General features: G+C 48.4%; 3 protein-coding genes, 2 long non-coding RNA genes and 1 pseudogene across 11 annotated transcripts in view; 5 read left to right on the top strand and 1 right to left on the bottom strand.

Annotated features, from left to right (window-relative positions):
• LOC149332453 (uncharacterized) overlaps positions 1 to 36,232 on the top strand; it is a 200,834-nt gene extending 164,602 nt beyond the window's left edge. Inside the window, exons 14-15 of one of the 3 annotated variants that reach the window (XM_089558022.1) lie at positions 34,083 to 34,172; positions 35,743 to 36,232. The gene's annotated coding sequence lies outside the window, so the exon portion shown is untranslated. The remainder of the gene's footprint in view (positions 1 to 34,082; positions 34,173 to 35,742) is intronic. The other 2 variants (XM_089558040.1, XM_089558038.1) reach the window with 2 other exon arrangements.
• LOC149332452 (uncharacterized) overlaps positions 1 to 59,380 on the top strand; it is a 61,028-nt gene extending 1,648 nt beyond the window's left edge. The window contains exons 2-6 of one of the 4 annotated variants that reach the window (XM_089558059.1): positions 2,289 to 2,587; positions 11,326 to 11,472; positions 12,579 to 12,778; positions 13,735 to 13,793; positions 15,315 to 15,458. In XM_089558059.1, the coding sequence (XP_089414185.1) occupies positions 2,486 to 2,587; positions 11,326 to 11,472; positions 12,579 to 12,778; positions 13,735 to 13,793; positions 15,315 to 15,325 (519 nt within the window). In that variant the 5' untranslated portion in view covers positions 2,289 to 2,485 and the 3' untranslated portion in view covers positions 15,326 to 15,458. Of the gene's footprint in view, positions 1 to 2,288; positions 2,588 to 11,325; positions 11,473 to 12,578; positions 12,779 to 13,734; positions 14,398 to 15,314; positions 15,459 to 43,007; positions 43,285 to 46,184; positions 46,484 to 53,754; positions 53,927 to 55,533; positions 55,681 to 56,782; positions 56,983 to 59,163 lie in introns of those variants that run through there. The other 3 variants (XR_016285216.1, XM_089558058.1, XM_089558057.1) reach the window with 3 other exon arrangements.
• Positions 59,381 to 78,910: 19,530 nt separating this feature from the next.
• LOC149332451 (uncharacterized) lies at positions 78,911 to 96,369 on the top strand. Its single transcript, XR_016285178.1, has 5 exons — positions 78,911 to 79,108; positions 83,138 to 83,289; positions 87,204 to 87,303; positions 94,397 to 94,486; positions 96,250 to 96,369. It is a non-coding gene; the product is annotated as an uncharacterized LOC149332451 (long non-coding RNA).
• A 3,681-nt stretch (positions 96,370 to 100,050) lies between these two features.
• LOC149332450 (uncharacterized) lies at positions 100,051 to 115,350 on the top strand. Of its 2 annotated transcripts, XR_016285208.1 has the most exons (6): positions 100,051 to 100,179; positions 103,989 to 104,287; positions 109,968 to 110,139; positions 111,725 to 111,871; positions 112,886 to 113,085; positions 115,290 to 115,350. XR_016285208.1 is itself a non-coding variant. In XM_089558001.1 (5 exons), exons 1-3 carry the CDS (start codon positions 100,148 to 100,150, stop codon positions 109,982 to 109,984), a joined length of 348 nt encoding a protein of 115 aa, XP_089414127.1. In that variant the 5' UTR covers positions 100,057 to 100,147; the 3' UTR covers positions 109,985 to 110,139; positions 111,725 to 111,871; positions 112,886 to 113,582. The 2 variants fall into 2 exon arrangements, 1 of the variants encoding a protein (XP_089414127.1); XM_089558001.1 differs by lacking the exon at positions 115,290 to 115,350 and having other exon boundaries at positions 100,057 to 100,179; positions 112,886 to 113,582.
• A 12,988-nt stretch (positions 115,351 to 128,338) lies between these two features.
• On the top strand, positions 128,339 to 136,557 carry LOC149332448 (uncharacterized). The gene is made up of 4 exons (XR_016285218.1): positions 128,339 to 128,457; positions 134,478 to 134,571; positions 134,710 to 134,766; positions 136,341 to 136,557. It is a non-coding gene; the product is annotated as an uncharacterized LOC149332448 (long non-coding RNA).
• Positions 131,924 to 133,196, bottom strand: LOC149332449 (uncharacterized; annotated as a pseudogene).
• Positions 136,558 to 143,532: the final 6,975 nt, after the last annotated feature.

Genomic DNA, 143,532 nt, shown 5'->3' with positions numbered 1-143,532 from the left:
TGAGGCGTCCACCGACCAACTAGCTATGTACCTTCCCTTTTATCAAAACCGTGAGGTTTATTGTTTAGGGGCGTTTAACGTCATAAAGCGACTCCGCTATGAGTGAAGGGCTCTGGAAATTTCGACCCTGGGTTTTTTTACGAGCACTGACATCGCAGAGTACGCGGGCCCCTAGAATTTCGCCTCCATCGAAATACGACCGCCACGGCCGTGATCGAGCCCGCATCTCTCGGCGGTAACAGTGTTTTAGGCGGCGTTCGTGGTGCTCTTGAGGCGTTCACCGACAAAGTGAACTAGTCTATTTCTCAAAACCGAGATGTTTTACACCGCGGCTATTAGAATGAGTTTAGCGATGAGGAAAGGCGTATAGCTTGTTCACTTTGTCGGTGGACACCTCAAGCGCTCCACGAACGCCGACTGAAAGCTTGGTAACAGTGTTTTAGTCGGTGTTCGCGACGCGCTTGAGGCGTCCGCCGACAAACTAGCTATGCCCCTTTTTCTTTTCTCAAAACCGAGATATGGTTTGTTTATGGGGGTATAAATTTCTAAAGCGACTCCAGCTATGAGGGACGCCGTAGTGAAGGGTTCCAGTAATTTCGACCACCTGGGGTTCTTTAACGTGCACTGTCATCGCACAGTACGCGGGTCACTAGAATTTACTGCGTTCCAGATCACCGTGGGCCTCTTCGGAAAGCCGACAACGATGGAGATTCACAGGAGCAAGCGTTTCAGTAATTTCGTTCGCAAGTTTCAGGCTGCGTTTTCGGACGCGAGTCTCGAACCATCAAGCGTTTCCTTAAGCTTTTCGAGTGACGAGTCAGTGAAACGAAAAGCATACGTAGCAGTACAGTACCGAGGCCGCAAGGAGGACCTACTACTATTATTTACTTCATGAGCTACGCCAACGCTTTTCGGGCGCAATTGGTGCCATGCGTTGTGCATGGGACTGTCCACAATGTAGTCGACTGCTGCTGTCACGATTTGGAGGCCAGATAAGTCTTGAAGGAATTTTAGGAGCGTGATAAGAATGACAGACGCGGGTTCGATCCCGGCCGTGGCGGTCGAATTTATTCCAGCGACCCTCCGCGGTGGCTCAGTGGTTGTAAGGTATTTTCTACTGGGTCGGAATACCCGGGTTCGAACCCGGCTGCGACGGCGGCGTTTCGATGGCGGCGAAACGCAAAAAGCGCGAGGCGCCCATGTGCTGTGCGATGTCAGGCTTTTACTCCCTCCTCTATCCCTTCTGTTACGGAGCGTTTCGGGTGTCCACCGAGATAGGCAGTTGCTGCATCATTTCTTTATGTTAAAGAACCCCAGGTGGTCGAAATTCCCGGAGCCCTCCACTAGGGCGTCTCACATAGCCTTAGTCGCTTTGGGACGTTAAACCCCATAAACCAAACTAAACCATTTCTTTTCCTTTCCTCAGAACACATTTTTCATTTTTTTTTCAGAGGCCCGTGTACTGTGCCATGTCAGTGCACGTTAAAGAACCGCAGGTGGTCGAAATTTCCGAAGCCCTTCACTACGGCGTCCATCGTGGCCTCGGTCGCTTTGGGATGTTAGACCCCCATAAAACAGCATTCACCTTCGCAGCTTAGGTATTCCCGTATGCCCACAATTTGGCGACCACGTGCACCGGCCGTTAACACTAACGAAAACGAAGCTGGTCGCGTCGCAGGAGAGCGGATAATGCACGCGGTCCAATCAATTTTTTTTGCTCCCAATCCATTTTTTCATTATTTTTTAAAATCTATAATTCCATCTTTAATTCCTCGGAATTCTTACACAAAGTTAAATCATTAGTTTGGCAGCAAAGGTTAATAAATTAGCTTGGCACCAATTTACCTTCTTTGGGCTCTCCTCACTCTACCCTGGCCAATCCCGCGTCGTGGGTATGTGCCATGCCACCAAGGCAACATCAACAACAACAGCAATGCACGCGGCGTTCCGAATGTGGCTTGGTTTAGTTCGGTTTATGGAGTTTAACGTCCCAAAGCGACTCAAGCTATGAGAGACGCCGTAGTGAAGGGCTCCGGAAATTTCGACCGCCTGGGGTTCTTGAACGTGCACTGGCATCGCACACAACACGGGCCTCTAGAATTTCCTCCAAAGAAATTCTGCCGCCGCGGCCGGGATCGAACCCGCATCTTTTGGGCCGAATGTGGCATGCGACACCGCCGCAGCGGCAGCAATGGCGCGCGCGAACCGGGCGTGCAGACCGGGCAGCAGCAGCCGAAGCTTCAGAAGCAGCTCAGTCGTGATCTCTCACTCGGGCACTTTGACCACAGCTCTACAGCGATGGCCGTACCTGCCGACGGCGCGGTCAGAGACGGGAACGCAGGGGCGGCCGAGGTGAGCTCTTCCTGCCGCAGCACCACGAGCAGGTCCTCCCATCCGGATCTCTCCGAGCGTGCCAGCGACGGCAGGCGCGTTGCCTACCCACCAAGGCGTCCCGGTTTTCAACTGACTGCGCGGCTTCAGCTAGATGTCCGAGCTACGCGAGATGAGGCGTGCAGCTCAGCGGGCATTCGCTGCCAGGGACGTGACCGCGACGACGGAGCTGCCAGAAGTGGGAACGGGGCCACAGGTATGTGGCCGCACGGCCGATGTTCCTCGTGCACTTGAAGCATGCAATGGTCTCTGTGTCGAGACACTCATGGAAGCGTCGCGAGAACGCTGCACTAACAGTTCTTGTTCATGGGGTTTAGCGTCCCAAGGTGGCTCGGGCTGTGAGGGGCGCTGTAGTGGAGGGCTCCGGCAGTTTTGACTAAGTCTGGGACGAACTTACCGAGAGGTTTGTGTCCGGGTCTTGATAATAAGGCGGAAGCCTTTAATGCCTCATCGTTGTGAGCAGGAGTGTCGACAGAAATGTCACGCTTTTTAATTGGTCGAAATGGTCGTGACGTCACAGTGCGCGAATTTCGAACGGGGGCAATTGCACTTTGGCTAGTAACCATGCAACCAATTAAAGGGATGGTATAGTCATGCTCGAAGTGAAATAAATAAATAAAACCGAGTAGCAAACTGGTGGAGTTGGGAAATCGAACCAGGGTCTACGCAATGCGAGACGAGCACGCTAACCACTCCGTCATGCATGCTCGATGGTTTCGAATGAACAAACGCGCGTCTAGTGCGTACGGTGTCTTCGTTCAGTCTCATATTCCTCTCTTCCCTGACGTGAAGTTAAAAAAAAATCAAAATGAAAAAAAAAATAAAAGACGAAAAAAAACGTCAATGCAAACCAGTGCGCAAGGAAAGGCTTTCGCCTTGCAGCACTTTAGGGAGCCAAAATGCCCCTTGAATTTTTTTTTGTCTTCCTAGAGGTATTCTCAATCGGCCGAGGTCAACTTGGGTCTACTCCGGTTTTGTGGCACAGCATAGACGTACACAGATCGAGGGGGGGCGGGGGGGGGGAGGGCAGAGGTCTCGCTGATAGACATGAAGGGGTGTGCAGTTTTGTACCACACTGTTCTTTGCTGCACAGAAGAAGTAAATGGGCGCTGCCATTGTGCTCCCTCCCCCTTATAGACAGGCCTGTGCACGCTTGTGGCACTAACAACTCCTTTAGGTTTGTCTCTCTGTCTGTTGATGCAGAATAGGGCAGGCCTTATTGCTTACACTTCGTGTTTGACCCGCTGCAGTGGCTCAGCGGTTGAGGCGCTCGTCTACCCAGCCGGACTACACGGGTTCGAACCCGGCCGCGGTGGCCGCGTTTCGATGGAAGCGGAACGCAAACGGCGCCCGGGTGCTGTGCGATGTTAGTGCAGGTTAAAGATCGCCAGTGGGAGTGAAATTGGATTGTAAAACTTTTATTGCGTCGAGAGCAGGTTGCGGAGGCACGTACTAGATGGCCGCTGCTAGCTCATGGCTAGCGGCGACGTCGTTGGCCCGCTCGATTGCCCGCACTTGGAGCTTGGGGTCCGAGCTGACCAGCACGGCCTCCCACCGCTCGGGAGAAGGGAGCTGTATCAACTCCGCCGGAGGCGGATCATCTGCGCAATTCCACAGAATGTGGTCGTAGGTGGCCCTTTCGCCACATTTATGGCAGTTTGGATCGTACTGGCCAGGGTACAAGAGGGCAAGCAGAGCCGGATTGAGAAGGGAGCGTGTTTGAAGACGGCGCCAGGTGACTTCCTGCGCTTTTGTTATCGACTTGTGGGGAGGGGGATATGCGCGCCTCTCCAGCCTAAAGTGATGGGTGATGTCATGAAATGAGATTAGCCCGTCCCTCGTGAAATTCGGGTATTTATGTTTACAATGAGTAATTACTCATTGGCATCCACCCGAGCGCAGCCAATGGATGCCAATGAGTAATTACTCCCTTATTATAAGTGCAAGGTTAAAGAGGAAAGGCGAGAGCACCGAGCCTTGTGGCGTGCCTCGGCTGCCAAGAGGAATGGGGCTCCGATTTGAGGCCACCTAACACAAGCTCTGCGGTCCGCTCGGATAGGAATGAGCGCACGTAATTGAATGTCCGTTCTCCCGGGTCTATTTTAGAGAGGTTCGTGAGAATGGCCTCATGCGAAGCGTTATCGAAGGCCTTGTTCAGGTCTAGCCCGAGCACTGCCTTCGTCCCAGTTCCGCGTGGAGGGTCTAGCACCTCCATCTTAAGCTGGAGCATCACGTCCTGCGTGGATAAGCTAGCCCTAAAGCCAAACATTGTGGGAGGAAGTAGGTCGCGATCTTCCCCGTAATTTTGCAGTCGGTTAAGGATGACATGCTCCATAAGTTTTCCGATGCAAGACGTGAGGGAGATGGGCGGCAGATTCTCGATCGAGAGTTTCTTTCCCGGTTTGGGGATGAAGGTCACCCGTGCATGCCTCCATTCCTGGGGGATCTCGCCTTCCCTCCAGTAGGTGTTCATTAGGTCTGTCAGAGCCGCGACAGACTTAGGGTCCAGGTTTCTGAGCGTCTTGTTCGACACTCCGTCCGGTCCCGCTGCGGAGGTGGTAGGGAGCTGACCCAGAGCAAACCAGACCTCGGCGTCCACTATGTCTGCGTCCAGGGTCTCATTGGGGAGGCCCTCGTATGCGGGTAGGGGGTCCGTATGTGACGTGTTCAGGTAACGTTTTTGCAGTTCGGCGAATAGCTCTGTGTCTGTACCCTGATACTGGTGAATTAGTTTCGTGAGGTGGTCTCGCGTTGTGGATTTTGTGTGTGTTGGGTCGAGCAGGTGGCGGAGCAAGAGCCATATCTTTTTGCATCCCATCTTCCCATTCATATTATCACAAATTTGGCCCCATTCTTGTTCTTGTAGTTCTAATGTGTATTTTTCGATTTGGCGCTCGAGTTGCGCAATACGCTTCCGTAAGTTTGGAGCAAAATGGTGGTTTGAGCTAGTTGGTACATCTTTAAAATTTCACCAGCGCTGCGACTAAAAACAAGAACAGAGAAGGAAGACAAGGACAAGCGCTAGCGCTTGTCCTTGTCTTCCTTCTCTGTTCTTGTTCCTAGTCGGAGCGCTGGTGAAATTTTAAAAATTCCGTAAGTTTCTGTTGTGTCTCTGTTTCTTCCAGCGATTCAGCAGGCTGGCGTGCGCTTCCCACATGTGTAGGAGTTTAGAGTCGGTCGTTTGATGCGGCTCCTCAATAGGCGTCTCGACCGTAGTGGTCTTGATATCGTCTTTGAGTGCAGCGATCCACTCCCTTAGGTTGTTGATCTGGCCGGGGGCAGTCTGCTCTCGTAAGCGCCTGAACCTATCCCAGTCGGTAATGCGAGTGCGCATGAGGTGCAGTTTGTGCAGTTTCGTGTCAAATGTCGTGGATATTATATAATGGTCGCTTCCCAGCGTTTGTTTCGTGTTCGACCAGCGGGCGTCGCGAATGTTTTTGGATAGTGTGAGATCCGGTGAGGTATCTACGCTAACGCTATTTCCGACCCGCGTGTTTTCTTGGGGATCGTTAAGAATTGTGAGGCCCAGGTTTTGGATCGTTTGCCACAGCTTGGTGCCCTTGGGGTTGTTTTTGCGATAGCCCCAAGCCGAATGTTGGGTGTTAAAGTCGCCTACCACAAGGAGTTGTGTCCTGGCGGCCAGGCGCGTGGCTTTAAGCAGTAGGTCTAGAATTCCTGACCCTTTGTCTTTTGGGGAACTGTATAAGTTCAGAATAAAGAGATTGGCGTCTCCCTTTTTCCTCGGCACAATTTCTAGTAACGTGTATTGTTCGTTACAACTGTCTATAGTGTGTTGTATAGCCGTAATGTTGCGTTGCACAAAGGTAGCGGTAAACGGGGTCGTCGTCATCGTCACTGAGTTTGAGGGTGGAATGAATGATTTATAGCCTGGTAATTTCGCCGGGCCGCTAGCTTCTTTAAGGGCTATCACGTCCGGTTGTCTACCTAGGTTTTGGATGTGAAACTGCAGGTTTCCCCGTTTGTTGCGGAATCCCCTGCAGTTCCATTGCGATACCTCAATTTGTTGGCGAGGGGCCATGGTGGGATATGGGAGGGATTATTACGGGCAAGGTCGCGGCTGGTGGCATAACGTTACGGCTTGCCTCCAAGGCCGCGAGGCGCTCTACTACTTGATGGAAAAATGCAGCGATGTTTGTACCCAGGTGGGCTACTTCCCTCGTAAGATGGTTAACTTTTTCCTCGAGACCGCTAAATTTGTTCTCGAGGGCATTCACTTCGGCTCTTATCTTGTCTGAAGCCTTAGGTTTGATTGTCGGTTGCCGGTTGTCCTCTTTGGACGCTTCCGCAGCGCGTTTCGATTCGGAGCCCTCGTCTGAAGGAGCCGGCCTTTTGAGGTTAATGCGGAGGTTAATGCGGCTATCCGTCTCCATCGCATTACTGGTAGAAGATGTAGCGCTGAGCGCGGGAGAGGGGGGCGTGCGAGATGCGTTCGGCATGGCTGTTGCGGGGGGCTGTAGCGATTTAAACAGCCTTTTCATTTCGGCCATCTCTCGCTGCATTTGCGCAATGGTTTCGTCTCTGGACTGTATTTTAGCTAGGAGCTCCTTCTCGCGAGCGGTGTAGTTATGGGAGGCCGTACCCGGCCAGCTCACCTGCTTTGTCGAGCAGCTTCAACTCCTGCTCCTGCTCGCACTCCTCCGTCTGTCCTTGTTCCCCTGCCTCGAACTGGCACCCTGGCTCGACGACAGTGGTGGGAAGGAGGTGGATCTGTCGCGGGAATTGCTGCCACGACACTGGCTGGACGATAGGTTGCCGGCCTTGTCTCTGGAACGCGACTTGTGTCCGGACTGCTGGTCGCTTTCTTCGCTGGTCGCTTTCTTTTGTTGTTGGTTGTATCGGGGGCGGCGGTCGACGAAGCGATGCTTGCAGTTCCTGCTGCCGGTGTTATGGGCGCCTTTGCACACAATGCACTTTGGCGTGCAGGTGTGCTCTTCCCCCTCGGCTGGGGGAGGGTGTTCTTCGCAGCATCTGCGGCACAGCTGGTTCCTGGGTCTGTAGCAGACGTCTGCCCGATGACCGACTCTTCTGCAGTTGAAACAGGTTTCGACCTGCTCCCTGTACGGGTGCACACGGAAAGGACTCTCCCAATAGTAGATGGTGTCTGGAGCCTTCTTGCCGGCGAAAGTCACCAGGATAGACATTGATTGTCCGAGGCGGCGAGCATCCACCACCGGAATCCCGTGGTTGCGCTTCAGGAATCCCTGTCGGACCTCATCAGGTGTCCCGCCATCGTATGCATAATAAATGACGCCTCGCGTGGAGTCGTCCGGCGCCGACACGTACGATGACACTTCGTACTCTTTGTCGCCCATCTTGAGCAGTCTCAGATTGCTGTACACCAAAGCCCTGAGCTTGTTCGGTGTGCTAATAGTGAATGTGTTGTTAATGGTGTTAACACGAAGGCTGTCTTCAGTCACCACCTCTTCAAGCGGTAGGTCGAACGCTACGCAGGTAACTCTGAGAATGTGGCGCGGCGCGACGGTGCGCAAGTCCATGCCTCGCGGCCTGACGACGACTTTGTAGCAGTTTGCTGGTAGACGTGGCAGCGGTGCCTGCCTACGTCGGGCGGGTGGTTTTTTCCGAAGAGCGGAGTTGGACTTGCCTTCGTTACGGGGAACGCCGGTAGCGGTGCCGTGTTCCTTCCCCGGCGTCGCCGGCGCGTTCGTCGGGTCTGCGTTCCCATGAATGGCGTTCTTCGCTCCGGGGCGCCGGTAGCGTTCTTGCAGGTTGAGAACGGTCTTCCATCCTCCTTCGGCAAGCTTAGCCGGAGTAATGTCTTCGCCTTCTACGGCATATTCCATGATGCGATCGTTATGGGTGGTCCGCGTGGCGAGCGGGTCCCACCGGCACGGCACCGGCGTTCGGCCTAGCGTTAGGCCAAACGCGGTTCACCAAGTGTTGACACTTGCACTTGAAGTCCCGCAAAATGGGCAAGCAGTGGTCGTACCTGGCGAAATCCGGTATCGGCTGGAATCCTTTGCACAATTCACGGGAACAGCAGTCAATGAAATTTGCCAAAAAATGGACACGAGGCCAGAGGCCATGCGGAGCACGTCCCCACTGCTCGGAACCTCAGGTGGAATCCGGAGTGAGATTTATTTCTTGCACTCCCACCTTCCTCCCTTCCCTTACGGCGCGGTTCAGGTGTCCACCGGGATGTGTGAGACAGATACTGCGCCATTTCCGTTTCAGTTAAAGCTTCCTTTTGCGCCCTCTACAGGCAGAAGAGAATGTGCATCAGTGAACAGCCTGGGGACTGCCTTGATTTCTGACGGAAGCAATAAAGCGCGCAGTTGGTTGTGAGTGGCTTTGACGTGCAGTTGCGTCTCTTCTTCCTTCTTCCAACAAGAATTGTGACACTCTTTCGCCCTTGCTGCCTTTGTATGTGCTACTCTTCCTCTCCTTCATTTATAGTTTTTACCTTGATCTCTCAGACGAATTAAAAGCTCTTTCGAAGAGACGAGAATGTGACCAATGAGAAGTGTTCAGCGTTGGTATAATGTCTTTAAACCAAACAAGATTTATTTGAGGCGGGCAGCTGAAAACTTGCGGTGCAGTTAAAAGGCCAAAATCTCTTATAATTGAGGGTAAATTCTTTTTATCGTTTGGGATATTCAGGGGTGCCATAGAGTGCCTGATACACGACCGGAAAGCAGACCGTTTGGCATGATGAATTTGGACCAATGCTGTGCTTAAGTTTTGGCGCATTAAAATTGTTTTCTGGACAGTTATCTTTCTGAGGATATAGGCGCGATTCACAAACCTTCGTCTGTTGCTGTCAATTCCTTCGTACGTTGTACATCGGCTAGTACGATCTGCGACGTACTCGTATGTCAGCTAGCAAAATAAGTCTCATCTTTGAGAACCGATTAGCGAATTTTGTGGCAGACGTGATGAGGGGTCTCGGAGGAGCAATAATGGACTGTGTGGTTAGCATTGCCTTTTATTAACCTACGTCGGCCAAGCAACGACAATAGCTTGTAAACTGAAGAGCTGCTTGTGAGCGAATCCATAAATAACACGTGGTCGCATTCACTGCTTCGGGGACTTCTGGCAGCACAGCCGGAAAAATTCATGAAGTTCGACGTATACGCGGTATTCTTCCTTTTATCGAGAATTGCGTGTTGTGTTAAAGCAGCCAAGCAGAACTACTTTGCTTCTATTTACGGCGAGGCGTCCAGGAACCTACCGTCTGTCTCTCGCTCCCTCACAGGCTGCAGGTTCTCCTAGTGCTGGAAGCTGCTCTCGAAGTGCAGTGATAGCCCAGGTGCGGCTAAGCGATTTGGGAGCACCTGCTCATTCAACACGCCTCCGACGCACCCCTTCGTCATCGTATCGGGGGATATGGCGTTTATGAGGCGTTGGAGTTTTCGCAAGAATGTAAGGTGAGTTGGCGACATTTTAAGCAACACAGCGTCGAGCCCGGCGCCGACAGTGCGCGGATGCTTACACGGGTCCAGTTGCTGGTCAGCAAGTCAAGGGTGGGATGAGAGACCTGGGGGCAAAAAAACTGGGCCTGTAACTTGTGATTCGATTGATTACGCCAATGATATTGGGATACGGCAGCAGACTGACTCGACAGTGACAGCAACGCTGACACTGTCTCCAGCTCCTACTAAACGCGGTCTTAAAGACGTCGGGTTAACAAGGCTATAATTTATGCAACTCAGGAACCGTGCCATAAGGAAAGGGAGGAAGGTGGGAGTGAATGAAGAGAGAAAGGGGGTCCTAACCAAGGAACTCAAAATTAGATTTGAGAAAAGGAAATGACGCAGTAACCGTCTCACACATCGCCCCCCCCCCTCCCTTTGTTTATAAGTCACCAGTTGGAATTCCTGCTGTTAGGTATTCTAACTTGACTAGTACGTTTATGCTGCACAAAGCGCTAAATCGTATGACAGCATCGAGATCATTGTGCGGCAGACGGTTGGCATGATAAATTTCTTCCGACGCGCGGCGCCAACTACAACTACGACGCCGACGGCTGAATACTTCACTCCGGCATTGCACAGAGGCCTGCTGTGTGCACGGTGTCTTAATGCGAATACAGCGAAGTTTTCGTGCCATTCCTAGTGGATAAGTCATGTTGCCCTCTTAAATCGCTCGTTCTGACCTGGGATGCAGAAAAGCTTACTTTAATGCAACTGTACAAGTCACAGCCCTAAAGACTCTTTTAAGGCGAAAGCCTTCAATGGCTCATAGCGTCGTGACCAAGACGTGTTAGCAAATTTGTCCGCGTTTCAGATTGGTCGAAATGGTCGTGACGTCACTGCGCGCGAATTTTGACCGGTGTTCTCCGAAATATGTGAGACAGTTACTGCGTAATTTCCTTTCCTCAAATACAATTTTCGACTGGTGTCCGCCGATATATGCGAGACAGTTACTGCGTAATTTCCTTTCCTCAAATAAAATTTGCATTTTCTCTCATTACGGCCCCTCTTTCTCCCTCTTCTTTCACTCCACTTCTTCCCTTCCTGCACGGTGCGGTTCAGGTGTCCACCGAGATGACAGAGAATTACAGGGCCATTTCCTTTCCTCAAAAAGCGTTGCTCTCATCGCGAGCGGCGCTACAACACGCTGTCGCGATCCACTCCTAAAGGCAAAGATGAAGCGTTATTAATTGGCAGTTAATTAATGCACCATCAGAATGTGAAGTGAACAATCGCGTAGCAGAGTGCAACACTCAGGATTGTGCCTTTCACCACTTTAGCCGCTAAAGTTCCTCGTATTTTTTTAATTTTAATGAGCAGCAAATATTCCTTACCAGATTGAGCCAAAAGTGATCATGACTCCTTAGCCACCCTTGGAGTGGCTTTTTTTCTGAACTTGATTTTTCGCACACGTTTCGCATCGTTCAGGGAACTCCTGATCTGCGTTGATTTCATTGTGCCGCGCTTCCTTCTGATGACGCAGATTGACAGCCTAGGCAAACTGTGCGGAAAGGTGCTCAAGGAGAACCTTTATGGCGACGCATGCATCGGCGCCTACCACCACCTTGCCGTTAAGAAGGCGACAGTGCTGTCGCTGAAGATGCAGCTAGGTACTTTAGAACTAGATCAGGTAAGAACCTTATTGGGCAGGCCCGAGGGATCGGATGGGCCCTGGCAGACGGCAGCGGGCGAACAGTGCGTCAGAAGGACAATCGTAGTCGACGAAATCCGAGCATAGAAACTTCAGGGACGGCATCTGGAGTTTGTTTCCCGAGCAAGCCTCCTGCGAAGGGCTAGCTCTACAACCAACATACCAATTCTATTTCTAGTGACGTCACTTGCTAGAAACTCCCCGAGGATTCATTTTTGTACCCTCAGGGCCTGAAGGCATTACAGAGAATAGTGGGGATACATATAAAAATAAAATATAAACAACAACTAAAAGAGAAAGGAAAGTACAACTACACAGAAATAGGCGAGAAACACAAAGGAAGCAAATGTAGCGGGGATGCATAAAACAATTTGTTCATACAGTAAGAGCAGAATTTAGACAGTGGAAATCATATGCACATTCATAAAAAAATATGTTTATGCATTGCGCTATTTAGTATCTTTTATAAAAGCGATGTCATGGGGAAGGTGATTTCAGCTGACACAATTTCTAGGTATTAATGAATGTGTTATGAAAATATTCTCTGTCAAAATGAATTCCCACCTTTATGGCAGTGATCATACCCCCTGAGAAACGTGCCCACTGCGAACGTTTACATAAAGGGACGCTTAACTTCCCGAGGATTTCATTTCGTCAGAGCATGAAAACTTCTGGACCGATGGCAATCTTTTTTTCCTGCGTTTCCGCAGCGAAAGGATTTCCTTTTTGCTGATGACTTTGTCCTAAAAACCAGCGAATTCGTATTCCATACCACACGAGCCCTGCTTCGCACCAAATGAACCCCAGGTGGTCGAAATTTCCGGAGCCCTTCGCTACGGCGTCCCTCATAGCCTTACTTGATTTGGTACATTAAAACCTAATAAACCAAACCTAAACCAAACCAAATCGCGATTTTTGTTGCGGAGGGGCAGAGTTTACGCAGACGGCAATGCCTTCCACGAATGACACGCTCGTCCACTGCATCCGCGAGACAGTAGACGCCTCGTGTAGCTGACGATTTACTCCTTCGACATAATCGTGCCTTTGAGATGAAGAAGCCAGATTTGTTTTTTCGATTTGCCCAGATGTCGAATAACGACGACGATTTCAATGCTCTGACCGCTCAGGAGATGCGGAGAGTAATACTTCAAGATCACCTGCACACAGCGAGGGATATGAACGTAATGCGGTCGATCCTGCAGTTGTTATGGACTGGCATTACTGGCAGAAGAAAGCATCTGGCAGAGCTTGGCCTATGGCCTCTTTTTGCCGGAGGTCAAGACGGGTGAGTATGCATCAAGCTCATCCCTAATACTGTTTACTGTTGTGAGTGCCGAAGATAATGGCTGCGCCCGAAAGAGCCGACGCCGAATGGCGGTTCCGGTAGTGTAAGTTGCGGAGTTTTTTTTTTTTTAGTGCTCTAGCACTTATGGTGGTCATTCCCCACATTTAGCTATTGTGTGTGTCTGTCTGTCCGTCTGCCTGTTTGCCTGAAGTTGGTTTTGTGGCAGGCAGGTGAGCAGCCTGGCGACTGCGTGGGGCGGCAGCTCAATTAATCGTGAGAGGCTGCTTTGGGAGAGCAACCTAGATCGCAACCAAACCCAAGCAATCCAAGTCCCGACGATGCCAGCACCTGCCGTAGAAGGGCAGTGGCGCATCGCTTGACCGCGGCAGCATTCCACCAGGAGTGGTAGACAGACTCTTAACCCATTATCGCTGACCGAGCAACTCCCATCCGTGAACAGTGGATCTGAGCACCGGAACAGAAAGTGAAAAACTGACCTGCTAGCGCATATAATTAGCATTTTGCCTGACTTCGTTAATGACCATCGTATTTTTTTATCGTAAGTAATCTCCTAAGGGGTGCTCTATCACAAGGATAAGGGGATGGATAATATGAAACTTAAAATAGACAAAGAACGAAAAGACAGCTTCTACAGAATACAAGGGCTTTAAGGAGAAATCAATGGGAACTGCATTCTAAAGCAGTTACACCTTGTGTTTAGCGCGCGTGCCTGAATCGAATATTTGTTACCTCTACTGCTTGCAGTAAAATGATGTGACGACAAACTCTCACAGGCGCTTTTCGAGGGCCCATTGTACTGGCGCTACCTCCAATAAGAACAATGTGCAGAATGAAAAGCAGCATCCCGTTTCACAGGCGTGATTTCGTAATACGCCTTTGCCGTTGCGTCGATCGCTATCTGACCCAAAATTCGTTTTTTTTCCTCTCTCAAACAGGGCTCTGGTGGACCTCGACGACTTTATTCAGGCGGAAGGGGGAATACACCGCTATGATGGTAGGTTGGTTACTGCTCTGCGTGAAGGTAATATTTCCGAGGCTTAAGAAACAACGTGAATATAAGGCACTTCCCGATATCTTCGGGGTTCTCCACAGTCTCGTATTCATTGCGCTAACAAAGTGAAAGCGACATCTGTGCCGTCGGCTTCCCCGCTATAGTGAACAATTGCTCACATAATCGCTCACATACCCCTCACTTAGCTTGAGGACATCCTGGATAACTCTATGCGACTAGGAAATGCTAGGAAACTAGAGACTAAGAAATGGATCTCTATGAGACTAGGAAATGTGCAATGGCTGGTGACCGCTGATCGTTTCATGCACTGCTCAGTGGAAATCGGAGAAATAGTCCGTTGTTCTTTACTGGACGCAACCTGATTAATGGAAAGATAATGTGAAACAAGATGGATACATCCTGGAATCACTATATATGCACTGTATGCCCTATGTTCTATTCTTATGTACGCGTCAGTCTCGCATGATTGATGAACCTGTGGGCTCCTGTGCGTGAGGACGATTACTAATGAGCTCGAGATCTGAACGAAAACATCATCAGAGCCGGCCAAGACGCTGACCTCCTCAAAGGCTATTCGGTGGTCGGCGCGCTCGCAGTGTTCGGCGAGGGGGTTGGATTCCGAATTCATTAGCCGGATGACATTTTTGTGTGCCATTATTCTTTGATGGAGATTTTTTGCTTCGCCGACTTATGAAGCCGGGCACTTGGAGCACCGCATTTTGTAGACGACAAGGTCTTTTGGTGTCATAGTAATGATTCAGAATGAATTCGGAATCCAACCCCCTCGCAGAACACTGCGAGCGCGCCGACCACGCAATAGCCTTCGAGGAGGTGAGCGTCCCGTGGAGCCAAACCTGTACAAGAGGCGACATGTGGAGTCATGGCACATCCGGCTCACAAAAGCAGCGATGAATAAACGTCAGGAACGTTCCCCTCTGTGTACGTTAGTGGACTGCATCACGTGCTAACAAAGGGAGAGCGAAGGCAACACCCCGCGGTTGCTGACACACTTTAGTCGCCCCTGAAGAAGGGACCGAGTAGGTCCTGAAACGTTGGGAAAAATTAAAACATTGGTTGGCGTCAGTTTTCTTTTAAATAGCTCGGGATCTACGCGACGCCACATTCTCCGTGCAGAGTTTAAACGATCCAGCTATTCCTAGGGGGTTCGTTGGACCAATCGGCCTGTCTCCCAATACCTGGCTTGCTTGGTTTTTCTGTCTGGGGGATGGACGCTGGGCCCACCACGAAACCTCGCAGTACTGAGGACCTGCTCGTAAAACCAGAAACTCGTATTTCATTCCACACGAGTCCTGGTTTGTACCAAATCGCCATTTTTGTTGCCGAGTGGGCAGAGTTGCTTGCAGACGGCAATGCCTTCCACGAATTATCCGCTGCTCCACTGCATCCGCGGGACAGTAGACGCCTCATGCAGCTGACGATTTTCTCCTTCGACATAATTGTGCCGTTTAGATGATTCAGCCAGCTTTCCTTCTCTTTGCCCAGGTGTGGAATAACGACGACGATTTCAATGCTCTGACCGCTCAGGAGATGCGGAGAGGAATACTTAAAGATCACCTGCACACAGCGAGGGATATGAACGTAATGCAGTCTATCCTGCAGTGGTTATGGGCTGGCATTACTGGCAGAAGAAAGCATCTGGCAGAGCTTGTGCCTCTGGTCTGCTTTTTTCCGGAGGTCAAGACGAGTGAGTATGCGTCATGCTCATCCCTACTATGCCATACGGCAGCTTTGATTGTGTCGATGCGGAAGATAAAGGCTGCTCCCGAAAGCACCGACGGTGAAAGGTGGTTCCGGTATCGTAACGCATGGTTTATTTTTAATGTGCGTTAGCATTTATAGGGGCCATACCCAGAATTTAGCCGTTGTGTGTCTGTCTGTGCGTCTGTCTGTTTCCCTTAAGCCAGTTTTGTGGCAGGCAAATGAGCAGCCTGGCGACTGTGTGGGGCGGCAGCTCAATTAATCGTGAGAGGCTGCTCTGGGAGAGCTACCTAGATCGCAACCAAACCCAAGCAATCCAAGTCCCACCCATTGCAGCACCTGCCGTAGAAGGGCAGTGGCGCATCGCTTGACCGCGGCAGCACTCCACCAGGAGTGGTAGGAAGACTCCCAGGGATCTACGAATGTAGAGAATGGCCAATTCCGCATACACAGACATTAACCCACTATCGCTGACCGAACAACTCCCATTCGTGAACAGTGGATCTGAGCACCGGAACAGAAAGTGAAAAACTCACCTGTTAGAGCATATAGTTAGCATTTTGCCTGACTACGCAAATCGACCATCGTATTTTTTATCGTAAGTATTTTCATAAGGTGAGCTCTATCACAAGGATAAGGGAATGGATGATCTGAAGAATTAAAATAGACAAAGAACGAAAAGACAGCTTCTACAGAATACAAGGGCTTTAAGGGTAAATCGATGGGAACTGCATTATAAAGGAGTTACACCTTGTGTTTAGCGTGCGTGTCTGGTTCGAATATTTGTCAGCTTTGCTGCCTGCAGTAAAATGATGTGACGACAAACTCTCACAGGCGCTTTTCGATGGCTCACTACACTGGCGCTACCTCCAATAAGCAGAATCTGCAGAATTCCTTCCTTCCTTCCTTCCTTCCTTCCTTCCTTCCTTCCTTCCTTCCTTCCTTCCTTCCTTCCTTCCTTCCTTCCTTCCTTCCTTCCTTCCTTCCTTCCTTCCTTCCTTCCTTCCTTCCTTCCTTTCATTCATTCATTCTTCATTTCTTTCTTTCCTTCCTTCTTTCTTTCTCTCGTTATTTCTCTTTCTTTCTTTCTTTCCTTCTTTCCTTCTTTCTTTCTTTCTTTCTTTCTTCCTCTCCTTTCTTTCTTTTTTTCTTTCTTTCCTTTCTTCCTTTCCTTCTTTCTCTCCTTTCCTTCTTTCGTTCCTCCCGTCTTTCTTTCTTTCTTTCTTTCTTTCTTTCTTTCTTTCTTTCTTTCTTTCTTTCTTTCTTTCCTTCTTTCTTTCTCTCTTCCTTTCCTTCTCTCCTTTCTTTCTTTCATTCCTCCTTTCTTTCTTCCTTTCCTTCTTTCTTTCTTCCTTTCTCTCCTTTCTTTCTTTCTTTCATTCCTCCTTTCTTTCTTCCTTTCTTTATTTCTTTCTTTCTCTCCTTTCTTTCTTTCTTTCTTTCTTTCTTTCTTTCTTTCTTTCTTTCTTTCTTTCTTTCTTCCTCTCCTTTCTTTCTTTCTTTCTTTCTTTCTCTCCTTTCTTTCTATCTTCCTTTCTTCCTTTCTTTCTCTCCTTTCTTTCTATCTTTCTTTCTTTCTTTCTTTCTTTCTTTCTTTCTTTCTTTCTTTCTTTCGTTCTTTCTTTCTTTCTTCATTTCTTCCTTTCTTTCTTTCTCTCCTTTCTTCCTTTCTTTCTTTCTTTCTTCCTTTCTTTCTTTCTCTCCTTTCTTTCTTTCTTTCTTTCTTTCTTTCTTTCTCTCCTTTCTTTCTTTCTTTCGTTCTTTCTTCCTTCCTTCCTTCCTCCTTCCTTTCTTTCTTTCTCTCTTTCTTTCTTTCTTTCTTCCTTTCTTTCTCTCCTTCTTCCTTTCTTCCTTTCTTTCTCTCCTTCTTTCTTTCTTCCTTTCTTTCTTTCTCTCCTTTCTTTCTGTCTTCCTTGCCTTCCTTTTTTCTTTCTGTCTTCCTTGCCTTCCTTTTTTCTTCGTTTCTTTCCTTCTTTCTTTCTTTCTTTATTTCTCTCTTCCTTTCCTTCCTTTCTTTCCTTCTTTCCTTCTTTCTTCCTTTCTTTCTTTCTTTCTTCCTTTCTTTCTTTCTTTCTTTCTTTCTTTCTTTCTTTCTTTCCTTCTTTCTTTCTTTCTTTTAATTTTCTCACACAAAAAAAGGAGCAGGAGCTCATAGCCTGACAGAGGCTCCTGCCCCAGGTAGCACAATTCGGCATTTCAGTGCACACTTAATAAAAAGAAAAGATAGACGGGAAACCTCTCAATTACGTAAACACATTTGAACATATAAGTATTTCAACATATAAAAGTGAACATATAAATATGGAGTTAGACAACACTTAGTAGAATTTAAGGGAAAAAATAAACGCTCAATGCACATCTCGGCACTCTGCAAAACTCATGTAATTGCAAACACACACACACATAGATTACAGACACATAGTACACCGTACTCTGATAATATATATACACCTTGATTACACCGAAAATTAATGATTGCAAACAATGTATTATTGAAGGAAAGAAATGGTTTTTTTTAACAAATACGATTTGACATATTTCTTAAACTCCGGTTATTGGAATTTAATTTCTTCTCCTATGAAATTCAGCAAATAAGGAACTTTGAAATGTAAGATCTGTCTGCCATAATTGGTCCTAGTGAGCGGTATTCTTCTTGTGTGTTTACGTAAGGTGTATTTTGATTCTTGGAGGTTTGCTTTAGAGAGGTACAATTTATTGTACAAATTATGCTGCGAAACGCAGCATCTCGTTTCGCAGACATTATTTCTTATTTCTTGGCCGTTGCGTCGATCCCTATCTGACCCAAAATTCGTTTTTTCTCTCTCAAACAGTGCTCTGGTCGACCTCGACGACTTTATACAGGCAGAAGGGGGACTACACCGCTATGATGGTAGGTTGGTTACTGCTCTGCGTGAAGGTAATATTTCCGAGGCTTAAGAAACAACGTGAATATAAGGCACTCCCTCGGTATCTTTGGGCTTCGCCACATTCTTTTATTCATTGCGCTAACAAAGCGAAAGCGACATCTGTGCCGTTGGCTTCCCTGCTATAGTGAACACGTGCTCACATAATCGCTCACGTATACTTAGCATGAGTACATCCTGGATAACTCTGTGTGACTAGGAAAGGCTAGGAAAGTAGAGACTAAGCAATGGATCTCTCTGAGACAATGGCTGGCGACCGCGGATCATTTCATGCACTGCTCAGTGGAGATCAGCGAAATAGTCAGTTGTTCTTTACTGGACGCAATGTGATTAATGAAAAGATAATGTGGAATGAGACAGATACATTCGGGAATCACTATATATGCACTGTATGCCCTATGTTCTATTCTCCGGTACGCGTCAATCCAGTACGATTGATGAACCTGAGTGCCCCTGCGCGCGAGGACGATTACTAATGAGCTCGGGATTTGAACAAAAACATCATCTGAGCCGGCCAAAACGCTGACCTCCTCGAAGGCTGTTCGGTGGTCGGCGCACTCGCAGTGTTCGGCGAGGGGTTTGGATTCCGAATTCATTAGCCGGATGTCATTTTTGTGTTGCATTATTCTTTGATGGAGGTTTTTGTTTCGCCGACGTATGAAGCCGGGCACTTGGAGCACCGGATTTTGTAAACGACAAGGTCTTTTCGTCATGGTAAGAATTCGGAATTAATTCGGAATCCAACCCCCTCGCAGAACACCCAATAGCGTTCGAGGAGGTGAGCGTCCCGTGGAGCCAAACCTGTTCAGGAGGCGACATCTGGAGTCATGGCACATCGGGCTCGCAAAGGCGGCGATGAATAGAACTCCAGGAACGCTCCCCTCTTCGTACGTTAGCGGACTGCACCACGTGCTAACAAAGGGAGAGCGAAGGCAGCACCCCGCTCCTGCTGGCGCACTTTAGTCGCCCCTGAAGTAGGGAGCGAGTTGGTCCCGAAACGTTGGGCAAAATTAAAATATTGGTTGGCGTCAGTTTTTCTCTCAACTAGCTCGGGATCTACGCGACGCCACATTCTCCGTGCAGTTTTTCAACGATCCAGCTATTCCTAGGGGGTTCGTTGGACCAGTCGGCCTGTCTCCCAATACCTGGCTTACTTGGTTTTTCTGTTTGGGGGATGGACGCTATGCCCACCACGAAACCTTGAAGTACTGAGGACCTGGTCGTAAAACCAGCGAATTCGTATTCCGCGCCACACCAGCGCTGTTTGTACCAAATTGCAACTTTTGTTCCAAATTGAGCAGAGTTGCTCGCAGACGGCATGCCTTCCACGAATTATCCGCTCCTTCACTACATCCGTTCGACATCAGGCACTGCATGTAGCTGACGGCTTTCTCTTTCGACATAATTGTGCCGTTTAGATGATGAAGCCAGCTTTTTTCCTCTTTGCCTAGGTGTCAAATAACGACGACGATTTCAATACTCTGACCGCTCAGGAGATGCGGAGAGTAATACTTCAAGATCACCTGCACACAGCGAGGGATATGAACGTAATGCAGTCAATCTTGCAGTGGTTATGGACTGGCATTACTGGCAGAAGAAAGCATCTGGCAGAGCTTGGCCAATGGTCTCTTTTTGGCGGAGGTCGAGACGAGTGAGTATGCGTCATGCTCATCCCTACTATGCCATACGGCAGCTTTGATTGTGTCGATCTGGAAGATAAGGGCTGCTCCCGAAAGCACCGACGGTGAAAGGCGGTTCCGGTATTGTAACCCGTGGTTTTTTTTTAGTGCATTAGCGTTTATAGTGGCCGTACCCAGAATTTAGCCGTTGTGTGTTTGTCGGTCCGTCTGCCTGTTTGTCTGAAGTCTGTTTTTGTGGCAGGCAGGTGAGTAGCCTGACCACCGCGTGAGGCGGCCGCTCACTTAATCATGAGAGGCTGCTCTGGAAGAGCAACCTGGATCTCAACCCAATCCAGACAACCCACGTCCCGCCGATGGCAGCAGTTGCCATAGAAGAGCAGTGGCGGATCGCTTGACCGCTGCATCACTGCGCCAGGAGTGGTAGGAAGACTAACAGGGATCTAGATTCTAGTAGAACGACCAGTTCCGCATATACGGACATTAACCCCCTTATCGCTATCCGATCAACTCCGATCCGTGAACGCTGGATCTGAACACTGGAACGGAAGTGAAAATTCATGGGGAACTTCGACGATCTAAATTGCGGGAGGCGAAAGCCTTTGTGCGGCCCTTTGGCTGCTTCTGTTGCTGATTGAATGCTGTTTGCGAATGAAAGCAGTCGTCTGACTCGGTTGGCTGAAATGTCAGCGCCTCGCGACGGTGGCGCCACCAAGGCGCCAAGCGCATGCGCATTAAGGAGCGACGCGAGCGCCACCAAATATATGATGATCCAACTACCAGTTACTGACTGATTACTGAATTACTAATTACTGAATACTAGTGAACCACGAATTACTAATTTAATATTATCAATCAATGACTAACTAGTTACTTATTACTAATACATGTTTAATTACTAATTTGTAATAAAATACTAGATAAATACTAATTAATTGCTAACTAGTAATTAATGATTTCGACTACAATACAACAATCTGTGATTTCTGGTTACGGCGTATTACATCACTGATGACGTAATCGGGATGACTGACACCTGTAGTGTGGCTGACGGACGGAATGGTGAGCCATTAAAGGCTTTCGCCTTAAAACTGACCGGCTAGCATAACTAATTCGCATTTTGCCGAACTGCGTAAATCGACCATATTTTCATCAGAGTATTTTCCTAAGGTGAGCTAGACCTCCTATCTGGAGGGTTCTACTATGGAGTCCTTCATATGCCCAGTCGCTTTGGGACGTTACTCCATAAATCTAACCAAACATGTAGTCAGCCATTTTAGTAGGTACTGTGGCGAGCGAAATTTTGCAGGGGCAGAAATGCGTTTTCGGCCGCCTAACAGAGCATTCCCGCCCTTTCGTCCTTTGCGCAAACATCTCTGTACCCTCACTCCTACCTTACATGCGCCGTACGTAGATCGGAACCGCCGCTTCGATATCCAGCTAGCGTGCGCCCTCGTCGCTTCCATGTCGAAAATTCTTGGACAGAAATTTTTAACATCGGAAAACTGTAAGGCACTGGTATAGAAATATTCATGGTATACGGGTGCATTCTTCGAATACGTAGCAAAATCTTTCTTTTAAAGCGTTTCCATCGCTGGCATCGAGCAGTTAAGACTGCAATATAAAACCAATGGGAAACGCTTTTGACGATAGCACAAACGGTTAATAGCAAAAAAAATGCGAGACTGCCGACAAGGGAGTCAATTCATTGTAGTGAAAACTTACAATGTACGAAAAAATTGCGCTCCAAAACTCATTTTCCCGTTTTTAAATGCTTTTGTCCAGAATTGTTGGGTGTGGATGGACAACTCTGCATGAGAGTGGGAGCTTGTGCTATAATATATTTTTCTGTTCTACTGCGTTAAAAGTCCTCTTTCGGCCACAAAGTAGCGGTGTCCGTGCATGCGTGGGTGTATCGGGAGCGCCCTCCGGGGCCGGAAGATTTATTCTCAGGATGACCCTCATGCATCCCCCCCGTCCTCAGAAGCCTGCACTCGCAAGAAGCTCGAGCAGTGGCGGAACAACAAATCGAGGACAAATGAAATTCAAAGACTACACTGGGGAGGTGGTGACCAGTATAAAAGTGAATATCTAACCTATACAGCTAAAGTAGATTTATAGCATAGCATCGCATCATCGCCTGTGCTGGTATACAGGCCACGGATTTTCGCCGAGAGAGTAGTAGACTGGTAACGCTCCACCTCCACGAGACGGAAGAGAAAGGAGAGAAGAGACCTTTATTTATAGTCGGGATAGTTATTGCCCTACTAGATGGTCAGCTGGTCAAGCCTACTGGCAGCCTCGTAGGCGCACTTTAGGATCCGGTCTTGTGTGTCCGGATCCAAGCTGCGCAGCAGGGTCTCCCAGTCGTCTGGAAGCAGGATTTCTCCTAATTCTGAAAAGGGGGGAGAGTGGGTTCTGCTTGCATCCCCAGAGTATAAGTCGAGGGGAGCTCTCTCATCGCAGAGGGTGCATTGGGGAGAAAATTGATTTGGGAACATATGGGAGAAAACTACCGGGTTACGGAAGGAGTTTGAAGTCTCCTTAAGGTGATTTCCTTCTCTTTTATGGGATTTTGTGCGGGAGCTGAAATTTCCTTAGTTCAAGTAGTGATTAGATCATGAAATGAGAGGATTAGCCGCGGCGGCTGAATTTCGATGAAGGACTGTGGCCTGTGTTCCCGTAATCTCTGCGACTGCAAATGCTCTGTCGGGAACTGGATACTCAGCCGCATTTGAAGTAGACGACACCTGATGGTTGCTTATATTTCCGATTGAGAGCCAGAGCCCTGGTTGTCCTCCTACCCTTGTGGTGCACAGGATGCATGTTTTTGGGAACAGTTTAGTGCATTAAAACATAAAGATAAATTGTTGCACTCCCCTCTCGCCCCGTGAAGAGTCGCCCAACGGTGAAAGGCCACCGGCACGCTATATGCTTCCGCATCACAGCGGCTAGGGTGTAATCTAGGATATCGAAGCGGGGTCTGGCGCTGGTTCCGATCCACGACGGCGCCCGTGACGTAGTACGTAAGCGCGCCATACCCTTAAGGCGGAGCTGGATATCGTTAATGGTTAACGTGCATATATACGAAACTGGTCATTCCGTACTTTACATTAATAGATCCCTGCGGTCGGTTGAGTTTGTGAAGACCCAGGCTGCTCCTCTCGAGCAACCCCTCGCGATATGCATGTTAACTGCCACCTGCCGCAGTAAGCAATTTGTTCGCAGTCCGGTGGACTGATTATGATGACGGCACGAGGTCACGTGACTTGGGGTGAAATGCAGGAGTTCCCACCAGCTCTCGATGGCACACCCATGACTGACCGTCGTCGGGAAGTGGTGCGCAATGCGGCGGAGCCCTCCACTGCCTTCCCTGTGCAACCTCCGGAGGGCGTGACGATTACCGCCACTTTCGGCGCGACGGCTACAGTGGCAGGTGAGTCTAGCGGGCCCCGCCACTATCGGGGCGTCCTTAGTGAGAGAGTTCACTTGAATTTCGCATATAACCTTGATATTTTCATTTTTATGACTTCTTGGAACACGATAGATATAGATATAGACCTTTTTTTAAAGAATATAACTTGTCAGCAGGCGCTGTCACATCTGTTGAAATCAGAAGATATACTCGTATTCCAACACAGCCCTGCTTTTCGTGAATGTAAATGCAGTCGCAGGTTTTCCACTAGTCTTAGGTGCTAACACTGTGGAGACGGGTGATCATTCGAACTGTAATCTGTAGATGGAAGCGCGTAAGGATTGGCTCAGTTTTTTTTTAAATCCCTAATTTTTTTGTAGGACATGTTGTATGAATGCTCTTCTATTTAGAGGTCTGTGGGCAGCCCCAGGCAACCAGAATTTTATTTATCTGAGTGGAGCGCAGTTCGAACGGCGTTTAATTGCTCCTGAACCACAGTTAGGGATGATATAAGGCTGTCGGTCGCAGAATTCTTGTTTCACAGCAGAGCCGGCAAGTCTTGTGGCAGCGCTATTCAACGCCTTCAATTCAAGCGCCGCAGGGAAAGGCAAATTGGCACGCGACCTGACTCGACCCCCAAAGTTGTCCCTTTAAGGCCTTATGTCGAGGCCATTTAAAAGTTTCTCCGTTACTGTACCGCTCTTAGAGGTGTTCGTTTTGTACTCCCCCTATTGCAGCCTTAAAAAAAAAATCTGCTTGCACGTCATTGGCTAACCTGCATTCCGAGCTACTATGACCGTCTCGCTCCCATGTTCTTGCCGTATTTTACCCTCATATTATTCTTCGCTAGAAGGAGCCTGCGCGCTATAAAAGACCTGTCCCATGGGGTCGAACTGTTGATGTTCAGCGCATTGAAGTGAGCTCTTGGAATGGGCATTAGTTGTCCGTTGCCAGTTTCTTAGCTTCAAGAAGCGTGATTTTCAACCGTGGGTCTTTGCCTTCTTGGGCTGTACCTTCAGTGGACTAAAAAATTGTGCCATTGTCAAAATGGAGCAGAAAACTCAGGTGCACTTTGACTGTCTAAAGTGCGTAGAGGCGAAAGCGTTTTCCGCACCACTTTCGCTGCTTCTGTGGCACTGGTGGCGTCACATATAACTGAGTACTAAGTACTAAGAGATGACAAATCACTAATTAATGGTTAATTACTGATTAATGCCTGAATGCTGATTAACTGCTAATTAATGACGCTTAAGCTTCGCCTTTAGGAGTGGAACGCGACAGCGTGTTGTAGCGCTGCCAGGGAGTCCACGGAACGCCACCACCCGTTCGGCGCGATGCCTTGCCCTTTGAACGCAACGCTTTTTGAGGAAAGGAAATGGCGCAGTAATTCCCTGTCATCTCGGTGATCACCTGAACCGCACCGTAGAGGAAGGGAGGAAGTGGGAGTGAAAGAAGACAAAGAGGGCCCGTAATGGAGAAAATGAAAATTGTATTTGAGGAAAGGTAATTACGCAGTAACTGTGTCACATATCGCGGTGGACACCCGTCAAAATTCAGGGGGGCACTTTTTTGACCTAAAGTGAGGTCACTGATGTGTGGTTAAGATGTTAAGCTTAGCCTCTAGAGTGGAACGCGACAGCGTCTTGCAACGCTGCCGGGGAGTCCATAGAACGCCACTGCCCATTCGGTTCTACCCTTGCTCATCGGTAAATCGGTTTTTGAGGAAAGGAAATGTATTTGTCTCGCATATCTCGGTGGACACCTAAACCTCGCCGGAAGGGAAGGGAGGAGGATGGGAGAGAGTGAAGACACCGTATTCACTAGACGCGCCTTTGCTCATTCCAAACCATCGAGCTGGCATGGCGGAGTGGATAGCATGCTCGTCTCGCATGCCGAAGACCGGGGTTCAATTCCCGAGCTCGACCAATTTCCTACTCTGTTTTATTTATTTATGTGGCCTGACTAGTGAAGTAAATTAGGCTAATTGGGTAATTAAGCAATTAGCTAAGCTCAGTCCCACTTACATGGAGCTTCACTATATACGATCCCTTCAATTGGTTGCATGGTTGCTAGCCAAAGTACAATTGGCCCCGTTTGAAATTCGCGCACTCTGACGTCACGACCGTTTCGACCAACTGAAAAGCGTGACATTTCTGTCGACAACTGCTGCTTACAACGATGAGACATTAAAGGCTTCCGCCTTAAAATGCTGTTGTATTTTCTGTTGTAAATTTTGAATCGGGGGCCTGGAATGTGGCGGACTATGACTAGTGTTGCAATTTTTCTGAACTTTTTGGTCCCCAATTATTATTGTGTCGTGAATCTCTGTCCCGAAACTCAGAATTTCTGTTTTGTAAAACTTACTTTCCATGAGTGCTGAGATGCAAATGAAACATCCTTCCTACCTATTCTCTTTTCGATCCCGACCGCGGCGGCTGAATTTCTTTGGAGGAGAAATGCTAGAGGCCCATGTACTGTGCGATGTCAGTGCACGTTAAAGAACCCCAGGTGGTCGAAATTTCCGGAGCCCTCCTGTGATAAAATGCTCAAATGGCGTCTTGTCTCCGTGGTGTGAGAAATGCAAGCGAGACCATTTTGTGGGTGTGTGGTGCGGGGGTCGGGGCAACTGAGTGTTCGATAATTGGAGCCACATTGCCGATAAAGAAGGTTGGGGATCTGCGCTCGCCATCAATGTTGGCGGCCTTCATTTTCGCAATGTGGTCATGCCCCATGAAATCAAGAATAAAAAGTTTGATTCTAGTTAAGAAATCGTCTAACTATTGAGCTCTGTAGCATGCATGGTGCCCACCTTCCTGTGCAGTTCACCTGCGCAGATCGCACTAATATATCTCTGACAGTGTTGGAAATGAAATCTTTGAATTGTTAAATTTGCCCCGTCGAATTTCTTGGGAGGAGAGATTCTAGAGGCCCGTGTGCTGTGCGATGTCAGTGCACGTTAAAGAACTCCGGTCGAAATTTCCGGAGCCCTCCACTACGGCGTCTCTCATAGCCTCAGTCGCTTTGGGACGTTAAACCCCATAAACCAACCAAACCAACCAAATTCGCCCCGTATAGATCCTATTCACAATCCGATTTGGTCAGTGTCAGGAAGCTTCTGCCTGGCAACCTTGTAACTACCAGCTTCCATACAGTTACAAGGTTCGAAACTAAAAGCCCTCAACTGTTGGGTGCTTATGGGCCCTAAAGATGCTGCACAAAGGGAGGGTGGGTATGGGTCAGCGCAGCCAGCTTCTCTAATAGATGTGTCAAAGGGCGCCGAGAAAAGTCCCGTCCGCCATGGCTTGAGGTTGGGGTCATTATTGTGTTTGTGAGACCACAGGATTGTCTCGCTCATGTGGCTATGAGGTGGCGTGACTGCCATTTTGTTGTGCGGCATGGTTGCCTTCATACGCGTGCCGCGCTAGTGATTTCATTTTAATAACGTTTTTATATGTGTGTGTGTGTGCGCGTGTGCATGTGGCTTGGCTGATCAAACCACTTCTTTAGTGCCTGCACAAAATTATGAATGATGTGAAGAAACTTGTACTACGTACAGTCAGTTGCACAGAAACAACAGCTGACATCCCTGTGGAGTTGGCAAAACTACAAGAAATTCATATGGTTGCCATGACATTGTTTGTGTCACATTTGTTCGTTGTGAAACCAGGAACTGATACCACTGATTTCAATTATCTATTTGAACAGCAGGGCAAGAAAAGAACTGAACTGGCTCTGAGCTGCTCAGTATTGTTCTATTTTATGTCTAGTGGGCCATGCTCTTGCTGTAACTGCAGGGACTATGCAGTAATCTTGTGGTCTCTCACTTTTGCAGATCGCACATCTCTCATTTTTGCAGATTTCTTCATGCATGTTCATGGGACTTTCTGTGTTAGACACTATGTTTAGTCTCGCTTATTTTGTTCACTCTGCTTTAGGTGAGCTGAAACGAGTCCGTGGTGTGCTACTGGAGAATTCTGGGGGCCTTTCTTCGGACACTAATTCCTGAGTATGAATGACTGCTACGAAAGCCTAAAGGTAAGAGACGTTTATTAACATGTGTAAAAGAAACTAAATGCCTGAGTTACCATCCTAGATAAAATTGAATATGGGTACAATGGTGGAGTCATCCAACTTTTGCAAAATGTTGCCTCACCAGTGCCTGTAACAAGTGCCATGCAACTTTGCGCAACAAAATTTCATGTTACTGTAACAGTGCCCATGGTACGTTATGATGTTTCAGAATTACGTCACATTAACTTCACTCCGCTGGAGTGTGTCACTGGCTCTAAACTGAAGGCATTATGAGGGGAGTCATGAAGGCATCGTGAAGCGCTCTGAAAGTCGCTCTTATTTTTATGTGTGCGCAGCGTGATGACATTTTCAGGTTTTAATGTTTCTGTGTGATTTCTCGTACATGATTGATTGTTGATTTTATCGCGATGGAAATGCTTGATGTGGTAATTGCGTGTATTAATGCACTGTCAAAAAATTGGCACTTTGCGATCTATTGCTTTCAAAGTTTCTCTTCGCTTCCTTCACCTTTGCAGAGTATGTGCAAACGCCCCCCCCCCCCCCCCCTTTTTTTTTCGTGTAGAGTGTGCGTATTTTTTGCCTGACTGCGGACACAGATTAAGCGGCAACATTATTTTCTGCACTTCTTGTCAATCCAACGTCAGGATAATGTCACTGACATTTGAAACTATTTTGCATTGCTTGGGTAGCAACTGAATGATAAAAGGATTATCGTACTTGGATAGCAGTACAAGGTTTTGCTGCTAGACACAGAATGGGACGTGCTTACATGAATTTCTCCCCAAGATCGTGTGGATCTCAAACTAGAAATCAGTGAAATCTTCTTGATGATATTGTAACATATTGTAACATATTGATATTGAGCGTAACAATATGATCACAGTTTATCAGAATGTTGAGGTGATATTTTTTTAGGGGCCCCATGCAAAGTGGATTATGGATACTGTGTTAAGCTTTGAGATGAAGCAATTGGTTTTTTAAGGTGGGACAGATGATAAAAATGGGTGAACCATTGGCACCCACCCACATGCAGACTGGACAACCAGTTGGGGTAGAGTGTGCTCCCATCACATACTGACAATGCTCATTGTTCATCCTTTGCTCCCCTGCCACCTCGATTCCTTCTTCCATTTCTTGTTCATGAGCCAGATAGGTCACAAGGTGACAGTGGTGTCCCTGATAAGCCTCTATATTACTTCTCGCAGCTCACTGGCGTATGAAAAGAAACTGCTGCTGCTATCATTTGTTTGTACACCACTTGATCACTCGCATAGAATTAAAATGGACTTTGGTAGTGTGTAACGAACTGTATTTGCACGTGCACTGAAAAATTGCATTGTTTGCAAATGGCATATAGTTCTTGAAAATAGAAAGCTGTTTCTTTCAAGGTGCCCCTGACCAGGTTTGCACGTTAGAGTGAAAACTATTGCTTTTTGGCCGCTAGATAATGCATGCAAAAATTTTGCCCGCTTTCTGAGAAATGAACCAGTTGGAAGTTGAGCACTATGCATGTCTTATATGTTTCTTGGTTGTCCTCGTCTTACTCGTGCAAGTACCTATTTTCGAGAATGAGATTTCCAGTTTGCTTTGGCATTTCTGCCATTGGTCATTCGCTCAGCACGTGGTTTGAACCGATGTTTATAGATATACTTCAGTTTTGAAACTCTTCGGCACGCCTATAGGGAAGAGCCGGCCTGCCGCTTACCACCACTGCGGCGCTGCGGTTGAGGGTTGAGCTACCAAAGAAAGCGTCGTCCGCTAGTACCCAACATCGTTCTCACGCAGGGAGTTCAGAGATCGCGTGTTTAATGTTCGTTTTGCAACCTTCTTCAACAACTGGGCACTATTTTCATTAAGCTCAGTTGTTTTGTTGCATGTCTAAGAGCTTTAGGCAGATTGCCTTTTATTTCTTTACTCACACTGCATACGTCCCGCACCGGTTATAAGCAAGCTAGGGCATGCACTTGCTGCGTTCATCATGCTGAGCTCTATTGCAGGTGCGCTCATAAATTGGCATGATATGCCGCAAATTTTGGTATGTGGCGGAATGATTTTAAAGGAGCTTGTTCATCACATACCATATAAAAAAAAACTCACCAGCTTATCACCTTATCACCAGCTTGGTTTATCATATAAATGAAATGAAATTTAAGCGCACACGAAAAACGCACACAAGAGGAGGATACACACGGGACTCTTGTGTGCGTTTTTTATGCGCGCTTAAATTTCATTTCATTTATAAGCTATGCACCATCTAGCCCAAACAGAAGTTTTGTTAGGTTTATCATCTTTCAATTCAAAAGATGTTAGCTGTATCATAGTGCGAGCCAACAATTTTGGCTCAGGCCAGTCGCGGTGAGATAAAGTAAACATGCTGAATGCGAACCCTGATGATGGTCAGGTGTGCGTTTTTTAAACGAGGTTAAAAAACGTTGCAGGTCAGTTGCTAAAGTTTAAGCGTTAGCTGTGGTAAGACAGGGGTTAGGCATTTTTGTTCCCGATCTGGAGCTCGCAAAATCGCTTGGAGGTATTGAGGCTCTGCATTCTCCATAGTATTTCAGTGTGGAGGATGTTTTCTAGCGTTCTGGTTTAAACTGCTAAGGTCCTCTGGGATGCTTGAGCACTCGCCGACTTTATGAGAATGCGGAGGCACAACATGCACGCGTCAGCACGTCGAGCAAGCCACCGCCGCTAGCATTCCTGTCAAGAGCCCTCCTGTCAAGGACTATAGACTCCTAATTTTGGTTGCTGGTTTTCTTCTCTATTGTGATGCGAGGGACATTGGAATGCATGGGTCGCTACGTGGCGTCCGCCTACGGCTGCTTGGTAATTGATAACTTAGTTTCTCCTCTCGTGCTTTTTTTGGTTTCGGTTTAATCAACCGAGTGAATGATCTGTCGTGGGATGTGCTTGGGTCATGTGATGCATTATAAAAACGGAAATTTAACCGCTGACACAGTCGTTCCATCTCTTGCACCAGGCTGGCCTGAGCATTGTAGTAAATTAAATTTTCATGCCGGCAGTTATGACGCAGTTTTTAACGCAACAGCGTAAGATGTCCTGCGTCGCAGAAAAGCCAGCGTCCGCGGCGTTGGCCGTGAGCAAGACATCCCAATGGAAGCAAATAATTAGTGAAATTCAGGAGCAGGTCACTGTTCAGATTGACACCAAAGGAAAGTAACTGGGCTGAAAAGAAAATGGGCTAATTTTGATTTGGATGGGAATCGAACCCAGGACCTTCAGGTTGCGAGACGGGTAGGTGCACTGCCCACAGGCCACGAAGACTCGTTGGTTCATGTTGAATGAAGGTGGACCTAGTGAATGCAGTGTGGGTCTTTGACTTCATAAACTGTCTTCAGAGACACTCACTGATGCGCACATGAGTAGTTTTGAGGATGCTAGTTAAGAATTAGGTCGTTGTGTGAGTGTTGAGCAGGCGATGTGAGTGGGACCTGGTAACCCTATCACTTTCTACTCTTAAAAGTGAAGCTGAAGCATTCCCGAAGTGTATTATGCTTCACGTGAACTCGGGTCACCTACGTGTCATAGCCGTTGTACCACTGTTGAATCTGAAACCTGGACAGGAGGAAAAAATTAAACTCAAGAAGTCAAGAAGAAATTAAATTAATGAATTCTCTGGCGGTCTTGGGGGAATGCCACCAGGTTGGTTCATGCGTGTCTAACGCATCATTTGAAGGCAGAAACCACGTAAGCGAAAATTTGGTGTCATGCTGTGTTAAAATTAATCACATGATGCACTGGGGTATAATTGTACATTACTACTTACTTCCTATGAAGTTTTTTAATAAAAGTTAAATACGAATAAGAAAAAAAGTCTTTAAATATCTATTCAGTAATTCTTCAAATTTTTCAGTACTTTTAAAAAATTTCAAGAAGATAAAATTCAGAAAAAGAGTACAAAATTTTTCAAAATTATGTGTCGTGTTTGTAGCTGAATGTAAGTAAGACTAGACTTGTACAAAAAATAATTTTGTGCACAGAAACGTATACTGCTCCATTAGCTTGATAAGACAGCATAACGGGGCGAGTCCATTAGTGTGGTCATACAAAATTAGTGACAAATTGAAATCCATGAATTGGCATGTGACTGGCAGCTAAAAATAACATGATGCTCATGAAACCTCATTAATTCGGACTTCAAGGGACCGGAAGATTTGCCCAAATTATCCAGAAGGTTGAGTTACCAAATGCCCCTTCCCTCCCAACCCCCTTCCTTCCGCCTTGCGCTTCCTCCGCCGCAAGAAAAAAAAATTAACTGCCAAAAATGCTGAAATGCGCTGAAGCCTTGTGAGGGGGCTCTGTTGTGGAAACGGCGAACAACCCGCCTGCGTTGAGTGCACAGTTTCAACGTGCTGGATGCTAACGTAGTGGTAAGCGATGGTATGCAAATTGTCATCAGAACGGTGAGACTGCTTCTAAAAAGGAAAAGAAATGTTGAGCGATGCGCCAGTCCTTGTCTGAAAGTGGACCGCAGCGTGGTTTGAACAGCTGGCGAATGTCAGCCCCCATAGCTGCCGTCGCCGTGGGCTGGCGGCGAATTTTGGAAACCACAACTATGAGGTGACCTTTTTTATTGGCTTAGCAACAGGGGCCTTCCTTTGTTCGTCATGCCTTCCGTCAGGTGCACATGAGAGGTGCACAGTCTAGAATGCACAATGTAACAGACAGGATATTTGCACGGTCGCTTGCCCTGCTGGTGACACCTCAACTCAGCCTCACTTCAGGAGCCTCACGTGAAGTTCTCCAAGTGAACTAACTCACTCCTATATCATTTGACTAAAGATCGCAACGCTAACATTAGGAGAGTTTTGAAGGTGCCAGGACAAGGGCCATGGGTGTGGGCTCTAAGTATGGAACTCATTATGGAAGCATAAAACAAGCAACCGCGCGCTTTTGTGTTGTGATATTTTGAAGCGGGTGGTTGGCCATCTTGTTTTCATCAAATATGGTATGTGGGAGGACTTAGGACTTGCTTGAGGAGTTTTGCATGAGGTACAAACCTATACTTCATGATGAATTTTTGTGGCAGTGCAGCGGATGGTGCGGAGCCGAAACACGCCTTCCCGTCCTATGCAGTGGAATATAGTCCCCGCTTGCAGTTGTTAGTTTTTTTCTCTTTAAACATAGCGTATTGTCAGTGGATTTTTACAAGGCATATTTCTAACACAACTCCCAACTTTCAACGTCAGAAAATCGAGGAAAAAGTAGCTTTCTAGATTAAGACTTGGTTAGGCTTGTTTTGTTACAAGAAGCCTGCACAGGTGATTCCAGCTACACTGGCAACAGACTGAAGCTACCGCAGAGAGAGCAACGGGTCAGGTGGCCGGTTGCACTGTCATGCAGCTGAACTATTTGGCAGAATGACATAGTTGGACATTTAGCCCCTGTAGCCTTCTCTTGATGCGATATATGTTTGAAGTTGCCAGAAGACACAAAGAAGCTAAATACACTTAATTTAACTTGTTTTTACAATTTGCAGTGCCTTGTAGTAATGTGTGTTGTGTTGGTTTTTATGGTACATAAGCAACTGAGTCTGTCATGCGCCAGACACGATAGTAATGTGAAAGAAGAAACAGTACAGCCGAGCCAGTGTATTAAACGACCGTGCAGTATTAAATACTGGAAAGCATTCAGAAACAGCCGCCTTCAGTACGTGTAAGTCTGGCAGTGTATGCCACTAGTAAGATATGACAGCATAGCCATGTCATTCAAGCTTTTGTTGGCTTGCATTCATGCTATATTGTGGCATAGCTTGAATTGACCAAGTGATAATAAATGTGGTTAATGAGCTGTTCTAATGCAAGACCCACAACAAGAACAGTGACTAGTGATGGAAGTGTTGTAGTAAATTGGATGTCGCAAGAGCATGCACTTTTCTGCTAAGATCCTTCACTAATGCCCTTACTGCAGCCCATCCGGGGGGCAAACATGTGACGTCACAAGTCACAGTGGCTTCTTTAAAAGACCACATTGGAGAACTGGACCTTGTGTTATCCAAGCAGTCCAAAGAGCATTTGGCAGCTACACGTAGCCACTTGGTGACGGGGAAAAAAGAACCATTAGGATTCTCATAGTGTGATGGTGCTATTTGGGTTCTCATAGTGTGATGTAGCACCTTTTCTTATCTAGGAGATGCTTAGCATTGTATAGGTTTTCAGCAGCCTGTAAACTCGTCTGCATCCTGTGCGCCATTGTTGCAGCTGCAGGAGCATGTGCTGAACACGTGACAATTGCTTTTGTACAGAACAATGTGTGATGATGGTATTGTACATCATCTTTACCATCCGTTAAGAAAACCGACAATGCTACACAGGGTTTATATGTACATCATTCCATGCTGTAGTCATTATCCTACTGCCCATTTCCCCGAAGAAAAACTGCGCTCATATCTGCCACATGGCAAGGAAAAAATTTTTGTGTGCAGTACTTTGGGGTGTTGTAGTCGAAAACTGTTGTTCTTAAATGTGAAAACTTAGTCCCAAATTAAATCTGGACTGATTGTTTTGCGGATGGTCGAATGCAGCAGGAAAAAGGACCAGACATCTGCAAGCTACGACAGGAGACCGACACTGCGCGAAGAACCCTCAAAGCTGACCTGCAAGAGTTGCAGCAGGTGAGAATCAAACTCGAATGCAGGCAAAGCTATGTTGAACGAAGAGCACGACAGTGATGGAGTGTAGCTGTGTCGTACTGCATTGGCGAGATTGTGTCTGCCTGCCTTACGCTCTTCCTTGTTGGAATTTTATTGACTTTATGGAGTACTATGACAGCTGCGCATTCGTTTATATATAATTTTACATGAGGCTTTTCTACGCCCTGATTCCGCAGTGTCTGCATTACTGCGGAGGTTTCGATTGAGTCACATGCTCTCTGGTAATTTATGAAGGCTATATATAGTGTTTGGTTATATTCTGCACATTTCTCTTTTCACTTGATTGATGGTCTGAATATGTCTTATTTTCGAGTGTCCTTTACGAAAGCCCGCCGCAACATTTGAATGAAATCTCAGGTTGTCCTGACTGTATTAGACCTTCCCTTAGTAAAGAACGCCAAACTTCTCGAATCCCAGGTCGAAATATCTGAAGCCTTTCACTACGGCGTTCCTCATAGCCTGAGTGCTTTGCGACTTTAAACCCCCATAAACCACACATACTTTATAGGCAATGGAGAATAAGCTGATCGCTGTGTAATTTGTATCTTTTACGTCTCCTTTCATAGGTATCATGGCGTTAGCTTTCTCCCAAGCTTCTGGTACGCCCGAGGTCATTAGGCATTTGGTATACAGTGTGCCTAGTTTTTCTTGCACAATCTGCCCTTCATCCTTCAAAATATGTGCTGTTAATTGGTCCACACCAGCTGCTTTCCGTTAGGCGTTGCTCCTAGGCTTTCTCATCATCAAGCGCCGAGGAAAGCGTTTCCGTTTGAAATGTAATCTTCTCAGAAGTGAAATACTTCTTTGCTGCCGAACCCGCCTCGGTGGCTCAGTGGCTATGGCACTCGGCTGCTGGCCCGAAAGACGCCGGTTCGATCCCGGCCGCGGGGGGTGAATTTTGATGGAGGCGAAATGCCAGAGGCCTTTGTACTGTGCGATGTCAGTGCGCGCTAAAGAACCTCAGGTGATCGAAATTTCCGGAGCCCTTCACTACGGCGTCCCTCATAGCCTGAGTCTGTTTGGGACGTTGAACCCTAATAAACCAAACGAATCCCTTGCTGCGGAACGAACGTTAACAAAACCATGCAGGGCCACAAAATTCAGTTTTACTAACAAAAATCACACGTCTCGATCAGTATCTTTTTTTGAAGGACTGCTTGGAGGAATTCTATTACTGCAGTTTGCACTGTAAACATGACAGGTCGCTGTTTTACTTTTCTTGAAAACGCAGAAATAGCGAAGACACCAGATGATTCATGCCAAGCTTTGCATGATCTAGTGCGTTTGACGTTCCATATCGCATTGGGAAGGCGCCCTCTTCGTAGCCGTGACTAGGTGCCAGCATGCCGTGCTGTCATCTTTTTTTTATCCGTTTCGAGAGCCGCCATATGGCGCTGCTTTAAATTTGGGCTCTAACTTCTTATATTGACTCTTTTTTTTCCAATCACTCATATGCGCGAAGGCGTTGCTCATTATCGCCTTTTTCTTTCTATTTTCTAATATGCCTCATTTTTTTTTTTTCACTCACCAGAATTGCGGCTGTGACCATGCGACCGCAACCAGTCGCAACCAGGTGGACACTGTCGTTGGCCGCTCCCTGCAGCACTCTCAACCGTCAGCCCCACAATGCCAATGCCTAATTAAGCAATAAAATAAAATAAAACCCCGACAAACGGCTACCAAACTTGCGTAACGCGAGATTAAACGACAGGAATTTGCAGTGCTGAATGCGCCTTCTGCAGCCCAATCGATTTCGTATCATTCATACGAAACGAAGAATTTGTACCGGAAATAACGAAGGTGTCTAATGACGCAATATTCCTTCGATATTGCTAATGCTCGATACGCGTGTGTTGCCTGTGTTTTTTTTTTTTTTTTGTGACGCACGGAAAGCATCCGTGAGAACACGGGCCAGTCGCCATTCTCAAGTGGTCACCCTAAACAAAGTCTCATACATACCTTACTACCCCTCCACAGGCACAAAACAACTCTATAGGACTAGCCCCTGAGGTGTTCAGACACCTTGTAGAGAACAGGCCTCTTACGTACCGTACTTCCAAGCCCCCCGCAACCTACACCAGGAAGAACGGAGCCCTTCACTACGGCATCCCTCGTAGCCTGAGTTGCTTTGGGAGGTTAAAGCGCAATAAAACAATAAAACAAGAACACATCCGGCTGTCCTACTCACTGGCAGGCCAGTGGACATTCTCACACCGCTTACGAACCCATTGCTTTCCTGACCTACTGCAGTCTCGCATCTCTCTAGCATGTGCCTCGCAGCTGACACCTACCACATGGTTTGGGCTTGCCAGCGCAACTCAGCTCTCTCCCCCCACCCCAACCCTACCAGAGAGGAATGGGAGGCGGCCCTGCTTGGCTGCTCGGACCTTCAGGCCCAAAAGGCTTTGGTCAAGAGGGCTAAGCTGGCGGCTTCGACCAATGGGGTCCCGGAATAGGGACTCCACCCATTGCGGGGCTCTTTAAGAAAGCCTCACCTCTTTTATTAAATAAAGGCTTTTCATCATCGCAGCCATTCCACGTAACACGACCACATGCACGGAGGAAGCTGCCGTAGAACCGAAAGCTACCCAGGGACACAGTGGCAGTGACCTGCACGGGCATCTACCTCACGGAAAACGCTGTTTTCACTGCAGCCTTGCCCCTCTAACCGTTTATCCCTGAATCTGACAGGAACTCGCACGACTGTTCCTTATTACTCCCTGCTCAACTTATAGCCAAAGAAGTCCACGGAGTCGCTGAGGCCACCAAACACTTCACCATAACACCCCCTCCCTGACCTCGCAGGCAGCTCTGCGTACACTTCACAACACGACTTTCCCCTCTCCTAGTACATCTGCCGGAGGTGCCGCCCTCAACACCGGACGCAGGGAATTTGGTGGACGAGCCCATCGGTTATGGACGCGGTCAGGGCTCACATACTGGCCACGAATATTTCACACACTAATAATAATGACTAGCTGATATAGTCCCGTCTCAAATGTACGTATCAATCCGTGAAGAGCTCATCTTTCATCTGAAACATTTATTATGGCAGGCCAAACCTTTTTGGTGCCGGTAAACTCGTATCCCAGTGTTACAACATGCACGGAACACACACACACACACACACACACACACACACACACACACACACACACACACACACACACACACACACACGCACACGCACACACACACACACACACACACACACACACACACACACACACACACACACACACACACACACACACACGCGCACACGCACACACGCACACACGCGCACACGCGCACGCACACCGAGAGAGAGAGAGAGAGAGAGATATTACAAAAACTGACACAATACCACAGCACCCCCCTCCCCCTTCTGCGCCCTATCTGGCTTGCGTATCGGGACCTGAGTTTGCAACGCGCCTTCGACGACACACCGTATCCCAAGGCCTGTTGAACATCTGACCTATAGGATGTTTAATAAAAGTGTGACACTGCGTCCTTATAACATTCCTACGTTGTGTTCACTTTGCGTCCGTGGTGGAGAGAAAGAGCTGGAGGGGACACTTACGCTTTGGCTTTAAGGTGTGACGCGATAGTGGTAATCGCTTAATCTTCAGCTGTTTTATCATTTCTATTTCTGTGTTGTCTTAGACGGCCCTTACGATGTGGTACCGGTCCACCTCTATGCCACAGTATGCGCATTGTAGCTCAGAGGATGCGGAGGAAAACTTTTGTTTAATCAGAGGTAAGTTGGCAGTTGGTCGCCATCCTCTTCGGGTAGTGTTCATAGTCCAGGACTCTGTTCAGGCACTATCTTGCGCGCCCTTCTTAACCAGCCGTTGCTAGTATTTTCGGTCTGTGCTGGACGAGCAGGCTCCCTACAGGAGAACATCGGGCGGAACATGAGTGGTCGTGGTGGTGTGACACTTATCAGCGTTTATGTTAGGCGTTCAATAGGTCCTAGGCCAAGGTGACGAGGCCGCGTTGCAGCCTCAGATCCAGGGAGGCAAGCGAGATGGGCCACGGTGGGGGTGGGGGGATTGGAAGGCTGCGTGGCACTGTGTAAGGCATTGTTCTATATCTGCATATGTGTGTGGACAGTTTGGGCACTGAGGTGTGGAAGTGTACCGATACAGATATTGGGATTCTATCCGCAAGCTGTGTGTAGTGCAAAGGCCCGGGCCTCTCCGCCTTTGATCGCGCTTCGGGTGGATTTGTTTAGGGAGGGGGGTATCTGAACTGCAGCTCTTAAGGGAGTAGGGATTGTGTCAGTGCCGGGTATAACACCGACGGGTGATATGCGAAGAGACTGCAGCAGAGCACGTCCTGCAGGGGTGCATGTGCTGTTGGTGAAAATTTTTATTTGATGAAATAGTGTTTGGGAGCCACAGAGTGGCCCCGCTACATGGTCGGCGTCCCTAATCCGGGACACCACATGACGAGGCCCCGTCTCTCGTCCGTTTCAACAGAGCCCTTTGGGACTCAAGCGAGGAGCAGTTGAGGAGGGCAGTCTCCCGTGCCTCTCTGGAAGGGGTAGGGGAAGGGGGGAGGTGGGGATTTTGAGTACATGCCCACACCATGTGGAATATATCACATGTCTCCCCACAGTGCGGGCATCACCCATCCATGTTAGGATCGTATTGTTTTATGATTGCAGGACTGTGTAGAGTACCTGTCTGCAGGCGCCTTAAAGTTCGCTCCTCCGTCTTACTCAGACCCTTTGCAGGGGCCGGGAAAAAGCGGTGGTTGTCGCTATAATGTTTATTATTTCCTTGAATCGCAGCAGCGGCTGGTTAGTCTCCGAGCCAGGAGAGCTGGGATGAGAAGCCCGGAGAGTAAGCGCTCGGAAAGCCGCTTCAGCGGCCTCCTTACCTCGTAAGCCCTTGTGGCCTGCAGCCCAAATGATTCTTTTCGGTGTTGGATGAGTGGCAGTCCGTCTTAGAATACAAACAGCTAAGGGTGAGACCTCCCGGGCCAAGTAATGATCACATGCTTTTCGGGAGTCCGTGATGATGATTCTCGAATTGGCGTGGGCGGCAGCAAGCGCTATCGATACTTCCTCGGTTCGCATTGAATTCGGGGCTCGAAAGGAGAGTTCATCAACGTGCATTTCCTGGTGAACGACAGCGGCCGTGTGACATCCCGTGGGCGATGGCCCTGCTACGTCTACATAATATACACCGGATCGGGAGCCGTGTTGTGTCTCAAGAGCCCGAGCCGGAGCTTGTCGTCTGTTTTCGTGCATGTCGGTGTCCATGTTACGGGGGAGCGGGTGCGTGTGAGTCTGGCTAGTTGTGCCGTTTTGATGGCCTCACAGAGTTCCTCGAAAGTGTTATGTATTCCTAGTCGAAGAAGGCGCTCTATGGAAGCGCATGGGGGAAGGCGCAAAGCTGTGCGCGTACTTCTCCGAATGAGGCCGTCCAAGCGTTTTCTATCTTTCGCTAAGAGGGGGAGATATGGTAGTGCGTATGTTATTCTACTGGCGATGTCAGCCTGTGTTAGTCTAAGCGTATTTAGTTACCGTAGGCACGATTTTATTGCGAAAGCAATACTACTTCCACTTTCACGCCTTTGCCGTGCCGCGGCGGTGACCACCATTTACCTTCATTTGACCGTGATTGCATTAGATTGGATTAGATTGCATTGGATTGGATTAGATTGGATTAGATTAGATTAGATTAGATTAGACTAGATTACATTTGATTGGATTGGATAGGAGTGAATTGTATTGGATTGGATTGCAGTGGATTGGATTGGAATGGATTGGATGGGATTAGACTGGATTGTATAAGCGATGCATCACCACAAGTCTAAACACAATCACCACCACCAGCTACACTACCAGCTTTACCATGGCGTAGGTACGGATATTGCTTTCGCAATTACCGGGCTTAACCAAGCTAAGCCACAGCGAATTTTTCTATGTGCCACACGTTTGATGAACCTGGTTGCCTATTGTGTGTGAGTTTGGAGTGCTTGGATCGTGTCAGTGTGAGAGCCAGAAGTAGTGACAAACATTCCCAGTATGCGAATCTTTGGGACTGCGGGAATCGGTTCCTTGCACCAAACGAGCTGAATATTGGATGGTGTGCCAGACGCTCGGCGGGTCTTGTATATGAAAAGTTGCTATTTCGTGGGGGAGCATGCGAACTCTTTATCATTGACGTACTATCAGCGTCAAATGAAATGCGAACAAAACACCTGAAACGCGAGCACAAAAAATAAAGCATATCAGAGGCTGGAGGTGAAATACAGGCGTGGGCTATTACCATTTCAGAAGAGCGGTCTTTTCGGCTTCGACGAGAAAATCAACTGCTCATATATTTTGCCTCCCTAGTAGAATATCTGCGAGCTGTGCTGTTCGCGTTTCAATTGGCTTGTTCGCGTTTCAATTGACGCTGATAATACGTGCAAATGATATTTAGTGCTGTTTGTAAGCGGTGTTCTATCTTCGCGTCGCTACCTCGGCATGTCCAGAGTGTAATGTCATTGGCATAGAAGCTGAAGTGTAGGTTTGTTATCGAATTGACTAATTTAGGTAATCCCATCATGGCTATGTTAGAGATTCCGGGAGAGGACCGCTCCCTGTGGGGTGCCTCGGGAACCGATGGTGATGTCGCTTAAGGAATGCGGTCCGAATGAGAGATGGGCTGTACGGTTACTGAGGAAATCGTGAATGTAGTTGTACATCCGTTGTCCAACTTCGAGGGATTGGAGGTTCGTTAGGAAAGTCGCGTGGGTAACGTGATCAAAGGCTTTATTGAAGTCGACTCCTAATATGGCTTTCGTATCCTTTGTTTTGGGTTCCAGTATCTGATGTTGGAGTGGAGGAATACATATGTGCGCTGCCAATCCTGGTCTAAAACCAAAGATGCTGTTTGAGAGGAGGTCATTATCCTCCAAGTAAATACTGAGTCGCATCTGAATGACATGCTCGAACAGCTTGCCTACACATGAAGTATGAGAGATGGGTCGGAGATTAGTATGGTGAGGCGGCTTGCCTGGCTTGGGCAGAAATACAACTTTCGATGTTTTCCACTGAGGAGGTAGGGAACCGTTTTGCCAGCACTAATTGAAATAGCCTGTGAAGGCTTCGATAGAGGGGGTGTCCAGATTTCGTAGTGCCGTCTTCGTGATCCCGTCCGCTCTAAAGGTTGGCTGGTGTACGTAGGAGATTAAACTGTATTCGGCGAAGAATGCGAGCTTCATGGATGGATAAGGACAGGTGTGGTGGTGGTAAATCAGCTAAGTTCAATTTTTGTTTCGTGTAGTATTCGTCGACAGTCTGTCTGTAAGCCCTGACCGCCTGCTCCGTCCGTGGGCTCGTCCATGCGATCCCCGGCACCCGGTGTATAGTATCGCAGGCAACCTGGTGAGCCAGCTCATTGCCTTGGATGCCCATGGGACTAGGGATCCACCGAAGGGTCACCGGTCGTGGGCTTAATGCTATGGGGGTGGCGTCTAAGCCCGATCGGGTAGGGAAAGGAAGGGCTTTTTCATGGAAGGCACGCAGAGCTGCCTGCGGGTCTGTATAGACAACATATGCGGGGGCGGGCGATAGGGTGGCAAAGTGTGTGATGGCATCGGCAATCTCGTGTATTTATAGGGCGAGCGTGGAGGGTGGGGAGGTGTATAGACCGGTGTTGTGAGTGCTGGTTGTAGAGAGGCAAGGGTGGAGGAAGAAGGCTGCTGTGGAGCCTGCGGTTTCCGTGAGACAGGCGTCTGTGTAGGCCACCGCCGCAGAGTCCAAGGGTGGCTTGTGGTTGTATGCGTGTGCTTGGCGGCGGCCTGCGTGTGTGTGGGCGGACATGTTGCGTGGAATGGGTGCGAGGCGGAGGTTAGGGGGGTAGATGTCTTTCTACAACCCCTAACCTCCGCCTCGGACTCATTGCACGCAACATGTCAGCACACACACGCAGTCCGCCGCCAAAGCACACGCATACAACCACAAGCCACCCTTGGACGCTGCGGCGGTGGCCGACACAGACGCCTGTCTCACGGAAACCGCGGGCTCCACAGCAGCCTTCTTTCCCCACCCTTGCCTCTCTACAACCACCACTGACACAACCGGTCCATACACATCCCCACCCTCCACCCAGAATATCTTAGCACGCAGGTTAGTCCTGGCAGCGCGGTGAGCTATCAGTTTTTCAGCCAAAATCTTCTCTCAGACCGTTTCGCATGCGTGGTCGTATTTGGATGGAGGCAAAATGCTAGAGGCCTGTGTACTGTGCGATTTCAGAGCACGTCGAAAAACCGCTGGCGGGGGAACATTCCGGAGCACTTCAGTACGGCGACCCTCAAAGTCTGAGTCGCTTTGGCACGTTGAACCCCACAAAACCAAAACTTTTGAATGTGAGTGCACGTTAAAGATTCACAGGTGGTCGAAATTACTCCGGAGACCTCCACTACGGCACCTCTTTCTTCCTTTCTTCTTTCACTCCCTCCTTTATTCCCTCCCTTGCGGCGCGATTCGGGTGTCCATCGAGATGTGAGACAGTTACTGCGTAATTTCCTTTCCTCAAAAAAAAAAAAAAATCTGCTCCGCATCTAGTAGCGGACACGTGCTGTTAGAAAGCCTTCCCCTCTTACGTCCGTTAGGGCGTCGGTGTTCGTTGGGTTGGGTGGTTTTGAGGACAGGAAATGGCGCAGTATCACGCATCTCAATGGATACCTGAACCACGCCGTAAGGGAAGGAAGGAAGGTGGGAGTGAAAAAAGAAAGAGACTCTTTCAGTGAAAAACGGATCTGCTTTGCACCCTGGCCATTAAGCCTGAGGACATCATCATCATCAAAAAACGGATGCTTTCATCAGCGCTATGTTAGCAGCTTCCTAGCACCCTCTACAGGCAGAATCTTGTGGGTGTGTGCCAGTGAAATGCCTGGAGGGTACTTAGGGCTTTGCTGGAAGCAATAAAAACGCAGTTGGTTGCGAGCGGCATTGTCGTGCAGCCGCGTTTCTGTATCGTTCTTCCGACAAGCGTTGCAAGTTGGTGACGAGGGCGGAGAAATACCGACTTTCGGACGCATCGAGGCCTTCGAAGGAGATGGCGAAGGGCGGTCTGCTTTTGTGGGACAGGTGAGAGAATTTTTGGTGCGTAGCACTTGCAGCTGCAATCACGGATTTCTTCGATGTCAGTCCGAAGCCGGGGCTGCGCAATCTAAAACCTCTCTCGGTTTTGAGATAAGGAAAAGAGCATAGCTAGGTCCACGTCAAGCGAACCATGAACGCTGACTAAAAGTTTGGTAACTGTTTCATGGCTTATGGAGGTTAGGCGTCCCAAAACGACTCAGGCTATGAGGGACGCTGTAGTGAAGGGCTCCGGAAATTTGGACCACCTGGGGTTCTTTAATGTGCACAGACATCGCACAGTACACGGGCCTCTAGAATTTCGCCTCCATTGAAATTCTTCTGCTACGGCCGGGATCGAACCCGCGTCTTTCGGGGTAACAGTGTTTTAGTCGGCGTTCGTGGTGCGCTTGAGGCGTTCACGGACAATGTGAACTAGGGGCATTTCCTTTTCCCAAAACCGAGATAGGTGTTTTGCACCGTGACTATTAGACTGGGTTTTGCGAAAAGGAAAGGCGCGTAGCTAGTTCACTTTGTCGGTGGACACCTCAATCGCTCCACGAACGCCGACCGAAAGCTTGGTAACCCAGCGTTTTAGTCGGCGTTCGCGACACGCTTGAGGCGTCCACCGACCAACTAGCTATGTACCTTCCCTTTTATAAAAACCGTGAGGTTTATTGTTTAGGGGCGTTTAACGTCATAAAGCGACTCCGCTATGAGTGAAGGGCTCCGGAAATTTCGACCCTGGGTCTTTTTACGAGCACTGACATCGCAGAGTACGCGGGCCCCTAGAATTTCGCCTCCATCGAAATACGACCGCCACGGCCGTGATCGAGCCCGCATCTCTCGGCGGTAACAGTGTTTTAGGCGGCATTCGTGGTGCGCTTGAGGCGTTCACCGACAAAGTGAACTAGTCTATTTCTCAAAACCGAGATGTTTTACACCGCGGCTATTAGAATGAGTTTAGCGATGAGGAAAGGCGTATAGCTTGTTCACTTTGTCGGTGGACACCTCAAGCGCTCCACGAACGCCGACTGAAAGCTTGGTAACAGTGTTTTAGTCGGTGTTCGCGACGCGCTTGAGGCGTCCGCCGACAAACTAGCTATGCCCGTTTTTCTTTCCTCAAAACCGAGATATGGTTTGTTTATCGGGGTATAAATTTCTAAAGCGACTCCGGCTATGAGGGACGCCGCAGTGAAGGGTTCCAGTAATTTCGACTACCTGGGGTTCTTTAACGTGCACTGTCATCGCACAGTACGCGGGTCACTAGAATTTACGGCGTTCCAGATCACCGTGGGCCTCTTCGGAAAGCCGACAACGATGGAGATTCACAGGAGCAAGCGTTTCAGTAATTTCGTTCGCAAGTTTCAGGCTGCGTTTTCGGACTCGAGTCTCGAACCATCAAGCGTTTCCTTAAGCTTTTCGAGTGACGAGTCAGTGAAACGAAAAGCAAACGTAGCAGAACAGTACCGAGGCCGCAAGGAGGACCTACTACTATTATTTACTTCATGAGCTACGCCAACGCTTTTCGGACGCAATTGGTGTCATGCGTTGTGCATGGGACTGTCCACAATGTAGTCGACTGCTGCTGTCACGATTTGGAGGCCAGATAAGTCTTGAAGGTTCAAAATTTTAGGAGCGTGATAAGAATGACAGACGCGGGTTCGATCCCGGCCGTGGCGGTCGAATTTATTCCAGCGACCCTCCGCGGTGGCTCAGTGGTTGTAAGGTGTTTTCTACTGGGTCGGAATACCCGGGTTCGAACCCGACTGCGACGGCGGCGTTTCGATGGCGGCGAAACGCAAAAAGCGCGAGGCGCCCATGTATGTGCTGTGCGATGTCAGGCTTTTACTCCCTCCTCTATCCCTTCTGTTACGGAGCGTTTCGGGTGTCCACCGAGATAGGCAGTTGCTGCATCATTTCTTTATGTTAAAGAACCCCAGGTGGTCGAAATTCCCGGAGCCCTCCACTACGGCGTGTCACATAGCCTTAGTCGCTTTGGGACGTTAAACCCCATAAACCAAACTAAACCATTTCTTTTCCTTTCCTCAGAACACATTTTTCATTTTTTTTTCAGAGGCCCGTGTACTGTGCCATGTCAGTGCACGTTAAAGAACCGCAGGTGGTCGAAATTTCCGGAGCCCTTCACTACGGCGTCCATCGTGGCCTCGGTCGCTTTGGGATGTTAGACCCCCATAAAACAGCATTCACCTTCGCAGCTTAGGTATTCCCGTATGCCCACAATTTGGCGATCACGTGCACCGGCCGTTAACACTAACGAAAACGAAGCTGGTCGCGTCGCAGGAGAGCGGATAATGCACGCGGTCCAATCAATTTTTTTTGCTCCCAATCCATTTTTTCATTATTTTTTAAAATCTATAATTCCATCTTTAATTCCTCAGAATTCTTACACAAAGTTAAATCATTAGTTTGGCAGCAAAGGTTAATAAATTAGCTTGGCACCAATTTACCTTCTTTGGGCTCTCCTCACTCTACCCTGGCCAATCCTGCGTCGTGGGTATGTGCCATGCCACCAAGGCAACAACAACAACAGCAATGCACGCGGCGTTCCGAATGTGGCTTGGTTTAGTTCGGTTTATGGAGTTTAACGTCCCAAAGCGACTCAAGCTATGAGAGACGCCGTAGTGAAGGGCTCCGGAAATTTCGACCACCTGGGGTTCTTGAACGTGCACTGGCATCGCACACAACACGGGCCTCTAGAATTTCCTCCAAAGAAATTCTGCCGCCGCGGCCGGGATCGAACCCGCATCTTTTGGGCCGAATGTGGCATGCGACACCGCCGCAGCGGCAGCAATGGCGCGCGCGAACCGGGCGTGCAGACCGGGCAGCAGCAGCCGAAGCTTCAGAAGCAGCTCAGTCGTGATCTCACTCGGGCACTTTGACCACAGCTCCACAGCGATGGCCGTACCTGCCGACGGCGCGGTCAGAGACGGGAACGCAGGGGCGGCCGAGGTGAGCCCTTCCTGCCGCAGCACCACGAGCAGGTCCTCCCATCCGGATCTCTCCGAGCGTGCCAGCGACGGCAGGCGCGTTGCCTACCCACCAAGGCGTCCCGGTTTTCAAATGACTGCGCGGCTTTAGCGAGATGTCCGAGCTACTCGAGATGAGGCGTGCAGCTCAGCGGGCATTCGCTGCTAGGGCCGTGACCACGACGATGGAGCTGCCAGAAGTGGGAACGGGGCAACAGGTATGTGGCCGCACGGCCGATGTTCCTCGTGCACTTGAAGCATGCAATGGTCTCTGTGTCGAGACACTCATGGAAGCGTCGCGAGAACGCTGCACTAATAGTTCTTATTCATGGGGTTTAGCGTCCCAAGGTGACTCGGGCTGTGAGGGGCGCTGTAGTGGAGGGATCCGGCAGTTTTGACTAAGTCTGGGACGAACTTACCTAGAGGTTTGTGTCCGGGTCTTGATAATAAGGCGGAAGCCTTTAATGCCTTATCGTTGTGAGCAGGAGTGTCGACAGAAATGTCACGCTTTTTAATTGGTCGAAATGGTCGTGACGTCACAGTCCGCGAATTTCGAACGGGGCCAATTGCACTTTGGCTAGTAACCATGCAACCAATTAAAGGGATGGTATAGTCATGCTCGAAGTGAAATAAATAAATAAAACCGAGTAGCAAACTGGTGGAGTTGGGAAATCGAACCAGGGTCTACGCAATGCGAGACGAGCACGCTAACCACTCCGTCATGCATGCTCGATGGTTTCGAATGAACAAACGCGCGTCTAGTGCGTACGGTGTCTTCGTTCAGTCTCATATTCCTCGCTTCCCTGAAGTGAAGTTAAAAAAAATCAAAATGAAAAAAAAATAAAAGACGAAAAAAACGTCAATGCAAACCAGTGCGCAAGGAAAGGCTTTCGCCTTGCAGCACTTTAGGGAGCCAAAATGCCCCTTGAATTTTTTTGTTTTCTTCCTAGAGGTATTCTCAATCGGCCGAGGTCAACTTGGGTCTACTCCGGTTTTGTGGCACAGCATAGACGTACACAGATCGAGGGGGGGCGGGGGGGCGGGGCAGAGGTCTCCCTGATAGACATGAAGGGGTGTGCAGTTTTGTACCACACTGTTCTTTGCTGCACAGAAGAAGTAAATGGGCGCTGCCATTGTGCTCCCTCCCCCTTATAGACAGGCCTGTGCACGCTTGTGGCACTAACAACTCCTTTAGCTTTGTCTCTCTGTCTGTTGATGCAGAATAGGGCAGGCCTTATTGCTTACACTTCGTGTTTGACCCGCTGCAGTGGCTCAGCGGTTGAGGCGCTCGTCTACCTAGCCGGACTACACGGGTTCGAACCCTGCCGCGGTGGCCGCGTTTCGATGGAAGCGGAACGCAAACGGCGCCCGGGTGCTGTGCGATGTTAGTGCAGGTTAAAGATCGCCAGTGGGAGTGAAATTAGATTGTAAAACATTTATTGCGTCGATAGCAGGTTGCGGAGGCACGTACTAGATGGCCGCTGCTAGCCCATGGCTAGCGGCGACCTCGTTGGCCCGCTCGATTGCCCGCACTTGGAGCTTGGGGTCCGAGCTGACCAGCACGGCCTCCCACCGCTCGGGAGAAGGGAGCTGTATCAACTCCGCCGGAGGCGGATCATCTGCGCAAGTCCACAGAATGTGGTCGTAGGTGGCCTTTGCACCACATTTATGGCAGTTTGGATCGTACTGGCCAGGGTACATGAGGGCAAGCAGAGCCGGATTGAGAAGGGAGCGTGTTTGAAGATGGCGCCAGGTGACTTCCTGCGCTTTTGTTAACGACTTGTGGGGAGGGGGATATGCGCGCCTCTCCAGCCTAAAGTGATGGGTGATGTCATGAAATGAGATTAGCCCGTCCCTCGTGAAATTCGGGTATTTATGTTTACAATGAGTAATTACTCATTGGCATCCATTTGACCAACACTGTTCCCACTTCGAGATATTGATCAATTCGATCTCGCCCTACTATAAGCTTGCCGTCCCGGTTAGCCCAATTGGTAGAGCGACTGCTCCGGTGTAGCGGTGGTCCCGGGTTCGAACCCCGGACCAGGACGAATTTTTCTTTAACTACGAAGTTTCTGAGAAAGCTGTACAGCTTTCCTTTGTGGCCGTATGGCTGCGCTCGGGTGGATGTCAATGAGTAATTACTCCCTTATTATAAGTGCAAAGTTAAAGAGGAAAGGCGAGAGCACCGAGCCTTGTGGCGTGCCTCGGCTGCCAAGAGGAATGGGCTCCGATTTGAGGCCACCTAACACAAGCTCTGCGGTCCGCTCGGATAGGAATGAGCGGACGTAATTGAATGTCCGTTCTCCCGGGTATATTTTAGAGAGGTTCGTGAGAATGGCCTCATGCGAAACGTTATCGAAGGCCTTGTTCAGGTCTAGCCCGAGCACTGCCTTCGTCCCAGTTCCGCGTGGAGGGTCGAGCACCTCCATCTTAAGCTGGAGCATCACGTCCTGCGTGGATAAGCTAGCCCTAAAGCCAAACATTGTGGGAGGAAGTAGGTCGCGATCTTCCGCGTAATTTTGCAGTCGGTTAAGGATGACATGCTCCATAAGTTTTCCGATGCAAGACGTGAGGGAGATGGCCGCAGATTCTCGATCGAGAGTTTCTTTCCCGGTTTGGGGATGAAGGTCACCCGTGCATGCCTCCATTCCTGGGGGATCTCGCCTTCCCTCCAGTAGGTGTTCATTAGGTCTGTCAGAGCCGCGACAGACTTAGGGTCCAGGTTTCTGAGCGTCTTGTTCGACACGCCGTCCGGTCCCGCTGCGGAGGTGGTACGGAGCTGACCCAGAGCAAACCAGACCTCGGCGTCCACTATGTCTGCGTCCAGGGTCTCATTGGGGAGGCCCTCGTATGCGGGTAGGGGGTCCGTATGCGACGTGTTCAGGTAGCGTTTTTGCAGTTCGGCGAATAGCTCTGTGTCTGTACCCTGATACTGGTGAATTAGTTTCGTGAGGTGGTCTCGCGTTGTGGATTTTGTGTGTGTTGGGTCGAGCAGGTGGCGGAGCAAGAGCCATATCTTTTTGCGTCCCATCTTCCCATTCATATTATCACAAATTTGGCCCCATTCTTGTTCTTGTAGTTGTATTTTTCGATTTGGCACTCGAGTTGCGCAATACGCTTCCGTAAGTTTGGAGCAAAATGGTGGTTTGAGCTAGTTGGTACATCTTTAAAATTTCACCAGCGCTGCGACTAGGAACAAGAACAGAGAAGGAAGACAAGGACAAGCGCTAGCGCTTGTCCTTGTCTTCCTTCTCTGTTCTTGTTCCTAGTCGCAGCGCTGGTGAAATTTTAAAAATTCCGTAAGTTTCTGTTGTGTCTCTGTTTCTTCCAGCGATTCAGCAGGCTGGCGTGCGCTTCCCACATGTGTAGGAGTTTAGAGTCGGTCGTTTGATGCGGCTCCTCAATAGGCGTCTCGACCGTAGTGGTCTTGACATCGTCTTTGAGTGCAGCGATCCACTCCCTTAGGTTGTTGATCTGGCCGGGGGCAGTCTGCTCTCGTAAGCGCCTGAACCTATCCCAGTCGGTAATGCGAGTGCGCATGAGGTGCAGTTTGTGCAGTTTCGTGTCAAATGTCGTGGATATTATATAATGGTCGCTTCCCAGCGTTTGTTTCGTGTTCGACCAGCGGGCGTCGCGAATGTTTTTGGATAGTGTGAGATCCGGTGAGGTATCTACGCTAACGCTATTTCCGACCCGCGTGTTTTCTTGGGGATCGTTAAGAATTGTGAGGCCCAGGTTTTGGATCGTTTGCCACAGCTTGGTGCCCTTGGGGTTGTTTTTGCGATAGCCCCAAGCCGAATGTTGGGCGTTAAAGTCGCCTACCACAAGGAGTTGTGTCCTGGCGGCCAGGCGCGTGGCTTTAAGCAGTAGGTCTAGAATTCCTGACCCTTTGTCTTTTGGGGAACTGTATAAGTTCAGAATAAAGAGATTGGCGTCTCCCTTTTTCCTCGGCACAATTTCTAGTAACGTGTATTGTTCGTTACAACTGTCTATAGTGTGTTGTATAGCCGTAATGTTGCGATGCACAAAGGTAGCCGTAAACGGGGTCGTCGTCATCGTCACTGAGTTTGAGGGTGGAATGAATGATTTATAGCCTGGTAATTTCGCCGGGCCGCTAGCTTCTTTAAGGGCTATCACGTCCGGTTGTCTACCTAGGTTTTGGATGTGAAACTGCAGGTTTCCCCGTTTGTTGCGGAGTCCCCTGCAGTTCCATTGCCATACCTCAATTTGTTGGCGAGGGGCCATGGTGGGATATGGGAGGGATTATTACGGGCAAGGTCGCGGCTGGTGGCATAACGTTACGGCTTGCCTCCAAGGCCGCGAGGCGCTCTACTACTTGATGGAAAAATGCAGCGATGTTTGTACCCAGGTGGGCTACTTCCCTCGTAAGATGGTTAACTTTTTCCTCGAGACCGCTAAATTTGTTCTCGAGGGCATTCACTTCGGCTCTTATCTTGTCTGAAGCCTTAGGTTTGATTGTCGGTTGCCGGTTGTCCTCTTTGGACGCTTCCGCAGCGCGTTTCGATTCGGAGCCCTCGTCTGAAGAAGCCGGCCTTTTGAGGTTAATGCGGAGGTTAATGCGGCTATCCGTCTCCATCGCATTACTGGTGGAAGGTGTAGCGCTGAGCGCGGGAGAGGGGGGCGTGCGAGATGCGTTCGGCATGGCTGTTGCGGGGGGCTGTAGCGATTTAAACAGCCTTTTCATTTCGGCCATCTCTCGCTGCATTTGCGCAATGGTTTCGTCTCTGGACTGTATTTTAGCTAGGAGCTCCTTCTCGCGAGCGGTGTAGTTATGGGAGGCCGTATCCGGCCAGCTCACCTGCTTTGTCGAGCAGCTTCCACTCCTGCTCCTGCTCGCACTCCTCCGTCTGTCCTTGCTCCCCTGCCTCGAACTGGCACCCTGGCTCGACGACAGTGGTGGGAAGGAGGTGGATCTGTCGCGGGAATTGCTGCCACGACACTGGCTGGACGATCAGTTGCCGGCCTTGTCTCTGGAACGCGACTTGTGTCCGGACTGCTGGTCGCTTTCTTCGCTGGTCGCTTTCTTTTGTTCTTGGTTGTATCGGGGGCGGCGGTCGACGAAGCGATGCTTGCAGTTCCTGCTGCCGGTGTTATGGGCGCCTTTGCACACAATGCACTTTGGCGTGCAGGTGTGCTCTTCCCCCTCGGCTGGGGGAGGGTGTTCTTCGCAGCATCTGCTGCACAGCTGGTTCCTGGGTCTGTAGCAGACGTCTGCCCGATGACCGACTCTTCTGCAGTTGAAACAGGTTTCGACCTGCTCCCTGTACGGGTGCACACGGAAAGGACTCTCCCAATAGTAGATGGTGTCTGGAGCCTTCTTGCCGGCGAAAGTCACCAGGATAGACATTGATTGTCCGAGGCGGCGAGCATCCACCACCGGAATCCCGTGGTTGCGCTTCAGGAATCCCTGTCGGACCTCATCAGGTGTCCCGCCATCGTATGCATAATAAATGACGCCTCGCGTGGAGTCGTCCGGCGCCGACACGTACGATGACACTTCGTACTCTTTGTCGCCCATCTTGAGCAGTCTCTGATTGCTGTACACCGAAGCCCTGAGCTTGTTCGGTGTGCTAATAGTGAATGTGTTGTTAATGGTGTTAACACGAAGGCTGTCTTTAGTCACCACCTCTTCAAGCGGTAGGTCGAACGCTACGCAGGTAACTCTGAGAATGTGGCGCGGCGCGACGGTGCGCAAGTCCATGCCTCGCGGCCTGACGACGACTTTGTAGTCGTTTGCTGGTAGACGTGGCAGCGGTGCCTGCCTACGTCGGGCGGGTGGTTTTTTCCGAAGAGCGGAGTTGGACTTGCCTTCGTTACGGGGAACGCCGGTAGCGGTGCCGTGTTCCTTCCCCGGCGTCGCCGGCGCGTTCGTCGGGTCTGCGTTCCCATGAATGGCGTTCTTCGCTCCGGGGCGCCGGTAGCGTTCTTGCAGGTTGAGAACGGTCTTCCATCCTCCTTCGGCAAGCTTAGCCGGAGTAATGTCTTCGCCTTCTACGGCATATTCCATGATGCGATCGTTATGGGTGGTCCGCGTGGCGAGCGGGTCCCACCGGCACGGAACCGGCGTTCGGCCTAGCGTTAGGCCAAACGCGGTTCACCAAGTGTTGACACTTGCACTTGAAGTCCCGCAAAATGGGCAAGCAGTGGTCGTACCTGGCGAAATCCGGTATCGGCTGGCATGGAGGACCTTTCCGAATCCTTTGCACAATTCACGGGAACAGCAGTCAATGAAATTTGCCAAAAAATGGACACGAGGCCAGAGGCCATGCGGAGCACGTCCGCACTGCTCGGAACCTCAGGTGGAATCCGGAGTGAGATTTCTTTCTTTCACTCCCACCTTCCTCCCTTCCCTTACGGCGCGGTTCAGGTGTCCACCGGGATGTGTGAGACAGATACTGCGCCATTTCCGTTTCAGTTAAAGCTTCCTATTGCGCCCTCTACAGGCAGAAGAGAATGTGCAGCAGTGAACAGCCTGGGGACTGCCTTGATTTCTGACGGAGGCAATAAAGCGCGCAGTTGGTTGTGAGTGTCTTTGACAGGCAGTTGCGTCTCTGCTTCCTTCTTCCAACAAGAATTGTGACACTCTTTCGCCCTTGCTGCCTTTGTCTCTGCTACTTTTCCTCTCCTTCATTTATTGTTTTTACCTTGACCTCTCAGACGAATTAAACGCTCTTTCGAAGAGACGAGAATGCGGCCAATGAGAAGTGTACAGCGTTGGTCTAATGTCATTAAGCCAAACGATTTTTATTTCAGGTGGGCAGCTGAAAACTTGCGGTGAAGTTAAAAGGCCAAAATCTCTCTTATAACTGAGGGTGAATTCTTTTGATCGTTAGGTGTATTCAGAGGTGCCATAGGGTTCCTGATACACGACTAGAAAGCAAACCGTTTGGCATGATGAATTTGCACCAATGCTGTGCTTAAGTTCTAAAGCATTCAAATTGTTTTGTCATCAGTTAACTTTCTGAGAATAAAGGTTCGTTTGCTTCATGCCGTTCGTCTATTGCTGTCAATTCCTTCGTACGTTGTACGTCAGCTAGCACGTTGCACGACGTATTCGTACGTCAGCTAGCAAAATCCGAGTCTCATGTTTGAGAACCGATTAGCGAATTTTGTGGCAGACGTGATGAGGGGTCTTGGAGGAGGAATAACGGACAATGTGTGGTTAGCGTAGCCTTTTGTTAACCTACGTCGGCCAGGCAACGACAGTAGCTTGTAAACTGAAGAGCTGCTTCTGTTAATATGGATGAGGTTCTGAGCTCATCCATATTAACACGTGGTCGCATTCACTGCGTGTACTTCTGCAGCACAGCCGGAAAAACTCATGAAGTTCGACGTATACGCGGTATTTTGTACTTTCTTTTGTCGAGAATTGCGTGTTGTGTTAAAGCAGACAAGCAGAACTACTTTGCCTCTATTTTCGGCGAGGAGTCCTGGAACCTACCGTCTGTCTCTCGCTTCCTCACAGGCTGCAGGTTCTCCTAGTGCTGGAAGCTGCTCTCGAAGTGCAGGGATAGCCCAGGTGCGGCTAAGCGATTTGGGAGCACCTGCTCATTGAACACGCCTCCGACGCACCCCTTCGTCATCGTATCGGGGGACATGGCGTTTATGAGGCGTTGGAGTTTTCGGAAGAATATAAGGTGAGTTGGCGACATTTTAAGCAACACAGCGTCGAGCCCGGCGCCGACAGTGCGCGGCTGCTTACACGGGTCCAGTTGCTGGTCAGCAAGTCAAGGGTGGCATGAGAGACCTGGGGGCAAAAAAACTGGGCCTGTAACTTGTGATTAGATTGATTACGCCAATGATATTGGGATACGGCAGCAGACTGACTCGACAGTGACAGCAACGCTGACACTGTCTCCAGCTCCTACTAAACGCGGTCTTAAAGACGTCGGGTTAACAAGGCTATAACTTATGCAACTCAGGAACCGTGCCATAAGGAAAGGGAGGAAGGTGGGAGTGAATGAAGAGAGAAAAGGGGTCCTAACCAAGGAACTCAAAATTAGATTTGAGAAAAGGAAATGACGCAGCAACTGTCTCACACATCGCCCCCTCCCCCTCCCTTTGTTTATAAGTCACTAGTTGGAATTCCTGCTGTTAGGTATTCTAACTTGACTAGTACGTTTATGCTGCACAAAGCGCTGAATCCTATGACAGCATCGAGATCATTGTGCGGCAGACGGTTGGCATGATAAATTTCTTCCGACGCGCGGCGCCGAACTACAACTACGACGCCGACGGCTGAATACTTCACTCCGGCATTGCACAGAGGCCTGCTGTGTGCACGGTGTCTTAATGCGAATACAGCGAAGTTTTCGTGCCATTCCTAGTGGATAAGTCATTTTGCCCTCTTAAATCGCTCGTTCTGACCTGGGATGCAGAAAAGCTTACTTTAATGCAACTGTACAAGTCACAGCCCTAAAGACTCTTTTAAGGCGAAAGCCTTCAATGGCTCATAGCGTCGTGACCAAGACGTGTTAGCAAATTTGTCCGCGTTTCAGATTGGTCGGAATGGTCGTGACGTCACTGCGCGCGAATTTTGACCGGTGTTCTCCGAAATATGTGAGACAGTTACTGCGTAATTTCGTTTCCTTAAATACAATTTTCGACTGGTGTCCGCCGGTATATGCGAGACAGTCACTGCGTAATTTCCTTTCCTCAAATACAATTTGCATTTTCTCTCATTACGGCCCCTCTTTCTCCCTCTTCTTTCACTCCACTTCCCTTCCTGCACGGTGCGGTTCAGGTGTCCATCGAGATGACAGACCCTTCTTGTACGGTGCGGTTCAGGTGTCCGCCGAGGTGACAGAGAATTAACAGCGCCATTTCCTTTCCTCAAAAAGCGTTGCTCTCATCGCGCCGAAAGGGTGGTGGGGTTCCGTGGAATCCCTGGCAGCGCTACAACACGCTGTCGCGGTCCACTCCTAAAGGCAAATATTAAGCGTTATTAATTGACAGTCAATTAATGCACGTGCAGAATGTGAAGTGAACAATCGCGTAGCAGAGTGCAACACTCAGGATTGTGCCTTTCACCACTTTAGCCGGTAAAGTTCCTCGTAATTTTTTAATTTTAATGAGCAGCAGCAAATATTCCTTACCAGATCGAGCCAAAAGTTATCGTGACTCCTTAGCCACCCTTGGAGTGGCTTTTTTTCTGAACTTGATTTTTCGCACACGTTTCGCATCGTTCAGGGAACTCCTGATCTGCGTTGATTTCATTGTGCCGCGCTTCCTTCTGATGACGCAGATTGAGAGCCTAGGGAGGCTGTGCGGAAAAGTGGTCAAGGAGAACCTTTATGGCGACGCATGCATCGGCGCCTACCACCACCTTGCCGTTAAGAAGGCGACAGTGCTGTCGCTGAAGATGCAGCCAGGTACATGAGAACTAGATCAGGTAAGAACCTCATCGGGCATGGCAGAGGGACCGGATGGGTCCTGGAGACGGCAGCGGTCGAACAGTGCGGCAGAAGGACAATCGTAATCGACGAAATCCGTGCATAGAAGCTTCAGGGACTGCACCTGGAGTTTGTCTTGTGAGCAAGCCTCCTGCGGAGGATTAGCTCCAGAACCAACATAACCAGTTCTATTTCTAGTGACTTCGCTTGCAACAAACTCCCCAGCAAATATTCCTTACCAGATTGAGCCAAGAGTGATCACGACTCCTTAGCCACCCGTTGAGTGGCTTTTTTTCTGAAGTTGATTTCCCCAGGAATTCATTTTTGTACCCTCAGTCAGGGCCTGAGGGCATTACAGAGAATAGTGGGGATAGATATAAAAATACAATATAAACAACTAAAAGAGAAAGGAAAGTACAAGTACGCAGAAATAGGCGAAAAACACAAGGAAGAAAATGGCGTTTATATTTGCAGCGGGGATGCATTAAAACAATTTGTTCATACAGTAAGAGCAGAGTTTATACAGTGAAAATCATATGCACATTCAGAAAAAAAATGGGATTATTAAAAGCGTCATTTAGTATCTGTTATAAAAGCGATTTCAAGTGGGAGGTGATTCCAGCTAACACAAGTTCTAGGTATGAATGAATGAGTTATGAAAACATTTTGTGTGACAAAATGGAATCCCACCTTTATAGCAATGATCATACCCCCTGAGAAACGTGCCTACTGCGAACGTTTATATGAAGGGACGCTTAACTTCCCGGGGATTTCATTTTGTTAGCGCACGAAAACTTCTGGACCGATGGCAATCTTTTTTGCCTGTATATCCGCAGCTAAAACAGTTCCTTTTTGGTGAGGACTTTATCCTAAAAACCAGCGAATTCGTATTTCATGCCACACGAGTCCTACTTTGTAAAATATCGCCATTTTTGTTGCAGAGGGGGCAGAGTTGATCGCAGGCGGAAATGCCTTGCACGAATTATTCACTCCTTCACTTCATCCGCCAGACAGTAGACGCCTCATGTAGCTGACGGCTTTCTCTTTCGACATAATTGTGCCGTTTAGATGAAGAAGCCAGCTTTTCTCCTCTTTGCCCAGGTGTCGAATAACGACGACGAGTTCAATACTCTGACCGCTCAGGAGATGCGGAGAGTAATACTTCAAGATCACCTGCACACAGCGAGGGATACGAACGTAATGCAGTTGATCCTGCAGTGCTTATGGGCTGGCATTACTGACAGAAGAAAGCATCTGGCAGAGCTTTGCCTCCGGTCTCTTTTTGCCGGAGGTCAAGACGAGTGAGTATGCATCAAGCTCATCCCTGCTATGCCATATGGCAGCTTTTACTGTTGTCAGTGCCGAAGATAAGGGCTGCTTCCGAAAGAGCCGACGGCGAATGGCGGTTCTGGTAGTGTAAGTTGCGGAGTTTTAAGGCGAAAGCCTTTAACTGTGTTTAGCAGCCGTGTCGGCAGCCATGTCGGCAGATGTGTCCGCGTTTCGCCCTCACTGCTTAAAAAAAGGTCTTTGGCATTTGAAGCCATGTACTCATTTGGCATTTGAACTAGTCATTAATCACTCATGACTAGTTAGTCATGATTGGTTAATGACTAACTAGTGATGAATAACCAGTCATGACTGGCTAGTCATTAGTTAGTCATTAATCACTCATGACTAGTTATGATTGGTTAGTCATGTCTAGTTAGCCATTAACCAGTCATGACTAATCATGACTGGTTAGTTATTAGTCATTAATCATGGGTAATCATGATTAATGACTGATTAGTCATTACTGAGAATACTGAACAAATAAAGATGTTTTTAATCAATCAATCAATCAATCATTACTAGTTAGTCATCAACCAGTGATGACTAGTTATTATGGGTAATGACTGGTTTGTCATTCATGACTAGCCAGTCATTAACCAGTCATGACTAGTTCGTCATTGACCAATCAAGACTAGTTAGCATGACCAAATTAGTCATGGCTAGCCAAACCAAGTTGCCCCATAGCCGCCTCCTGTGTGCCAACGGCCGTGTGGCCAAAGTTGCGTGTAAAGGCTTTCGCCTCGCGCACTTTAGATCGTCAAAGTGGCCCCTGCAGTTCTGTTTAGTGCTCTAGCACTTATGGTGGCCATTCCCCACATTTAGCCGTTGTGTGTCTGTCTGTCCGCCTGTCTGTTTCCCTTAAAGGGAAACTGCATAGGTTTTAGAAATCAACGAGCTTAAGAGCGTCGAATGAGTGAAACTTGCAGGTAAAGCATACGAAGTCTTTTTGGGCTGGCTCTTGATATTGTGAAGTAATCGCCGATTAAAATCCGGACGCTCTTCAAGCTTCTCCGCAGCGCAAATCGCCAAATGGGGTGGGGGGGGGGGGTGCATGATGACGTCATCGAAGGTATCGGTACATTTCCAACGCACAAACTCCTGCTTTGAAGGAAAAAAAACCAACGCCACAGAAGGAAAACCCTGCCAAGAGTTGTTTGGCAGCGTCTAACGAGTCAGGGCAGGGTGTGGCTGATGACAGTGGTAATTTGAATTCATGCCTCCCGTGACGTCACGCTGAATTTCTCTGCACCGCTTTGGTGCTTTGAGAAGAAGCGCAAAATTCAATCGTCGATTACGTCGCTATTTTAAATGCTAGTGCAAAAATATTTGGCACACTTTACCTACAGCCTATATAGATTTGAATCTTTGAATATCGCGAAATTCTCAGAAAAGTGCTGCAGTTGTCCTTTAAGCCAGTTTTGTGGCAGGTAAGTGAGCAGCCTGGCCACTGTGAGAGGCAGAAGCTCGATTAATCGGGAGAGGCTGCTCTGGGTGAGCAACCTGGAACGCAACCAAACCCAAGCGATCCAAGTCCCAACGATGCCAGCACCTGCCATAGAAGGGCAGTGGTGCATCGCTTGAACGTGGCACTACTCCACCAGGAATGGTACGAAGACTCCCAGGGATTTACGAATGTAGAGAATGGCGAATTGCGCATATGCGGACATTAATCCGTTATCGCTGACCATACAACTCCAATCCGTAAACAGTGGATCTGAACACCCAGATCGAAGTGGAAACCGGCCTGCTAGCGCATATAGTTCGCATTGTGCCTAGCAACGCAAATCGACCAGCTCTATCATAAGGATAAGGGCATGGAGACAAAGAACGAAAAGACAGGTTCTACAGAATACAAGGGCTTTAAGGGTAAATCGATGTGAACTGCATTCTAAAGCTGATACACCTTGTGTTTAGCGTGCGTGCCTGAATCGAATATTTGTCAGCTCTATACTGCTTGCAGTAAAATGATGTGACGACAAACTCTCACAGACGCTTTTCGATGGCTCATTATACTGGCGCTACCTCCAATGAGCACAATCTGCAGAATGAAAAGCAGCATCCCGTTTCGCAGGCGTGATTTCTTAATACGCCTTTGCCGTTGCGTCGATCCCTATCTGACCCGCAATTCGTTTTTTTTTTTCTCTCTCAAACAGGGCTCTGGTGGACCTCGACGACTTTATACAGGCGGAAGGGGGAATACACCGCTATGATGGTAGGTTGGTTACTGCTCTGCGTGAAGGTAATATTTCCGAGGCTTAAGGAACAACGTAAATATAAGGCACTTCTTCGGTATCTTTGGCCTTCGCCACATTCTGGTATTCATTGCGCTAACAAAGTTAAAGCGACATCTGTGCCGTCGGCTTCCCCGCTATTTATTCATTTATTTATTTCAAAATACTGCAGGCCTATGCGGCCCAAGCAGGAGGGGTAAACAACCTAACAACACAGAAAAGAAACGAAAAAACAACACACATCGTCATTCGGCGATACCAAAGGGAAGATAAAAACAACAGCATTAAAAAATACAAAATGAGACAATTTAACCAAGGAAATGTTCTTCCAATGCGTTGCTTAAATTGCTATTTTGAAAAAGGGATTCTGGGAGCATGTTCGAATCGGAGATGGTTCGGGGGAAGAAGCTATACTTAAATGAATTAGTTCGTGCAAAGATGACCTGCAGTGTGTGTTCCTTAGTGTGTCGTGTACGTCTGGTGGTAGAAGGTTGAACATAGTTAGGTATTGGAATGTTTACCTCGCGTGAAAGAATCTTACGGAGGAACAAAATTCGGTTTATTTTGCGGCGGTCTGAAAGATGTGGGATATTATTTTCTGCCATTAGCTTTGTGGGAGAATCAAATCTACTGTATTTGTGGAAAATAAACCTGACTGCTTTCCTTTGAATTATTTAAAGGGAGTCAATGTTCTTTTTCGTATGCGGATCCCAAATGATAGATGCGTATTCGAGCTTCATCCGAAGAAAAGTGTTATATGCGAAAAGCCTAATATTAGAGGGAGCAGAACTGAGTTTTCGTTTTAGGAAACACAATGTTGAGAATGAACACAGTGATCACGTGCTCACATAATCGCTCACATACCCCTTACTTAGCATGAGGACATCCTGGATAACTCTATGTGACTAGGAGGGGCTGGGAAACTAGACACTAGGAAATAAGACTAAGAAATGAATCTCTCTCAGACTAGGTATCAAACTAGGAAATGGGCAATGGCTGGCGACCGCGGATCGTTTCATGCACTGCTCAGTGGAGATGAGCGAAATAGTCCGTTCTTCATTTCTGGACGCAATCTGATTAATGGAAAGATAATGTGGAACGAGACGGATACATCCGGGAATCACTATATATGCACTGTATGTCTTATGCTCTATTCTCCGGTACGCGTTAGTCTTGTATGATTGATGAACCTGAGTGCTCCTGCGCGCGAGGATGATTACTAATGAGCTCGGGATCTGAACGAAAGCATCATCTGAACCGGCCAAGACGCTGACCTCCTCGAAGGTTATTGGGTGGTCGGCGCGCTCGCAGTGTTCGGCGAGGGGGTTGGATTCAGAATTCATTAGCCGGATGACATTTTTGTGTTCCATTATTCTTTGATGCAGGTTTTTTGTTTCGCCGACGTATGAAGCCGGGAACTTGGAGCACGGGATTTTATAAACGACAAGGTGTTTTGGTCATGGTAAGAATTCGGAATGAATTCGGAATCCAACCCTCTCGCAGAACACTGCGAGCGCGCCGACCACCCAGTAGCCTTCGAGGAGGTGAGCGTCCCGTGGAGCCAAACCTGTTAGAGGCGACTCCAGTGGAACATCCGGCTCACAAAGGCAGCGATGAATGAACTCCAGGAACGCTCCCCTCTGAGTACGTTAGTGGACGGCACCACGTGTTAACAAAGGGAGAGAGAACGCAGCACCCCGCTGCTGCTGGCGCACTTTAGTCGCCCTTGAAGAAGGGACCGAGTTGGTCCCGAAACGTTGGGCAAAATTAAAATATTGGTTGGCGTCAGTTTTTCTCTCAACTAGCTCGGGATCTACGCGACGCCACATTCTCCGTGCAGTTTTTCAACGATCCAGCTATTCCTAGGGGGTTCGTTGGGCCAGTCGGCCTGTCTCCCAATACCTGGCTTGCTTGGTTTTTCTGTTTTGGGGATGGACGCTATGCCCACCACGAAACCTCGAAGTACTGAGGACCTGGTCGTAAAACCAGCGAATTCGTATTCCACGCCACACCAGTGCTGTTTGTACCAAATTGCAACTTTTGTTCCAAATTGAGCAGAGTTGCTCGCAGACGGCATGCCTTCCACGAATTATCCGCTCCTCCACTGCATCCGTTCGACATCAGACACTGCATGTAGCTGACGGCTTTCTCTTTCGAAGCAATTGTGCCGTTTAGATGAAGCAGCGAGCTTTTTTCCTCTTTGCGCAGGTGTCAAATAACGACGACGATTTCAATACTCTGACCGCTCAGGAGATGCGGAGAGTAATACTTCAAGATCACCTGCACACAGCGAGGGATATGAACGCAATGCAGTCGATCCTGCAGTGGTTATGGACTGGCATTACTGGCAGAAGAAAGCATCTGGCAGAGCTTGGCCCTCTGGTCTCTTTTTTCCGGAGGTCGAGACAGTGAGTATGCGTCGTGCTCATCCCTACTATGCCATGCGGCAGCTTTGATTGTGTCGATCTGGAAGATAAGGGCTGCTCCCGAAAGCACCAACGGTGAAGGGTGGTTCCGGTATTGTAAAGCCTGAGTTTTATAGTGCGCTGGGATTTATAGTGGCCGTACCTAGAATATAGCCGTTGTGTGATTGTCGGCCCGTCTGCCTGTTTGTCTGAAGTCTGTTTTTGTGGCAGGCAGGTGAGCAGCCTGACCACCGCGTGAGGCGGCCGCTCACTTAATCATGAGAGGCTGCTCTAGAAGAGCAACCTGGATCTCAGCCCAATCCAGACAACCCAAGTCCCGCCGATGGCAGCAGTTGCCATAGAAGAGCAGTGGCGGATCGCTTGACCGCTGCATCACTGCGCCAGGAGTGGTAGGAAGACTACCAGGGATCTATGATTCTAGTAGAATGACCAGTTCCGCATATACGGGCATTTACGCCTTATCGCTATCCGAACAACTCCGATCCGTGAACGCTGGATCTGAACACTGGAACGGAAGTGAAAATTCAGAGGGCACTTTGACGATCTAAATTGCGGGAGGCGAAAGCCTTTGTGTGTGCCCTTTGGCTGCTTCTGTTGTTGATTGAATGCTGTTTGCGAATGAAAGGAGACGTCTGACTCGGTTGGCTGAAATGTCAGCGCCACGCGACGGTGGCGCCACCAAGGCGCCAAGCGCATGCGCAGTAAGCAGCGACGCGAGCGCCACCAAAGATATGGTGATACAACTACCAATTACTGACAGATAACTAAAATACTAATTACTGAATGCTTATCAACCACAAACTACTAATTAGACATTGCCAATCAATGAATATTTACTAAATAATTATAACTAATCAATATCTAATTACTAATCACTGATTACTAGATAGTAGTACTAGTCAATGGTTAATTAGTAGATAATGATTTCGACTGCTATGCAACAGTGAATTCAGTGATTTTTGGTTACGGCGTATTACATCACTGATGACGTCATCCGGATGGTTGACACCTGTACTGTGGCTTACGGACGGAATAATGAGCCATTAAAGGCTGTCGCCTTTAAACTGAACGCCTAGCATAACTAATCCGCATTTGGCCCAACTACGGAAATCGGTCATGTTTTCATCTGAGTATTCTCCTGAGGTGAGCTAGATCTACTATCCGGAGGCTTCTACTACGGAGTCCTTTATAGTCTGAATCGCTTTGGGACGTTACTCCATAAATCTAACCAAACACGTAGTCAGCCATTTGAGTAGGTACTGTTGCGAGCGGAATTTTGCGGGACTTGGAAAAAAAGGGGCAGAAATGCGTTCTCGGCCGCCTAACGGAGCGTGCCTTAACCTCCTTCACAGTCATCTCTGTACCCTCACTCCTACCTTACGTGCGCCGTACGTAGTTCGGAACCGCCGCTTCGATATCCAGCTAGCTTGTGCCCTTGCCGCTTCCATGTCGAACATTCTGATACAGGAATTTTTAACATCGGAAAGCTGTAAGGAACTGGTATGGAAATATTCATGGTATACGGGTGCATTCTTCGAATACGCAGCAAAATCTTTCTTTGAAAGCGTTTCCATCGCTGGCATCGAGCAGTTAAGGCTGCAATACAAAACCAATGGGAAACCCTTTTGGCGATAGCAGGAACGGTTAATAGCAAAAAAATGCGAGACCGCAGACGCAAGGGAGTAAAATCGTTATGGCGAAAACTTACAACATACAAAAAACTTGCGGTCGAAAACTCATTTTCCCGTTCTTAAATGCTTTTGTCTAGAATTGTTGGGTATGAATGGACAACTCTGCATGAGAGTGGGAGCTTGTGCCATGATATATTTTTCTGTTCTACTGCGTTAACGGTCCTGTTTCGGCCAGAAAGCAGCGGTGTCCGTGCATGCGTGGGTGTATCGGTGGCGCCCTCAGGGGCCGGAAGATTTCTTCTCCGGATGACCCTCAGTAATCCCCCTCCCGTCCGCAGAAGCCTGCAGTGGTAGAAGCAGCTCAAGCAGTGGCGGAACGACAAATCGAGGGGAAAATGAAATTCAAAGATTGCACTGGGAAGGCGGGGACCACTGTGAAAGCGAATATCTAACCTATACAGCTAAAGTAGATTTGCAGCATAGTATTGCATCATCGCCTATGCTGGCATACAGGCCACGGATTTTCGCCTAGAGAGGGTTGGACTGGTAACGCTCTACGAGACGGAAGAGAAAGGAGAGAAGAAATCTTTATTTATAGTCGGGATAGTTATCGCCCTACTAGATGGCCAGCTGGTCAAGCCTAATGATGGCCTAATAGGCGCGCTTAAGGATCAGGTCTTGTATGTCCTGGTCCAAGCTGCGCAGTAGGGTCTCCCAGTCGTCTGGAAGAAGGATTTCTCCTAATTCTGAAGGTGCGGGGGTGGGGGGGGGGGTGTTTTGCTTGCGTCCTCAGAGTACAAGTTGAGGGGAGCTCTCTCATCGCAGAGGGTGCATTGGGGAGAAAATTTATTTGGGAACATATGGGAGAAATCTACCGGGTTAGGGAAGGTGTTTGATTCTCCTCCAGGTGATTTCCTTCTCTTTATTGAGCTTTTGTACGGGAGCTGAAATTTCCTTAGTCCAAGGAGTGGATTGGATCGGCAAATGAGATTAGGCTATCCTTTGCTGTCCCCAGAGAGGAAGTTGTCGCTGCCCGGCCGACTGAACCTCGGGCTGTTTGGTGAGCGGCATCGTTTCCAGTGTTGCCAGAGTTTGCCGGCATCGACATAAATACATTGTCCCTATTTGGGGAGGGAATCTCGTTAAGAATATTGAGGGGGAACTGTGCCATTCTGTCCCGAGAGAAATTGTGTATGGCAGTCTCTTAGTCACTAATGAAATTATCTGCCGGTGAATCTGTAATGGCTAGCAGTGTGATACCTTGTGGCGACTCAACGTGAGCACGAACCCTGTGACATGACTTTTCTACTTGCACTGTAAAGTCCAGAACCCATTTTGGCCGAGTGATGCTCCAGCCAGCAGAAAGACACGAGAGCCGAAGACGATGTGACAACGGTGAGATATGCCACTGGCTGGAAATATCTGTTTTGCATTCGCACAAAGGGGATCGCTCCCCACCTTCGTTTCATTTTTTGGTATAGGAACTGCCAAGGTGTGCCGCGGGGGCGGTGAGGCTGTAATGAAAGCCTTGTTTAGACGATGTGTAATAAGTGTTTAATCGGCACAAGCAAAGAGAGTAAGTACAGTAAGGCATAAAGTATTAAAAAAGGCCTCTGCACAACATTCTGTTATCCTTCCCGAAATGCTATTATCCTTCCTGGTGTCCCCTCCCTCGCTTGGCCGGTGTTATGGGGGGCTGGCGGAAACAGGAACCAGATGCGAATAAATAATATGAGGGTAAAACACGGCAAGAACATGGGAACGAGACGGTCATGGAAGCTCGGAACAGGCTAGCCAATGAGGCGCAAGTAGCAGATCGTATAGTGATGCTCCAAGTTAACCACAGGCTCTAAACGTTTGCTTAATTGCCCTGTGCGCAGCAGAAAAAAAAAGCAGAAATCTGCATACAACAAAACAGCATTTCAAATGCCTGCTTCACCGGGACACTGGACGCACGACGAGTACTCCGCTGGCCAATCGCAGCAGTAAACGAAATCTGCTTTTTAATGTTTGACTATATCAAACAATCCACGAATCAAAATTCAATAGGGTCACTGAACTTATCATGTTATAGCCTCCTAGCAGTTTGTGCAAGGTTTTTGCCACGTCAACGCGGCAGCCTGTTCTGATGTTCAGTAGGCTCACTGGCTGAGACTAAGCAAAAACGACTGCCTTGCCGTCGTGATTGCTTGGTTCAGAGTGTCGCCACTCCAGCAACAAAAGTGCGCTCGGCAAGGCTCATCCTTTTCCCCGTCCCATTTAGAGCGTGGGTGGTGGGGTGCGGACGGCGCGGAGGAGGACTGCGCACTTGTACTGCGCACTTGTACACCTTACAACGCTAAATCTGTCATGCTGAGGCCGAGCACGGCACAAAGCGAGCGAGCTGAGAGGGAGAAAAACAGGTGGCCCTAACACGCCCAGAGCGAGCGAGCCAAGGACGAAAGAGATGACGTGGCAAAAACCTTGCACAAACTGCTAGGTCGCTATAACATGATAACAAGTTCAGTGAAGGGTCACTGACCTGAACCGCACCGTAGAGGAAGGGAGTAAGTGGGAGTGCGTGGTCAGGCTGGTGATGATGGTGATGACTTTAGCTCCGGTGTAAAAAGCACAGATTAAGAAAGCGATCGTGAATGAAACAGCACAGCCCACAGCACAGCTGGCTTGCAGGCTATTTGCTTTTCTTTTGTGCAGGCTTGGCTGTGGTCTGGAAAATTACTTGCAGGCTATAGACCAGATTTTTGAGCCTCTCCTGGGCGCGGCCATTTTGCACCGACTGGCGCGCCGCGGTGCGGGCGTTTCGTTGGGGACTGCGGGGCTGCGGCAGTTCCGCGGCCGCGCCTGCATATAGCCGCGCTTCGGGCGCTAAAAAAACATTGTCGAGCATACTTCCGCTGCGTGGCTGTGTTGCAGGAAGTATTTACGTTATCAAAGCGATAACATTGAGGCGTTTTAATGACATTTAGTTTGACATTCAAGTTAATTGTGCCGGCGCTTAGAACGCGCTCGTGCTTAATCGAATTCCGTCTTGGTGCTCCACCGCAAAGAAACTTTCTATTCAATATCAAGAATTAGGTGTGCGGCTAGTATGCAGTTCCAATTCCCATGCACTCTTATTCCTTCCTGCCGGCCATAAAGCCCCCCCCCCCCCCCCCCCCCCCCCCCTTCCACAAACGGCTTTCTTGTCGCCGCGCCAGTTTATCAACAAATTACCGCTGTGAGCTCAACTGAGTCGCAGCGCCAACAGAAAACAAATTTTGTCATGGTTTATGCAACCTGGTGCATAAAAACGTACTTCCGCTTAATTTATAAAAGCTTGAATAGATATGAGCAGCTAATCCAGCTTTCACTAATTCTGAGGTCCGAAGTCGCGTTATTTTATTCAGGAGCTCTCGCCGCGTGTGAGAGCGTTGCGTAGGCGTTTGGCTAAGTGTGGAAAATGTAATGAAATCGCGCATATTTTCCTATGAATAATGTAGATACCGCACCGCTGCGGTGGCTCAGTGGTTACGGCTCTCTGCTCTGGCCCAAAAGACGCGGGTTCGATCCCGGCCGCGGCGGCCGAATTTCGAAGGAGGCGAAATTCTAGAGGCCCGTGTACTGTGCGATGTCAGTGCACGTTAAAGAACCCCAGGTGGTCGAAATTTCCGGAGCCCTTCACTACGGCGTCCCTCATAGCCTGAGTCGCTTTCGGACGTAAAACCTTAATAAACCAAACCAAGCTAAGGTAGATACCAACAGCAGAAAGATACTATAGGTAAACCTTTCCCCAGATACCTCTAACATGCGTGCGGAAAAAGCAGCTGAAATCGGTAGCGGTCGTGCTTACAATCCTCTGCATGAAATGTGTTTAATGGGAACAAGAGCAAGCTCAGCGCAAGGGTGCCGAACACGTACATGGTGATCGAAAACACGCGCTCCGTCGGGACAACCTTCAGTCTGCAGCTCGCCTATCCAGTTACTACTCCACTGAGTCGAATCAATAGATCTACATTCTGATGCATAAAATTATCATAGATGATATCGCACGTAAAAGGCGACGACAAACGACACGACAGCGCAGAAATCTGCTTAGAAGTGCCGGTTTCCAGTCCGTACACTACTTGGTCGACTACACTCGGATGTCACGTTAGCGAGTAACTGCGCACAAGATAACCGCAGCACTGTCTGGAAGAGGGCAAATGTGAGTAGTGACGCACAGCACACACCCTCATACGTTAGCTGATGGAGCACAAAACGGCAGAAGCGAACACGTAAACATGCGTTCTATGCGCGGCGCCGGCGCGACCCGCAGTCCCTCGGGCCGCGCGCGCCGACAGATGGCGACTGGCGTCGAGAGTAGGCGCGCGTCCGCAGCCTGCGTGCGAGGGTAAAAAAATCTGGTCTATATGCTTCTCTTTCGAGCAGGCTTGGCGCCTGCCGTGATTGTCCATTGAGAGATGAGAAATGGCACCAGCGCTGTTACCGGTGCGCTGGGTGCTCCCTCATGACCTGTTCTTTCACTTATCACTCAGACTGGCTGGCCAGTCGAAACTACATCCTGAACATCCAAATGTACGAGGACCGTTATCAGGGCTCAGACCAAGCAAAAACGACTGCCTTGCCTTACTATATGCTTCTCTTTCGAGCAGGCTTGGCTGTGGTATGCTTTTTAGGATGTTCCATTGGGTGGACCGTGTCCCCCCGCATAAGCATCCTAGGTTTAACAGTGAGGGGGAAAGATGTGCAAGAAAGCTCTCATCCTACCTTGCATAGCAGGCAATGCTGCCAAAGCTAGCACGCCTGTTTCATGGGTGCAACTACCGAAACTACATCCTCTCGGGCTCAGCATGACAGATTTAGCGTTGTAAGGTGTACAAGTGCGCAGTATCAGGGTTAACTGGTCTAAACAAAGGGGACTTAATTAGGGGAGTGTTTTATTTGGGCTAAGCTGACGCAGTCTCCTTGCGCACGCGCAGTAGCGCGCGCGCAGGGAGACTGCGTCGTCGTATAGATGCAGGGTGACACAGCCTCAGAGTATCTGTTCTTAATCTTGTGTTGTCCAGCTACAGGTTAATTCTAGGAAACAGGTGAAACAAAATTGCAAACAGTTTTAGAGCTTAACAAGGGCAGTGCAGAGCATTCTTGTAGCCTACTGCTAAAGTCATCACCATCATCACCAGCCTGACCACGCACTCCCACTAAGCAAAAACGACTGCCTTGCCTTACGATCCGTCCGATCCTCGCCAGCTCTTCTAGCTGGGGCTAACCCCCCAGCGGCTGGCGATGACGCTTCGGACCGTAAGCGCTGTCGCGCTGAATTCTCAGTCGCATTTACGTAGACGATACCTGTCGGGAACTGAATACTCAGACCCATTTACATTGACCGCACCTTATGGCTTCTTATATCTCCGATGGAGAGCCAGTGTTCTGGTTGTGCTTCTACCCTTAGCCACAACGTCGGACAACGCCGACGCCCGTTTTTCCTCAGCTGCCGTATGTGCAGAACTGTAAAGAAAGTAATTTCAAATCTCGAGACTTCAAGATACTATGCAAAATGCGTCGCGCTGACCGTTCTCTAGTCGTGGCTAAGAAGAGATATTTTTTTCATAAATGTTTCGGGACACTGGATGCACGACGAGTACTCCGCTGGCCAATCGCAGCAGTAAACGAAATCAGCTTTTTAATGTTTGACTATATCAAACAATCCACGTATCAAAATTCAAGAGTTCATAAACGAGCAACGAGGCAACGTGCGCCAGACTGCGGTTGCATGGTTAGTAGCCAAAGTAAAATTGGCCCCGTTTGAAATTCGCGCACTGTGACTAATTAATTGCTTGATTACCCTGTGCGTAGCAGAAAAGAAAAGAGAAATCTGCATATAAGAAAACAGCATTTCAAATGCCTGCTTCAGCTGCAATTTCATAGACTGGAAGGGCCCTCTGATAAAGCGACGGCTGTCTCCGCAGCCATAGAGTTTCTTACTATTACCTAGAGGGAAAGCTGGCAGCCCGTCTATGGGAGTTTGCATGGCGACCCCTCGAGACCACTTCAGCCAGCATGGGCGCTCAAAGCATCATGGGGCGGTGAGCTACTTGTTGCGGAACTGCAACTTTTGGCCAAAAAATAATAAAAAAATAAAGTTGTTTGATAGCTACAAACGTCCTAACATTCAATATCTTGTCTAATGATTGCATTTAAGTGCAAAGTTTCCCCAAAATGAGAGACGACTCGCTCTCCTATTGGCCAAGTAGTGAACACTATAAAAACTAATATTTCGTAATTAACAGGCGCAATTTTAAAAGTAAATATGTTTTCAAAAAAGATGTTGTTGCTTAAATACTATAAGAGGTTTTTTAATAGCATTTCGAAAAGTGAAACCTTTTATTGGCGTCATGTGTCGTGGCGTTTTCACTACTATGGGTTTTGCCCACTGCCTTCGCGCGAAAGTCGTCTGCGCATACACGGACAGCGTTTTTGGAATAAAGAACCTTAGTAATGACACTTCGTGTTCCTGAAAAACTACGACTGTTCCGCAACAAGTAGCTCACCGCCCCATGATGCTTTGGGCGTCCATGGTGGCTGAAGTGCAGCGCCGCCAGCTTTCCCTCTAGGTAATTGTAAGAAACTCTATGTCCGCAGCCATTGCGGATGTACGTGAAAGCATGGAGGCTGAGAGGTCTGTGGCGTGTGTTCCCGTAATCCCTGCCACTGCAAGTGCTCTGTCGGGAGCTGAATTCTCAGTCGCATTTACGTAGACGATACCTGTCGGGAACTGAATACTCAGTCGCATTTAAGTTGACCGCACCTTATGGCTTCTTATATCTCCGATGGAGAGCCAGTGTTCTGGTTGTTCTTCTAACCTTGGGTTGCACAGGATGCATGTTTTTGGGAACAGTTTAATGCATTAAAACATATACATTGTTGAACTCCCCCCTCGCCCCGTGAAGAGTCGCCGAACGATGAAAGGCCACCGGCACGCTATGTGCTTCCGCATCACAGCGGCTAGGGTGTAATCTAGGATATCGAAGCGGGGTCTGGCGCTGGTTCCGATCCACGACGGCGCCCGTGACGTAGTGCGTAAGCGCACCATACCCTTAAGGCGGAGCTGGATATCGTTAATGTCTAACGCCCATATATACGAAACTGGTCATTCCGTACTTTGCATTCATAGGTCCCTGCGATCGGTTGAGCTTGTGAAGACCCAGGCTGCTCCTCTCGAGCAACCCCTCGCGGCATGTTAACTGCCACCTGCCGCAGTAAGCAATTTGTTCGCAGTCCGGTGGACTGATTATGATCACGGCACGAGGTCACGTGACTTGCGGTGAAATGCAAGAGTTCCCACCAGCTCTCGGCGACACACCCCTGATTGACCGTCGTCGGGAAGTGGTGCGCAATGCGGCGGAGCCCTCCACTGCCTTTCCTGTGCAGCCTCCGGAGGGCGTTGAAATCACCGGCACTTTCGGCCCGGCGGCTTCAGTGGCAGGTGAGTCTAGCGGGCCCTGCCACTATAGGGGCGTCCTTAGTGAGAGAGTTAACGTGAATTTCGCATATAACCTTGATCTTTCCATTTTTATGACTTCTTGGAACACGATACCGTAGCAGTGTTCAATAGGTATAAAAAAAAGGCAGAGGCTTAGCTTGGTTAAGCCCGAAAGGTTGCGAAAGCAAATTACAAGCAACTTTAACGACTAAAGTAGTGAAAGGCGAAAGCTTGAGTGCTGCACGGAACGCCGGAATTAGCTTAAAATGCTATTGAGGTGTCCACTAAACCACTAAGTTAGTAAAGCGCCTTTCCTTTCCTCCAAATCAACGCAGTCCCCTCTCTTACTGCCTGGGGAACTGCGGCGCTTCGTGGCTACCGCTCGGACCGTGCCGACGATCAGACTTGGTAGCTCAGATTTCACCTCGGTATGACGTCTCGGACGCGAGCGCCTCCACGCGTCATCAAACTGGAGGCCGTCTAAAGGGCAAACGCGACTACCGCAGGAACCACGCTGAAGGCTCAAAACCTAGCGCAGTATTGCTTTCGCAATAAAAATTGGGTTTTGAGGAAATGAAATAGCGCAGTATCAGTCTCACGTATCTCGGCGGACACCTGAACCAGGCCGTAAGGGAAGGGTTAAAGAAGGGAGTGAAAGAAGAGAGAGAGGTGCCGTAGTGGAGGAGTCCGGAATAATTTCGACCACCTGGGGATCTTCAATGTGCACTGACATCGCACAGCACACGGGCGCCTCTTATAGAACTTTTGAAGAATATGACTCGCCAGCATGCGCTGTCACGTCTGTTGGGTTCAGAAGATAAAACTCGTATTCCAGTACAGCCCTGCTTTTCATGAATGCAAATGCAGTTCCACAAGTCTTAGGTGCTTACACTGTGGAGACGGGTGATTCGAACTGCGTAAGGATTGGCTCAGTTTCTTTTAAATCCCTATTTTTTTTTTTTGTAGGACATGTTGTATGAATGCTCTCCTATGCACAGGTCTGTGGGCAGTCCCAGGCAACCTGAATTTTTTTTACCTGAATGGAGCGCAGTTCGAACGGCGTTTAATTGCTCCTGAACCACAGTTGGGGATGATGTAAGGCTGTCGGTCGCAGATTTCATGCTTCACAGCAGAGCCGGCAAGCCTTGTGGCAGCGCTATTCAACGCCTTCAGTTCAAGCGCCGCAGGGAAAGACAAATGGCACACGACCTGACTCGAACCCCAAAGTTGTCCCTTTAATTCCTTGTGTCGAGGCCATTTAAAAGTTTCACCGTTAGTGTACCGGTCTTAGAGGTGTTTGTTTTGTTCTCTTCCGATTGTAGCCTTCAAAAATCTGCTTGCACCTGATTGGAGAGGTGTTTGTTTTGTTCTCTTCCGATTGTAGCCTTCAAAGATCTGCTTGCACCTGATTAGAGAGGTGTTTATTTTGTACTCTTCCGATTGTAGCCTTCAAAAATCTGCTTGCACCTGGTTGAAGAGGTGTTTGGTTTGTTCTCTTCCGATTGTAGCCTTCAAAAATCTGCTTGCGCCTGATTGGCTAGCCTGTAATCCGAGCTCCTATGACCGTCTCGCTCCCGTGTTCTTGCAGTGTTTCACCCTCATAATCTTCTTTGCTATAAAGAGCCTGCGCACTATAAAAGATCTCTCGCATAGGTCAAACTGTACATTACAAAAGAGACGCAACATTTGGGAATCATTCATTTTTCATTTGTAGTTCAACGGTGCCTTTGCTATCTCTGTGGGAGGGATTACCGCTACCTAAACGGTCGACTTTTCGGTCTTCATGCCTGCGCATGTTTCTTCTTAAAACTTCGTTTCGAGAACAAGCAGACCATGATATTCTGGCATTCAAAATCTGCGCCTCATCCATGCTCTCTTGATTGTGATATGGTGTTGACAGGAGATTAGTGAACAGTATACCTTTCAGGCATCTAGCCGACACTTCCTGCTTTTCTTGAAAGTAAACCATTCTCGTTTCGAGCAGGAAAATACCACCGACTGACCATTTTTGTAAGTTGTTGAAAAACTTGCAACGAAGTAGGTCAATTCTTTTGTGGCAGCGTGATTGAATTTTTTGCTACTTGGTGGGGGCCCATCGGGAAAATTGCTGAGAACATTTTTTCAGAGTCGCAATTTTCCACATCACTCACACGACGGAAAAAACAAAACGTTCTTTGATAATATTCTGTTATTTTCCCTGCCACTCTATTAATGCTTCGCTTTTCTTCTTTTTGAAAAGCATCCAAGAACCGGAGCCGCAGAGAAAGTTCTATACTACGTTCCCTCGTTAAAGCGACTTCGCTCTTTGCTCTCTGATACAGTGTTTATTAGCCAATTGGTTGTCGTTCACCAATTTCACCATGAATACAAGGCGGGAAGGAAATAAAGAACATAAATAATGTATATCTTTCACTGTTCAGCTCTGCGGAAGTGCAAGCACTGGCAGTGCTTATGAATGATTGATTTACGAGTGATTTACAGGGACGGCATTTGTCAAACTCATAAGAGCAGGTGTTATCGATTCCCAAATGGGTTGGAATGGACTTCTTCAAAAGAAAAATTGGCTGTGGTTTGACCAATGACCATCCCGAGTAGAATTGCTTAAGCAATGGCGCAGAAATCGCAGCGGCACCTCTGAGTCACCCGCGTAGCGGAGGAGCTGGCAGTGGCCCCAGCACAGCAGCTGTGCGCCGTGTGACGTCACTCCTCCTGGAGAATGCACTGCTGGCGCACCGGCGACGGCACCTCCGAGTCACCCGCGCAGCGGAGGAGTCGGCGGCGGCTCCGCGCTGCTCTGACGTCACTCGCTCCTCGCGCATGCGCAGTTGGGGCTCTCAGGGGCTCCGCGAAATCCCTCGCATCTAGCGTAGTGTTGCTTCCGCAACAAAAACAGCTGCACCGGATGGTGTTGCGGCTGGATAGCCTGTTGCTCTCGGGCGTGCTTTGAAGATGGCGGGGATCGTTAGACTAAATATCGTAGAAGCTGTCTTACAAGACTGCAGAAGACTGTGCATGTTTGTAGACAAGGTTTCCGCCGTAAATCCCCCAGAAATTTTTTTATATTTTCATTTCCTTTTAGGCTGATTGCTCGTGTGCCTTATAGGAGGCGAAATTCAAGAGGCCCGTGTGCTGTGCGATGTCAGTGCACGTTAAAGAACCCCGGGTGGTCGAAATTTCCGGAGCCCTTCACTAAGGCGTCCCTCATAGCCTGAGTCGCTTTGGGACGTTAAACCCCCGTAAACCACGAGGTGACAAGGTCATGTGTCCGGCCCATTTTGCGACCATTGTGGGTTGCGCGAGGGAGAGGAGAATCTTGTGCCCCAGGTTGGCCATAGGCTGGGTCACGTGAGCCACCCGACCTCGGGTCGATTTTTCCCTCAACGCCGACGACGACGGTGACGACGCCGAATTTTCTGCGGAACGGGGACTTAATTCTATCACGTTAGAACAGTGCATTTCTCATCAAAGTGGAATAAATCTTAAAGGACGAATACTTAAAAACTAATCGATTTACTATGATTGGCGTGACCCACTTCGCGATTGTTCCGATCGGTTTCGAGCTCGTGTAGTGCTGGGTGATATGATTTTCAAGAACTGGAATTGTGAACAAATATAAAGGATGCTCACCTAATGTCACTGTCCCTTGCAGCCTCGCCTATTCGCCGACTCCATGTGTTGTCAACAGTTGAGCGTTATGATTTCGAGGAAAATGAATTGCATCACCAAGGAGATAGTCAAGGTTGCGGCCTGGACCGCATGCGTCGTGCATAATAATGTGCAGACTAATGAGAGATGCATGACATCTATTTGCACGCTAAGGGCTGTTGACGAAATCGAGAGGATGCACGGATGTCGTGAAGCGAACCACTTCAGTGATGTTCGATGCTCTAGAGATGAACCCGAAGAAACACATCTCACCCGAAAGACGCGGGTTCGATCCCGGCCGCGGCGGACAAATTTCGATGGAGGTGAAATTCTAGAAGGACGTGTACTGTGCGGTGCCAGTACATGTTTAAGAACCCCAGGTGGTCGAAATTTCCGGAGCCCTTCACTACGGCGTCTCTCATAGCCTGAGTCGCTTTGGGATGTTAAACCCCGTATACCAAATCAAGCATCATGGGCCAGTTAATTGTTCACATGATGTGTTTTTTTTTTCAGGTTCATTTCTAGTGCATCGAGCATCACTTCCTTCGTCTTGTATGATCCTCACCGCCTTGTGCCTATCACTTGAGTGACTTCACGGCAGTAAGTTTTCGTTATTACACCGCACAGCAGAATCTACTATATGCTAAAAAGCGCAAATGCTGTTAAACTTTGCCAAATATCTGATGACTGAAAATGGTCCGCCGAAATGTGGTAGAATGATTCGTCACTACCAGCCTGTTAACGCCCAGTGCAGGGCAGAGGCCTCTCCCGTGTGTCTCCTATTAAACCTTTCCCTTGCCATCTGCGGCCACCGCATCCCTGCTAACTTAATCTCACTGCTACTGCTACGCTCGCCTTTTCTTGGAATCCTGTTTGTTACCCCTCTTGACCATCGGTTATCTTGCCTTCGCATTACATGCCCTGCCCAAGCCCGTTTCTTCCTTTTGATTTCGACTAAGATGTCATTAATCCGCGTTTGTTCCCTCACTCACTCTGCCCACTTCATGTCTCTCTTAACGTTACACCTATCATTTTCCTTTCCATAACTCGTTGCGTTGTCCTTAACTTAAGCTGAACCCTCTATGGCAGTGATCATACCCCTGAGAAACATGCCCACTGGGAACGTTTACATGAAGGGACGCTTAACTTCCCGGGGATTTCATTTTGTTAGCGCACGCAAACTTCTGGACCGATGGCAATCTTTTTTGCCTGTATATCCGCAGCTAAAACAGTTCCTTTTTGGTGAGGACTTTATCCTAAAAACCAGCGAATTCGTATTTCATGCCACACGAGTCCTACATTGTAAAACATCGCCATTTTTGTTGCAGAGGGGGCAGAGTTGATCGTAGGCGGCAGTGCCGTACACGAATTATTCGCTCCTTCACTCCATCCGCCAGACAGTAGACGCCACTTGTAGCCGACGATTTTCTCCTTCGACATAATTGCGCCGTTTAGATGAAGAAGCCAGATTTTTTTTTCCCTTTTGCCCAGGTGTCGAATAACGACGACGATTTCAATACTCTGACCGCTCAGGAGATGCGGAGAGTAATACTTCAAGATCACCTGCACACAGCGAGGGATACGCACGCAATGCAGTCGATCCTGCAGTGGTTATGGACTGGCATTACTGGCAGAAGAAAGCATCTGGCAGAGCTTGGCCTATGGTCTGCTTTTGCCGGAGGTCGAGACGAGTGAGTATGCGTCATGCTCATCCCTAATACGTCATATGGCAGCTTTTACTGTTGTCAGTGCCGAAGATAATGGCTGCGCCCGAAAGAGCCGACGGCGAATGGCGGTTCCGGTAGTGTAAGTTGCGGAGTTTTTTTTTAGTGCTCTAGTACTTATGGTGGCCATTCCCCACATTTAGCCGTTGTGTGTTTGTCGGCCCGTCTGCCTGTTTGTCTGAAGTCTGTTTTTGTGGCAGGCAGGTGAGCAGCCTGACCACCGCGTGAGGCGGCAGCTAAATTAATCGTGAGAGGCTGCTCTGGGAGCGCAACCCAGATCGCAACCAATCCCAAGCAATCCAAGTCCCAACGATGCCAGCACCTGCCGTAGAAGGGCAGTGGCGCATGGCTTGACCGCGGCAGCATTCCACCAGGAGTGCTAGAAAGACTCTCAGGGATCTACGAATGTAGAGAATGGCCAATTCTGCATATACAGATATTAACCCATTATAGCTGACCGAACAACTCCCATCCGTGAGTAGTGGATTTGAGCACCGGAACAGAAATGAAAAACCGACCTGCTAGCGCATAAAATTAGCATTTTGCCTGACTACGCAAATCGATCATCGTATTTTTTATCGTAAGTATTCTCGTAAGGTGAGCTCTATCACAAGGATAAGGGCATGGATAATATGAAGACTTAAAATAGACAAAGAACCGATCCCGGCCGCGACGGCTGAATTTCTTTGGAGGAGAAATTCGAGGCCCGTGTGCTGTGCGATGTCAGTGCACGTTAAAGAACCCCAGGTGGTCGAAATTTCCGGAGCCCTCCACTACGGCGTCTCTCATAGCCTTAGTCGCTTTGGGACGTTAAACCCCATAAACCAAACCAAACCAAACCAAACCAAACCATACAAAGAGCGAAAACACAGCTTCTACAGAATACAAGGGCTTTAAGGGTAAATCGATGTGAACTGCATTCTAAAGCTGTTACACCTTGTGTTTAGCGTGCGTGCCTGAATCGAATATTTGCCAGCTCTATACTGCTTGCAGTAAAATGATGTGACGACGATCTCTCACAGGCGCTTTTCGATGGCTCATTATACTGGCGCTACCTCCAATAAGCAGAATGTGCAGAATGAAAAGCAGCACCCCGTTTCACAGGCGTGATTTCTTAATACGCCTTTGCCGTTGCGTCGATCGCTATCTGACCCACAATTCGTTTTTTTTTTTCCCTCTTAAACAGGGCTCTGGTGGACCTCGACGACTTTATACAGGCCGAAGGGGGAATACACCGCTATGATGGTAGGTTGGTTACTGCTCTGCGTGAAGGTAATATTTCCGAGGCTGAAGAAACAACGTAAATATAAGGCACTTATTGGGTATGTTCGGGGTTCTCCACATTCTTGTATTCATTGCGCTAACAAAGTGAAAGCGACATCTGTGCCGTCGGCTTCTCCGCTATAGTGAACGCGTGCTCATATATTCGCTCACATACCCCTTACTTAGCTTGAGGACATCCTGGATAACTCTATGTGACTAGGAAAGGCTAGGAAACTAGAGACTAAGAAATGGATCTCTATGATACTAGGTATGAGACTAGGAAATGTGCATGGCTGGCGACTGCGGATCGTTCCATGCACTGCTCAGTAGAGATCAGCGAAATAGTCCGTTGTTCTTTACTGGACGCAACCTCATTAATGGAAATATAATGTGGAACAAGTTGGATACACTCGGGAATCAATATATATGCAATGTATGCCCTATGCTCTATTCTCCGGTACGCGTCAGTCTCGTATGATTGATGAACCTGAGTGCTCCTGCGCGCGAGGACGATTACTAATGAGCTCGGGATCTGAACGAAAGCATCATCTGAGCCGGCCAAGATGCTGACCACCTCGAAGGCTATTGGGTGGTCGGCGCGCTCGCAGTGTTCAGCGAGGGGATTGGATTCAGAATTCATTAGCCGGATGTCATTTTTGTGTTGCATTATTCTTTGATGGAGGTTTTTTTTGTTTCACCGACGTATGAAGCCGGGAACTTGGAGCACCGGATTTTATAAACGACAAGGTGTTTTGGTCATGGTAAATGTTCGGAATGAATTAGGAATCCAACCCCCTCGCAGAACACTACGAGCGCGCCGACCACCCAATTGTCTTCGAGGAGGTGAGCGTCCCGTGGAGCCAAACCTGTTCAAGAGGTGACATGTGGAGTCATGGCACATCCGGCTTACAAAGGCGGCGATGAATAGAACTCCAGGAACGCTCCCCTCTGCGTACGTTAGCGGACTCCGCCACGTGCTAACAAAGGGAGAGAGGAGGCAGCACCCCGCTGCTGCTGGCACACTTTAGTCGCCCCTGAAGAAGTGACCGAGTTGGTCCCGAAAGGTTGGGAAAAAATGAAATATTGGTTGGCGACAGTTTTCTCTCAACTAGCCCGAGATGTACGCAACGCCACATTCTCCGTGCAGAGTTTCAACGATCCAGCTATTCTTAGTGGGTTCGTTGGACCAGTCGACCTGTCTCCCCCAATGCCTAGCTTATTTTTTTTTCGGGGGATGGACACTGGGCCCACCACGAAACCTGGAAGTACTGAGGACCTGGTCGTAAAACCAGCGAATTTGGATTTCACGCTACACCAGTGCTGTTTTGTACCAAATTGCAACTTTTGTTCTAATTTGAGCAGAGTGGCTCGCAGACGGCAATGCCGTCCACGAATTATCCGCTCCTCCACTGCATCCGCGGGACAGTAGACGCCACATGTAGCTGACGATTTACTCCTCCGCCATAATCGTGCCTTTGAGATGAAGAAGCCAGATTTGTTTTTTCCTTTTGCCCAGATGTCGAATAACGACGACGATTTCAATACTCTGACCGCTCAGGAGATGAGGAGAGTAATACTTCAAGATCACCTGCACACAGCGAGGGATATGAACGTAATGCAGTCGATCCTGCAGTGGTTATGGACTGGCATTACTGGCAGAAGAAAGCATCTGGCAGAGCTTGGCCTCTGGTCTCTTTTTGCCGGAGGTCGAGACGAGTGAGTATGCGTCATGCTCATCCCTACTACGCCATACGGCAGCTTTGACTGTCGATGTGGAAGATAAGGGCTGCTCCCGAAAGCACCGACGGTGAAAGGTGGTTCCGGTATTGTAAGGCCCGAGTTTTATAGTGCGCTAGCATTTATAGTGGGCGTACCCAGAATTTAGCCGTTGTTTGTCGGCCCGTCTGCCTGCTTGTCTGAAGTCTTTTTTTTGTGACAGGCAGGTGAGCAGCCTGACCACCGCGTGAGGCGGCCGCTCACTTAATCATGAGAGGCTGCTCTAGAAGAGCAACCTGGATCTCAGCCCAATCCAGACAACCCAAGTCCCGCCGATGGCAGCAGTTGCCATAGAAGAGCAGTGGCGGATCGCTTGACCGCTGCATCACTGCGCCAGGAGAGGTAGGAGGACTAGCAGGGATCTGATTCTAGTACAATGACCAGTTATGCATATACGGACATTAACCCCCTTATCACTATCCGATCAACTCCGATCCGTGAACGCTGGATCTGAACACTGGAACAGAAGTGAAAATTCAGAGGGCACTTTGACGATCTAAATTGCGGGAGGCGAGAGCCTTTGTGCGCCACTTTGGCTGCTTTTGTTGCTGATTGAATGCTGCTTACGAATGAGAGGCGACGTCTGACTCGGTTGGCTGAAATGTCAGTGCCACGCGACGGTGGCGCCGCCAAGGCGCCAAGCGCATGCGCAGTAAGGAGCGGCGCGAGCGCCACCAAAGATATGATCCAACTACCAGTTACTGACTGATTACTGCATTGCTGCATTACTGAATACTAGTGAACTACGAATTACTAATTAAATATTATCAAAGACTAACTAGTTACTTATTACTAATACATGTCTAATTACTAATAAGTAATTAAATACTAGATAAAGTACTAATTAATGTCTAATTAGTAATTAATGATTTCGACTACATTACATCAATGAATTCAGTGATTTCTGGTTACGACGTATTACATCACTGATGACGTAATCGGGATGACTGACACCTGTAGTGTGGCTGACGGACGGAATGGTGAGCCATTAAAGGCTTTCGCCTTAAAACTGACCGGCTAGCATAACTAATTCGCATTTGGCCGAACTGCGTAAATCGATCATATTTTCATCAGAGTATTTTCCTAAGGTGAGCTAGACCTCCTATCTGGAGGGTTCTACTATGGAGTCCTTCATATGCCCAGTCGCTTTGGGACGTTACTCCATAAATCTAACCAAACATGTAGTCAGCCATTTTAGTAGGTACTGTGGCGAGCGAAATATTGCAGGGGCATAAATGCGTTTTCGGCCGCCTAACAGAGCATTCCTGCCCTTTCATCCTTTGCGCAAACATCTCTGTACCCTCACTCCTACCTTACGTGCGCCGTACGTAGATCGGAACCGCCGCTTCGATATCCAGCTAGCGTGCGCCCTCGTCGCTTCCATGTCGAAAATTCTTGGACAGAAATTTTTAACGTCGGAAAACTGTAAGGCACTGGTATAGAAATATTCATGGTATACGGGTGCATTCTTCGAATACGTAGCAAAATCTTTCTTTTAAAGCGTTTCCATCGCTGGCATCGAGCAGTTAAGGCTGCAATAGAAAACCAATGGGAAACGCTTTTGACGATAGCAGAAACGGTTAATAGCAAAAAAAATGCGAGACTGCCGACAAGGGAGTTAATTCATTGTAGTGAAAACTTGCAATGTACGAAAAAATTGCGCTCCAAAACTCATTTTCCCGTTTTTAAATGCTTTTGTCCAGAATTGTTGGGTGTGGATGGACAACTCTGCATGAGAGTGGGAGCTTGTGCTATAATATATTTTTCTGTTCTATGCGTTAACAGTCCTCTTTCGGCCACAAAGCAGCGGTGTCCGTACATGCGTGGGTGTATCGGGGGCGCCCTCCGGGGCCGGAAGATTTATTCTCAGGATGACCCTCATGCATCCCCCCCCCCCCCCCCCCGTCCTCGGAAGCCTGCACTCGCAAGAAGCTCGAGCAGTGGCGGAACAACAAATCGAGGACAAATGAAATTCAAAGACTACACTGGGGAGGTGGTGACCAGTATAAAAGTGAATATCTAACCTATACAGCTAAAGTAGATTTATAGCATGGCATCGCATCATCGCCTGTGCTGGCATACAGGCCACGGATTTTCGCCGAGAGAGGACTAGACTGGTAACTATCTACGAGACGGAAGAGAAAGGAGAGAAGAGACCTTTATTTATAGTCGGGATAGTTATTGCCCTACTAGATGGCCAGCTGGTCAAGCCTACTGGCAGCCTCATAGGCGCACTTAAGGATCCGGTCTTGTATGTGCGGGTCGAAGCTGCGCAGCAGGGTCTCCCAGTCGTCTGGAAGCAGGATTTCTCCTAATTCTGAAGAGGGGGGAGAGTGGGTTCTGCTTGCATCCCCAGAGTATAAGTCGAGGGGAGCTCTCTCATCGCAGAGGGTGCATTGGGGAGAAAATTGATTTGGGAACATATGGGAGAAAACTACCGGGTTACGGAAGGAGTTTGAAGTCTCCTTAAGGTGATTTCCTTCTCTTTTATGGGATTTTGTGCGGGAGCTGAAATTTCCTTAGTTCAAGGAGTGATTAGATCATGAAATGAGAGGATTAGCCGCGGCGGCTGAATTTCGATGAAGGACTGTAGCCTGTGTTCCCGTAATCTCTGCGACTGCAAATGCTGTGTCGGGAGCTGGATACTCAGCCGCATTTGAAGTAGACGACACCTGATGGTTGCTTATATTTCCGATTGAGAGCCAGTGCTCTGGTTGTCCTCCTACCCTTGTGGTGCACAGGATGCATGTTTTTGGAAACAGTTTAGTGCATTAAAACATAAAGATACATTGTTGCACTCCCCCCTCGCCCCGTGAAGAGTCGTCCAACGGTCAAAGGCCACCGGCACACTATATGCTTCCGCATCACAGCGGCTAGGGTATAATATAGGATATCGAAGCGGGGTCTGGCGCTGGTTCCGATCCACGTACGGCGCCTATTAATATTTTTTTATAGCAAAATCCGATAGTTCGGCATTTCATGGTTTTGTTGCCACTTGGCCGGCAGCGAAAGATGCATTTATTTCTAAGAAACTTGGATTCGAAGTTGAAATAGTTTTTCCCGCTGCTCTGATTCTAACTTGGGATTCTGCTACGACGACACAGAACTAAGTGACGTGAAACATGACATTCACATGACGTAACGCAGACTCCGTGATTTCTGGCGGCCAGCAGTGCGGCCCAGCAGCAGCCGAAAAGAAAGCTACCGCCGGCCGCACGTTGAAGGCATCTATCGGCTATTGCGGCCGTCGCTTCGTTTACATTTGCACCGATGTTTTGCCAGCGTTACAATGGATCCCGTTCTCGAAGTCGTCAACGAAGTTCTCGCAAACAGACGCCCTTCGCATACAGTGTACCTTGTTACCGTTAGCGGATTACCGGGAGCCCCCATACCGCTGAGAACAAGCGCTGATTGGTCCCGGCGCTGCAGGAGCGCGCGTATCTATCGGGTACCTGGCGCCATCTGGCGACGTCAAGGAGATTTGCGCATGCATTTGCTGCGCCTCAGTGATTCGTAGCTTCTCGTGTCCTAGTGTTGCTAGAACTATTGGTTCTAGCAACACTGTTTTGTCCTATGACACCATGAAGCTTGTACTTGCGAGGTTGGCCTGTGGCGGCGATACCTGTATTTTGGTTCTTGATCTTTTCTATGTTACAGGAGCTTTGTTGTCAGTATGAATGGCGTTTTTGTAATCAGGAGCTGGTATTCTGTAGATGCAAGTCAACTTCAATTTCTCCTCAGTGTCCCTGGATATAATTAATGGTAAACGCCCATATATACGAAACTGGTCATTCCGTACTTCACATTCATAGATCCCTGCAATCGGTTGAGCTTGTGAAGACCCAGGCTGCTCCTCTCGAGCAACCCCTCGCGGCATGTTAACTGCCACCTGCCGCGGTAAGCAATTCTCAGTCCGGTGGACTGATTGTGATGACGGCACGAGGTCACGTGACTTGGGTTGAAATGCAGGGGTTCCGACCTGCTCTTGATGCACACACCCGTGACTGACCGTCGTCGGGAAGTGGTGCGCAATGCGGCGGAGCCCTCCACCCCCTTCCCTGTGCAACCTCCGGAGGGCGTAAAGATCACTGCCACATTCGGCGCGACGGCTACAGTGGCAGGTGAGTCTAGCGGGCCCCGCCACTATCGGGGCGTCCTTAGTGAGAGAGTTCACATGAATTTCGCATATAACCTTGATATTTTCATTTTTATGACTTCTTGGAACACGATAGATATAGATATAGACCTTTTTAAAGAATATAACTTGTCAGCAGGCGCTGTCACATCTGTTGAATTCAGAAGATAAACTCGTATTCCAACACAGCCCTGCTTTTCGTGAATGTAAATGCAGTCGGAGGTTTTCCACTAGTCTTAGGTGCTAACACTGTGGAGACGGGTGATCATTCGAACTGTAATCTGTAGATGGAAGCGCGTAAGGATTGGCTCAGTTTTTTTTTAAATCCCTAATTTTTTTGTAGGACATGTTGTATGAATGCTCTTCTATGTAGAGGTCTGTGGGCAGCCCCAGGCAACCGGAATTTTATTTACCTGAGTGGAGCGCAGTTCGAACGGCGTTTAATTGCTCCTGAACCACAGTTAGGGATGATATAAGGCTGTCGGTCGCAGAATTCTTGTTTCACAGCAGAGCCGGCAAGTCTTGTGGCAGCGCTATTCAACGCCTTCAATTCAAGCGCCGCAGGGAAAGGCAAATTGGCACGCGATCTGACTCGACCCCCTAAGTTGTCCCTTTAAGGCCTTATGTCGAGGCCATTTAAAAGTTTCACCGTTACTGTACCGCTCTTAGAGGTGTTCGTTTTGTACTCCCCCTATTGCAGCCTTAAAAAAAAATCTGCTTGCACGTCATTGGCTGACCTGCATTCCGAGCTCCTACGACCGTCTCGCTCCCATGTTCTTGCCGTATTTTACCCTCATGTTATTCTTCGCTAGAAGGAGCCTGCGCGCTATAAAAGACCTGTCCCATGGGGTCGAACTGTTGATGTTCAGCGCATTGAAGTGAGCTCTTGGAATGGGCATTAGTTGTCCGTTGCCAGTTTCTTAGCTTCAAGAAGCGTGCTTTTCAACCGTGAGTCTTTGCCTTCTTGGGCTGTACCTTCAGTGGAATAAAAAATTGTGCCATTGTCAAAATGGAGCAGAAAACTCAGGGTGCACTTTGACTGTCTAAAGTGCGTAGAGGCGAAAGCGTTTTCCGCACCACTTTCGCTGCTTCTGTGGCACTGGTGGCGTCACATATAACTGAGTACTAAGTACTAAGAGATGACAAATCACTAATTAATGGTTAATTATTGATTAATGCCTGAATGCTGATTAACTGCTAATTAATGACGCTTAAGCTTCGCCTTTAGGAGTGGAACGCGACAGCGTGTTGTAGCGCTGCCAGGGAGTCCACGGAACGCCACCACTCGTTCGGCGCGATGCCTTGCCCTTTGAACGCAACGCTTTTTGAGGAAAGGAAATGGCGCAGTAATTCTCTGTCATCTCGGTGATCACCTGAACCGCACCGTAGAGGAAGGGAGGAAGTGGGAGTGAAAGAAGACAAAGAGGGCCCGTAATGAAGAAAATGAAAATTGTATTTGAGGAAGGGAAATTACGCAGTAACTGTGTCACATATCTCGGTGGACACCCGTCAAAATTCAGGGGGGCACTTTTTTGACGTAAAGTGTGCTCACTGATGTGTGGTTAAGATGTTAAGCTTCGCCTCTAGAGTGGAACGCGACAGCGTCTTGCAACGCTGCCGGGGAGTCAATAGAACGCCACTGCCCATTCGGTTCTACGCCTTGCTCATCGGTAAATTGGTTTTTGAGGAAAGGAAATGTATCTGTCTCGCATATCTCGGTGGACACCTAAACCTCGCCGGAAGGGAAGGGAGGAGGATGGGAATGAGTGAAGACACCGTATTCACTAGACGCGCCTTTGTTCATTTCAAACCATCGAGCTGGCATGGCGGAGTGGATAGCATGCTCGTCTCGCACGCCGAAGACCGGGGTTCAATTCCCGAGCTCGACCAATTTCCTACTCTGTTTTATTTATTTATATGGCCTGACTAGTAAAGTAAATTAGGCTAATTGGGTAATTAAGCAATTAGCTAAGCTCAGTCCCACTTACTTGGAGCATCACTATATACGATCCCTTCAATTGGTTGCATGGTTGCTAGCCAAAGTACAATTATCCCCGTTTGAAATTCGCGCACTGTGATGTCACGACCGTTTCGACCAACTGAAAAGCGTGACATTTCTGTCGACAACTGCTGCTTACAACGATGAGACATTAAAGGCTTCCGCCTTAAAATGCTGTTGTATTTTCTGTTGTAAATTTTGAATCGGGGGCCTGGAATGTGGCGGACTATGACTAGTGTTGCAATTTTTCTGAACTTTTTGGTCCCCAATTATTATTGTGTCGTGAATCTCTGTCTGGAAACTCAGAATTTCTGTTTTGTAAAACTTACTTTCCATGAGTGCTGAGATGCAAATGCGACATGCTTCCTTCCTATTCTCTTCTCGATCCCGGCCGCGACGGCTGAATTTCTTTGGAGGGGAAATGCGAGGCCCGAGTACTGCGCGATGTCAATGCACGTTAAAGAACCCCAGGTGGTCGAAATTTCCGGAGCCCTCCTGTGATAAAATGCTCAAATGGCGTCTTGTCTCTGTGGTGTGAGAAATGCAAGCGAGACCATTTTGTGGGTGTGTGGTGCGGGGGTGGGGGCAACTCAGTGTTCAATAATTGGAGTCACATTGCCGATAAAGAAGGTTGGGGATCTGCGCTCGCCATCAATGTTGGCGGCCTTCATTTTCGCAATGTGGTCATGCCCCATGAAATCAAGAATAAAAAGTTTGATTCTAGTTAAGAAATCGTCTAACTATTGAGCTCTGTAGCATGCATGGTGTCCACCTTCCTGTGCAGTTCACCTGCGCAGATCGCACTAATATATCTCTGACAGTGTTGGAAATGAAATCTTTGAATTGTTAAATTCGCCCCGTCGAATTTCTTGGGAGGAGATTCTAGAGGCCCGTGTGCTGTGCGATGTCAGTGCACGTTAAAGAACTCCAGGTGGTCGAAATTTCCGGAGCCCTCCACTACGGCGTCTCTCATAGCCTCAGTCGCTTTGGGACGTTAAACCCCATAAACCAACCAAACCAACCAAACCAACCAAATTCGCCCCGTATAGATCCTATTCACAATCCGATTTGGTCAGTGTCAGGAAGCTTCTGCCTGGCAACCTTGTAACTACCAGCTTCCATACAGTTACAAGGTTCGAAACTAAAAGCCCTCAACTGTTGGGTGCTTATGGGCCCTAAAGATGCTGCACAAAGGGAGGGTGGGTATGGGTCAGCGCAGCCAGCTTCTCTAATAGATGTGTCAAAGGGCGCCGAGAAAAGTCCCGTCCGCCATGGCTTGAGGTTGGGGTCATTATTGTGTTTGTGAGACCACAGGATTGTCTCGCTCATGTGGCTATGAGGTGGTGTGATTTTGTTGTGCGGCATGGTTGCCTTCATACGCGTGCCACGCTAGTGATTTCATTTTAATAACCTTTTTATGTGTGTGTGTGTGCGCGTGTGCATGTGGCTTGGCTGAACAAACCACTTCTTTAGTGTCTGCACAAAATTATTAATGATGTGAAGAAACTTGTACTACGTACAGTCAGTTGCAAAGAAACAACAGCTGACATCCCTGTGGAGTTGGCAAAACTACAAGATATTCATATGGTTGCCATGACATTGTTTGTGTCACATTTGTTCGTTGTGAAACCAGGAACTGATACCACTGATTTCAATTATCTATTTGAACAGCAGGGCAAGAAAAGAACTGAACTGGCTCTGAGCTGCTCAGTATTGTTCTATTTTATGTCTAGTGGGCCATGCTCTTGCTGTAACTGCAGGGACTATGCAGTAATCTTGTGGTCTCTCACTTTTGCAGATTGCACATCTCTCATTTTTGCAGATTTCTTCATGCATGTTCATGGGACTTTCTGTGTTAGACACTATGTTTAGTCTCGTTTATTTTGTTCACTCTGCTTTAGGTGAGCTGAAACGAGTCCGTGGTGTGCTACTGGAGAATTCTGGCTGCCTTTCTTCGGACACTAATTCCTGAGTATGAATGACTGCTACGAAAGCCTAAAGGTAAGATACGTTTATTAACATGTGTAAAAGAAACTAAATGCCTGAGTTACCATCCTAGATAAAATTGAAGATGGGTACAATGGTGGAGTCATCCAACTTTTGCAAAATGTTGCCTCACCAGTGCCTGTAACAAGTGCCATGCAACTTTGCTCAACAAAATGTCGTGTTACTGTAACAGTGCCCGTGGTACGTTATAATGTTTCAGAATTACGTCACATTAACTTCACTCCGCTGGAGTGTCTCACTGGCTCTAAACTGAAGGCATTATGAGGGGAGTCATGAAGGCATCGTGAAGCGCTCTGAAAGTCGCTCTCATTTTTATGTGTGCGCAGCGTGATGACATTTTCAGGTTTTAATGTTTCTGTGTGATTTCTCGTACATGATTGATTGTTGATTTTATCGCGATGGAAATGCTTGATGTGGTAATTGCGTGTATTAATGCACTGTCAAAAAATTGGCACTTTGCGATCTATTGCTTTCAAAGTTTCTCTTCGCTTCCTTCACCTTTGCAGAGTATGTGCAAACGCCCCCCCCCCTTTTTTTCGTGTAGAGTGTGCGTATGTTTTGCCTGACTGCGGACACAGATTAAGCGGCAACATTATTTTCTGCACTTCTTGTCAATCCAACGTCAGGATAATGTCACTGACATTTGAAACTATTTTGCATTGCTTGGGTAGCAACTGAATGATAAAAGGATTATCGTACTTAGATAGCAGTACAAGGTTTTGCTGCTAGACACAGAATGGGACGTGCTTACATGAATTTCTCCCCAAGATCGTGTGGATCTCAAACCAGAAATCAGTGAAATCTTCTTGATGATATGATCACAGTTTATCAGAATGTTGAGGTGATATTTTTTTAGGGGCCCCATGCAAAGTGGATTATGGATACTGTGTTAAGCTTTGAGATGAAGCAATTGGTTTTTTAAGGTGGGACAGATGATAAAAATGGGTGAACCATTGGCACCCACCCACCTGCAGACTGGACAACCAGTTGGGGTAGAGTGTGCTCCCATCACATACTGACAATGCTCATTGTTCATCCTTTGCTCCCCTGCCACCTCGATTCCTTCTTCCATTTCTTGTTCATGAGCCAGATAGGTCACAAGGTGACAGTGGTGTCCCTGATAAGCCTCTATATTACTTCTCGCAGCTCATTGGCGCATGAAAAGGAACTGCTGCTGCCATCATTTGTTTGTACACCACTTGATCACTCGCATAGAATTAAAATGGACTTTGGTAGTGTGTAACGAACTTTATTTGCACGTGCACTGAAAAATTGCATTGTTTGCAAATAGCATATAGTTCTTGAAAATAGAAAGCTGTTTCTTTCAAGGTGCCCCTGACCAGGTTTGCACGTTAGAGTGAAAACTATTGCTTTTTGGCCGCTAGATAATGCATGCAAAAATTTTGCCCGCTTTCTGAGAAATGAACCAGTTGGAAGTTGAGCACTATGCATGTCTTATATGTTTCTTGGTTGTCCTCGTCTTACTCGTGCAAGTACCTATTTTCGAGAATGAGATTTCCAGTTTGCTTTGGCATTTCTGCCATTGGTCATTCGCTCAGCACGTGGTTTCAACCGATGTTTATAGATATACTTCAGTTTTGAAACTCTTCGGCACGCCTATAGGGAAGAGCCGGCCTGCCGCTTACCTCCACTGCGGCGCTGCGGTTGAGGGTTGAGCTACCAAAGAAAGCGTCGTCCGCTAGTACCCAACATCGTTCTCACGCAGGGAGTTCAGAGATCGCGTGTTTAATGTTCGTTTTGCAACCTTCTTCAACAACTGGGCACTATTTTCATTAAGCTCAGTTGTTTTGTTGCATGTCTAAGAGCTTTAGGCAGATTGCTTTTTATTTCTTTACTCACACTGCATACGTCCCGCACCGGTTATAAGCAAGCTAGGGCATGCACTTGCTGCGTTCATCATGCTGAGCTCTATTGCAGGTGCGCTCATAAATTGGCATGATATGCCGCAAATTTTGGTATGTGGCGGAATGATTTTAAAGGCGCTTTGTTCATCACATACCATATAAAAAAAAACTCACCAGCTTATCACCTTATCACCAGCTTGGTTTATCATATAAATGAAATGAAATTTAAGCGCACACGAAAAACGCACACAAGAGGAGGATACACACGGGACTCTTGTGTGCGTTTTTTATGCGCGCTTAAATTTCATTTCATTTATAAGCTATGCACCATCTAGCCCAAACAGAAGTTTTGTTAGGTTTATCATCTTTCAATTCAAAAGATGTTAGCTGTATCATAGTGCGAGCTAACAATTTTGGCTCAGGCCAGTCGCGGTGAGATAAAGTAAACATGCTGAATGCGAACCCTGATGATGGTCAGGTGTGCGTTTTTTAAACGAGGTTAAAAAACGTTGCAGGTCAGTTGCTAAAGTTTAAGCGTTAGCTGTGGTAAGACAGGGGTTAGGCATTTTTGTTCCCGATCTGGAGCTCGCAAAATCGCTTGGAGGTATTGAGGCTCTGCTTTCTCAACAGTATTTCAGTGTGGAGGATGTTTTCGAGCGTTCTGGTTTAAACTGCTAAGGTCCTCTGGGATGCTTGAGCACTCGCCGACTTTATGAGAATGCGGAGGCACAACATGCACGCGTCAGCACGTCGGGCAAGCCACCGCCGCTAGCATTCCTGTCAAGAGCCCTCCTGTCAAGGACTATAGACTCCTAATTTTGGTTGCTGGTTTTCTTCTCTATTGTGATGCGAGGGACATTGGAATGCATGGGTCGCTACGTGGCGTCCGCCTACGGCTGCTTGGTAATTGATAACTTAGTTTCTCCTTTCGTGCTTTTTTGGTTTCGGTTTAATCAACCGAGTGAATGATCTGTCGTGGGATGTGCTTGGGTCATGTGATGCATTATAAAAACGGAAATTTAGCCGCTGACACAGTCGTTCCATCTCTTGAACCGGGCTGGCCTGAGCATTGTAGTAAATTAAATTTTCATGCCGGCAGTTATGACGCAGTTTTTAACGCAACAGCTTTAGATGTCCTGCGTCGCAGAAAAGCCAGCGTCCGCGCCGTTGACCGTGAGCAAGACATCCCAATGGAAGCAAATCATTAAATTCAGGAGCAGGTCATTGTTCAGATTGACACCAAAGGAAAGTAACTGGGCTGAAAAGAAAATGGGCTAATTTTGATTTGGGTGGGAATCGAACCCAGGACCTTCAGGTTGCGAGACGGGTAGGTACACTGCCCACAGGCCACGAAGACACGTTGGTTCATGTTGAATAAAGGTGGACCTAGTGAATGCAGTGTAGGTCTTTGACTTCATAAACTGTCTTCAGAGACACTCACTGATGCGCACATGAGTAGTTTTGAGGATGCTAGTTAAGAATTAGGTCGTTGTGTGAGTGTTGAGCAGGCGATGTGAGTGGGACCTGGTAACCCTATCACGTTCTACTCTTAAAAGTGAAGCTGAAGCATTCCCGAAGTGTATTATGCTTCACGTGAACTCGGGTCACCTACGTGTCATAGCCGTTGTACCACTGTTGAATCTGAAACCTGGACACGAGGAAAAAATTAAACTCAAGAAGTCAAGAAGAAATTAAATTAATGAATTGTCTGGCGGTCATGGGGGAATGCCACCAGGTTGGTTCATGCGTGTCTAACGCATCATTTGAAGGCAGAAACCACGTAAGCGAAAATTTGGTGTCATGCTGTGTTAAAATTAATCACATGATGCACTGGGGTATAATTGTATATTACTACTTACTTCCTCTGAAGTTTTTTAATAAAAGTTAAATACGAATAAGAAAAAAAGTCTTTAAATATCTATTCAGTAATTCTTCAAATTTTTCAGTACTTTTAAAAAATTTCAAAAAGATAAAATTCAGAAAAAGAGTACAAAATTTTTCAAAATTATGTGTCGTGTTTGTAGCTGAATGTAAGTAAGACTAGACTTGTACAAAAAAGAATTTTGTGCACAGAAACGTATACTGCTCCATTAGCTTGATAAGACAGCATAACAGGGCGACTCCATTAGTGTGGTCATACAAAATTAGTGACAAATTGAAATCCATGAATTGGCATGTGACTGGCAGCTAAAAATGACATGATGTTCATGAAACCTCATTAATTCGGACTTCAAGGGACCGGAAGATTTGCCCAAATTATCCAGAAGGTTGTTACCAAATGCCCCTTCCCTCCCAACCCCCTTCCTTCCGCCTTGCGCTTCCTCCGCCGCAAGAAAAAATAAATAACTGCCAAAAAGGCTGAAATGCGCTGAAGCCTTGTGAGGGGGCTCTGTTGTGGAAACGGCGAACAACCCGCCTGCGTTGAGTGCACAGTTTCAACGTGCTGGATGGTAACGTAGTGGTAAGCGATGGTATGCAAATTGTCATCAGAACGGTGAGACTGCTTCTAAAAAGGAAAAGAAATGTTGAGCGATGCGCCAGTCATTGTCTGAATGTGTCCCGCAGCGTGGTTTGAACAGCTGGCGAATGTCAGCCCCCATAGCTGCCGTCGCCGTGGGCTGGCGGCGAATTTTGGAAACCACAACTATGAGGTGACCTTTTTTATTGGCTTAGCAACAGGGGCCTTCGTGTTGTCGTCATGCCTTCCGTCAGGTGCACATGAGAGGTGCACAGTCTAGAATGCACAATGTAACAGACAGGATATTTGCACGGTCGCTTGCCCTGCTGGTGACACCTCAACTCAGCCTCACTTCAGGAGCCTCACGTGAAGTTCTCCAAGTGAACTAACTCACTCCTATATCATTTGACTAAAGATGGCAACGCTAACACTAGGAGAGTTTTGAAGGCGCCAGGACAAGGGCCATGGGTGTGGGCTTTAAGTATGGAACACATTATGGAAGCATAAAACAAGAAACCGCGCGCTTTTGGGTTGTGATATTTTAAAGCGGGTGGTTGGCCATATTGTTTTCATCAAATATGGTATGTGGGAGGACTTAGGACTTGCGTAAGGAGTTTTGCATGACGTACAAACCTATACTCTATGATGAATTTTTGTGGCAGGGGAGCGTATGGTGCGGAGCCGAAACACGCCTTCTCGTCATATGCAGTGGAATATAGTCCCCGCTTGCAGTTATTAGTTTTTTTTGAAACATAGCATATTGTCAGTGGATTTCTTAAAGGCATATTTCCAGCACAACTACCAAATTTCAACGTTAGAAAATCAAGGAAAAAGTAGCTTTCTAGATTACGACTTGGTTAGGCTTGTTTTGTTACAAGAAGCTTCCACAGGTGGTGCCAGCTACACTAGCGACAGACTGAAGCTACCGCAGAGAGAGCAACGTGTCAGGTGGCCAGGTGCACTGTTATGCAGCTGAACTATTTGGCACAATGACATAGTTGGACATTTAGCCCCTGTAGCCTTGTCTTGATGCGCTATATGTTTGAAGTTGCCACAAGACACAAATAAGCTAAATACACTTAATTTAATTTGTTTTGACAATTTGCAGTGCCTTGTAGTAATGTGTGTTGTGTTGGTTTTTATGGTACATAAGCAACTGAGTCTGTCATGCGCCAGACACGATAGTAATGTGAAAGAAGAAACAGTACAGCCGAGCCAGTGTATTAAAGCACCGTGCAGTATTAAATACTGGAAAGTATTCAGAAACTGCCGCCTTGAGTACGTGCAAGTCTGGCAGTGTATGCCACTAGTAAGATATGACAGTGAGTGAAGAAACTTTATTTCCGCCAGAAGAAGACCCGTGCCCCTCCGGGTCCGCACGCAGGCGTCCGGGGAGGGGCAGCGTCGCAGCTGGAAGACTAGCAACGGTATAGTCGCGCAGCTTCTGCTGCCAGGCGGGTAGCGTATTGTTGTATGCTAAGGTCGGCACTTCTGAGTATGGTCTCCCATTCCTCTGCATTATTGATTCTGCCATATCCTGGGGCACTGGGGCATCTCCATAGTATGTGTTCGAGTGTAGCGGTATGCCCGCAGAACTCGCACACCTCCGCATCCTCCCTCGTGTCACCTCCTGTCCAGCTCCTCCAGAGCGGGGATGCGAAGTTTCTAGCTTGGAGTCTTCTCCAGTCATAGGCCTCAGCCGAGCTAAGCGATCTATCCGGAGGAGGATAGATCCTTTTGTTCTTTTTCTGAATGTCTGTGATGCTATTAAAGGTATTGGTTTCCTCTTTAGTGCTGAATTCGTATGAGGTGTCCACGGCTCCCCGGGGTAAAGAGGAGCGGGCGAGCCTGTGGGCGGCCTCATTACCAACCAGACCCGAGTGGGCTGGGGTCCAGATAATTAGAATATCGTGGGCTGGGATAGTCTTTTAGATATTTAGCCGCCATTTCGTGGATGCGTCCCTCATAGCCTCGTCATTCAAGCTTTTCCTGTCTTGCATTCATGCTATGTTGTGGCATAGCATGAATCGACTAAGTGATAATACATGTGGTTAATGAGCTGTGCTAATGCAAGACCCACAACATAAAAAGTGACCAGTGATGGAAGTGTTGTGGTAAATTGGATGTCGCAAGAGCAAGCACTTTTCTGCTAAGGTGCTTCACTAATGCCCTTATTGCAGCCCATCCAGGGGGCCAACATGTGACGTCACTAGTCACAGTGGCTTCTTTCAAAGACCACATTGAAGAACTGGACCTTGTGTTATCCAAGCAGTCCAAATGGCATTTGGCAGCTACGCGAAGCTACTTGGTGACGGGGAAAAAGAACCATTAGGATTCTCAATGTGTGATGTAGCACCTTTTCTTATCTAGGAGATGCTTGGCATTGTATAGATTTTCAGCAGCCTATGAACTCGTCTGCATCATGTGCGCCATTGTTGCAGCTGCAGGAGCAAGTCCTGAATACGTGACAATTGCTTTTGTACAGAACATTGTGTGATCATGGTATATGCATCATCTTTACCATTCATTAAGAAAACCGACAGTGCTACACAGGGTTTATATGTGCATCATTCCATGCTGTAGTCATCATCCTATTGCCCATTACACCGAAGAAAAAACTGCGCTTATATCTGGCACATGGCAAGGGAAAAAGTTTTGTGTGCAGTACTTTGGGGTGCTGTAGTCGCAAACCGTTGTTCTTTAATGTGAAAACTTAGTCCCAAATTAAACCTGGACTGATTGTTTTGCGCATGGTCGAATGCAGCAGGAAAAAGGACCAGACATCTGCAAGCTACGACAGGAGACCGACACTGCGCGAAGAACCCTCAAAGCTGACCTGCAAGAGTTGCAGCAGGTGAGAATCAAACTCGAATGCAGGCAAAGCTATGTTGAAGGAAGAGCACGACAGTGATGGAGTGTAGCTGTGTCGTACTGCATTCACGAGTGCTTTTTTTAACATGCCTGTCTAACTCTTTGCTCGTTCTCTGCAGTTCATCTCCTGGGTGACTTAGGAAAACAGTGCGATCAACGAAGCACAGATTACTAAGGTATTCTTCATTCAATCTTATCCCCAGCTGTTCCAATCCAGGCCTCTGCATACCTCCTGTAAAAAGGCGGTGAAAAGCATTGGCGAGATTGTGTCTGCCTGCCTTACGCTCTTCCTTGTTGGAATTTTATTGACTTTATGGAGGACTATGGCAGCTGCGCATTCGTTTATATACAATTTTACATGAGGCTTTTCTACACCCTGATACCGCAGTGTCTGCATTACTGCGGAGGTTTCGATTGAGTCACGTGCTCTCTGGTAATTTATGAAGGCTATATATAGTGTTTGGTTATGTTCTGCACATTTCTCTTTTCACTTCATTGATGGCCTGAATATGTCCTATTGTCGAGTCTCCTTTACGAAAGCCCGCCTCATCATTTGAATGAAGTCTAAGGTTGTCCTGACTGTATTAGTCCTTGCCTTAGTAAAGAACCCCAAATTTCTCGAATCTCAGGTCGAAATATCTGAAGCCTTTCACTACGGCGTTCCTCTAAGCCTGAGTGCTTTGGGACTTTAAACCACCATAGACCACAAATACTTTATAGGCAATGGAGAGTAAGCTGATCGCTGTGTAATTTGTATCTTTTACGTCTCCTTTCATAGGTATCATGGCGTTAGCTTTCTCCCAAGCATATGGTGCGCCCGAGGTTATTAGGCATTTGGTATACAGAGTGCATAGTTTTTCTTGCACAATCTCCCCTTCGCCGTTCAAAATATGTGCTGTTAATTGGTCCACACCAGCTGCTTTCAAACCCTTGGCGTTGCTCCTAGGCTTTCTCATCATCAAGCAGCGAGGAAAGCGGTTCCGTTTGAAACGTAATCTTCTCAGAAATGAAATACTCCTTTGCTGCCGAACTCGCCTCGGGAGCTGAGTGGTTATGGCACTCGGCTGCTGGCCCGAAAGGCGCGGGTTCGATCCCGGCCGCGGCGGGTGAATTTCGATGGAGGCGAAATGCCAGGGACCCGTGTACTGTGCGATGTCAGTACACGTTAAAGAACCTCAGGTGGTCGAAATTTCCGGAGCCCTTCACTACGGCGTCCCTCATAGCCTGATTCTGTTTGGGACGTTAAACCCTAATAAACCAAACGAATCCCCTGCTGCTGAACGAACGTTAACCAAACCAAGCAGGGCCACAAAATTCAGTTTTACTAACAAAAATCACACGTCTCAATCAGTATTTTTTTTTGAAGGACTGCTTGGAGGAATTTTATTACTGCAGTTTGCACTGTAAACATGACAGGTCGCTGTTTTAATTTTATTTAAAACAAAGAAATAGCGAAGACACCAGAAGATTCACGCCAAGCGTTGCATGATCTAGTGCCTTTGATGTTTCAGATCGCATTGGGGAGGCGCTCCCTACGTAGCCGTAACTGGGTGCCAGCATGCCGTGCTGTCATCTGTATCTTTATCCGTTTAGAGAGCCGCAATATGGCGCTGCTTTAAATTTGTGCTCTAACTGCTTATATTGCTTTTTTTATTTCCAACCACTCATGTGCGCGAAGGCGTTGCTCATTATCGCCTTTTTCTTTCCGTTTTCTAATATGTCTTTTTTTTTTTGTTCACGCAGCAGAATTGCGGCTGTGACCATGCGACCGCAACCAGTCGCAACCAGGTGGACACTGCCGTTGGCCGCTCCCTGCAGCACCCTCAACCGTCAGCACCACAATGTCCGTGCATAATTAAGCAATAAATAAAATAAAAACCCGACAAACGGCTCCCAAACTTGCGTAACGCGAGATTAAACGACAGGAATTGGCAGTGCTGAATGCTCCTTCTGCAGCCCAATCGATTTCGTATCATTAATACGAAACAAAGAATTTGTACCGGAAATAGCGAAGGTGTCTAATGACGCAATGTTCCTTCGATATTGGTAACGCTCGATACTCGTATGTTGCCTCAGTGTTTTGCTCTTTTTTTTTTGTGGCGCACTGAAAGCAGCCATGAGAACACGGTTCTCCTTTATTTCTAGACAGCATGCTTTCACACCAGCGCTCTTTTTGTTCACACCTCCATCTTTCACGTTGCACTGTCCTGTTGCACACAGACAGCTGCTGCACGTAAGCAACTCGTAAAAAGCAGCCGCCTTTTCCCGTTGTCAGTTTTTCCCCTCGCTGGCTCTGCCTCATCCTTTGTTTCGAGGTCAGCTGCAGCCACCAACACCACATCAAACTTGCGTTTTCTCTTCAGGCTCATAGTAGTCGCAACGGCAATACCTGTGAATACTGCGACCACGAGTATACGCTAACCACAACAAAGTTCTCGCCGCAAACCGCCGCCAATACAGCGTGGCTGATTTGGCTAGCGCTGCATTTAGCTGCGCAGTGTTGCCGGACGTCAGCTTCCTACAGATGTCTGTGGAATATTTGGCGCCTCCCAACGCACATACACACATCAATGAGCATAGAAAATGCCCGTGTAGTACTGGACGCTTCGATCGTGCTCGAAAACTCCGATGCAGATCGAGTTCAGAAACGCCCGTTTGACAAAGGCGTTATAATCGCAGGTCGCAGCAAATATCAACGGACACTGAACGCCTCCGTCTCGCTCACCCTGGTCGTAGAGCGCATCCACCGTGTCGACTCTTGCCCTGTTGTAGCGATGCCGCTTACCTCCGACACTTCAACTATCCATCAGGCCATATACACATGCACTCCATCACGCACGCACTTCGCTACGTAGTCATATGCTGGCGCCTCCGAAAAACATGCCAGTCGCCATTCTCAAGTGCTCACGCTAAACAAAGTCTCATACGTTCTTTACACCCTCTCCACAGGCACAAAACAACTCTATAGGACTAGCCCCTGAGGTGTTTACAGACACCTTGTAGAGAACAGGCCTCTTCCGTACCCTCCAAGCCCCCCGCAGCCAACATCAGGAAGAACGGGGCTTCACTACTGCGTCCCTCGTAGCCTGAGTTGCTTTGGGACGTTAAACCCCAATAGAACAATAAAACAAGAACAAATCATCCGGCTGTCGTACTCGCTGGCTGGCCGGTGGACATTCCCACACCGCTTACGAACCCATTACTTTCCTGACCTACTGCAGTCTCGCATCTGTATCACTAGCATGTGCCTCGCAGCCATTCCACGCAACACGACCACATATACGCAGGCCGCTGCCGTAGAACCGAAAACTACCCAGGGACACAGTGGCAGTGACCTACAAAGGCGTCTACCTCACGGAAAACGCTGGTTTCACTGCAGCCTTGCTCCTCTAACTGTTTATCCCTGCATCCGGCAGGAACTCGCACGACTGTTCCGTATTCCTCCCTGCTCAGCTTATAGCCAAAGAAGTCCACGGAGTCGCTGAGGCCACCAAACATTCACCAGCATAACACCCCCTCCCTGACCTCGCAGGCAGCTCTGCGTACACTTCATAACACGGCTTTCCCCTCTCCTAGTAGATCTGCTGGAGATGCCGCCCTTAACACCGGACGCCGGGAATTTGATGGACGAGCCCATCGGTTCTGGACGCGGTCAGGGCTCACATACTGGCCACGAATATTTCACACACTAATAATGTTTAGCTGATAGTCCCGTCTCAAATGTACCTAGCAATCCGTGAAGCCCACATCTTTCATCTGAAAGATTTCTTATGGCAGCCAAACCTTTTTGGTGCCGATAAACTCGTATCCAAGTGTTCCAACACGCACGCACGCACGCACGCACACACACACACACGCACGCACGCGCGCACGCACGCACACACACACACACACACACACACACACACGCACGCACACGCACACGCACACGCACACGCACACGCACACACACACACACACACACACACACACACACACACACACACACACACACACACACACGCACACACACACACACACACGCACACACACACACACACACACACACACAGAGAGAGAGAGAGAGAAAGAGAGAGAGATATTACAAAGACTGACACAATACCACAGCGCCCCCCCCCCCCTTTCTGCGGCCTATCTGGCTTGCGTATCGGGACCTGAGTATCGGGACCGCAGAGTCCAAGGGTGGCTTGTGGTTGTATGCGTGTGCTTGGCGGCGACCTGCGTGTGTGTGGGCGGACATGTTGCGTGGAATGAGTGCGAGGCGGAGGTTAGGTGGGTAGAAAGACATCTACCCCCCTAACCTCCGCCTCGCACCCATTCCACGCAACATGTCCGCCCACACACACGCAGGTCGCCGCCAAGCACACGCATACAACCACAAGCCACCCTTGGACTCTGCGGCGGTGGCCTACACAGACGCCTGTCTCACGGAAACCGCGGGCTTCTTCTTCTTCTTTACCTCTTTATAATGTCACATACCCACGCGGGGGGATTGGCCAAGGTATAGTGGTATACATGTTCCACAGCAGCCTTCTTCCTCCACCCTTGCCTCCCTACAACCACCCCTAACACAACCGGTGCATACACCTCCCCACCCTCCACTCAGAATATCTTAGCACGCTGGTTAGTCCTGGCAGCGCGGTGAGCTATCTGTTTTTCAGCCAAAATCTTCTCTCAGACCGTTTCGCATGCGTGGTCGTATTTCGATGGAGGCAAAATGCTAGAGGCCTGTGTACTGTGCGATTTCAGAGCACGTTGAAAAACCGCTGGCGGTGGAACATTCGGGAGCCCTTCAGTACGGCGTCCCTCAAAGCCTGAGTCGCTTTGGCACGTTGAACCCCACAAAACCAAAACTTTTGAATGTGAGTGCACGTTAAAGATTTACAGGTGGTCGAAATTATTCCGGTGACCTCCAGTATGGCACCTCTTTCTTCCTTTCTGCTTTCATTCCCTCCTTTATTCCTTCCCTTACGGCGCGATTCGGGTGTCCATCGAGATGTGAGACAGTTACTGCGTAATTTCCTTCCTTCCTTCAAAAAAAAAATCCTCTCCGCATCTAGTAGCGGACACGTGCTGTGTACAAAGCCTTCACCTCTGCATTCAATGTCCATCGGGTTCGCATTGATGGACATGCTCTTTGTGCGAAGTACGTCCGTTAGGGCGTCGGTGTTCGTTGGGTTGGGTGGTTTTTGAGGACAGGAAATGGCGCACTATCTTTCACGCATCTCAATGGACACCTTTACTACGCCGTAAGGGAAGGCAGGAAGGTGGGAGCGAAAGAAGAAAGAGACTCTTTCAATGTAAAACGGATCTGCTATGCACCCTAGCCCACCGTTTATAAAGCTTCCCTAGCCATTAAGCCTGAGGACATCATCACCAAAAAACGGATGCTTTCATCAGCGTTATGTTAGCAGCTTCCTAGCACCCTCTACAGGCAGAATCTTGTGGGTGTGTGCCAGTGAAATGCCTGGAGGGTACCTATAGGGCTTTGATGGAAGCAATAAAAACGCAGTTGGTTGCGAGCGGCCTTGTTATAGTGCCTAGAATACTGTGCAGCCGCGTAAATGTTTCGTTCTTCCGACAAGCGTTGGCGACGAGGGCGGAGAAATACCGACTTTCGGACGCATCGAGGCCTTCGAAGGAGATGGCGAAGGGCGGCCTGCCTTTGTGGGACAGGTGAGAGAATTTTTGGTGCGTAGCACTTGCAGCTGCAATCAGGGAGTTCTTCGATGTCAGTCCGAAGCCGGTTCTGCGCACTTCAAAACCTCTCTCGGTTTTGAGATAAGGAAAAGAGCATAGCTAGGTCCACGTCAAGCGCACCATGAACGCTGACTAAAAGTTTGGTTACAGTGTTTCATGGATTATGGAGGTTAGGCATCCCAAAACGACTCAGGCTATGAGGGACGCTGTAGTGAAGGGCTCCGCAAATTTCGACCACCTGGGGTTCTTTAACGAGCACTGACATCGCACAGTACACAGGCCTCTAGAATTTCGCCTCCATCGAAATTCAGCCGCTGCGGCCGGGATCGAACCCGCGTCTTTCGGGGTAACAGTGTTTTAGTCGGCGTTCGTGGTGCGCTTGAGGCGTTCACGGACAAAGGGAACTAGCTCTGGGCATTTCCTTTTCCCAAAACCGAGATAGGTGTTTTACACCCTGAAGGAAGGGCGCATAGCTAGTTCACTTTGTCGGTGGACACCTCAATCGCTCCACGAACGCCGACTGAAAGCTTGGTAACCCAGCGTTTTAGTCGGCGTTCGCGACGCGCTTGAGGCGTCCACCGGCAAAATAGCTATGCGCCTTCCCTTTTATCGAAACCGAGAGATGGTTTATTGTTTATGGGGTTTAACGTCCCAAAGTGACTCTGGCTATGAGGGACGCCGTAGTGAAGGGCTCCAGAAATTTCGACCACCTGGGGTTCTTTAACGTGCACTGACATCGCAAAGTACACGGGCCTCCAGAATTTCGCCTCCATCGAAATACGACCGCCGCGGCCGTGATCGAACCCGCGTCTTTCGGGGGTAACGGTGTTTTAGACGGCGTTCGTGGTACGCTTGAAGCGTTCACCGACAAAGTGAACTAGTCCATTTCTCAAAACCGAGATAGGGGTTTTATACCGCGACTATTCGACTGGGTTTAGCGAAAAAGAAATGCGTATAGATAGTGCTTTGTCGGTGGACACCTCAAGCGCTCCACGAACGCCGATTGAAAGCTTGGTAACAGTATTTTAGTCGGCGTTCGCGACGCGCTTTAGGCGTCCGCCGAGAAACTAGCTATGCGCCTTCTTTGTTCTCAAAACCGAGAGGTGGTTTACTGTTTATGAGGTTTAACGTTCCAAAGCGACTCTGGCTATGAGGGACGCCGTAGTGAAGGGCTCCGGAAATTTCGACCACCTGGGGTTTTCAACGTGCACTGACATCACAGAGTACGCGGGCCTCTAGAATTTCGCCTCCATCGAAATACGACCGCCACGGCCGTGATCGAACCCGCGTCTTTTGGCGGTAACAGTGTTTTAGGCGGCGTTCGTGGTGCGCTTGAGGCGTTCACCGACAAAGTGAGCTAGTCTATTTCTCAAAACCGAGATGTTTTACACCGCGGCTATTAGGATGGGTTTAGCGATAAGGAAAGGCGTATAGCTAGTTCACTTTGTCGGTGGACACCTCAAGCACACCACAAACGCCGACTGAAAGCTTGGTAACTCAGTGTTTTAGTCGGTGTTCGCGACGCTCTTGAGGCGTCCGCCGACAAACTAGCTATGGCCCTTATCTTTTCTCAAAATCGAGATATGGTTTATTGTAATTGGGGGATTAACTTTCTAAAGCGACTCCGGCTATATGAGGGAGGCCGTAGTGAAGGGCTCCGGAAACTTCGACCAGCTCGGGTTCTTTAACGTACACTGTCATCGCACAGTACGCGGGCCATTAGAATTTACGGCTTTCCAGATCACCGTTGGCCTGAAAGCCGACAACGAGGGAGATTCACAGGAGCAAGCGTCTCAGTAATGTTCGTTCGCAAGTTTCAGGCTGCGTTTTTGGACGCGAGTCTCGAACTATCAAGCGTTCTCTTGAGAAGCTTTTCGAGTGACGAGTCAGTGAAAGGAAGAGCAAACGTAGCAGTACAGCACCGAGGCCGCAAGGAGGACCTACTGCTTTTATTTACTTCGTTACGCCAACGCTTTTCGGACGCAATTGGTTTCGTGCATTGTGCATGCGACTGTCCACAATGTAGTCGACTGCTGTTGTCACGATTTGGAGTCCAGATAAGTCTTGAAGGAAATTTAGGCGCGTGATAAGAATGACAGACGCGGGTTCGATCCCGGCCGCGGTGGTAGAATTTATTCCAGCGACCCACCGCGGTGGCTCAGTGGTTGTAAGGTGTTCGTCTACTGTGCCGGAGTACCCGGGTTCGAACCCGACCGCGCCTGCAGCGTTTCGATGGTGGCGAAACGCAAAAGGCGCCCGAGTGCTGTGCGATGTCAGGTGACCTCTTTCTCCCTTTCTTCTTTTACTCCCTCCTCTATCCCTTCTCTTACGGCGTTTCTCGGGTGTCCACCGAGATATGGGAGGCAGTTTCTGCACCATTGCCTTTCCTTTCCTCAGATCACTTTTTTCAGAGGCCCAGTTGCTGTGCCGTGTGACTCATGTCTCGCATGTTTTTTGTTTCTTTAGACGCGCGCACTAGGCCGCGCGACTTTTTTGTGCGCCTCCTTCTTTGTGTGGGCGCCTTTGTTTTGTGGCGCCAGCGTGGCGTCGCTTCGTTGCAGGGTCGGCCTCAGCGCGCGATGTTCCCCCTGCTCCAGCGCGTACGAGCGCGCCTGTTCCAACAGGCGTGCTTGGACAGAATCCAACTACCAGAAGAGGAGTTTTTGCGGCGGTGGAGCACCCGCTTCATCGCCGCCGACAGGGGTCGCGTGACGGTGCGGCTCCTGCCCTATTAAGTGTGTGACGTGCGCGTTGGTGGTATGTACCGTAGTGCGTGCTTCCCCCGCGCGTTCTGGACATTTGAGGACAATCCGGACTCTCGTGGAGTTTGTTGGTGTTTGTGTTGGTTGTCGCCTTTTGTATCTTTTTTTTCGCGACTCGTGTTATTGAGCGACGAATGTCGCTGTATTGTTCATTTGCCTGTTCGAGGGACTGTGGTCCCTTTTATGTACTTGTGGGTCCAATAAATTTCTCTTTATCTGTCAGTGCAGGTTAAAGAACCGCAGGTGGTCGAAATTTCCGGAGCCCTTCACGCGGCGTCCATCGTGGACTGGGTCGGTTTGGAATGTTAGACTCCCATGAAACAGCATTCACCTTCGCAGCTTCGGTATTCCCGTATGCCTACAATTTGGCCATCACGTGCATCGGCCATTAACACTAACGAACGAAAACGGAACTGGTCGCGTCGCAGGAGAGCGGGTAATGCTCACGGCGCAATCCATTTTTTCATTATTTTATTATTCTACAATTCCATCTTTAATTCCTCGGAAATCTTACCCAAAGTTAAATCATTAGCTTGGCAACAAAAGTTAATCCATTACCTTATCAGTTTACCAATTTACCAATTTACCTTTTTTGGGCTCTCCTCACTGTGCCCTAGCCAATCCCCCGTCGTGGGTATGTGCCATGCCACCAAGCCAACAACAACAACAATGCCCGCGGCGTTCCAAATATGGCTTGGTTTAGTTTGGTTTATGGGGTTTAACGTCCCAGAGCGACTCAGATTATGATTGACGCCGTAGTGAAGGGCTCCGGAAATTTCGACCACCTGGGGTTCTTTAACGTGCACTGGCATCGCACAGACACGGGCCTCTAGAATTTCTCCTCCAAAGAAATACCGCCGCCGCGGCCGGGATCGAACCCGCGTCTTTTGGGCCGAATGTGGCATGCGACACAGCCGCAGCAGCAGCAACGGCGCGCGCGAACCGGGCGTGCAGACCGGCCAGCAGCAGCCGAAGCTTCAGAAGCAGCTCAGACGCGCTCTCGCTCTGGTACTTTGACCACAGGTCCACAGCGATGGCCGTACCTGCCGACGGCGTGGTCACAGACGGGAACGCAGTGGCGGCCGGGGTGAGCTCTTCCTGCCGCAGCACCACGAGCAGGTCCTCCCATCCGGATCCCTCCGAGCGTGCCAGCGGCGGCAAGCGCGTTGCCTACGCACCAAGGCGTCCCGGTTTTCAACTGACTGCTCGGCTTCAGCGAGATGTCCGAGCTACGCGAGATGAGGCGTGCAGCTCAGCGGGCATTCGCTGCCAGGGACGTGACCACGACGACGGAGCTGCCAGAACTGGGAACTGGGCCACAGGTATGTGGCCGCACGGCCCATGTTCCTCGTGCACATGAAGCATGCAATAGACTCTGTCAAGACATTCACGGAAGCGTCGCGAGAACGCTGCACTAATAGTTCTGGCTCATGGTTTGTGGGGTTTAGCGTCCCAAGGTGACGCGAGCTGTGAAGGTAGTTGTAGTGGCGGGCTCCGGAAGTTTTGACCAAGTCTGGGACGAACTTACCGAGAGGTCTGAGTCCGGGTCTTGATATTAAGGCGGAAGCCTTTAATGCCTCATCGTTGTAAGCAGGAGTTGTCGACAGAACTGTCACACTTTTCAATTGGTCGAAATAGTCGTGACGTCGCAGTGCGCGAATTTCAAACGGGGCCAGTTGTGCTTTGTCTAGTAACCATGCAACGAATTAAAGCGGTGGTAAAGTGATGCTCCAAGTAAAATAAATAAAACCGAGTAGGAAACTGGTGGAGTTGGGGAATCGCAGTGCGAGATGAGCACGCTAACCACTCCGCCATGCCAGCTCGATAGTTTGGAATGAAAAAATTGCTGAGGCTCAGCTTGGCTAAGCCTGGGGAATGCGAAGCATATTAGTGGCTATAGGCTTGGTAATACATGGCTTTCCTTGGTTGAATACTTGGTCATTTTAATAGAACCACTAGAAGCCTTCGTCGTGGGGGAAGACAACGGCATGGCTACAGCGGAACGCCGACTAACCCCGATACGCGCGTTGGGTGAGCGCCTGGATTGCCACGGAAGCCGCGTCTGCCTGACCGGTGTAGCGAGCGTTTCACCTACACCGAGTGTGAACGCGCGTTCGAAATGCGCGGGAATGCGCGGGTGTGACGGCTAGGGGTCCCACGGCGACGGCGCGAGGTGGAGGCCGGCTCTCTCATCCGATGTCACGTGGTTTTACGTCACGGTGTCACGTGGCGTGACGGCTAGGGGCAATACCTCCTAGAAAGACTTCAGGCCTGCGCGCTCCCAAATGTCACGTGACCAACGTCATTTCCGGTAGGCGATCGCCTCTTCGAGAGTCGGGAGGCGCGCGCGCGCGCACGAAACGAACCGACGAACCCCGCAGTCGGAGCGCGCAGACCAGCGGCAGGAAGCCTGCCGTTGCGTGCATCGTTCTGGCGTTGTTCTGTGTTTCTGCACTGGGTGCGCGTTCCTGCGCATGATCGGCGCGCGTGGTGGTTGTCAAGAAGTGAAGTGCGGCTATCAGCATGCCCTACAAGTGCTGTGTGCCGAAATGCCGGGGAAACTACGACGAAGACTCGAAAATTCAAGTCTTCTGATTTCCGAAGGACGATGCCCAGCGGAACAACTGGCTGCGTGCAATAACACGCAAGGACTACCAAGTTACAGCTTCTTCAAGGGTAAGAACTGCTTTAATTAGCTTGTTGTGTACCTTCATGCCCGCTTTTACGCTGCGCAAAGTTCATTGTCAGTGCGAGCATATTGAGCGTTAGAATCCGTTGTGCCGCATAGAAGGACGAGGCGACTCTCAGAATGCTTCCTACGGCTGACAAGCGAAATTCTTTCGTGTTCATATTAAGGCGAAAGCCTTTAATGCCTCATACTGTCGTTAGCAGACGCGTCGGCAGGAATTTCGACAGACGCGTCGGCAGGAATTTCGATAGACGCGTCGGCAGGAATTTCGACAGACGCGTCGGCAGCCGTGTCGACAGACGCGTCGGCAGGAATTTCGACAGACTCGTCGGTAGCCGTGTCGACAGACGCGTCGGCAGGAATGTCGACAGACGCGTCGGCAGGAATGTCGACAGACGCGTCGGCAGGAATTTCGACAGACGCGTCGGCAGCCGTGTCGACAGACGCGTCGGCAGCAATGTCGACAGACGCGTCGGCAGCCGTGTCGACAGACGCGTCGGCGGGAGTGTCGACTGACGCGTCGGCAGCTGTGTCGACAGACGCGTCGGCAGGAGTGTCGACAGGCGCGTGCACGTTAAAGAACCCTAGATGGTCGAAATTATCCGGAGTCCTCCACTACGGCGTCTCTCATAGCCTGAGCTGCTTTGGGACGTTAAACACCAAATACCATGTGTTTTCTGCGAAAAGTGTTCGTTCAGCCTGTGCTTGCATCAGGAAAGAATCTGCCATTACCAAAAAAATAAACTACCTTGAGCACGTATACATAATTAATATCCTTTCGGAGACACTGTGATATCTTTTTGTGGTACAGTCCCCTGTTTTCGTTTTTGCAGGTCTGTGCGCTGCACTTCCATGAGAGCTTTATTAAAAAAAACAGTCTATCATGACCCAGGGACTGGAAAGGTTATCGAGACCACTTTGCCGGTGCCACGACTGGACCCTAGCGCTGTGCCTTCAATATTCAAGGACTGCCCATCGTACCTGTCCACACCAAAGTGTTCCAAAACAAAAGAGGAGCATGTGCTTGTTTGTATGTGGAGTGTTTATTGCTTTGATTTGTTCTCGCAGTGCCATATTATGTGAAGTAACCAAGTTCCTCATTCTAGTCGATTGCAATTGTTTTTCATCATATATGTTTTGTGCTTAACCGTATGTTGCAAAAAGTTTTGTGTTATTTTGGACTGCGAACCATGACTGCCTTCGTTTCCTTGATGTTTGTTGCAGTGACCTGTTCTACTGTATGTGACATGGTCTAAGTCTTAAGTGTGACCATGAGTACAATTTATGTTTTCATATTTAAAGGGTATGTTTGTTTTACAAATCTGTGGTTACTACCTGGCAGTTCAATTTTGTTACCTTGATGCTTCATTAGTTCTGTTTACTGTATGTATATTATATTGTCTTACATTTATTTATAGCGCCTTTTTATGCCCATGACCAATAAACCGAAATTTGTCTTTTGGTTGACGACTAAATTTTGCCTCATTCTTGAATATTCAGCAAACAATAAACTCCCCATGGGAGCAGTAATTGTAGAACGCTGCAATAGGCACCATTACACAGTTTTGCATGAAGGTGACGATCGAGTTGCTGTTGCCTCCATCATCCCGAATTCACGTGACGCACGCCGCTGAAGCCGAAGCCAGCGAAGCGAAACAACTGCACTGCAGAATTCTCGCGTTTTGTATCAGTTATTCACTCACCTAGAGTAGTTTGTCAATCTTACTTCTCTAAAAAGTGCACTGCAGCTGACCAGGCCCCTAGTTATTTCACAGCAGGCTCTTCCTTTCTTTATAAATGAGCGTACGCCTATCTTTTTGTACGCTTGTAAAGCGGTCGCACTCGCGCTTAATACAGCGGTCGATAGAGAGGGACTAAACCATCCTAAAAAAGCGACACCAAGCGCGGCGGAGGAAGCGAGCGACGCGGCCATCCGCCTACTGGATGTGACGTCACTCGCGCAGCGCGCAGGCCTCAAGTCTTTCTAGGAGGTATTGCTAGGGGTCCCACGGCGACGGCGCAAGGTGGAGGCCGGCTCTCTCATCAGATGTCACGTGGTGTGACGTCACGGTGTCACGCGGGGGTCCCACGGCGACGGCGTGAGTGGTAGCTCTAGCAATTTGCTTCGCATAAAAAGGCGCGTCTAGTGCATACGGTGTCTTCGTTCAGTCTCATCTTCCTCCCTTCCCTGACGTGAAGTAAAAAAAAGAAACAAAAAACAGATAAATTAAAATCAATGCAAACCAGTGAGCAAGGAAAGGCTTTCGCCTTGGAGCACTTTACGGAGCCAAATTGCCCCCTGAATTTTTTTTTGTCCTCCTAGAGGTATTCTCAATCGGCCGAGGTCAACTTGGGTCTACTCTGGTTTTGTGGCACAGCATAGAGGTACACAGATCAAGGGGGGGGGGGGGGGGTGCCCAGCTTGCGCTTCCTCCTCCTTATGGACAGCCCTGTGCTCGCTTAAGGGCACTAACGACTCCTTTAGCTTTGTCTTTCTGTCTGTTGATGCATAGAAGGGCAAGCCTTATTGCTTGCACACATAAATTGCAGACCACACTTCGTGTTTGACCCGCCGCGGTGGCTCAGCGGTTGAGGCGCTTGTCTACCGAGCCGGTCTACCCGGGCTCGAACCCGACCGCGGCGGCTGCGTTTTGGTGGAGGCGGAACACAAAAGGCGTCCGGGAGCTGTGCGATGTCAGTGCAGGTTAAAGATCGCCAGGTGGTCGAAATTATTCGGCGCCCTCCACTACGGCACTTTTTATGCGTAGCATATTGCAATCACTCAGTTCAGCCGTTGGGCGCGGCCGGGCAGCCACCAAACCACGTGACGTGACGTCACGATAGCACGACGTGACGTCATGACACAGTGACGTGACGTCACGACGCAGTGACGTGACGTCACGACGTGACGTCATGAAAACAATAAAAAAAATTTGAAGAAGAAAAAGGAAACAAAAAAAGAGCTGAGCATGGTGGCGGTTGCCACCGCCCCGTTTCAAAGGGGGCGCTCCTATCCATCCATCCATCCATCCATACGTCACGGAGGAAAAGCTGCTGAGAAAATGGAGTGCCGCCAAGCAATACCTCGCGCAAAAAGACCGCGCAATATGCAACGCAATCTCGGCTTAACCAAGCTAAGCCTGGGCATCTTTTTTCTCTTTCTTTCACTCACACCTTCCTCCCTTCCCTTAGGGAGTGGTTAAGGTGTCCACCGAGACGTGTGAGACAGACACTGCGCTATTTTCGTTTCAGTTAAAGCTTCCTATAGCACCCCCTACAGGCAGATGAGAAGCTTGCGGGTGTGCGTCAGTGTACAGCCTGGGGGCTGCCTTAATTTCTGACGGAAGCAATAAAGCGCGCATTTGGTTGTGAATGGCTTTGACGTGCAGTTGCGTCTATGCTTCCTTTTTCCAACAAGAATTGTAACTCTCTTTCCCCGTTGCTGCCTTTGTCTCTGCTACTCTTCCTCCCCTTCATTAATTGTTATTTTTACTTTGGTCTCTCAGACGAATTAAAAGCTCTTCGAAGAGACGTGAATGCGACAAATGAGAAGTGTACAGCGTTGGTCTAATGTCATTAAGCCAAACGATTTTTATTTCAGGCGGGCAGCTGAAAACTTGCGGTGCACTTAAAAGGCCAAAATCTCTCTTATAACTGAGGGTGAATTCTTTTGATCGTTAGGTGTATTCAGAGGTACCATAGGGTGGCTGATACACGACTAGAAAGCAAACCGTTTGGCATGATGAATTTGGACCAATGCTGTGCTTAAGGTTTGAAGCATTAAAATTATTTTGTCGTCAGTTAACTTTCTGAGAATATAGGTTCGTTTGCTTCATGCCGTTCGTCTATTGCTGTCAATTCCTTCGTACGTTGTACGTCGGCTAGTACGTTGTACGACGTATTCGTACGTCAGCTAGCAAAATCCGAGTCTCATCTTTGAGAACCGATTAGCGAATTTTGTGGCAGACGTGATGAGGGGTCTTGGAGGAGGAATAACGGACAATGTGTGGTTAGCGTAGCCTTTTGTTAACCTACGTCGGCCAGGCAACGACAGTAGCTTGTAAACTGAAGAGCTGCTTCTGTTAATATGGATGAGCTTCTGAGCTCATCCATATTAACACGTGGTCGCATTCACTGCGTGGACTTCTGCAGCACAGCCGGAAAAATTCATGAAGTTCGACGTATACGCGGTATTCTGTACTTTCTTTTATCGAGAATTGCGTGTTGTGTTAAAGTAGCCAAGCAGAACTACTTTGCTTCCATTTACGACGAGGCGTCCTGGAACCTACCGTCTGTCTCTCGCTTCCTCACAGGCTGCAGGTTCTCCTAGTGCTGGAAGCTGCTCTCGAAGTGCAGCGATAGCCCAGGTGCGGCTAAGCGATTTGGGAGCACCTGCTCATTGAACACGCCTCCGACGCACCCCTTCGTCATCGTATCGGGGGCTATGGCGTTTATGATGCATTGGAGTTTTCGGAAGAATATAAGGTGAGTTGGCGACAGTTTAAGCAACACTGAGTCCAGCCCGGCGGCGACAGTGCGCGACTGCTTACACGGGTCTGGTTGCTGGTCAGCAAGTAAAGGGTGGAAGGAGAGAGCGGGGGAAAAAAAAACTGGGCCTGTAACTTGTGATTCGGTTGGATACGCCAATGAGAGTGGGAAACGGCAGCAGACTGACACGACAGTGACAGCAACGCTGACACTGTCGTCTCCAGCTCCTACTAAACGCGGTCTTAAAAGACGTCGGGATAACAGGGCTATAGTTTATGCAACTCAAAAACCGTGCCATATGGAAAGGGAGGAAGGTGGGAGTGAAAGAAGAGAGAAAAGAGGTGCCCTAACCAAGGAACTGAAAATTAGATTTTGAGAAAAGGAAATGACACAGTAACTGTCTCACACATCGCCCCCCCCCCCCCCCCCCTCCTTTGTTATAAGTCACCAGTTGGAATTCCTGCTGTTAGGTATTCTAACTTGAATAGTACGTTTATGCTGCACGAAGCGCTGAATCGTATGACAGCATCCAGATCAATGTGCGGCAGATGGTTTGCATGATAAATTTCTTCCGACGCGCGGTGCCGACAACTACTACTACGGCATCCACGGCTGAATACTTCACTCCAGCATTGCACGCAGGCCTGCGATGTGCACGGTGTCTTAATGCGAATACAGCGACATTTTCGTGCCATTCCTAGTGGATAAGTCGTGTTGCCCTCTGAAATCGCTCGTACTGAGCTGCGATGCAGAAAAGCTTACTTTAATGCAACTGTACAGGTCACAGCCCTAGAGACTCTTTTAAGGCCCAAGCCTTCTGTGGCTCATAGTGTCGTGACCAAGACGGGTTAGCAAATTCGTCCGCGTTTCAGATTGGTCGAAATGGTGGTGACGTTACTGCGCGCGAATTTTGACGGGTGTCCACCGAAACATGCGACACAGTTACTGTGCAATTTCCTTTCCTCAAATACAATTTTCGACTGGTGTCCACCGATGTATGCGAGACAGTCACTGCGTAATTTCCTTTCCTCAAATACAATTTTCATTTTCTCTCATTACGGCCCCTCTTTCTCTTTCTTCTTTCACTCCACTTCTTCCCTTCCTGTACGGTGCGGTTCAGGTGTCCACCGAGATGACAGAGAATTAACAGCGCCATTTCCTTTCCTCGAAAAGCGTTGCCCTCATCGCGCCGAAAGGGTGGTGGGGTTCCGTGGAATCCCTGGCAGCGCAACAACACGCTGTCGCGGTCCACTCCTAAAGGCAAATATTAAGCGTCATTATTTGGTGGTTAATTAATGCACCAACAGAATGGGATGTGAAGAACCGCGTAGGAGAGTGCAGCACTCAGGATTTCGCCTTTCACTACTTTAGCCGCTAAAGTTCCTCGTAATTTTTTAATTTTAATGAGCAGCAGCAAATATTCCTTACCAGATCGAGCCAAAAGTGATCATGACTCCTTAGCCACAATTGGAGTGGTTTTTTTCTCTGAAGTTGATTTTTCGCGCACGTTTCGCATCGTGCAGGGAACTCCCTAACTGCATGCGTTGATTTCATTGTGCCTCGCCTCATTCTGATGACGCAGACTGACAGCCTAGGGAGGCTGTGCGGAAAAGTGCTCAAGGAGAACCTTTATGGCGACGCATGCATCGGCGTCTACCACCACCTTGCCGTTAAGAAGGTGACAGTGCTGTCGCTGAAGATGCAGCTAGGTACTTGAGAACTAGATCAGGTAAGAGCCTCATCGGGCAGGGCAGAGGAACCGGATGGGCGCTGGAAGACAGCAGCAGGCTAACAGTGCGGCAGAAGGACAATCGTAATCGACGAAATCCGAGCATAGAAGCTTCAGGGACTGCATCTGGAGTTTGTTTCGCGAGCAAGCCTCCTGCGAAGGATTAGCTCTACAACCAACATTGCCAATTCTATTTCTAGTGACGTCACTTGCTACAAACTCCCCAAGGATTCATTTTTGTACCCTCAGGGCTTGAGGGCATTACGGAGAATAGTGGGGAAACATATAAAAATACAATATAAACAACAACTAAAAGAGAAAGGAAAGTACAAGTACATAGAAATAGGCGAAAAACATAAGGAAGAAAATGATCTTTATATTTGCAGCGGGGAAGCATTAAAACAATTTGTTCATACAGTAAGAGCAGAATTTAGACAGTGGAAATCATATGCACATTGATAAAAAAATATGTTTATGCAATGCGTTATTTAGTATCTCTTATAAAAGCGATGTCATGGGGAAGGTGATTTCAGCTGACACAAGTTCTAGGTATTAATGAATGAGTTATGAAACATTCTCTGTGTCAAAATGAATTCCCACCTTTATGGCACTCAATCATATCCCCTGCGAAACATGCCCACTGCGAACGTTTATATGAAGGGACGCTTGACTTCCCGGGGATTTCATTTCGTCAGTGCATGAAAACTTCTGGACCGATGGCAATCTTTTTTTCCTGCATTTCCGCAGCGAAAACAGTTCCTTTTTGCTGAGGACTTTGTCCTAAAAACAGCGATTTCGTATTTCATTCCACACGAGTCCTGTTTTGTACCAAATCGCCATTTTTGTTGCAGAGGGGGCAGAGTTGTTGTTCGCAGACGGCAATGCCGTCCACGAATTATCCGCTCCTCCACTGCATCCGCGAGACATTAGACGCCACATGTAGCGGACGGCTTTCTCTTTCGACATAACTGTGCCATTTAGATGAAGAAGCCAGCTTTTCTCCTCTTTGCCCAGGTGTCGAATAACGACGACGATTTCAATACTCTGACCGCTCAGGAGATGCGGAGAGTAATACTTCAAGATCACCTGCACACAGCGTGGGATATGAACGTAATGTAGTCGATCCTTCAGTGCTTATGGGCTGGCATTACTGACAGAAGAAAGCATCTGGCAGAGCTTTGCCTCCGGTCTCTTTTTGCCGGAGGTCAAGACGAGTGAGTATGCATCAAGCTCATCCCTACTATGCCATATGGCAGCTTTTACTGTTGTCAGTGCCGAAGATAAGCGCTGCTTCCGAAAGAGCCGACGGCGTATCGCGGTTCCGGTAGTGTAAGTTGCGGAGTTTTAAGGCGACAGCCTTTAACTGTCTTTAGCAGCCGTGTCGGCAGCCATGTCGGCAGATGTGTCCGCGTTTCGCCCTCACTGCTTAAAAAAAGGTCTTTGGCATTTGAAGCCATGTACTCATTTGGCATTCGAACTAGTCATTAATCACTCATGACTAGTTAGTCATGATTGGTTAATGACTAACTAGTGATGAATAACCAGTCATGACTGGCTAGTCATTAGTTAGTCATTAATCACTCATGACTAGTTATGATTGGTTAGTCATGTCTAGTTAGCCATTAACCAGTCGTGACTAATCGTGACTGGTTAGTTATTAGTCATTAATCATGGGTAATCATGACTAATGACTGATTAGTCATTACTGAGAATACTGAACAAATAAATATGTTTTTAATCAATCAATCAATCATTACTAGTTAGTCATTAACCAGTGATGACTAGTTATGATGGGTAATGACTGGTTTGTCATTAATGACTAGCCAGTCATTAACCAGTCATGACTAGTTCGTCATTGACCAATCAAGACTAGTTAGCATGACCAAATTAGTCATGGCTAACCAAACCAAGTTGCCCCATAGCCGCCTCCTGTGTGCCAACAGCCGTGTGGCCAAAGTTGCGTGTAAAGGCTTTCGCCTCGCGCACTTTAGATCGTCAAAGCGGCCCCTGCAGTTTTGTTTAGTGCTCTAGCACTTATGGTGGCCATTCCCCACATTTAGCCGTTGTGTGTCTGTCTGTCCGCCTGTCTGTTTCCCTTAAAGGGAAACTGCATAGGTTTTAGAAATCAACGAGCTTAAGAGGGTCGAATGAGTGGAACTTGCAGGTAAAGCATGCGAAGTCTTTTTGGGCTGGCTCTTGATATTGTGAAATAATTGCCGATTAAAATCCGGACGCTCTTCAAGCTTCTCCGCAGCGCAAATCGCCAAATGGGGGGCGTGCATGATGACGTCATCGAAGGTATTGGTACATTTCCAACGCACAAACTCCTGCTTTGAACGAAAAAAAAAAGAACGCCACAGAAGGAAAACCCTGCCGAGAGTTGTTTGGCAGCGTCTAACGAGACAGGGCGGGATGTGGCTGACGACAGTGGAAATTTGAATTCATGCCTTCCGTGACGTCACGCTGAATGTCTCTGCACCGCTTTGGTGCTTTGAGAAGAAGCGCAAAATTCAATCGTCGATTACGTCACTGTTTTAAATGCTAGTGCAAAAATATTTGGCACACTTTACCTACAGCCTATATGGATTTGAATCTTTGAATATCGCGAAATTCTCAGAGAAGTGCTGCAGTTGTCCTTTAAGCCAGTTTTGTGGCAGGCAAGTGAGCAGCCTGGCCACTGTGAGAGGCGGAAGCTCGATTAATCGGGAGAGGCTGCTCCGGGTGAGCAACCTGGAACGCAACCAAACCCAAGCGATCCAAGTCCCAACGATGCCAGCACCTGCCATAGAAGGGCAGTGGTGCATCGCTTGACCGTGGCACCACTCCACCAGGAATGGTACCAAGACTCCCAGGGATCTACGAATGTAGAGAATGGCGAATTCCGCATAAGCGGACATTAACCCGTTATCGCTGACCATACAACTTCAATCCGTAAACAGTGGATCTGAACACCGGGATCGAAGTGAAAACCGGCCTGCTAGCGCATATAGTTCGCATTGTGCCTAGCAACGCAAATCGACCAAAGTATTTTTCATCGTTAGTATTCTCGTAAGGCCAGCTCTATCACAAGGATAAGGGCATGGAGACAAAGAACGAAAAGACAGCTTCTACAGAATACAAGGGCTTTAAGGGTAAATCGATGTGAACTGCATTCTAAAGCTGTTACACCTTGTGTTTAGCGTGCGTGCCTAAATCGAATATTTGTCAGCTCTATACTGCTTGCAGTAAAATGATGTGACCACAAACTCTGACAGACGCTTTTCGATGGCTCATTATACTGGCGCTACCTCCAATAAGCACAATTTGCAGAATGAAAAGCAGCATCCCGTTTCGCAGGCGTGATTTCTTAATACGCCTTTGCCGTTGCGTCGATCCCTATCTGACCCGCAATTCGTTTTTTTTTTTCTCTCTCAAACAGGGCTCTGGTGGACCTCGACGACTTTATACAGGCGGAACGGGGAATACACCGCTATTATGGTAGGTTGGTTACTGCTCTGCGTGAAGGTAATATTTCCGAGGGTTTTATTTTATTTATTTATTTACAGGATACTGCCGGCCTCAGTTTGAGGCCTTAGGCAGGAGTGGGCATATCAATAATACATCAGAAAATTAACATAACAACAAAAAAATAACAAAAAAAAAACAAAAACAGCATCGCAAGAATTTAAGTGAGAAGAAGAGACGAAATCCAGCAGTAATAATAGTTACGAAAAGTAAAGCGCGACAAAAACAACAAGGCGTGTACACAGCAGCATGACACAACCACGCATGCTCAGTCACTTGAGCAAGAAACGAAATGTACAAACAATGAAAACAATGTGTAAGAAACAACGTGAATATCTGGCACTTCTTCGGTATCTTTGGCCTTCGCCACATTCTGGTATTGCGCTGACAAAGTGAAAGCGACATCTGTGCCGTCGGCTTCCCCGCTATTTATTTATTTATTTATTTCAAAATACTGCACGCCTATGTGGCCCAAGCAGTAGGGGTAAACAACCTAACAACACAGAAAAGAAACGAAAAAACAACACACAGCATCATTCGGCGATAACAAAGGGAAGATAAAAACAATAGCATTAAAAAATGCAAAATGAGACAACCAAGGAAATGTTCTTCCAATCCGTTCTTCCAAAACGGATTCCAAATCTTCCAAAACGGGATTCTGGGAGCATGTTCCAATCGGAGATGGTTCGGGGGAAGAAGCTATACTTAAAGGTGCACTGAAGAGGAATCTGAACTTGTCTTTTTGCCGCGGGAACTCGATCTACACGTTCCTAGCATTCTTAGAAACTGCGACTTATTGCCCTGTATGGCCGATTTCCCAAATTAAACCGAATTAACGGCCGGCTCCCGTCCTTTTTTTTTTAATTCTCCCCCGTACGGAGGGCGGAGTCAACCAACGCGTGGAGTGCCTTTCACCCAGTCCCGTGGCGGCTTGCCGCTCTGCCATCGGCGGAGTAATACGTAGTAGTGCGTAGTAGCAAATAGTCCGCGCGTATTTTTATTTCTGCGGGCTTATTTTGCGGCTATATTATCTGCGAATGAAACTATTTATTCATGGAAACCTAAAAAACAAAATAAAGCGAAAGCAAACCCTCCACGGAGCTGGCTGAAAGGAACTTCACGCGTTGGTCGACTCCGCCCATCGTACGAGGCAGAATTAAAAAAAAAGGGCGGGAGCCGGACGTTAATTCGATTTAATTAGGGAAATCGGCCATACAGGGCAATAAGTTGCAGTTTCTAAGAATGCTAGGAACATGTAGATCGAGTTCCCGCGGCAAAAAGACAAGTTCAGAATCCTCTTCAGTGCACCTTTAAATGAATTTGTTCGTGCAAAGATAAGCTGCAGTGTGTGTTCCTTAGTGTGTCGTGTACGCCTGGTGGTAGAAGGTTGAACATACTTAGGTATTGGAATGTTTACCTCACGTGAAAGAATCTTACGGAGGAACAAAATTCGGTTTATTTTGCGGCGGTCTGAAGGAAGTGGGATATTATTTTCTGCCATTAGCTTTGTGGGAGAATCAACTCTGCTGTATTTGTGGAAAATAAACCTGACTGCTTTCCTTTGAATGATTTCAAGGGAGTTAATGTTCTTTTTCGTATGCGGATCCCAAATGATAGATGCGTATTCGAGCTTCGTCCGAAGAAAAGTGTTATATGCGAAAAGCCTAATATTAGAGGGAGCGGAACTGAGTTTTCGTTTCAGGAAACACAATGTTGAGAATGAACACAATGAACACGTGCTCACATAATCGCTCACATACCCCTTAGCATGAGGACATCCTGGATAACTATGTGACTAGGAAAGGCTAGGAAGCTAGAGAATAAGAAATAAGACTAGGAAATGGATCTCACTCAGACTAGGTATGAGAGTAGGAAATGTGCAATGGCGGGCGACCGCGTATCCTTTCATGCACTGCTCAGTGGAGATCAGCGTAATAGTCCGTTGTTCATTACTGGACGCAACCTGATGAATGGAAAGATAATGTGGAGCAAGATGGACACATCCGGGAATCACTATATATGCACTGTATGCCTTATGCTTTACTCTCCGGTACGCGTCAGTCTCGTATGATTGATGAGCCTGAGTGCTTCTGCGCGCGAGGACGATTACTAACGAGCTCGGGATCTGAGTGAAAACGTCATCTGAGCCGGCCAAGACGCTCACCTCCTCGAAGGCTGTTGGGTGGTCGGCGCGCTCGCAGTGTTCGGCGAGGGGTTGGATTCCGAATTAATTAGCCAGATGTCATTTTTGTGTTGCATTATACTTTGATGGAGCTTTTTTTTGTTTCGCCGACTTTTGAAGCCGGGCACTTGGAGCACCGGATTTTGTAAACGACAAGGTCTTTTGGTCATGGTAAATGTTGGGAATGAATTCGGAATCCAACCCCCTCGCAGAACACTACGAGCGCGCCGACCACCCAATAGCCTTCGAGGAGGTGAGCGTCCCGTGGAGTCATATCTGTTCAAAAGGCGACATCTGGGGCGCTATTACGAGAAATCGTCTCAATTTTGAGACTCTGACGTCAAAATGACGACACCGCGAGTTGTTGACCGCGGAATCAACCAATTAGCAGCGAGGTTGTGGTGTCTAATAGTAGGGTTCCACCCAGGAAGCATTTAGTTGCGCAATAAGGGACCGTATGCTAAAGTTTTTCTGTAAACACGCCGTTAATAATTTGAAGAATGTTTTATTTCGCTAACAAACTATGTTTCAAACTCAACGACATGAAGCAAAAGAAGAAGCGTCCTCAATTTTGCAATTAAATTTGCTCTTCAGTCACTTTTGCTGCCGCGAGGGTGCGCTGACGCTGGAAAAGCGTCGGTAGCGGCGGCTAGGCGGCGTGAGCTGCCGCCTGATTCAACCGATTCAGCCTTATCCCTCCACGCACATATTCAGCCATCGTAAACATGGCAGCCAGAAAAAAAATCAGCTGATTCGACGGCTGTCCTCTTTTTTTACACATTACGCAGAATCAAAGTACTGCGCAGACGTCTTAAGTGCGCGGAAAAATCTGTTTAAAGGCAGTGATTGCTACGAGTCTGCCGAGAACAATTTGGAAGGAGCGCTTGGCTCGAAAACCGGCGAAGGCAGCTTCAAGGCAAGTTCACACTGGCGAGTTGCAATCGTCGCGCTAGTATTCTAGGCGACCGATTTCGGTCAATTAGTTACGGTTTGCGAAGCACATGTAAAGCGGGGAGGGAGCGTAATAAATCGATTTAAGCCTGTCGCGCGACCTCCGCGACTCGCCAGTGTGAACTCACCTTGCTGCTATCGATGGCAAATGTGCTCCAAGGGCGATGCGTGATTATATTTATTTTTGTTCAGAAAATACCCGGCGACCATGAATAATCACACTGCAGCAACTGCCGACACACGGGAGCAGACCGGTGCAGCTGCTGGGAGCTTGCAATCTCACTGCGGGAATTAAGGCCGGCACGCGCCCGGTCACTGCGCCAACAATCACGACGCCTCGTAACCAACACATGCCGCCCGCTTCGGGTTAAGCACTTGACATTCGTGTTAGTGTTGTTGCCGTTCCGTTCGGATGATGCTCGGATGACGCCGCCGGGGATACTGCGGTGGCGAAAGTTTATGCGAAGGAAGTCCTCCTTCGCCGGCGCCTTGTCTTGGGGGTCTCGTCGGAAAGCGCGCACCTTCTGTGACTTAACTTTGACAGTGGTCTCCACAACTCAGCGCAAACACTTCCACAGTCGGTTGGGCTACGCCGACGTTTACTTCATTTCCTACGGTGTCTTGAAACCCACCGGCGGCGAAGGCGCGCACAGGCACTTGCCGCTCCACAGACCGCGCACTCACCCGCACACCTCCAAGTTCAACGGCGAGTTCGTCGCACAGCCGTTATGCTCCTTCCTATGTCAAAACGTCGAAACAACTCGTCCGGCACGTCAAAACCGTCTTCATGCACCCTCTTACACCGTTGCTCGCGCGGCCACCGGCCATGTAAACAACCGCCATTTTCTGTCTCGAGCGGTTTGAGATCACTCGTTCCAGTCTCAAAAAATCGTCTCAATCGGCTCGCATAATTAGGCAAGCAACGTCACCACTTCTGGCGCACTTCTGACGTCGGCCGGTGACGCAAAAAACCAATATGGCCGCTGGTCACGACCGACCAATAGGAACGGGGCAAATGAGACACTTTTTGAGACACTTTCCGATTGAGACGATTTTGAGCAACTCGTAATCGCGCCCCTGGAGTCGTGGCACATCCGGCTCACAAATGCGGCGATGAATAGAACTCCAGGAACGCTCGTCTCTGTGTACGTTAGCGGAGTGCTCCACGTGCTAACAAAGGGAGAGAGGAGGCAGGACCCCGCTGCTGCTGGCACACTTTAGTCGCCCCTGAAGAAGGGACCGAGGTGGTCCCGAAAGGGTGGGAAAAATTGAAATATTGGTTGGCGACAGTTTTCTCTCAACTAGCCCGAGATGTACGTCACGCCACATTCTCCGTGCAGAGTTTCAACGATCCAGCTATTCTTAGGGGGTTCGTTGGACCAGTCGACCTGTCTCCCCCAATGCCTAGCTTACTTTTTTCGGGGGATGGACACTGGGCCCACCACGAAACCTGGAAGTACTGAGGACCTGGTCGTAAAACCAGCGAATTCGTATTTCACGCCACACCAGTGCTGCTTTGTATCAAATTGCAACTTTTGTTCCAAATTGAGCAGAGTTGCTCGCAGACGGCATGCCTTCCACGAATTATCCGCTCCTCCACTACATCCGTTCGACATCAGACACTGCATGTAGCTGACGGCTTTCTCTTTCGACATAATTGTGCCGTTTAGATGATAAAGCCAGCTTTTTTCCTCTTTCCCCAGGTGTCAAATAAGGACGACGATTTCAATACTCTGACCGCTCAGGAGCGGCGGAGAGTAATACTTCAAGATCACCTGCACACAGCGAGGGATACGAACGCAATGCAGTCGATCCTGCAGCGGTTATGGACTGGCATTACTGGCAGAAGAAAGCATCTGGCAGAGCTTGGCCTATGGTCTCTTTTTGCCGGAGGTCGAGACAGTGAGTATGCGTCATGGTCATCCCTACTATGCCATACGGCAGCTTTGACTGTGTCGATCTGGAAGATAAGGGCTACTCCCGAAAGCACCAACGGTGAAAGGTGGTTCCGGTATTGTAAAGCCTGAGTTTTATAGTGCGCTGGCATTTATAGTGGCCATACCTAGAATATAGCCGTTGTGTGATTGTCGGCCCGTCTGCCTGTTTGTCTGAAGTCTGTTTTTGTGGCAGGCAGGTGAGCAGCCTGACCACCGCGTGAGGCGGCCGCTCACTTAATCATGAGAGGTTGCTCTAGAAGAGCAACCTGGATCTCAGCCCAATCCAGGCAACCCAAGCCCCGCCGATGGCAGCAGTTGCCATAGAAGAGCAGTGGCGGATCGCTTGACCGCTGCATCACTGCGCCAGGAGAGGTAGGAAGACTAACAGGGATCTATGATTCTAGCAGAATGACCAGTTCCGCATATACGGGCATTAACGCCTTATCGCTACCCGAACAACTCCGATCCGAGAACGCTGGATCTGAACACTGGAACAGAAGTGAAAATTCAGAGGGCACTTTGACGATCTAAATTGCGGGAGGCGAAAGCCATTGTGTGCCCCTTTGGCTGCTTCTGTTGTTGACTGAATACTGTTTGCGAATGAAAGGAGACGTCTGACTCGGTTGGCTGAAATGTCAGCGTCACGCGACAGTGGCGCCACCAAGGCGCCAAGCGCATGCGCCGCAAGGAGCGACGCGAGCGCCACCAAAGATACGATGATCCAACTACCAATTACTGACTGATTACTGCATTGCTAATTACTGAATACTAGTGAACTACGAATTACTAATTAAATATTATCAAAGACTAACTAGTTACTTATTACTAATACATGTCTAATTACTAATAAGTAATTAGATACTAGATAAAGTACTAATTAATGTTTAATTAGTAATTAATGATTTCGACTACAATACAGCAATGAATTCAGTGATTTCTGGTTACGACATATTACATCACTGATGACGTAATCGGGATGACAGACAGCTGTAGTGTGGCTGACGGATGGAATGGTGAGCCATTAAAGGCTTTCGCCTTAAAACTGACCGGCTAGCATAACTAATTCGCATTTGGCCGAACTGCGCAAATCGATCATATTTTCATCAGAGTATTTTCCTAAGGTGAGCTAGACCTCCTATCTGGAGGGTTCTACTATGGAGTCCTTCATATGCCCAGTCGCTTTTGGGACGTTGCTCCATAAATCTAACCAAACATGTAGTCAGCCATTTTAGTAGGTACTGTGGCGAGCGAAATTTTGCAGGGGCAGAAATGCGTTTTCGGCGGCCTAACAGAGCATTCCTGCCCTTTCATCCTTTGCGCAAACATCTCTGTACCCTCACTCCTACCTTACGTGCGCCGTACGTAGATCGGAACCGCCGCTTCGATATCCAGCTAGCGTGTGCCCTTGTCGCTTCGATGTCGAACGTTCTTGGCCAGTAATTTTTACCATCGGAAAACTATAAGGCACTGGTATAGAAATATTCATGGTATACGGGTGCATTCTTCGAATACGTAGCAAAATCTTTCTTTTAAAGCGTTTCCATCGCTGGCATCGAGCAGTTAAGGCTGCAATAGAAAACCAATGGGAAACGCTTTTGACGATAGCAGAAACGGTTAATAGCAAAAAAAATGCGAGACTGCCGACAAGGGAGTTAATTCATTGTAGCGAAAACTTACAATGTACGAAAAAATTGCGCTCCGAAACTCATTTTCCCGTTCTTAAATGCTTTTGTCCAGAATTGTTGGGTGTCGATGGACAACTCTGCATGAGAGCGGGAGCTTGTGCTATAATATATTTTTCTGTTCTACTGCGTTAACAGTCCTCTTTCGGCCACAATGCAGCGGTGTCCGTGCATGCGTGGGTGTATCGGGGGCGCCCTCCGGGGCCGGAAGATTTATTCTGAGGATGACCCTCATGCATCCCCCCCCCCCCCCCCCCCCCGTCCTCAGAAGCCTGCACTCGCAAGAAGCTCGAGCAGTGGCGGAACAACAAATCGAGGACAAAATGAAATTCAAAGACTACACTGGGGAGCTGGTGACCAGTATAAAAGTGAATATCTAACCTATACAGCTAAAGTAGATTTATAGCATAGCATCGCAACATCGCCTGTGCTGGCATAGAGGCCACGGATTTTCGCCGAGAGAGGAGTAGACTGGTAACGCTCCACCTCCACGAGACTGAAGAGAAAGGAGAGAAGAGACCTTTATTTATAGTTGGGATAGTTATTGCCCTACTAGATGGCCAGCTGGTCAAGCCTACTGGCAGCCTCGTAGGCGCACTTTAGGATCCGGTCTTGTGTGTCCGGATCCAAGCTGCGCAGCAGGGTCTCCCAGTAGTCTGGAAGCAGGATTTCTCCTAATTCTGAATAGGGGGGAGAGTGGGTTCTGCTTGCATCCCCAGAGTATAAGTCGAGGGGAGCTCTCTCATCGCAGAGGGTGCATTGGGGAGAAAATTGATTTGGGAACGTATGGGAGAAAACTACCGGGTTACGGAAGGAGTTTGAAGTCTCCTTAAGGTGATTTCCTTCTCTTTTATGAGATTTTGTGCGGGAGCTGAAATTTCCTTAGTTCAAGGAGTGATTAGATCATGAAATGAGAGGATTAGCCGCGGCGGCTGAATTTCGATGAAGGACTGTAGCCTGTGTTCCCGTAATCTCTGCGACTGCAAATGCTGTGTCGGGAGCTGGATACTCAGCCGCATTTGAAGTAGACGACACCTGATGGGTGCTCATGTCTCCGATTGAGAGCCAGTGCCCTGGTTGTCCTCCTACCCTTGTGGTGCACAGGATGCATGTTTTTGGAAACAGTTTTATGCATTAAAACATAGATACATTGTTGCACTCCCCCCTCGCCCCGTGAAGAGTCGCCCAACGGTGAAAGGCCACCGGCACGCTGTGTGCTTTCGCATCACAGCGGCTAGGGTGTAATCTAGGATATCGAAGCGGTGTCTGGCGCTGGTTCCGATCCACGACGGCGCCCGTGACGTTGGACGTAAGCGCGCCATACCCTTAAGGCGGAGCTGGATATCGTTAATGGTTAACGCCCATATATACGAAACTGGTCATTCCGTACTTTACATTCATAGATCCCTGCGATCGGTTGAGCTTGTGAAGACCCAGGCTGCTCCTCTCGAGCAGCCCCTCGCGATATGCATGTTAACGGCCACCTGCCGCAGTAAGCAATTTGTTCGCAGTCCGGTGGACTGATTATGATCACGGCACGAGGTCACGTGACTTGGGGTGAAATGCAGGAGTTCCGACCTGCTCTTGATGCACACACCCGTGACTGACCGTCGTCGGGAAGTGGTGCGCAATGCTGTGGAGCCCTCCACCCCCTTCCCTGTGCAACCTCCGGAGGGCGTGACCATTACCGCCACTTTCGGCGCGACGGCTACAGTGGCAGGTGAGTCTAGCGGGCCCCGCCACTATCGGGGCGTCCTTAGTGAGAGAGTTCACGTGAATTTCGCATATAACCTTGATATTTTCATTTTTATGACTTCTTGGAACACGATAGATATAGATATAGACCTTTTTAATTAAAGGGCAACTGAAGCGGTTTTAGAATTCCATGAGTTTAAAGTTGCTGAATGTGCGAAATCTGCTGGTAAAGCCTGCGAAACTGTTTCGCTCTAGCATTTTAAATGGTGGCGTAATCGCCGAGTAAAGTCGTCGTCGGCGTTCAGGCTTCTCTGAAGTGCACAGCGACGAGCAGAGGCCCCGATAATGACGTCACGTATGACGGTACTACGTTTCCAGCGAAGAAAGGGTTATTTCATGGAAGAAAACCGACGCCATCGAAGGTGAAGCTCACAATGCATTGTTTGGCGCCTTCTGACGACGCACAGCAGCATGCATGCGTAAGCAGCGGGCATCTGAAGTTTCGGCGTTAATGACGTCACTGCCGAGTTTCCTCGCACTCCTCCAGCGTAGTGAGGAGAAGCCTGAACATCGTCGCGGATTTAATCGACGATTATGCCACCATTTTAAATGCTAGTGCAAAAATACTTTGCATGGTTTATCTAGAAGCTTGATAGATTCGAATTCTTGAATAATCTCGAATTCTCCAAAAACTGTTTCAGCTGCCCTTTAAAGAATATAACTTGTCAGCAGGCGCTGTCACATCTGTTGAAATCAGAAGATAAACTCGTATTCCAACACAGCCCTGCTTTTCGTGAATGTAAATGCAGTCGGAGGTTTTCCACTAGTCTTAGGTGCTAACACTGTGGAGACGGGTGATCATTCGAACTGTAATCTGTAGATGGAAGCGCGTAAGGATTGGCTCAGATTTTTTTTAAATCCCTAATTTTTTTGTAGGACATGTTGTATGAATGCTCTTCTATGTAGAGGTCTGTGGGCAGCCCCAGTCAACCGGAATTTTATTTATCTGAGTGGAGCGCAGTTCGAACGGCGTTTAATTGCTCCTGAACCACAGTTAGGGATGATATAAGGCTGTCGGTCGCAGAATTCTTGTTTCACAGCAGAGCCGGCAAGTCTTGTGGCAGCGCTATTCAACGCCTTCAATTCAAGCGCCGCAGGGAAAGGCAAATTGGCACGCGACCTGACTCGACCCCCAAAGTTGTCCCTTTAAGGCCTTATGTCGAGGCCATTTAAAAGTTTCACCGTTACTGTACCGCTCTTAGAGGTGTTCGTTTTGTAGTCCCCCTATTGCAGCCTTAAAAAAAATCTGCTTGCACGTCATTGGCTAACCTGCATTCCGAGCTCCTATGACCGTCTCGCTCCCATGTTCTTGCCGTATTTTACCCTCATATTATTCTTCGCTAGAAGGAGCCTGCGCGCTATAAAAGACCTGTCCCATGGGGTCGAACTGTTGATGTTCAGCGCATTGAAGTGAGCTCTTGGAATGGGCATTAGTTGTCCGTTGCCAGTTTCTTAGCTTCAAGAAGCGTGATTTTCAACCGTGGGTCTTTGCCTTCTTGGGCTGTACCTTCAGTGGACTAAAAAATTGTGCCATTGTCAAAATGGAGCAGAAAACTCAGGTGCACTTTGACTGTCTAAAGTGCGTAGAGGCGAAAACGTTTTCCGCACCACTTTCGCAGCTTCTATGGCACTGGTGGCGTCACATATAACTGAGTACTAAGTACTAAGAGATGACACATCACTAATTAATGGTTAATTACTGGTTAATGCCTGAATGCTGATTAACTGCTAATTAATGACGCTTAAGCTTCGCCTTTAGGAGTGGAACGCGACAGCGTGTTGTAGCGCTGCCAGGGAGTCCACGGAACGCACCACCCGTTCGGCGCGATGCCTTGCCCTTTGAACGCAACGCTTTTTGAGGAAAGGAAATGGCGCAGTAATTCCCTGTCATCTCGGTGATCACCTGAACCGCTCCGTAGAGGAAGGGAGGAAGTGGGCGTGAAAGAAGAGAAAGAGGGCCCGTAATGGAGAAAATGAAAATTGTATTTGAGGAAAGGAAATGACGCAGTAACTGTGTCACATATCTCGGTGGACACCCGTCAAAATTCAGGGGGGCACTTTTTTGACCTAAAGTGTGGTCACTGATGTTTGGTTAAGATGTTAAGCTTCGCCTCTAGAGTGGAACGCGACAGCGTCTTGCAACGCTGCCGGGAAGTCCATAGAACGCCACTGCCCATTCGGTTCTACGCCTTGCTCATCGGTAAATCGGTTTTTGAGGAAAGGAAATGTATCTGTCTCGCATATCTCGGTGGACACCTAAACCTCGCCGGAAGGGAAGGGAGGAGGATGGGAGAGAGTGAAGACACCGTATTCACTAGACGCGCCTTTGCTCATTCCAAACCATCGAGCTGGCATGGCGGAGTGGATAGCATGCTCGTCTCGCACGCCGAAGACCGGGGTTCAATTCCCGAGCTCGACCAATTTCCTACTCTGTTTTATATGGCCTGACTAGTGAAGTAAATTAGGCTAATTGGGTAATTAAGCAATTAGCTAAGCTCAGTCCCACTTACATGGAGCTTCACTATATACGATCCCTTCAATTGGTTGCATGGTTGCTAGCCAAAGTACAATTGGCCCCGTTTGAAATTCGCGCACTCTGACGTCACGACCGTTTCGACCAACTGAAAAGCGTGACGTTTCTGTCGACAACTGCTGCTTACAACGATGAGACATTAAAGGCTTCCGCCTTAAAATGCTGTTGTATTTTCTGTTGTAAATTTTGAATCGGGGGCCTGGAATGTGGCGGACTATGACTAGTGTTGCAATTTTTCTGAACTTTTTGGTCCCCAATTATTATTGTGTCGTGAATCTCTGTCCGGAAACTCAGAATTTCTGTTTTGTAAAACTTACTTTCCATGAGTGCTGAGATGCAAATGCAACATCCTTCCTACCTATTCTCTTTTCGATCCGGACCGCGGCGGCTGAATTTCTTTGGAGGAGAAATGCTAGAGGCCCGTGTACTGTGCGATGTCAGTGCACGTTAAAGAACCCCAGGTGGTCGAAATTTCCGCAGCCTTCCTGTGATAAAATGCTCAAATGGCGTCTTGTCTCCGTGGTGTGAGAAATGCAAGCGAGACCATTTTGTGGGTGTGTGGTGCGGGGGTCGGGGCAACTCAGTGTTCGATAATTGGAGCCACATTGCCGATAAAGAAGGTTGTGGATCTGCGCTCGCCATCAATGTTGGTGGCCTTCATTTTCGCAATGTGGTCATGCCCCATGAAATCAAGAATAAAAAGTTTGATTCTAGTTAAGAAATCGTCTAATTATTGAGCTCTGTAGCATGCATAGTGTCCACCTTCCTGAGCAATTCACCTGCGCAGATCGCACTAATGCATCTCTGACAGTGTTGGAAATGAAATCTTTGAATTGTTAAATTCGCCCCATCGAATTTCTTTGGAGGAGAAATTCCAGAGGCCCGTGTACTGTGCGATGTCAGTGCACGTTAAAGAACCCCAGGTGGTCTAAATTTCCGGAGCCCTCCACTACGGCGTCTCTCATAGCCTTAGTCGCTTTGGGACGTTAAACCTCATAAACCAACCAAACCAACAAAATTCGCCCCGTATAGATCCTATTCACAATCCGATTTGGTGAGTGTCAGGAGGCGATTGGCAACCTTGTAACTACCAGCTGCCATACTGTTGCAAGGTTCGAAAGTAAAAGCCCTCAACTGAGGGATGCTTTTGGGCCCAAAAGATGCTGCACAAAGGGAGGTGGGTAGAGGGCAGCGCACCCAGCTTCTCTAATAGATGTGTGAAAGGGCGCCGACAAAAGTCCCGTCCGCCATGGCTTGAAGTTGGGGTCATTATTGGGTTTGTCAGACAACAGGATTGTCTCGCTCATGTGGCCATGATGTGATGTGACTTCCATTTTGTTGTGCGGCATGGTTGCCTGCATAGGCGTGCCGCGCTAGTGATGCCATTTTAATAACCTTTTTACATGTGTGTGTGTGTGTGTGTGTGTGTGCGCGTGTGTGCATGTGGCTTGGCTGATCAAACCACTTCTTTAATGTCTGGACGAAATTATGAAGGATGTGAAGAAACCTATACTGTAGTCAGTTGCAAAGAAACAAGAGCTGACATCTTTGTGGAGTTGGCAAAACTACAAGAAATTCATATGGTTGCCATGACATTGTTTATTTGTAAGACTTGCTCACTGTGAAATCAGGAACTGCTATGAACCAACTAGCCCAAAGGTCTGTGCTCCTGAGGAACTGATACCACTGATTTCAATTATCTATTTGAACAGCAGGGCAAGAAAAGAACTGAACTGGCTCTGAGCTGCTCAGTATTGTTCTATTTTATGTCTAGTGGGCCATGCTCCTGCTGTAACTGCAGGGACTGTGCAGTAATGTTGTGGTCTCTCACTTTTGCAGATTGCACATCTCTCATTTTTGCAGATTTCTTCATGCATGTTCATAGGACTTTCTGTGTTAGACACTAAGATTAGTCTCGTTTATTTTGTTCACTCTGCTTTAGGTGAGCTGAAAAGAGTCCATGGTGTGCTACTGGAGAATTGTGGGGGTCTTTCCTCGGACACTAATTCTTGAGTATGAATGACTGCTACGAAAGCCTAAAGGTAAGAGACGTTTATTAACATGTGTAAAGGAAACTAAATGTCTGAGTAACCATCCTAGCTAAAATTGAAGATGGGTGCAATGGTGGAGTTATCCAACTAATGCAATATGTTGCCTCACCATTGCCTGTAACAACTGCCATGCAACTTTGCGCAACAAAATGTGATGTTACTGTAACAGTGCCCGAGGTACGTTATGATGTTTCAGAATTACGTCACATTAACTTCACTCAGCTGGAGTGTGTCACTGGCTCTAAACTGAAGGCATCATGAGGGGGGTCATGAAGGCATCGTGAAGCTCACTGAAAGTCGCTCACATCTTAGTGTGCGCGCACCGTGATGACATTTTCAGGTTCTTAATGTTTCTGTGTGGCAGTTGCTCATACATGATTGATTGTTGATTTGATCGCCGTGGAAATGCTTGATGTGGTAACTGCGTGTATTAATGCACTGTCAAAAAAGTGGCGCTTTGCGATCTATTGCTTCAAAAGTTGCTCTGCGCTTCCTTCACCTTTGCAGAGTATGTAAACGGTCCTTTTTTTCGTGTAAGGTGTGCATATGTTTTGCCTGACTGCTGACACAGATTAAGCGGCAACATTATTTTGTGTACTTCTTGTCAATCCAACGTCAGGATAACGTCACTGACATTTGAAACTATTTTGCACTGCTTGCGTAGCAACTGAATGATAAAGGAATATCTTACCTGGATAGCAGTACAAATCTTGATGATATGATGACAGTTTATCAGATTGTTGAGATGATAATTTTTTAGGTGCCCCATGCAAAGTGGATTATGGATACTGTGTTAAGCTTTGATATGAAGCAATCGGTTTTTAAAGGTGGGACAGATGATAAAAATGGGTGAACCATTGGCACCTACCCACCTGCAGACAGGACAACCTGTTTCAGTAGAGAGTGCTCCCATCATATACTGTCAATTCATTGCTCATGCTCTGCTCCCCTGCCACCTCGATTCCTTCTTCCATTTCTTGTTCATGAGCCAGAAAGGTCACAAGGTGGCAGTCGTGTCCCTGATAAGCCTCTATATTACTTCTCGCAGCTCATTGGCGCATGAAAAGGAACTGCTGCAGCCATCATTTGTTTGCACACCACTTGGTCACTTGCATAGAATTAAAATGCATTTTGATAGTGCGTAACGAACTTTATTTGCATGTGCACTGAGAAATTGCATTTCTTGCAATTGGCATATATGTCTTGAAAGTGGAAAGAGTTTTCTTTCAAAGTGGCCCTGACCAGGTTTGCACGTTTGAGTGAAAACCATTGCTTTTTGGCCGCTAGATAATGCATGCATAAGTTTTGCCTTCTTTCTGAGAAATGAACCAGTTGGAAGTTAAGCGCATGCATGCCTTATATGTTACTTGTTTGTCCTCGTCTTACGCAAGTACCTGTTTTCGAGAATGAGATTTCCAGCTTGCTTCGGCATTTCTGCCACTGGTCATTTGCTCAGCATGCGGTTTCAACCGATGTTTGTAGATATACTTCAGTTTCGAAACTCTTCGGCGCGCCCATAGGGAAGAGCCAGCCTGCTGTTGCTGTTACCACCCCTGCGGCGCGGCGGATGAGGGTTGAGCTATCAAACAAAGCGTCGTCCGCTAGTACCCAACATTGGTCTCACGCAGGGCGTTCAGAGATCGCGTGTATAATGTTCGTTTTGCAACCTTCTTCAACAACTGGGCACTATTTTCATTAAGCTCAATTGTTTTGTTGCATGTCTAAGAGCTTTATGAAGGTTGCCTTTTGGTTTATTGGTTTATTGGGGCTTTACGTCCCGAAGCAACTCAGGCTATGAGGGGCGCCGTAGTGAAGGGCTCCGGAAATTTCGACCACCTGGGGTTCTATATGGAACACATTATGGTATGAAGCATATGAAGCAAGGTGAAGCAAGGTGAAGGTGTGGTATGGAACACATTGTGGAAGCATAAAACAAGAAACCGCGCGCTTTTGGGTTGTGATATTTTGAAGTGGGTGGTTGGCCATTTTGGTTTCATCAAATATGGTATCTTGGGACGAGTTTTGCATGAGGTACAAACCTATACTTCATGATGAATTTTTGTGGCAGTGGAGCGGATGGTGCGGAGCCGAAACACGCCTTCTCGTCCAATGCAGTGGAATATAGTCCCCGCTTGCAGTTGTTAGCTTTAGTTTTTTCTTGAAACATAGCGTATTGTCAGTGGATTTTTTAAAGGGATATTTCTAACACAACTCCACACTTTCAACGTTAGAAAATCAAGAAAAAAGCAGCTTTTTAGATTACGACTTGGTTAGGCTTGTTTTGTTACAAGAAGCTTCCACAGGTGGTGCCAGCTACACTGGCAACAGACGGAAGCTACCGCAGAGAGAGCAACGTGTCAGGTGGCGAGATGCACTGTCATGCAGCTGAACTATGTGGCAGAATGACATAGTTGGACATTTAGCCCCTGTAGCGTTCTCTTGATGCGGGGCGCTTTGGTGACCTAAAGTGCGGTGAGGCGAAAGCCTTAAGCGCAGTGTTGCTTCTTGTGTCCACTGATGTGTGGTCAAGATGTTTCGCTTCACCTTTGAGAGTGGAACGCGACAGGGTCTTGCAACGCTGCCAGGGAGTCCACAGAACGCCATCGCCCGTTCGGCTCTACGCCTTGCTCGTCGATAGATTGGTTTTTGAGGAAAGGAAATGTATCTGTCTCACAAATCTCGGTGGACACCTGAACCTCGCCGTAAGGGAAGGGAGGAAGATGGGAGTGAACGAAGAGACCGTATTCACTGGACGCGCCTTTGTTCATTCCAAACCACCTAGCTGGCATGGCGGAGTGGTTAGCGTGCTCGTCTCGCACTCCGGAGACCCTGGTTCGATTCCCCAAGTTGACCAATTTCCTACTCGGTTTTATTTATCTGGTCTGACTAGAAAGGTTAATTAAGCAATTAACGAAACTCAGTCCCACTTATCTCGAGTTTCACTATACGATCCCTTTAATTGGTTTCATGGTAACTAGCCAAAGTACAATTGGCCCCGTTTGAAATTCGCACACTCTGACGTCACGACCATTTCGACCAATTGAAAAGCGTGATATTTCTGTCGACAAGTCCTGCTTACAACGATGAGGCATTAAAGGCTTCCGCCTTAATACACTTAATTTAACATGTTTTGACAATTTGCAGTGCCTTGTAGTAAAGTGTGATGTGTTGGTTTTTATGGTACATAAGCAACTGAGTCCGTCATGCGCCAGACACGATAGTAATGAGAAAGAAAAACATTACAGCCGAGTCAGTGTATTAAAGCACCGTGCGAAATTAAATACTGCAAAGCATTCAGAAACTGCCGCCTTCAGTACGTGTAAGTCTGGCAGTGTATGCCACTAGTAAGATATGACAGCATAGCCATGCCATTCAAGCATTTCCTGTCTTGCATTCATGCTATGTTGTAGCATAGCATGAATCGACTAAGTGATAATACATGTGGTTAATGAGCTGTGCTAATGCAAGACCCACAACAAAAACAGTGACCAGAGATGAAAGTGTTGTGGTAAATTGGATGTCGCAAGAGCATGCACTTTTCTGCTAAGATCCTTCACTAATGCCCTTACTGCAGCCCATCCAGGTTGTTGATGTTGTTGATAAACCTTTATTTTCCATCAGAATGGAGGCCCCCTATTCCCTACCTCCGGCACGCAGGCCGAGGGGCAGGGGCCGGGACCTCCGCGACTAGAGACAGGCAAGGAGCTTCTGGCTCCTCGCAGCAGCTATCGCCAGATGGACCGCTTTCTTCTGCACGACGGGGTCCGTGCTTTGCAGAAGGGTTTCCCAGGCCTCTCTACTGTCTATTTTCTCTCGGAACCCTGAAGAATCCGCACATTCCCAAATCACATGGTCGAGGGTCCCCCTCTCCCCGCACTTCCTACACTTATCATCAATATCCTCATTTTTTAAGACATGCGATGCCCACACTGGGTGTATGAAATTTTTAGCCTGTAGTCTCCTCCAAGCCGTAGCCTCTGTGTTAGCGAGCTCTTTGTCCGGGGGAGGAAAGAGTCTCCTGTGTAGTTTTTAATTTTCCACTATTTCTGTGTAATTTATCAGTCTCTCGTCCAGTTCCTTGTTATCGGGCGGTCCTGCCGCGGCTCGGAAGTAGAGATCTCGAGCCAGGGCGTTTGCCGCCTCGTTTCGTGGAACTGTCTCTGAGCTGGTGTCCAAACGGGACTAATTATTCTATTTATTCTGCGTCCCTCTAGGATTCGCAGTGCTTCCTGTGTTATTCTGCCTCGGGCATAATTTTGGATAGCAGTCTTGCTATCGCTAATTATGTATTGTGCCTCCGTTCCCACGCAAGCGAGCGCTATTGCAACTTTTTCAGTCGACTCTGGATTTCGGCTGCGTATGGCTGCGGAAGAGACAGCTGTACCCCGGCCACTAACAACCGTTGCCACCGCTGCTCTCAGTTTCCCGCTAGCCGCATCCGTGTAGGCCACTGCTTTCTCATTCATTTCGCCGAAGCGTTTGGTGAGCGCCTCAGCTCTCTTTCCCCTCCTTTCTTTGTGAAATGTAGGGTGCATGTTTCTGGGTAAAGGATCTACACTGATCTTTTCTCTGATGTCCCTTGGGATGTCCCGCTTTACTAGAATACCCTTTTCCGTCTGGAGTCCTACCATGCTTAGAATCGCCCTTCCTGTGTTTGATTGGCTTAAACTGTCTCGCTGCGCCGTTCTCGTGGCTTCAGCAATCTCTCTCCATGTATTGTGAATACCCATGTCTAGGAGTATTTCCGTGGAGGTGCTTATGGGCAGGCCTAGAGCCCGTTTGTAGCATCCCCTTATGATCGTGTCTAGTTTATCCCGTTCTGAGGCGCGGATCTTCAAGTAGGGTGTAGCATAGCTTATCCGGCTGATAACGTATGCTTTCACCAACTTGATCAAGCTTTTCTCTCTTAGCCCTCGTCCTTTGAGTGCTATTCTTCTAAATATCCCTATGGCTTGGGCCGCATATCCCTCGAGCTTCTTCAGGGTTTCCCCGTTGTATCCGTCGCTCTGAATATGCAGTCCTAATATTCTAATCCTATCCACCATCGGCACGGGGTTTCCTCCGACCGTGATGTTGAAGTTGTTACTCTGTTTGAGTCTCAAGTGCTTAGGGTTATACACCAGAAGCTCGGATTTCTCTGGTGAGCACGCTAGCCCTCTATTCGCTGCGTAGTTTACCACTACGTCCGCTGTCTCCTGTAGTTTATGCTCTATTTCGCCATCGCTGCCCTGATTGACCCAGATATTTACGTCATCAGCATACATACTAAAGTGTATGTTGCCAATCTTTTTGAGCTTTTCCGGGAGACCTCTCATAGCAAGGTTAAATAGAAGCGGGGATAAGACCGATCCTTGCGGGGTGCCCCTATTCCCTAGCGTAATTACCTCCGACTCTATGTCTAGATATCTTATTTTCGCTGTTCTATTTGTCAGGGGCCAACATGTGACGTCACTAGTCACAGTGGCTTCTTTAAAAGACCACATAGAGAACTGGACCTTGTGTTAGCCAAGCAGTCCAAAGAGCATTTGGCAGCTACGCGTAGCCACTTGGTGACGGGGAAAAAAGAACCATTAGGATTCTCCATGTGTGATGTAGCACCTTTTCTTATCTAGGAGATGCTTAGCATTGTATAGGTTTTCAGCAGCCTGTGAACTCGTCCGCATCCTCTGCGCCATTGTTGCAGCTGCAGGAGCATGTGCTGAACACGTGACAATTGCTTTTGTACAGAACAATGTGTGATCATGGTATATGCATCATCTTTACCATTCATTAAGAAAACCGACAATGCTACACAGGGTTTATATGTGCATCATTCCATGCTATAGTCATCATCCTACTGCCCATTACCCCGAAAAAGAAAACTGCGCGCGCTCATATCTGCCACATGGCAAGGGAAAAATTTTTGTGTGCAGTACTTTGGGGTGCTGTAGTCGCAAACCGTTGTTCTTTAATGTGAAAACTTAGTCCCAAATTAAATCTGGACTGATTGTTTTGCGGATGGTTGAATGCAGCAGGAAAAAGGACCAGACATCTGCAAGCTACGACAGGAGACCGACAGACACTGCACGAAGAACCGTCATAGCTGACCTGCAAGAGTGGCAGCAGGTGAGAATCAAACTCGAATGCAGGCAAAGCTATGTTGAAGGAAGAGCACGACAGTGATGGAGTGTAGCTGTGTCGTACTGCATTCACAGGTGTTTTTTTTTTAACATGCCTGTCTAACTCTTTGCTCGTTCTCTGCAGTTCATCTACTGAGTGACTTAGGAAGACAGTGCCATCAACGAAGCACAGATTGCTAAGGTATTCTTCATTCAATCTTATTCCCAGCTGTTCCAATACAGGCCTCTGCATACCTCCTGTAAAAAGGCGGTGAATAGCATTGGCGAGATTGTGTCTGCCTGCCTTACGCTCTTCCTTGTTGGAATTTTATTGACATTATGGAGGACTATGGCAGCTGCGCATTCGTTTATATATAATTTTACATGAGGCTTTTCTACGCCCTCATTCCGCAGTGTCTGCATTACTGCGGAGGTTTCGATTGAGTCAAATGCTCTCTGGTAATTTATGTAGGCTATATACAGTGTTTGGTTATGTTCTGCACATTTCTCTTTTCACTTGATTGATGGTCTGAATATGTCCTATTGTCGAGTCTCCTTTACGAAAGCCCGCCTCATCATTTGAATGAAGTCTAAGGTTGTCCTGACTGTATTAGTCCTTGCCTTAGTAAAGAACCCCAAATTTCTCGAATCTCAGGTCAAAATATCTGGAGCCTTTCACTACGGCGTTCCTCATAGCCTGAGTGCTTTGGGACTTTAAACCACCATAAACCACAAATACTTTATACGCAATGGACATTAAGCTGATCGCTGTGTAATTTGTATCCTTTACGTCTCCTTTCATAGGGATCATGGCGTTAGCTTTCTCGCAAGCATCTGGTACGCCCGAGGTCATTAGGCATTTGGTATACAGTGTGCCTAGTTTTTCTTGCACAATCTCCCCTTCACCCTTCAAAATATGTTCTGTTAATTGGTCCACACCAGCTGCTTTCAAACCCTTGGCGTTGCTCCTAGGCTTTCTCATCATTAAGCGGCTTGGAAAGCGTTTCCGTTTGCAATGAAATCTTCTCAAAGTGAAATACTCCTTTGCAGCCGAACCCGCCCCGGGGCCGCAGTGTTTATGGCACTCGACTACTGGCCCGAAAGACGCCGGTTCGATCCCGGCCGCGGCGGGTGAATTTCGATGGGGGTGAATTGTTAGAGGCCCATGTGATGTGCGGTGTGTGTGCACGTTAAAGAAGCCCAGGTTGTCAAAATTTCCGGAGCCCTTCACTACGGCGTCTCTCATAGCCTGAGTCTCTTTAGGACGTTGAACCCTAATAAACCAAACGAATCGTTTACTGCCCAGCAAACGTTTAAAAAACCATGCAGGGCCACAAAATTCAGTTTTCCTAACAAAAATCACACGTCTCAATCAGTATCTTTTTTGAAGGACTGCTTGGAGGAATTTTAACACTGCAGTTTGCACTGTAAACATGACAGGTCGCTGTTTTACTTTTCTCTAAAACGCAGAACTAGCGAAGACACAAGAAGATTCACGCCAAGCGTTGCATGATCTAGTGCCTTTGACGTTTCATATTGCATTGGGAAGGCGCTCTCTTCGTAGCCTTGACTAGGTGCCAGCATGCCGTGCTGTCATCTGTTTTTTTTTTTATCCGTTTCGAGAGCCGCAATATGGCGCTGCTTTAAATTTGTGCTCTAACTGCTTATATTGCTTTTTTTTATTTCCAACCACTCATATGCGCGAAGGCGTTGCTCATTACCGCCTTTTTCTGTCTATTTTCTAATATGTCTCATTTTTTTTTTTTCACGCACCAGAATTGCGGCTGTGACCATGCGACCGCAACCAGTCGCAACCAGGTGGACACTGTCGTTGGCCGCTTCCTGCAGCACTCTCAACCGTCAGCACCACAATGCCCGTGCCTAATTAAGCAATAAAATAAAATAAAAACCCGACAAACGGCTACCAAACTTGCGTAACGCGAGATTAAACGACAGGAATTTGCAGTGCTGAATGCGCCTTCTGCAGCGCAATCGATTTCATATCACTTTTATGAAACGAAGAATTTGTACTAGAAATAGCGACGGTGTCTAATGACGCAATATTCATTCGATATTGCTAACGATCGATACTGGTATGTTGCCTCAGTGTTTTGCTCTTTTATTGTGACGCACGGAAAGCATCCGTGAGAACAAGGTTCTCCTTTATTTCTAAACAACGTGCTTTCAAACCAACGCTCTTTTTGTTCATACCTCCATCTTTCACGTCGCGCTGTCCTGTCGTACACAGCCACTGCTTCTGCACATAAGCAACTCGTAAAAAGCAGCCGCCTTTTTTTGTTGTCAGTTTTTCCCCTCGCTGGCTCTGCCTCATCCTTTGTTTCGAGGTGAGCTGCAGCCACCAACACCACATCACCATCACCATCACCACATCACACCAGCATTTTCTCTTCAGGCTCATAGTAGTCGCAACTGCAATACCTGTGAATACTGCGACCACGAGTATACGCTGACCTCAGCAAAGTTCTCTCCGCAAACCGCCGCCAACACAGCCTGGCTGATTTGGCTAGCGCTGCATTTATCTGCGCAGTGTTGCCGGAAGTCAGCTTCCTGCAGATGTCTGTGGAATATTTGGCACCTCCCAACACACACAGACACATCAATGAGCACAGAAAATGCCCTTGTAGCACTGGACGCTTCGATCGTGCTCGAAAACTCCGATGGAGATCGAGTTCGGAAACGCCCGTGTGACAAAGGTATTATACTCGCAGGTCGCAGCAAATATCAACGGACACTAAACGCCTCCGTCTCGCTCACCCTGGTAGTACAGCGCATCCACCGTGTCGACTCTTGCCCCGTTCTAGCGACGCCGCTTACCTCCGACTCTTCAACCATCCATCAGACCATATACACATGCACTCCATCACGCACGCACTTCGCTACGTAGTCTTAACATATGCTGGCGCTTCCGAAAAACATGCCAGTCGCCATTCTCAAGTGCTCACCCTGAACAAAGCCTCATACGTTCTTTACTCCCCCTCCACAGGCACAAAACTCTATAGTACTGGCCCCTGAGGTGTTCACAGACACCTTGTAGAGAACAGGCCTCGTCCGTACCCTCCAAGATCCCCGCAACCTACACCAGGAAGAACGGGGCCCTTCACTACTGCGTCCCTCGTAGCCTGAGTTGCTTTGGGACGTTAAACCCCAATAAAACAATAAATCAAGAACAAATCATCCGGCTGTCCTACTCACTGACTGGCCGGTGGACATTCCCACACCGCTTACGAACCCGTTGCTTTCCTGACCTACTGCAGTCTCGCATCTGTATCACTAGCATGTCCCTCGCACCCATTCCACGTAACACGACCACATACACGCAGGCCGCTGCCGTAGAACCGAAAACTACCCAGGGACACAGTGGCAGTGACCTACACAGGCATCTACCTCACGGAAAACGCTAGTTTCACTGCAGCCTTGCCCCTCTAGCGGTTTATCTCTGCATCCGACAGGAACTCGCACGACTGTTCCGTATTACTCCCTGCTCAACTTATAGCCAAAGAAATCCACGGAGTCGCTGAGGCCACCAAACACTTCACCACCCTAATACCCCCTCCCTGACCTCGCAGGCAGCTCTGCGTACACTTCACAACACTGCTTTCCCCTCTCCTAGTAGATCTGCCGGTGATGCCGCCCTCAACACCGGTCGCCGGGAATTTGGTGGACGAGCCCGTCGGTTGTGGACGCGGTCAGGGCTCACATACTGGCCACGAATATTTCGCACACCAATAATGATTAGCTGATAGTCCCGTCTCTAATATAGCTATCAATCCGTGAAGCTCCCAACTTTCATATGGGCCCGTATTACAGAACTTTGTCAAAAATCTGTCAAACGTTATTGACAGTGACGTCAGAATGACGCAACGATGTGACGTCAACGCTTGACGCAAAACTGACGCAACGAGGAATCAGCCAATTGCAGCAGAGCGGCGCCCCGAAGCATTTGCCTGCACGACGAGGGACCGACTGCTAAATTTTTGGTAAACGAGTAAAGAAATGCAGAGCGATAAAAATAATTATTATTTTATTTTGCCAAAAAAATGTTTAAAGCTAAAAAATATAAAGAAAAACAAGAAGCGGAAGAAGTTAGGCTATTAAATTTGCTAGTGGGTAACACTTGCTGCCGCGGGGGTGCGCAGACAGCGGTAAAACGTCAACAAGCCGCTTTGCACGGAAACAGCTGTTCCACGCCTTGATACTGTTTTCTTACGCGGCGTCGAAAATCAAGGTACTGTGCGGTTGTTCTAAGTGCGGAAAAATCGACGCAGCCAGCTTGTTAAGGTCTGTGTTGCTCGGCTTTTACGATCGATGACAAAAGTGTCAAAGCGTGAAGCGTTGTATGTGATGTGTGGTCGTCTGTTTCTTTTTCCTCGACCGGTAAACAGAAGACGACCACGAGCTCACAATATTCGTGGCTCACATACTGGCCACGAATATTTCACACATTAATAATGATTAGCTGATAGTCCCGTCTGAAATGTACCTATCAATCCGTGAAGTTCTCATCTTTCATCTGAAATGAAACATTTCTTATGGCAGCCAAACCTTTTTGTTACCGGTAAACTCGTATCCAAGTGTTCCAACACGCACGCACGCACGCACGCACGCACACGCGCGCGCACACACACACACACACACACACACACACACACACACACACACACACACACACACACACACACACACACACACACACACACACACACACACACACACACACACACACACACACACACACACACACACACGCACGCACGCACACACACGCACACACGCACACACACACACACACACACACACACACAGAGAGAGAGAGAGAGATATTACAAAAACTGACACAATACCACAGCACCCCCCCGCCCCCCTTTCTGCGGCCTATCTGGCTTTCGTATTGGGACCTGAGTTTGCAACGCGCCCTCGACACACCGTATCCCAAGGCCTGCTGAACACCTGACCTATAGGATGTTTAATAAAAGTGTGACACTGCGTCCTTATAACATTCCTACGTTGTCTTCACTTTGCGTCCCTGGTGCAGAGGAAGAGCTGGAGGGGACACTTAAGCTCTGCCTTTAAGGTGTGACGCGATAGTGGTAATCGCTTAATCTTCAGCTGTTTTATCATTTCTATATCTGTGTTGTCTTGGACGGCCCTTACGATGTGGTACCGGTCCACCTCTATGCCACAGTATGCGCACTGTAGGTCAGAGGAGGAAGGGGAAGACTTTTCTTTGACCAGAGGTAAGTTGGCGGTTGGTTGCCATTCTCTTTGGGTGGTGTTCTTTTTCTAGAACTGCGCTGGCAGTTATCTTGCGCGCCCTTCTTAACCAGCCGTTGCTAGTATTTTCGGTCTGTGCTGGACGAGCAGGCTCCCTACAGGAGAACCTCGGGCGGAACATGAGTAGTGGTGGTGGTGTGACAATTAACAGCGTTTATGTTAGGCGTTCAAAAGTTCCTGGGCCAAGGTGACGTGGGCGCGTTGCAGTTTCAGATCCAGGGAGGCAAGCCAGATGGGCCACAGTGGGGGTGGGGGGAAAGGGTAGGCGGGGGACTGGAAGGCTGCGTGGTCCGGTTTAAGGCATTGTTCTATATCTTCATATGTGTGTGGACAGTTTGGGCACTGTGGTGTGGAAGTGTACGGGTATAGATATTTTGATTCTATCCGCAAGCTCTGTGTAGTGCAAAGGCCCGGGCCTTTCTGCGCCTTTGATCGCGCTTCGGGTGCATTTGTTTAGGGAGGGGCTATCTGAACTGCAGATTTTATGGGAGTAGGGATTGTGGAAGTGCCGGGTATAACGCCGACGGGCGATATGCGAAGTGACTGCAGCAGAGCACGTCCTGCAGGGGTGCATGTGCTGTTGGTGAAAATTTTTATTTGATGAAATAGAGTTTGGGAGCCACAGAGTGGCCCCGCTACATGGTCGGCGTCCCTAGTCCGGGACACCGCATGACGAGGCCTCGTCTCTCGCCCGTTTCCCGAGAGCCCTTTGGGACTCAAGCGAGGAGCACTTGAGGAAGGCACTCTCCCATGCTTCTCTGGAACGGGTAGGGGAAGGGGGGAGGTGGGGATTTTGAGTACATGCCCGCACCATGTGGAAGATATCACAGATCTCCCCACAGTGCGGGCAGCGCCCATCGGCGTTCGGATCGTAATGTTTTATGACTGCAGGACAGAGTCGAGTACCTGTCTCCAGGCTCCTTAAAGTTCGCTCCTCCGTCTTACTCAGCCCCTTTGCAGGGGCCGGGAAAAGGCGGTGGTTGTTGCTATAATGCTTATTATTTCCCTGAATCGCAGCAGCGGCTGGTTAGTCTCCGAGCCAGGAGAGCTGGGATGAGAAGCCCGGTGAGTAAGCGCTCGGGCAGCCCCGTCAGCGGCCTCATTACCTCGTAAGCCCTGGTGGCCTGGAGCCCAAATGATTCTTTTCGGTGTTGGATCAGTGGCAGTCCGTCTTAGAATACAAACAGCTAAGGGGGAGATCTCCCGGGCCAAGTAATGATCACATGCTTTTCGGGAGTCCGTGATGATGATTCTCGAATTGGCGTGGGCGGCAGCAAGCGATCGCTACTTCCTCGGCTCGCATTGAATTCGGGGCTCGAAAGGAGAGTCCATCAACGTGCATTTCCTGCTGAACGCAGCGGCCGTGTAAAATCCCGTGGGCGATGGCTCTCCTAAGTCTACATAATATACACCGGGTCGGGAGCCGTGTTGTCTCTCAAGAGCCCGAGCCGGCGCTTGTCGTCTGTTTTCGTGCATGTCGGTGTCCATGTTACGGGGGAGCGGGTGCGTGTGAGTTTGGCTAGTTGTGCCGTTTTGATGGCCTCACAGAGTTCCTCGAAAGTGTTATGTATTCCTAGTCGAAGAAGGCGCTCTATGGAAGCGCATGGGGGAAGGCGCAAAGCTGTGCGCGTACTTCTCCGAATGAGGCCGTCCAAGCGTTTTCTATCTTTCGCTAAGAGGGGGAGATATGGTAGTGCGTATGTTATTCTACTGGCGATGTCAGCCTGTGTTAGTCTAAGCGTATTTAGTTACCGTAGGCACGATTTTATTGCGAAAGCAATACTACTTGCACTTTCACGCCTTTGCCGTGCCGCGGCGGTGACCACCATTGACCTTCATTTGACCTTGATTGCATTAGATTGGATTAGATTAGATTGCATTGGATGGGACTGGATTGGACTGGACAGGACTGGACTGGATTGGATTGGATTAGATTAGATTACATTAGAGTAGACTATATTACATTGGATTGGATTGGATAGGAGTGAATTGTATTGGATTGGATTGCTGTGGATTGGATGGGATTGGATTGGATTGTATAACCGATGCATCACCACAAGTCTAACCACAATCACCACCACCAGCTACACTACCAGCTTTACCATGGCGTAGGTACGGATATTGCTTTCGCAATTACCGGGCTTAACCAAGCTAAGCCACAGCGAGTTTTTCTATGTGCCACACGTTTGATGAACCTGGTTGCCTATTGTGTGTGAGTTTGGAGTGCTTGGATCGTGTCAGTGTGAGAGCCAGAAGTAGTGACAAACATTCCCAGTATGCGAACCTTTGGGACTGCGGGAATCGGTTCCTTGCACCAAACGAGCTGAATATTGGATGGTGTGCCAGACGTTCGGCGGGTCTTGTATATGAAAAGTTGCTATTTCGTGGGGGAGCTTGAGAACTCTTTATCATTGACGTACTATCAGCGTCAAATGAAATGCGAACAAAACACCTGAAACGCGAGCACAAAATTAAAGCATATTAGAGGCTGAAGGTGAAATACAGGCGTGGGCTATTAACATTTCAGAAGAGCGGTCTTTTCGGCTTCGACGAGAAAATCAACTGCTCATGTATTTTGCCTCCCTAGTATAATATCTGCGAGCTGTGCTGTTCGCGTTTCAGTTGGTTAGGTTAGGTTTATGGGGTTTAACGTCCCAAAGCGACTAAGGCTATGAGAGACGCCGTAGTGGAGGGCTCCGGAAATTTCGACCACCTGGGGTTCTTTAACGTGCACTGACATCGCACAGTACACGGGCCTCGAATTTCTCCTCCAAAGAAATTCAACCGCCGCGGCCGGGATCGAACCCGCGTCTTTCGGGACAGCAGCCGAGCACCATAGCCACTGAGCCACCGCGGCGGCACCGTTTCAGTTGGCTTGTTCGCGTTTCAATTGACGCTGATAATACGTGCAAATGATATTTAGTGCTGTTTGTAAGCGGTGTTCTATCTTCGCGTCGCTACCTCGGCATGTCCAGAGTGTAATGTCATTGGCTAGAAGCTGAAGTGTAGGTTTGTTATCGAATTGAGTAATTTAGATAATCCCATCATGGCTATGTTAGAGATTCCGGGAGAGGACCGCTCCCTGTGGGGTGCCTCGGGAACCGATGGTGATGTCGCTTAAGGAATGCGGGCCGAATGAGAGATGGACTGTACGATTACTGAGGAAATCGTGAATGTAGTTGTACATGCGTTGTACAACTTCGAGGGATTGGAGGTTCGTTAGGAAAGTCGCGTGGGTAACGTGATCAAAGGCTTTATTGAAGTCGACTCCTAATATGGCTTTCGTATCCTTTGTTTTGGGTTCCAGTATCTGATGTTGGAGTGGAGGAATACATATGTGCGCTGCCAATCCTGGTCTAAAACCAAAGATGCTGTTTGAGAGGAGGTCATTATCCTCCAAGTAAATACTGAGTCGCGTCTGAATGACATGCTCGAACAGCTTGCCTACACATGAAGTATGAGAGATGGGTCGGAGATTAGTATGGTGAGGCGGCTTGCCTGGCTTGGGCAGAAATACAACTTTCGATGTTTTCCACTGAGGAGGTAGGGAACCGTTTTGCCAGCACTAATTGAAATAGCCTGTGAAGGCTTCGATAGAGGGGGTGTCCAGATTTCGTAGTGCCGTCTTCGTGATCCCGTCCGCTCTACAGGTTGGCTGGTGTACGTAGGAGATTAA

Source organism: Amblyomma mixtum, chromosome 8 (genome assembly GCF_055824585.1).
Source record: "Amblyomma mixtum isolate Tamu chromosome 8, ASM5582458v1, whole genome shotgun sequence".
Lineage (NCBI taxonomy): Eukaryota > Metazoa > Arthropoda > Arachnida > Ixodida > Ixodidae > Amblyomma > Amblyomma mixtum.
The sequence above is the reverse complement of the archived record's forward strand: the minus strand, read 5'-3'. Positions and strand labels throughout refer to the sequence as shown.

Coding starts and splice junctions, on each gene's coding strand:
- LOC149332450 (XM_089558001.1), top strand. CDS start 100,148: ATGGCGAAGGGCGGCCTGCCTTTGTGGGACAG. Junction 100,180..103,988: donor GGCCTGCCTTTGTGGGACAG/GTGAGAGAATTT, acceptor CTTTGACCACAG/GTCCACAGCGATGGCCGTAC.